This window comes from Saccopteryx leptura, chromosome 2, assembly GCF_036850995.1.
Source record: "Saccopteryx leptura isolate mSacLep1 chromosome 2, mSacLep1_pri_phased_curated, whole genome shotgun sequence".
NCBI lineage: Eukaryota > Metazoa > Chordata > Mammalia > Chiroptera > Emballonuridae > Saccopteryx > Saccopteryx leptura.
This window is the reverse complement of record NC_089504.1, coordinates 346265282-346388087: the sequence shown is the minus strand read 5'-3', so window position 1 is coordinate 346388087 and position 122806 is coordinate 346265282. Positions and strand designations below refer to the sequence as shown.

General features: G+C 48.4%; 4 protein-coding genes and 2 non-coding genes across 6 annotated transcripts; 3 read left to right on the top strand and 3 right to left on the bottom strand.

Moving 5' to 3' along the window:
• Positions 1–2995: 2995 nt before the first annotated feature.
• On the bottom strand, positions 2996–7386 carry GJD3 (gap junction protein delta 3). Its single transcript, XM_066364242.1, has 2 exons — positions 6679–7386; positions 2996–5902 (listed from the first exon to the last, which is right to left on the bottom strand). The coding sequence occupies exon 2, from the start codon at positions 5896–5898 to the stop codon at positions 5014–5016; it is 885 nt and encodes a 294-aa protein (XP_066220339.1). The 5' UTR covers positions 5899–5902; positions 6679–7386; the 3' UTR covers positions 2996–5013.
• Positions 7387–16389: 9003 nt separating this feature from the next.
• Positions 16390–47613, bottom strand: TOP2A (DNA topoisomerase II alpha). The gene is made up of 35 exons (XM_066364238.1): positions 47463–47613; positions 45934–46089; positions 45627–45717; positions 45278–45341; positions 44182–44327; positions 43485–43582; positions 43049–43261; positions 42546–42719; positions 41406–41507; positions 41161–41298; positions 39055–39193; positions 37711–37868; positions 37307–37432; positions 36882–36992; positions 36632–36737; positions 36433–36542; positions 36095–36187; positions 35246–35360; positions 35021–35142; positions 33229–33377; positions 30044–30275; positions 29719–29853; positions 29404–29604; positions 29039–29234; positions 26785–26876; positions 26522–26680; positions 26319–26402; positions 25294–25476; positions 24177–24264; positions 20217–20369; positions 19677–19800; positions 19112–19155; positions 18567–18707; positions 17783–17967; positions 16390–17492 (listed from the first exon to the last, which is right to left on the bottom strand). The coding sequence occupies exons 1-35, from the start codon at positions 47481–47483 to the stop codon at positions 17376–17378; spliced, it is 4566 nt and encodes a 1521-aa protein (XP_066220335.1). The 5' UTR covers positions 47484–47613; the 3' UTR covers positions 16390–17375.
• On the top strand, positions 41582–41644 carry LOC136395997 (U7 small nuclear RNA). The gene has a single exon (XR_010749433.1). It is a non-coding gene; the product is annotated as a U7 small nuclear RNA (small nuclear RNA).
• A 15168-nt stretch (positions 47614–62781) lies between the features above and the next one.
• Positions 62782–74600, top strand: IGFBP4 (insulin like growth factor binding protein 4). Its single transcript, XM_066364241.1, has 4 exons — positions 62782–63415; positions 70169–70326; positions 71101–71235; positions 73399–74600. Exons 1-4 carry the CDS (start codon positions 63067–63069, stop codon positions 73531–73533), a joined length of 777 nt encoding a protein of 258 aa, XP_066220338.1. The 5' UTR covers positions 62782–63066; the 3' UTR covers positions 73534–74600.
• Positions 74601–86654: 12054 nt separating this feature from the next.
• Positions 86655–109783, bottom strand: TNS4 (tensin 4). Its single transcript, XM_066364239.1, has 13 exons — positions 109664–109783; positions 105576–106104; positions 98252–98675; positions 96075–96499; positions 93944–94030; positions 93503–93628; positions 92263–92355; positions 92089–92166; positions 90990–91061; positions 89971–90139; positions 89240–89308; positions 88966–88992; positions 86655–88187 (listed from the first exon to the last, which is right to left on the bottom strand). The coding sequence occupies exons 2-13, from the start codon at positions 106009–106011 to the stop codon at positions 88046–88048; spliced, it is 2148 nt and encodes a 715-aa protein (XP_066220336.1). The 5' UTR covers positions 106012–106104; positions 109664–109783; the 3' UTR covers positions 86655–88045.
• TRNAA-AGC (transfer RNA alanine (anticodon AGC)) lies at positions 97698–97773 on the top strand. The gene has a single exon. It is a non-coding gene; the product is annotated as a tRNA-Ala (tRNA).
• Positions 109784–122806: the final 13023 nt, after the last annotated feature.

The following is a 122806-nucleotide window of genomic DNA, read 5'->3' as shown; positions in this document are numbered from 1 at the left end:
TCGAACCGGCGATCTCAGTGTTCCAGGCCGACACTTTATCTACTGCGCCACCACAGGCCAGGCGGCAGTGCCCTTGTCCAGGATCACACAGCAAGTTAGTGGCAGATGGGGGGGAAACACTTAGGGCTCCCACCTTTCAAACAGGGCTTTTCCTAGATCTCTGAAGCCCACGAAGAAACAACGTCAACCACCGAGGACTGGGGGCGGAGCGTCAGGCGGTGGTAATGGAGGCTGTGTTTGGGAATAGTTAGCAAAACGGCTGGTCAGGGAAATTACTAGGCAGGGATTTAACTGGAGTCCGTCTGCCATTTCTACACCAGCCACCAGGTGGCGGCAGCTCCTCGCTTATCTCATCCGGAGCGGATTGGAGGGAGTTTGGTTGGGGACAAGTTTCTCTTCAGTAAATAATTTCTCACTTTCTTTGTGAATCTGAAATGAAACTTAACAACATATCTACACAATATACTATCGCACTGTAGTGTAAAGAGGAAATGAAGGAAACGTACTATGAATTTCCATATGCAAATGTTTTGAGCACAACCACGTGGCAGATATGACACAGTCCTATGTTTGCTTCTGGTTTTTTTTTTTTTGTTTGTTTGTTTTTTGTATTTTTCTGAAGCTGGAAACAGGGAGAGACAGACTCCCGCATGCGCCTGACCGGGATCCACCCGGCACGCCCACCAGGGGCGACGCTCTGCCCACCAGGAGGCGATGCTCTGCCCCTCCGGGGGCGGCGCTCTGCTGCCTGGGGCAGAGGCCAAGCAGCCATCCCCAGCGCCCCGGCCATCTTTGCTCCAATGGAGCCTTGGCTGCGGGAGGGGAAGAGAGAGACAGAGAGGAAGGAGGGGTGGGGGTGGAGAAGCAAATGGGCGCTTCTCCTATGTGCCCTGGCCGGGAATCGAACCCTGGTCCCCCGCACGCCAGACCGACGCTCTACCGCTTGTTTGCTTCTGTTTTTAATGAACACATTTGGATTTAAAAGAAGCAAGAAGGTCAGAAGCCATTGTGTATACGAAGCACAGGAAAGTTAAAGGGGGTACTGTGGAGCAGAGTTTCGCAGTCACGGCACATTCGTCAAGTGCCATTTCGTACCCAGGAATTCTTTATTGAGAGGCCGTCCTGTGCACTGCAGGATGTTTAGTCGCATCCCTGACCTCAGCCCACTAGAGGCTAGGTTGCACCCTCCCTCCAGCTGTGACTACCAGATATGTCTGCACACTACCACACGTCCCCTCGTTGAGAAGCACTGCTGTGGAGTCTGGTCATCCAGGGCTGACATGTGCTTTGTGTGGTGCCAGACCCTGTCCTGCGTGGGGGAGACTGACCCAAGGATGGTGGTTGGGATACAAGGATACAACTTGGGGAAAGGGTCTTGCTTGGGCATACAGGAGCCCAGGGAAGAGGACTTTAGCCAGGCCTGGGACAGGGCTAGGAAGGCTTCCTGGAAGAGGTGCCCGCTCCCAGTTAAAGCTCTAAGGGGAAGAGTTAGACAGGGGGGATACATAAGTGATAAATAGCTTTATGTGATCAAAACCTATTTCCTGCTTGCCCTGTCTGGTTACCTCAGTTGGTTAGAGAATTGTCTCAATACACTAAGGTTGCGGGGTTGATACAAGAATCAACCAATGCCTGACCAGGCAGCGGTGCAGTGGATAGAGTGTTGGACTGGGATGCGGAGGACCCAGGTTCAAGACCCTGAGGTCGCCAGCTTGAGCGCGGGCTCATCTGGTTTGAGAAAAAAGCTCACCAGCTTGGACCCAAGGTCACTGGCTTGAGCAAGGGGTTACTCGGTCTGCTGAAGGCCCCCGGTCAAGGCACATATGAGAAAGCAATCAATGAACAACTAAAATGTTGCAATGAAAAACTAATAATTGATGCTTCTCATCTCTCTCCATTCCTGTCTGTCTGTCCCTGTCTATCCCTCTCTCTGACTCTCTCTCTCTCTCTCTCTTTGTAAAAAAAGAATCAGCCAATGAATGCAGAAATAAGTGGAACAACAACTTGATGTTTCTTTCTTTCTTCCTCTCTCTCTAAAATTAATAAAAATTAAAAAGAAAACTGCCCCCAGTTCTGTGTTCTAGCCATTTTCAGTTTTTGGTTGGAGTGGTGGAATAGGTGAGGCTGTGGCGGTTGGGACAGGTCAGGTCAAGGCCAGCTGAGGAGCTGGCTTTGATTCTGAGGCCCCGGGAGAGAGGGGTCCTAAGCCAGCGTGGGAGGTGTCCAGACTGAAATTGCAGGGGGCGGGAGCAGAGGCTACGGGGGCACTCCGGGCCGTGGGTGACAGGGCCGACCCGGGGCGGACTCTGAACAGACAGGTGGAGAATGGACAAGGTGAGGAACTGCTTAGATGGTAAAACATGTGCCCAAGGTGACTGGCGAGACGGAGAAGGCAGGCAGAGGACAGGCTACGGTGACTGTGGGTGTAGGTGGCTTGGGTGAGTGAAGATGCCAACAACTGCGAGTAGGACTAAGAACGTTGAGGTCCCATTTGGAGTGCTGGTTACCCCCACCTTTCCTGTCCTTCACTCCACTCCAGCCACACTGGCCTCCTTGCCGGCTTCAACCCCCCCTCCCCCCAGCATATTCCTGAGCCTCAGGGCCTTTGCACTTGCCACTCCCTCTAACTGGAATGCTCTTCCTGGAGGCAGATTCATGGCTAGCCCCTTGCTACATTGTGTTACAGTGTCTCTCCTCAAGGAGGTCACTCTCTCTCCCCTTACTCTTACCGTGACCTGATGGCATATCCTGTATTTATTATCTGCCTTCCCCACCAGAATGTAAGCTCCATGAGTGCAGGTTTTGTTCACCACTGTAGCCCAACACCTGCTCTGCAGCAGCTAATAGCCACATAATGGCAACTGAATCTTGACATGTGGCTTGTCCAGCTGAAACGGGCTCCAAGTGCAAACTACACGCATGATTTCAAAGACAGTACAAAGCAACGATATAAAATATCTCCTTAGTTCTTTTTTATATTGGTGGTGTGCTGAAATATTTTGAATCTATGGGGTTAAAGAAAATATATTGCTAAATTAATTTCACCTGTGTCCTTTTACGTCTTAATGTGGCTAATGGGAAATTGAAATTACACTTGTGGCTCACATCCTATTGCTACAGAGCAGTGCTGATCTCAAACATTGCCTGGCATACAGTACACGCTCAACAAATATTTGTTGAATGGGTACATCTGGAAAACAACTGGGCATTCAGGTCTGAGTCTGTGTGGAGGGGTCCAGGCTGCAGACACTGAACTGGTATCAGAGAGATGGTGACATATGCCATGAGTGTGCATAGCGCTCAGGCCTCCATTCCTCATCCATAGCACCTGCTGTGGGCCAGCGAGGAGGAGAGCGCGATGCTGACCAGCAGACAGGCTCTGCCTGGGGAAGAACAGGTGCTGCGGAGTGTCTAGCTCTGGTGTGGGTGGGGCAGCTGCAGGAAAGGCATCTGTTTTCTTCCCAAGTGAGACCAAAAGCAGGTAGGTAGGCATTAGCTAGGATCGGGGAGGGTAGCTGCAGAGAGGGAGGCGGCTGCAGGCAGAGATACAGCATGTTTAAGCACTTGGAAGCAAAACTGGTCACTGCGTTCGGGAGGACAAGAGACTTCTGCATGGATCAGAGCATGGAAACCATAAGGAAGCCAGAACGATGGGGCCGGAAGCCTGAGAGGCAGGGCCTGTGTGGTGGTGGCGGGTGGGGGCAGGGCACAGCAGGGCTTCAGAAACTTTGTTCAGGTGCCGGACTTACTCTGAGAACAGGGGAGCCCGCAGAAGTAGGGGCTGTTTAGGAAGCTCCGTCAGGCTGCTGTGTGGAGTTCAGGCAGGAGAGCTGAGGAAGAGGAGGCATGGAGGACAGAGAGGGGAGGGCCAGGGGTGTAGGAGAAAATTGGGCAGTGGGTCCAGCAGCCTGCCCAGCAGAGTCTAATGCAGCCCAGGGTGCCGTCAGATGGTGGCCCCTGGGTGTCACTTAAGTCCTAGGTGATCCATGGAGAGTGGCCCCACTGGGGTGGTAAGGGAGAATGGGGCAGCGCTGAGACAGAGGGGGACAGGAGGCAGCCTGTAGACAGACGGGTTTGTGTTCCCCCAGGAGGACAAGGGCGGCGGCTGCAAAAGCAGGGCCAGGAGCATGTTTGGAGGGAGGTTTCTTCTGAGTATAGAAGGGAATTACCACGTTTAGGAACTGGGGAATCAGCAGCATGGTGAGCAAGGTGAGGCTAGAAGCAAAAAGTCCTGCCCTCTAACCCACTGCCCAACCCCATTCCACCTCCAGAAGGAGGGCCCTGCCACCTGGCCGCTGCGGGAGTGTGGATGGCACGCACAAGCACTGCCAGGCGGAGGCCTGCCCAGCTGAAGGGCGCCTCCCCGCCCCTCCCTCCTGCGCTGCCCTTGCAAGTGCGCAGGCAGCCACTGCGGCTGCTGCTGGCACTAGTCCTGGCCACCCACACAGTGCATAACAGATCCCACATACACAGGGCTCACACATGCCCACATAGGATGTACATGTGTGTAGACACATACAGAGTTCACACGGGACATACGTGTGTATGCACACACAAAAAGAGCTCACAGAGCTTTTACACATGCATACCCCTGCACTGTACATGTGTGTACACGTATCACATACACACAGCGCCCGCCCAGAGGCCACACCTCAGTCTGAAGGAGAGGAGGAGCTCAGGCTGCCGGTGTCACAGTCAAACAACCAGGTCACCACCCGAACCTGCGCTTTCCTCTCTGCTCTGCTCTGGCTCGCGGGCTTCCTCTCAGCCCCCTCCCCCTTTCCTTCCCACCTGGCTCGGGGCCTCTGGACCCGCCTCAGTTCACTCCCTGCCCCCGCTCCTCTGGGGGCACTAGGGGAGCGCGAACGAAGGCTGCCCCGCGGGCCACCCCTGCGTGTCTCCTGCTCAGGCAGCTCCTGGGAACAGGTCTAGTAGAAGCCACTTCTTGCTTCTGCGGTGAGGGCTGCAGTGGCGGTGTATGGCCTCTGGTTTCACCCTCCGCCGGAGGCAGTTCTAGATTGTCAGGTCCTGGCGGACCGTGGCCAGTGACACCTTGCTGCGGCCGCTGCCGCCCTCGCTGTCGCCGGCCGGCGCCCGGTGCGCATAGGCGGGCGGGGCGTAGGGGTCGGGCCCGGCCCGCCTGGAGGACAGGGCTGGGGGCGGCGGCGGCGGCGGGAGCAGCTTCTGGGCCTCCTCGTGCGCTCTGTTGCAGCGGTTGTCGCGCTCGGCCGTTTGGCGCGGGCGACCCTTCCAGAGCAGGTGGCCCAGCTCGGCCACGCTGAGCAGGGCCGAGAGCAGCCCCACGGCGAAGTAGAAGACCACGAAGACGGTCTTCTCGGTGGGCCGGCTCACGAAGCAGTCCACGGTGTGCGGGCACGGCGGGCCGCTGCACGCGAAGTGCGGGGCCACGCGGAAGCCGTAGAGCAGCGTCTGGCCGGCCAGGAAGGCCAGCTCGGCCAGCAGGCGCAGCGCCACGCTCAGCAGGTAGCAGCGGCGCGCGCGGCGGGCGCGCAGGGCGCAGGGCGGGCACGGGCCCTCGGGCAGCCCCCGGGCACACGGCGTGCCCGCCTCGGCCGCCGCGCCTCCCGGCCCCTTGCTGGCCTGGTGCATAGAGTAGATGACGAATAGCACAGGCGGCGCCGAGAGGAGCAGGATGTGGAAGAGCCAGAAGCGATAGTGGGAGACCGGGAAGGCGCGGTCGTAGCAGGTCTGGCGACAGCCCGGCTGCAACGTGTTGCACACGAACTCCTCCTGCTCGTCCTCGAACACCGCGCCGCCCACGGTGGCCAGCACCAGGATGCGAAAGATGAGCATGACGACCAGCCACAGGCGGCCCACCAGCGGCGACTGCAGCTGCACAGCGTCCAGCAGCGATCCGAGGAACGCCCACTCCCCCATAGCGCTGGGAACCAAGGGTGGGGTCAGAGGCCGGGAGTCGGGGCCCCCACTCATTCCCGCCCCTCGGGATGGGGGTCAGTTACACCTCTAACTTCAAGGGAGAGTCGAGTCAGCTAGGTCTGGATTTGGAAGGGACTTTTGTGGGAACAAAGGAGTTAGCAAGGGGGGCCCGGGCAGGAGAGGTTGGGTGATTCTCAACTATGAGTGACCGTCTCCCTGGGGCCAGGGGGTGCTGAGGACGAGCCACACCCTGGTGCTTTAGCCTAACACCCATGGGCCTGCTTTGGTGGGACCTTCTGCTCCTCCAGAGCCTAGATTCGTAGGAGGGAAACTCGGAGATCAGCAGGACGGTCCCTGACCCCATTTGTGGAAACAGAAACCAGCTGTGCCCTGTGTGCTCAAGGCTGCTTTCCATGGGTGGAGGGTGATGCCTCGAACCCAGGACTCCAGACCCAATTTGGTACCTCTGGGAGAAGCAGGAGCCAGCAGACCCAGAGGGACCCCACCTCTTCCTTTCTCTGCTCTTTTTATTGCAGGGAACTTCTCTCAGAATTGTGGGGTGACACAAAAGTTGCCCTACTTCCATAACTTTTAGGATTGCCTGTCCAGGAGTCCCTGCCATCCGACCCCAACGAGGCAGGAATGTGGCCCAGCCTCTCCCATCTCCTCCCTGGCCCCTCGGCTTCCAGTCCTCACACCTCCTGAGAGCCTCCCCAACACACACTCACACAGGCCCCTCTGGCTCCTGAAGCCCCCAGACCCTCAGCCGGCCCCACTCACCCTGTGGCTGGAGCTGAGGTGCTAGAGCTGAGCGAGGGATCTTGGGAGATGGCTGGGACCTGTTCCTCCTGGTCCCTCTTTCATTTTCCCTTTCAGATTTGGCTGGGATGGATGACAGGACAGGATGGCCGAGAGGGGCTAGCTCTCCCCCCTCTCTTAAAGGGACAGGGTGACCCTGTTGGCTGGGTCCACCCTTGGGAACAGACACAGGGCCACGCCTCTTACTGGGCTCTGCCAGCCCTCCCTTTCTGTCCCTCACCCACCCCCACCCCATCCCACAGCTGTGTCTCCATCTGAAAATGAAGGAGGGGGTTAACCAGAGCTGTACCCCTTATTGAGACTGACTCCCCCAAACTGGAACACCTAGATCCGCTATCAACTGACTGTCCCCTTCGAAGACAGTCTTCAGGACTGGAGGGGGGATTGGTGCTGGTGTTGGGGGTACTGGTATTTTAAGAGGCAGCAAACACCTGGTAGCTCTGGTTCCGGCTCTACTACCGACCTTGGGCAAGTCACGGGTCTTCTGGGCCGGTCTCCTGGCATGTCAGCTGCGGCGGCTAGGCCAGCTGACCCCTCAGTTTCCTGCCAGCTCTACATCTTTATGCTAAGGTCTCAGCCGTGTAACAGAGATCAGAAAAACATGTGCCCAGAAAACTCCCACATGGAAAAACATTTGGGTATCAAAAGTGACTGGCTTTGGTAGTTAAATAAAAGAGTTTACTTCCTTTATGCTTTCTGTAATTCCCAGACATATAATGAGCGTGTTATTTTATAATGTGGAAAACAGAAAGGCTTCCCCCCCATAAGGCTCTGAATGGAATCACTTCAAATGGCTCTAGGTAGCAGGAGAAACTGTCCTATAGGATGACCCATGGTGACTTGAGCAGCCAGGGAGGGGACACTCTGCCTTTCTAGGAGTTTGCCCAACCTGCCCACTATCCCCCCCCCCCCCCCCACTGATGCACCTGCTCTGGGCCAGGCCCTGTGCAGAGCTCATCACAAGATTTAGAGGACTTGACGACCTTGGTGGGAGGAAAGCTGAGACTCAGATGATCTAAGCCACTTGGCCACAGTCACACAGCAAGTAAACAGGTCCCAGCCTCATGTCTGATCCCACTGGCTGAGTTCAGACTCCAGCTCATCATGGACCTGTCCTCCGTCCAGCCCGGCTGGCCTCTGCAGGTGGTGGCCCAGGGTTTTGGCTGGGCCAGTGAGCGCAGACACTAGAGGTAGGCCATGCCTACCCCTTCCTGAGTGGGAAGGGGGCCAGCTCTCCCCTGCTCAGTGACGTTTCCTCCCCCTGCAGCCATGGGGGCCTGTGTGGTTTTCCATGCTGCCAGGGGCCCACTGGCCTGATTCAGGAAGGGGTGGGAGATGTGCCCTTCACCTGCACTGGCTCAGTGGCCCAGCCCAGCCTGGAAAAACCCCAGGTCAACTCTCTCCACCCTCGTGCAAGTTTCCCTTGGGAGTGGGTCTGGGTGGGGAGACACTACCCTGGATGAAGTCCAAGGGAAAGCACATTGGGGGGCCCCACACCCCCAAAACAGGAAGTGGGGTGGGGACACTGCAGACCTCCCTAGCGCTGACCTCCTCCTGCTTCTGGCAAAGCTGCTTTCCAACCCTCAACCTCCGTCCATGGCCATGGGGTTCAGGGGCACACCGCCCCTCCCCTGACTGTCCAGGAATGGTCGCTGCCCCGTCCCCATGTCCCCTGCTGGGTCAGGCTACTGGCTCAGCCTGGAAAAACCCCATCAGACCTGTCTGCCTGTGGAAAGTGGCAGAGGTGGTGGGCTAGGGTGGGGTGGGAGGTAGAGAGCTCATAGTCACTTTGTGATGTCCCCAGCCCCTGATGCCACAGGGCCAGACGCAGGAGACTCAACAATCTCAGGGGCCCATCCTCCTCCCCAGATAGTGCTGAACAGCCTGGGAGGAGGTGTCGCTGATGCTAAGCAGGGCTGGCGGCACGTGGCTCCATTCTTGGCCATCCTTGAGGCCCGGGGCTGGGCTGAGAGGCCCGTCCTGCCCTGGTGCACATTCAGTCTCTGTCCCAGACACTTCACCCTACCCTGTCTGGCTGTGGAGCCACTTCTCCTGTCTGTCGCACACGGACACACACATGCAGGCACATAATTGTTTGTACCCAGTAAGTGACATCATCAGGACATGACTATATTTCCTCTTCCCTATGCGCCTCTAGCATTTTAAAAAGTCTTTACAGAAATGTTGTCTTTTAATGAGGCCTTCACTAGCCACCCTACCTGGAATGTAACCCGCTTTCTATTCTTTTTCTCAGCTTTATTTTCTTGGCGTTGACCACTACATAATACACCTTTTCTTTTTTATTTTTATTTTTTTATTTTATTGATTTTAGAGAGGAGAGAGACAGGGGGAGAGAGAGAGAGACAGGGGGGAGGTGCTGGATCATCAACTCCCATATGTGCCTTGACCAGGCAAACCCAGGGTTTTGAACCAGCGACCTCAGCATTTCCAGGTCGATGCTTTATCCACTGCGTCACCACAGGTCAGGCCAATATACCTTTTCTTACTTATCCTGTGTAGTGTCCATCTCTTCTATTAGCATGTAAACTCCGTGAGGGCAGGAATGTTTGGTGGTTTGTTCACTGTCTTGTCTCCAGTACTTAGAACAGTTCCTGGCATGTAGTAGATGCTCAATAAATATTTGTCGGGTGGATGAATGAATGAAGTGGGGCGGGAGGTTACAGAGGGTGCAGATCCTCTTTGCCTCAAGATGATGAGAGCTCTGGTGGGTCCCGTGCCTCAGTTGCTTATTCTGGTGTCCTCAGGAGCGTGGGATCACTGTTGGTGATCCCTCAGTTTGGTCTGAGATCAGTAGTCAGAATATCTAGTCTTGGCTAGAAGTTAAAACTCCAAAGTGGATTTAACGGTAAGGTTCTCCTGCTCGTAGCTCAGCCTGACTGTGGAAGGTGAGGGGGTGAGAGGCTGTGGGGTGCTTGGTTCTTCCGTTACTTCTCCTAATCCTCTGCAGCCCCTCCCTCTCCCAGCTGCACAGCTTCTGACCCTGCAAACCCTCTAGATTGACCACCGACTGCTCACTGGTCACCCTTCCTCCTCACACTTCTCCCCTGGCCTTAACTGAGACAGGCTTGGCAGTCAGGCCCCACCTCCTCCCTTGGCTCTATTTAAGATTAGGTTCGGCTGTAGCAGCAAAACTACTAAACAAAAGATGCAAGGACATTTTTTGCTTCTAAAAGTCTGGGGAAGCTAACACGTGACCGACCTGCTTGCATGTCTTTGGTCTGCATGCCTTCCACAAGGGAGGCTGGGAAATGTAGTCTTTATTCTAGGCGGCCTTCACCCAAGAAAGGAAAATGTAGCCCTTATTGTCACAAATCTGCTCTGGTATTGGCCCTCCGTGCTGACTAGGGGAGTCAGAGAGACACAGTCCGCCCCAAAGTCTGCCCCCAGCAGCTACTCCTGGGCAGTTTCTCCCTAAGGAAGAAGGAAGCCTTCCCAATCTTGACTGTCATCTTGTGCCCAGGCCCTTCCAAACCACTACCCCTCCAGGCCTTCCTTCCTGTGTCTCTGCCAAGTCCTGTCCCCTCTTTCTTGTTCTGGAGCTGAGAAGTCATTACTGCCAACTGGAGGCCCCCACCTCGTCTCTTTTCCCCATTTCCCCCATTTCTAGGTTGTACATGTAGCAACTTTGCTCAGAAAGGACAGGAACTGTGTGCCCTGGCCAGATAGGTCAGTTAGTTAGAGCGTTGTCTTGAAGCTAGAGGTTGCTGGTTGGGTCTCTCTCTAAAATCAACAAACAAAACAAAGTCCCTCTCACCTCCCTGCAGTGCTCAATGGCCCGTCTGGAAGTGCTAGGCTGTATGAGCAGCCACTATCATGTCCTGCAGCCTTGGCTCCTCGACTTCTCTCCATCACCCCAGGGGCAGAAGTGGGATCAAATTAACCCAAGATCAACTGATGAGCACACCACAGTAACTCCCTCAAAGTCAAAGTAACTCTCCCTGAAAGTAATGCTCCCGGGTCCTAAGGACTGCCCTTGGCCAGGGCCTGGAAAGTTAGGTAAAGGTACTAGAGGCAAAAGACAGTCACCCTAAACCTGTGGACTGGGCTTCCTTCCTCTTACGTCTTTCTGCACTCCTCAGGATGTACTGGGTCACCTTGAGGCCAAGGAAGACGCTGTTTTACTCAAAAGAAAGAAAACAGCAGTGAAGATGGTTCAGTGGATAGAACATCTTCCCGGGGTCACAGATCCAATCCCCGGGCAGAGCACATACGAGAAGCAACCAATGGGTGCACAACTAAATGGAAGTTAAATAGAATGAGTTGATGCTTCTCTCTCTCCCCCTTTTTTTCCCCTCTCTCTCAATTCAATGAAAAAATAAACAAAACAAAAAAATAAAAAAAAAAGAAACAAATCTGATTCCAGAAAGTACTGAGGACAAATGTAAGGGGAATGTAAAATGATACAACTGCTTTGAAAAAGTCTGGCAGTTTCTTTTCTTTTCTTTTTTTTTTTTTTTGTATTTTTCTGAAGCTGGAAACAGGAGGCAGTCAGACAGACTCCCGCGTGCGCCCGACCGGGATCCACCCGGCACGCCCACCAGGGGGCAATGCTCTGCCCATCCGGGGGGGTCGCTCTGTCGAGACCGGAGCCACTCTAGCGCCTGGGGCAGAGGCCAAGGAGCCATCCCCAGCGCCAGGGCCATCTTGTGTTCCAATGGAGCCTTGGCTGCGGGAGGGGAAGAGAGAGACAGAAGAAGGAGAGGGGGAGGGGTGGAGAAGCAGATGGGCACTTCTCCTGTGTGCCGTGCCCTGGCCGGGAATCGAACCCGGGACTTCCGCACGCCAGGCCGACACTCTACCACTGAGCCAACCGGCCAGGGCCTGGCAGTTTCTTAAGAAGGTAAACATATACTTAACAAATAACCCAACAATTTCATGCTGAGGTATTTACCCAAGAGAAATGAGGAAATGTATCTATGAAAACATTTTTCACTAATGTTCATAACAGCTTTGTTTATAATAGGCCCTAACTGGAAACAACCCAATGTCCATCAACAGGTGAAAAGATAAACAATTCCTGCAATGGAATAATATTCAGCAACTAAAAAAAGAGGGAACTGTTGATACACGCAATGACATGGGTGAATGTCAAAAACATAATGCCAAATGGAAGAAGCCAGACACAAAGGTATATATACTGTATAATTCCATTTATATAAAGTTCTAGAATAAGTAAAACTAACTATAATCATATCAGTGTTTGCCTGGGGGTGGAGTTAAAGAGACATAAGAACGTTGGGGGGGGGTGGAAATATTATATTTTGTTCTGATTGTGGTGGTGGTTATGTAGGGATATATATTTGTTAAAAGTCATCAGTCTGAACCCTTAGAACGGGTACATTTTATGTAAGTTACACTTCAATCAAGTTGCTTTAAAAAGTAATGTTGAGCTGTACTGCAATTCTTTTGAGGAGGTAATGGAAGAGAGTAAGACTTTCTCTGAGTCATCATTATACACTTGTCCCTTTCTGCCCCCCTGGGCAAGTCTCTTTCCTTTTTTTCTTCCTTCACCGTCTTTGTTAGATAGGACAGAGTCTCAAGGTCCGGGCCATTCTTACTGAATGCTATCCTTGCTAAATGTTCACATGTAAGCACACTATTTTGTAGACCAGCTGTAAACAGGATGAGCTTGGAAAGAAAAAGACAGGATGAGCTTGACAAGAGCTCAACCAATAAGTGTAGTCAACTGAAAAGAAGTCAACATGTGATGACTAGTGTTATCAATAACAACTTAACACCAGCTCTAGAGATGTCATCATCAGAAGTTACAACTGTCCAACCCTATGCAAATCAACAGGTGGGCTGACTTTAAATTAGCTGTGAATTTTTTTGTATCTGGAGCTGGTATATAAACAGAAAAGTTGACTATAGGGTTGGCCCTGGCTGGGTAGCTCAGTTGGTTAGTGTCGTCTTGATATGCTAAGGTTGTGGGTTCCATCCCCGGTCAAGGCACATTCAAGTCAACCAATGAATGCATAAATAAGTAGAATAAATCAATGTCTCTCTTCTTCTTCCTCAAAATCAGTCAAAAGATGCTTTAATAGAAATTATCATCTCTTTAGCCATTCCAATAGCACCCACTTTGATGTGGCTGACAAATATTAGGAACGTGATTCTGGGTTGAACAGTAGCCACAGCTCAGGAGTGGCAGTTTACTGGCAAACTGTTTCTATAGGTAAGTTGGCACTAATGAGAACACCTATCATAGGTCCGGTGGCAGCTGCATGAAAACTCTTTCTGGTGGTCCCCAGAAGGGAAATCGTGCTCACCAATTTTTCAGCATTTTTATTCCTTACAACTGAAGAGAAAGGCAAACTCAACAATTCCCTGCATTTATTATTTTTTATTGAATATTTTTGATGTTGTTGTAATACATCTACTTGTGGGAAGCACATCGTTGCATAAAGCTGTGCTGCAGTGCTGTCGTTTACTGCCAGGTTACTGTGTGCGCCTCTCTTCTCTAGAAGGCAGTGCAGGGATACCAATATTCCCTAGGTGTGAATGTATCTACAATCACTGGTTCACTCGTGAGCATTGCCTGAAATAAGAACCACACGTTGCAAGAACCACCTTGTGACAAGGAAGTTCGATGTCTACAACTGCCAACACTATGCCAGTGAGGAACTGCTCTTTGTTCAAGTTTATCCTGGTCCAGGGCAGACACAGTGTATTAATATGACTGTGTTCTATTAGTATCTTTAGGACTAGATTGGAAAAGTTAGTTTTTCTAATGAAAGAGGATCAAGTGAATGATTCCTAAGAAAAAAGAAACTCCAAGTGAACTTATTTGCGGCATTCAGAATTGAGACTGGCATACCTACTATCCCAGGTGATCCTGGGTTCTTTACCGAAATGGACTTTGCCATTTATTAGTTAGTGTTCGCCAGAAAAATAGAACCAGTAGGACATACAGTAAGTCCTCACTTAACATTGACGATAGGTGGAGTAATTCAGCCCGAGTCTGAAGGACTGAAAACCAGGTCAGTGACATAAATCTGAGGCCCAAGGCTTTTTTTTTTTTGGGGGGGGGGGGGGGAGAGCACCGATGTCCAAAGGCAGATGTGTCAGCTTAGAGATAGCAAGTGCGCCCTTCGCCCACCTTTTTCTATTTAAGTCCTCAACAGAATGGCTGATGCCCACCCACCAGCATTGCCCACTTTATTGATTCCAATGCTAATTTCTTCTGGAGACATTGTCAGACATACTTGGAAGTATTTAACCAGCTCTCGGGACGGACATCCCTTAGCCCAGTCAAGTTGACACACAGAATTAACCATCACAGAGCTTTTCAACAAGCAGGCAGACAGCCTGCTGATTTGCAGTGGTGCAGCAAACGAGTGGACGAGAAAGCACCCGAGACTGGTTCCTGGAGCTGCAGGAGGTTCAGCATTACATTAGAACAGAACCTGTGTGTTACTTTTATAACCAGAACAAAACTTATAAAATTATTTTCATTTTTAAAGAAAACATGTGCCATTTATTGTTTTGTAAACTATAGCAAAATACAAAGAAAACAAAAATCACTCAAATCTCATGACCCAGAGGGAAGCCAGGGACATTTTGCTGCAGTAAGGCCTTCCAATGCACAGCACCAGCTCTTGTATTTCAGTGCGCATCAGGATTAACTGAGGTGCTTGTTAAAATAAGTGCTCCTAAGAGTAGTTCTGGGGTGGGCCCAATAATCTGAATTTCTACCAAGCTGTCGGGCCATGCTGACAGTGCTGGTCCAGGGCTCACATAGACACTGGGATGTAGTTTACACGTTTGCTATGGTGAGCGAGTGGGGTCTCCTGCCAGCAGCACTGACATCACCGAAGAACTCATTAGTAATGCTACAGTATCTGGCCCCGCCCCAGACACAATGAATCAGAATCTGCAGTTTGTGTGTGTGTGTGACAGAGACAGAGGGACAGACAGGAAGGAGATGAGAAGCATCAGTTCTTTGTTGTGACATCTTAGTTGTTCACTGATTGCTTTCTCATATATGCCTTGATTGGGGTGGGGAGGCCTATAGCAGAGCAAGTGACCCCTTGCTCAAGCCAGTGACCTTAGGCTTCAAGCCAGCAACCTTTGGGCTCAAGTCTATGATCCTACACTCAATCCAGCGACCCTGCACTAAAGCTGGTGACCTTGGGGTTTCAAATCTGGGTCCTCTGCATCCCAGTCTGATGTTCTATCCATTGCACCACCTCCTGGTCAGACAGAATCCAGTTTGACAAGATCCCTAAGGGATTTGTAAATACCAGTTTGAGAAGCACTGGTTTATATTTGAATCTCATACTGTCTTAAAGATAGCTTTTCCTCCCTTACTTTATTATGATATAACTTACAATAAAATGCATAATTTTATAATATGAGTTTTGACAAATTATACAAGATAGCTTTGTACCCCCTGCCCCTCAACATGACTTTCCTGTTATTAAATGTTCTGGGAAAACATGACTTTTAAAACATGGTTAAGGATGTACTAGTTTAACCAATTCTTTAATTTTTATTTTTAAGTGAGAGGAGGTGAGATAGAGACAGACTCCCACATGTGCCTCGACCAGGATCTACCTGGCAACCCCTATCTGGGGCTAATACTTGAATCAACCAAGCCATTCTCAGCGCCTGAGGCTAACATCCAGACCAACTGAACCATGGGCTGTGAGAGGGGAAAAGAGAGCAAGGGGAGAGGGAGAGAAGCAAATGGTCACTTTTCATGTGGGCCTTGACCAGGAATCAAACCTAGAACTTCCGCACGCTGGACTGACGCCCTATCCATTGTGCCAACTGGCCAGGGTCTAAAAATATTTTTTAAATTAGATTTTAGAGAGGAAGGGAGAGAGAGAGAAACATGAATTTGTTATTCACTTATTTATGCATTCATTGGATGACTCTTGTATGTGCCCTGACCAGGGATGGAACTCACAACCTTGGCATGTGGGAACATCACTCTAGCATACTGAGCTACTACTGGGCCAAAGCTAGTTTAACTTTTTTGTGAAAAAAGAGAGAGAGAGCATCAACTCATAGTTGCATCACTTCAGTAGTTCATTGATTGATTCTGATGCGCCTTAACTGGGCGGCTCATGCTGAGCCAGTGACCCCCATGCTCAAACCAGTGACCTCAGAGTTTTGAACCTGGGACCTTAATGAGTACTTGGTATTCCTCATTGTACCATAACTTAAACCAATTATTTTACTAAATGTCTCCTGTTTTGAACATTTAAGTTACTTTCAATTTTATTATTCCAGAAATTTCAACAAACATGTTTATATATGGCTTTTTGGGAGATAATTATAGATTTACATATAGCTGTGAAAAATAATAGAGATCCCTTATACACTTTGTCCACTTTCCCCAATGGTAGTCTTTTGCGGAATTATAACTAAGAAATTGAGATTCTGAGTGTGGAGAAAAACTTGGTACTCATACATCAAACCCCTGGAAAAAACCTGCTCCGCCTCCATTAGATTATGGTGCCTATCTCTTAGACCCATCGCAGTGGTCGGGCTGTTGGGAGCATCAGAATCTGATCAGAATACTTCGCAAAAGGAAGTGAAGAAAAGAAAGTGTCTAACTCTTATAAAAAGAGGAAGTGAAGAGGGATATATTTTACAGTAAGAAAAAGGGTGTAGTACAGGAAGAAGGGACAATCAATTGGTTGCAATGTTTAGAATGTTTTATTGAAGTACAAAATCGTTGGAAATAAACTAAATAGAAAAACATAGTAAATATTTACAAAAACATTGATAACACCACTCAAGTCATAGACACATAAAATGCAGAAAGATGTTCAAAAAGTTTACAAGTTGGAAACTATGAAGATTTCCCCAAATGGATGTAATAGCTCACTTCTGGGTATGGCATCAATAAAATACATAAGATCTTTGAGTAAATGTTGTCCCCACTTTTATGCAACAATGCTCCCTAGAAATTTGTTCTTTGGGAAATTCAGACTCAGAGGTAACAAGAGGAGAAAAGTCAAAAGTTGAGATAGTCACATATTTATGGTACAATTTCCTTCATCTTATTGACTGTGTTGAGGTGCTCAACAGCCAGGGTGTTTTTCTTTAGCCTCTGCTGATATTCTAAAGGATATGAAGAATATGAGCAACTTCCCATTGCTTGAGAACAAAATTCAAAAATGGCTGAGTGAGGAATATATCTGTACTAGAACTATAATGTTCTATCTGATAAAAAGCTATTCAATATTCAACTAAGAGAAAACAGAATTAATGCTGTATCTCATATTTATTAAAGTAGGAAAAAAGGTACAGTGGATACGACAATTTTATATCAAAGTACTCTAATTTTAGCTTAATGTATTATGGTCAATAAACTACATTATGATGAAGTGACAACACAACTATCTCTAGGATCCAGAAGAAATTAAACTCAAATTTTAAAGACAAAGAAAACAGACTGAAACACAGACAAGTCAGAGAAGAAAATGCCCACAAGATAGACCACTATTAGGTGGTATTTTAAAAAGATAAGGAACACTGGGGTCTACATACTTCACTTTGACGTTTCTAGATTAAAACTATCTTCCCCAACTAAATTCAAAGGAAAGGAAATGAAGAGATTGAGGGAAGTATAAAACTAGTCTTGGGCTCAATAAGATCATTACTTAAAATAATCACCTCACATTTTAAAATAGATCATCTTCATCTGATTCTTCGAGGTACTTTATAGGTTTCTTTGCCCGTCCAGACTTTACCCGAGGAGCCACAGATGAGTCTAAGTCATCACTTTCCACCTTGAATTTCTAAAGAAAAGCCCAAATAATTTGCACATGTCAACCTGACAGCAGAATTCCAATGTAAAAAATATACCAGCAGACAACGATTCAAGTATTCCACCTTCTAATATATATGTAGTAAGAAACAGATCTAAGCTAACTCTCTCATTGACTTAAGTGGCATTACTAAATACAATAAAAGCTAATAAATTATGGGATTTAAATTTATTTTCTTAAAAAGGTGCCAAATTATAAAAGCAAAGCTTGGCTGTGTTTTAAAACGCTTACAGCAAGGACTGGTTAGGATCAACACTCACCTTGCCTGTTACTGCTTTAGAAATCATTTCCTCAAAATTAGAATCAGAGTCCTCAGAGGTGGATGGCTTCCTTTTACGGCGATTCTTGGTTTTGGGGGGATCAGGCTTTTGAGGGAGATCAGAATTTTTGGTTCCTTTTGGTGCAGCCCTTTTTTTGGCACCTGTAGTGGAGGTGGAAGACTGACCTGCAAGTCAACACAGGCATTCATCATGGTCACTCTTACATGAATTGTTCTCACTGTGAACTTTCTTTTGTGTTTGTGCGCGCACGCGCGTGTGTGTGTGTGTGTGTGTGTGTGTGTGTGTGTGTGTATGACAGAGAGAGAGGGACAGACAGACAGGAGGGGGAGAGATAGGAGAAGCATTAATTCTTTGTTGTGACACCTTAGTTGTTCATTGATTGCTTTCCCATAAGTGCCTTGACCGTGGGTCTTCAGCAGACTGAGTAACTCCTTGCTCAAGCCAGCGACCTTGGGTTCAAGCTGGTGAGCTTTGCTCAAACCAGATGAGCCCGTGCTCAAGCTGGTGATCTCAGGCTTTTGAACCTGGGCCCTCTGAGTTCCAGTCTGACACTCTATCCATTGTGCCACCGCCTGGTCAGGCTCATTGTGAACTTTCTATAGCAACCTATTGTCTGGTTATATTTAACAAAGGAAAAGACAATCTAATGAAGCAGAAATGCATTAGAGAATCAGTGTTTTTAAGCATCCATTTTAAATATGAAATGAACTTGGTAGTCAGTTAATCCCAATAATATTAATCTATTTCAAAGACTTGGGCTCACTTTTTGCTGCTATCTTCTTCACTGTCACTTTCTTTTTAGAAGCAAGGTTTATAACATCGGTTTCAGCTGGGAAATCAGCAGCAGATGAGCTTGGAGGAAGTGGTACACTGTCTTTGGCATCATCAACATTGTGGTCTGTCACTTCAAATGAAAAGAAGGAAAATAGTACACATAGAGCAACACAGGAAAATCCACTTACTGAATACCAACTCTCTGACTTTTGGGGAATATTTCCAATGCAGTCTTATAACTTTGTCCTAATTTCTGGACTCTTCATTAGCAAAAACAGTTATTTTCTTTTTATCTCTAGCATCTAGCATAGCACCTAGGCAAGCACACGATACTTTTAGTATATTGAATGTAGGAGATATATATATATATTCTAAACCAAACCTCACAAAAACAACATCAATGTAACGCTAATAAGAACCCACATTCATTTTCAAAGGCACGATTGGCTACTGCAGTCTGGGTTAGGACCCAGGTGGACCCAAGCATCCCAGGAAAGCAGATGTCTCATTTTCACTATTTTCACATATACAGACCTGATGTGGCGCTCTTCTGTGGCTTCAGTTCTTTGTTTGTATGTCTAGAATAAAATAAAAAAAATAAAAAATAAAAAAATCACATCCTGACAACCGATTCTAACTATGTCAAACAACTAAGAATATAGATAGTATCAGCTATTAAAAACAATTATGGGCCCTGGCCGGTGGCTCAGTGGTAGAGTGTTGGCCTGGCATGCAGGAGTCCTGGGTTCGACTCCCGGCCAGGGCACACAGGAGAAGCGCCCATCTGCTTCTTCACCCCTCCCCCTCTCCTTCCTCTCTGTCTCTCTCTTCCCATCCCGCAGCCAAGGCTCCATTGGAGCAAAGTTGGCCCGGGTGCTGAGGATGGCTCCATGGCCTCTGCCTCAGGTGCTAGAATGGCTCTGGTTGCAACAGAGCATTGCCCCCTGGTGGGCATGCCGGGTGGATCCTGGTTGGGCGCATGTGGGAGTCTGTCTGACTGCCTCCCCATTTCCAACTTCAGAAAAATACAAAAGGGAAAAGAAAAAAACCAAAAAAACCCCACAATTATGATAAAATCCATATTAGACAAGATACTTACTTTGGGGAAGTTTTGGTCTTAATTGGACTAGAATCTGATGGTACAAAATCTTCATCTTTACTTTTTTTATCAAAATCTGAGAAATCCTCATCTGAGTCCAAATCCATTGTGAATTTGGTTTTTGCTATTAAAAACATACAAAGAATCAAAGAGAGTAACAGAAGAAATATTTAATCTACAGATTGATATAACATTTCATGAAGATTTAAGCTTTAGTTTAATTTTAAAAAAGATGCTTTAGTTTTTAAAAAATTTAGCCCTGGCTGGATAGCTTGTTTGGTTAGAGCATCATCAGTTTGATCCCTGGTCAGGGTACATACAGATACAGAAACAGCTCGATGTTCCTGTCTCTCTTTCTATCTCCTTCCCTCCCTCTCTTGCTAAAATTAATAAAATAAGTAAATAAATAAATAAATAAATAAATGAAAATTTAACATAAGTACTGCTCTAAGGTATAACAATTCTGGAGATTAAGTGCCCTGAAATATATTGGTCATTCAAATCTTTCAGCATATCTACATGTTCTTCAGTTTTTCTTACTTGCTGCCCTTCGTGGCTCTACTTCTCGTGGAGGGACATCAAAGTCACTTTCGTTACCGCTCATTTCTGATTCCGAATCAGACCAGGGGTTTCTCTTCCTTCCTTTTTTGATTGGTTTAAATGGCAAGGTACTTTGTTTCTTTGCCTTTGTACCTGGAAGGGAGATAGGAATTAACCACCTTTATAGATTCTTAGACTTACTTTTCTCCTGTCGTCCATCCTTCCTTCAAATACTTACTGAGTTCTGTGTGAGTGCTGGGAACAAAGACAATGGTGAACAGAAACAGATGTAGTCTCTCTTCTCGGGGGGCTTACAACTTGGTCAACCAATCCCATAAATAAATATGAAATGCTTATGTAGGGTATGTGGTATGTATGCTTAGGTGTATAAATATGAGGTGTCTCCAAGAACGAGATGCTTGAGCTGAGACCTGAAGGTTATGTAAGAGTTTTAACTTGGTGAAGAGAGGTGGGTGATGATACATTCCAGTTCAGAAAATAGCCTGTGAGAAAACAGTATACATTTAGGGATCTGAAATAAATCCACGATAGCTGGAAAGTATAAGGGGGAGAGAGGATGATCTTGTTAAAGATTTTGTTTTAAACAAGAAAACAATATGACCAGATTTGCCTTGTAAATTTCTCCCAGGTTGAAGAATGGAGATCAGAGAGAAGCAAGAATGGGTGCAACAGAAGGTTACTGCTGAAGTGAAGGCAAGGAAGACAATTCAAAAAGAAAAAGCAGGACGAAACCTTGAGCGGTGTTTAATGGCTGAGTGAGATGGTTTAATGTTGCTAAGTCTTGTTAATTCTTTCCCCCAAATGTCTCTCATACCCATCCTTTGTTCTTTATTTTCCTCATCTTGGCCAACAAAGATTATTGTTCTGATATAGTCCATTCTTCATATTTTCATCAGTATCCTTATTGACTTCTTATTTCCTTGTTGAATCTAATGTTATCCATCTTCCAACAATCTGATTTTCTAGCTCTTCATTACTGGTTTAACTACGCTCTATTATTTCCCAATATAACCTCCCACCTCGACTATGTTAAGGGGGTCTTATCATTGTTCCATGCACATTATATGCCTATTTTTCTTCTCCTAACCTAGAATGTCTATATTATACCTAATCTTTGAGAATCTAACCCAAGTTTTACCTCTTCCACAAAGCAGCTATAATCTACATGTACCCACATAGATCTGATCTCACCTTTCTCTAAACCCCTACAATGGCTAGTATATACTGCTTTATCTTTTTTCTTGATAAAGCTCTCAAGGGTAAATGCCATGTTCTCCCACTTCTTGTGCCTACACAACATCTGAGACAGTGATGGGAACATGAATGCTCAAAATACTTAACGGATTCATCAGTTTTATATGCTAAATGATTGCTAGTTGGGTTTAAAGTTAAATGTGTACGGCGGCATTATAAGGCCAATATATAATTCTGCACAGCACGGCACACACATTACTTTTATTACTTCTTTCTAATATTTAGATGTTTCCATTTGTTTTATTTATCTTTGCATTCCCCACAGAACTGAGCATATATTACCTATCAAAAGTAGACACTGAAGGATAGAGAGATCACCAATGGAATAGAATTGAGAATCCATAAATAAACCTTAATAGTTTTGGTCAATTTGATTTTAGATAAGGGCAAAGACAGTTCAGTGGGGAAAGAAACTTTTTCAATGTATGGTGTTTGGACAACTAGATATCCACATGCAAGAGAATGAAGCTGGACTCCTTCCTTATACCTTACACAATAATTAATTCAAAATGGATTAGAGAGCATTTAAAAGCTAAAACCAAAACTCTTGAAAGAAAACATAGGATCAACTTTCATGGCCTTGGATTTGGCAAAAGATTAGAAATGACACCAAAAGCACAAGCAACAGAAGAATAAAAAATAAATCAATTAGACTTTGTGAAAATAAAAAATTTGTACTTCAAAGGATACCATCAGGAATGGCAGAAAATATTTGACAATCATATATTTGAAAAGGGACAGGTACCTAGAATATATAAAGAACTCATATAACTAGCTCAACCATAAAAAGACAACTCAAAAAATGGGCAAAGGATCTGACTAGACATTTCTCCAAAGAAATATAAATGGTCCATAAGCACAGGAAATGATGCTCAACATCATTAGCTACCAGGAATATGCAAACCCGAAACACAATACCACTTCATAGCCACTAGGATGGCTTGAATGAAAAAGACAATTAACTAGTGTTGGTGAGGATGTAGAGAAATTGGACCCTCACAAATTACTGGGAGGAATGTAAAATTGTGCGGTTGCTTTGAAAAACAGTGGCAGATCCTCAAAAGGATATTAAGGAAAAATCAAATGACCCAGCAACGCTACTCCTAGGTATCTACCCAAGAGAAATTAAAATATAAGTTCACACAAAAACTTACACACAAATGTTCATAGAAGCATTATTCACAATAGACAAAAGTTGAAACAACTCAAATACCTATCAACTGATGAGCAAATAACAAAATGTGGTTGGCATATCTCTACAATGAAATATTTGGCAATAAAAAAGAATGAAGTATTGATACATGCTGCTGCATGGATGACCCTGGAAACCAATATGCTAAGTGAAAGAAGCCAGCCATAAAAGACCACATATTACATAATTTCTATTTATATGAAATGTCTAAAATAGGCAAATTTGGGACAGAAATAGATAAGTGGTTGCCTAGGGGGAGGAGTTGGGAAGAAATGGGGAGTGATCAGTAATGAATACAGTGTTTCTTTTGGGGAGCAAGAAAATTGTTCTAAAACTTTTGCAAATACTAAAAGCACTGACTGATCCACTCTAAATAGGTGAATTTGGTATGTGAATATCTTTAAGAAGAAGTTAAAAGTAGATACTCAGGTAAAGACATAATGAATGGTTAATATGATTTACTGAGTATTAACTATATCATGGCATGATGTTAAATTCTAGGGATAATACAAACATCATTAAGATGTGGTCATTGTTCTCAAGCTTTATCAATTGACATATTAGATGTTTTGGAACCTCATAACTGGCTAGAAAGTGAAATCTAATTAGCTAAATATGTTTTCTTTGAATCTCAACCAAGGAATTCAAGTTGCTAAATTTACAAAGTATTTCATTACAAAATGATCTCTACTTAGGTGAGGAAGGCCTACCTGTATCCTGGGTGAGAGTTTTTTGATGTTCTTTGGGGCTGGAGGAATCTTGAAACCATGGATCACCCATCTATGCTGAGATAATGCTTCCCCACCCCTCCGAAACCCTACAACTTCCCTAAAAATTGAATGCATTGTAGAATAGACCCATGGTGCCAAAGAGTCATGTTTGGTTAGAAGGCGATGTTCTACGAACTTCTACAGATTTCAGATACTATGGACCTATTCCATTTGAGGATGTGTCTTCTTTAAGATATGGCCTCTTGGGGGCATTTGGGGGGACACTAGAATCTATGTAAACACAATAAAAAAAAAAAGAACCTATAGTTAATGAAGCACTACTTATATAAAACTATATTAATAATATCTAGACTTTCTAAAAATGATACCAAAAAAAAAAAAAAAAATATATATATATATATATATATGGCCTCACAGTGATTTTGGATTTAAGTGATTACCCTAAATGGCCACAGATTTTCTGATAATTAGCAAGCATTTATTCTTTTGATTTGATTATTGTCTTCTGTTCAAGTGACTTTATTATTGCCACTGAAACCATGTACTTACCAGTAAAATATTTGCTACAAACAAAAAAACCCCCCACACATAATATCTGTACTCAGATTAAATCCTAAGGACACTACTAGGGAGGTTCAAGAATACTTCACACAGCTCTCCTTCATGTACACAGAGCTTATTGACTATCTATGTGGAATATACTAGGTAACAAACATAATTTTATCTCCACTCTATACCCTTTCCCTTAAAATGTTTTAATACCTGGTTCTCTTTTCTGTTTCTTTTCTAATCTTTGTTTTTGGCCTGGCTCCACACTGTCCTCTTGAGGGCTTCCTTCAGTATTTTCATTCTAAAAGATAGCAAGATGAAAATGGTCAAGTTCTGCCAACTTTTATTATTTGGAATTATAAGGTCAAACATAGAAATCTATATCTGCTTAAAGAGTGCTTTATTCTTTGGGTTCTGGTTAAGAGCTCTGAATAAAGGTACAGCTGTGACTTTTTTTTTTGGTATTTTTCTGAAGTTAGAAGCTGGGAGGCAGTCAGACAGACTCCCGCATTCGCCCGACCAGGATCCACCCGGCATGCCCACCAGGGGCTTTGCTCTGAACCAGAGCCATTCTAGCACCTGAGGTGGAGGCCATGGAGCCATTCTCAGCGCCTGGGCCAACTTTGCTCCAGTGGAGCCTTGGCTGCGGGAGGGGAAGAGAGAGACAGAGAGGAAGGAGAGGGGGAAGAGTGGAGAAGTAGATGAGCACTTCTCCTGTGTGCCCTGGCCGGCAATCAAACCTGGGATTTCCACACGCTGGGCTGATACTCTACCGCTGAGCCAACCAGCCAGGGCCAGCTATGAATTTTTTTTAAATTTTATTTATTTATTTATTTTTTACAGAGACAGAGAGTGAGTCAGAGAGAGGGATAGACAGGGACAGACAGACAAAAACGAAGAGAGATGAGAAGCATCAATCATTAGCTTTTCATTGCGCATTGCAACACCTTAGTTGTTCATTGATTGCTTTCTCACATGTGCCTTGACCGCGGGCCTTCAGCAGACCGAGCAACCCCTTGCTGGAACCAGCGACCTTGGGTCCAAGCTGGTGAGCTTTTGCTCAAACCAGATGAGCCTGCACTCAAGCTGGCGACCTCAGGGTCTCGAACCTGGGTCCTTCCGCATCCCAGTCCGACGCTCTATCCACTGCGCGACCACCTGGTCAGGCCAGCTATGACTTTTTAAAGATATTTAAACATTAAAAACAAATCAGATTCAATATAGATATAGGATAAATTCCCAACTATGGGAGTAGAAAACTTATAATTCTTTCAATTTTATGTAGAAATAAGTTTAAAGTATTTTACGTATAATGTTTTCAAGAATATACCTTAATTTTCTTTTTACTTTTCTTCTCAGCCTCTGCTTTCATCTCTATGGTCACTCGGGGGATGACTCTTTTTCCACGGGGAGAGGGTAAAACTTCAGCCATTTTTGTTTTTTTACCCTTTGCTTTCCCCCCCTTTCCAGGAAGCCCTACTTGTTCATCTTGTTTTTCCTTGGCTTCAAGAGTCTAGGGATAGAAGAAAGCAAGTTTATAAGCTTACAAAAGCATTACAACACCTTTATTACATTATAGGGATAGCATAAAACTGATTTATTTGTTATATCTTAATATAAATTTGTGATAACCTGTTCTATAACTAAATATACCACAACAGTGAAGATATTAAAATACACTTTGAACAATGTGGAGACAGAAGAATGGGTTCTACTCTTGATTTTACCAATTAATCTGAGGATAAAAAAAGCAAGCTAGGTTAGGGATAAAATACATATATATGTATATGTTTGTAAACTCAAATAAAAAATGAGGATGTAATTCCAGTAATATACACTTAACCAATCAACTGATTGTAAGCTGGGCACCATACTGAAGTACAATAATATAAATCTGCATGTTATTCTTTTCAGCCTAATTTATCAAATGCTTTTTCTTATGTTATAATAATGTTGGAATACCAAATTAGTGAAATTAATAGAGAATCTTCTGAAACTATTGATCAGCTTGCCCTGAAGGTAAACCGTCTCTTTCCTTTTAGGTCGAGCTGAAGGACTGGGCTAGGTGGGTCTTCTTTCACATTTCAATTCTTTTTATCTTCTTAGTCCCAATGGGTCAGAAATCATCTGCCCTTTCATCTTTGTCCAAAAACTTCGTTAGTATTTTTCCTGGCATCATTTACTTCACTCTAGTTTTAAACAATTTTTTCTTTTATGTATTATCTTGGAATATTTCCTTATGTGTCCCATATTCTTTCTATTGCCAATTGTGAACTTTCTTGATAAAGAGGTATATTGCTAGAATCTATTATATCATCAATGAAAATTGTAACATGGGCATTATAAACTACACACCTCCAGCTCTTCAATAAAAGCAGCCAAGTCTTCTTTCCACAAATCTGATGGACTTTTTCTCTTTAATGTTTCTAGCTCTTGTTCCTTAATAAGGTAGTCAAAAATTTGAGTTAATTTATGTGCATAAACAGCATTTTCATGACACACATTAAGTTTTTACCTTTATGATTTAACTAAGCAACATGCACCATCCATCAACTTACTTTTTCATTTCTTAGTTTGCACAGCTCATCTTTCTTCTCTTTGGTTAGATACCAAAGAGGCATATCTAGAAGGTAGTTGAAAGTTGGTCCAGTTACAGAGTCACTCTTTTCAGTTTCCTTTTCATTATCACTCTCTTCATTTTCTTCTTCATCTTGAACCTACAGGAGGAATTAAAATGTAGTTTTAATAGAAAATGTGAAACATACACATTAGATTATACACAGTCATTAATATTATAGAAAAATGCTAACCAAGAAATTACCTTTTGCTGGGCTTCTTTCCAAGCTTTCACAGGATCTGAATCATATCCCCTCTGAATCAAAACTTTAATTAATTCTTTCTTAGGTTTATTTTCTATTAAAAAAATGTAAACAGAGGTAATGGTTGGTTTTAAGTAATAATTTAGAAAAGTAATAAGGTTTTACCATATTAATTCAAATTCAAGATTGACGCTTTATCCACTGTACCACCACAGGTCAGGCTCAATTCAAATTCAAAAAGACTAAAAGTGAAAATTAGTAAACTATCTTTGACTTGGATAAATTTGTACATCCTGGTATATTCTGTTGATCCTTGAACAATGCAGGGGGGTTGGGGACCTGACCTCCTGAATAGTTAAAAATCTCCATGTAATCTGACTACCCCAAGACTTAACTACTAATAGCTTACTGTTGACTGGAAGCTTAAAAAATAACAAAATTGATTAATACATATTTTGTATATTGCATGCATTATATACTATACTCTTACAATAAAGGTAAAGAAAATATTAAGAAAATCATAAGGTTTGTCTGCAAGTTTTTTCAAATTGTCACAAACCTCTGAAAATTTTTCTAAAGTATTTATTGAAAAAAACCCGTGTATAAATGGACATCCATAGTTCAAACCTGTGTTTTTCAACAGTCAGCTCTAATTAAATATTCTCCCCAAACCAGCAATTTTCAATCTTTTTCACCTCATGGCTCACATAAACTAATTACTAAAATTCTGAGGCACACCAAAAAATATTTTTTGCTGCTATGACAAAAAAAAAAAAAAAGTATAATTTTGATTCATGCACACTGGATGGCTATGTTGTGTTTGCTGTTGTCATTTATTTATTTGACAGTCAAGGGAAAAGCAATCAGTGCCCCTGATTAAAATAAATTACCACAAGGGGGCAGTCAAATCATATGAGGCTATGATCTAATCATAACTCACCAAAATAAAATCCAAATCTTTATTTCTCGTGTCTACCTCAATTATATTCCCTGCTTTTTAAAAATTTCAGTATTTGTTTGGTCAAGGTTTTAGTACCACCCAGACATTGATTTCTCCATGTTGCATTCATTTTTTTCTCTATAGAACCCTTCTTCCAATGTTTACAGTAGTCAATACAACCTTTACTTTTTGTTTTTGAGTCATAGCCATTACTTATTTTAGACTTGCCTTAAGTAATCATACATGTGAAATGTAGGGTTTGATAAGCTAGTGTTGTTATATTTTAAAATACTCATGAAATTAAACATATAACAATTAAATTTAACATTTTTGTGTACCACCAGAAATTTTCCTGATCACCAGTAACTCATGTTGTTGAATTTTTGGGACTTGCCACTATAATTGAGTAATGAGTCAGTTGCCCAACCTTCCTAGTTAGCCCTGAATAAAATGGAGCTCCTTTAACCTTCCTTTTACCCCAAGCTTTAGTCAAAACAGTTTTCTTTCTTTCTTTTTTTTTTTGCATTTTTCTGAAGCTGGAAACAGGGAGAGACAGTCAGACAGACTCCCGCATACGCCCGACCGGGATCCACCCGGCACGCCCACCAGGGGCGATGCTCTGCCCATCCTGGGCGTCGCCATGTTGCGACCAGAGCCACTCTAGCGCCTGAGGCAGAGGCCACAGAGCCATCCCCAGCGCCCGGGCCATCTTTGCTCCAATGGAGCCTTGGCTGCGGGAGGGGAAGAGAGAGACAGAGAGGAAGGCGCGGCGGAGGGGTGGAGAAGCAAATGGGCACTTCTCCTGTGTGCCCTGGCCGGGAATTGAACCCGGGTCCTCCACACACTAGGCCGATGCTCTACCACTGAGCCAACCGGCCAGGGCCTAAAACAGTTTTCTTCTTGGTCACCTAAACCCTGACTTGGTTGCTTTCAAAGTCTTAAAAAATACCCTAAAACATGATTCCTTCAGGCTTAAGTACACAATTTACTTATAATAGAAGCCATTTATAATCTTACTTCCAGTCCTTTTTTTTTTCCTATCAGACTTTTAATTAATCAGTTTACACAGGAACCTCTTCTAGTTCTCTGTTCTGTGTATCAACTATATCGTGACTTCTCACAATGCTTAATCTAGGAAAAGCTGTCTTTCAATCAATAAAACACCTCATTAAGTATTTCAAAAAAATGCTCATTTAAGTAGCCAGCTGAACTAAATGGGTTTTTCCTTCCCTCACCATCATTACTCTCAACAGAAATGTTTAAAGGAAGTTTGGCATAATTATAATTTAGTACGGGCAGTTATTCCAAAAACATACCAATGATTATTTTGCCATCTATTTTCTCTAAGATAAAGCGTGCCTGATTGTTCAGTTTAGCAGATTCAGCACCAAGCATTCCTAGAAGCCATTCTTTTCTTAATCCATAATATTTAAGCCTGAGTTCATAGAAGTCTCTTAGGATATCTAGCACTGTGTCATATTTCTTCAAACAGCCTACGTGGTCAAAAAGCACCTGAAAAATAAAAACAAGAGTTGAGCCAAGAGTAGATAAATTGGCTAAGCTCTAATGGTTTTAGAGAAATGACTTTACTCTTTCAAAATATAAAAGTAGCTTATGATTCCCTTTTAATATTAATATTAATATAAATTGAAATATATGTATCTCATAAACCAAGACATACCATGGAGTTGCATGTGAGACTAGTCTGGAGTTTGAAGACTTTGTGTAGTCCAGCTCTCTCTGCCTCAGCCAGTTTCTCTTCAGTCATCTTCACAACAAACCTCACAGTAGTGTCTGTATGGTATTCCTTATAATCTGTTATGAGAGGCGGTGTCTTCTCAGTGCCATTCAGCATGGATTCTAGAACCTGTTCTTTGTATGTCTAAAGAAATAATACTTTTGTAAGTTTCTAAAACATAGGCTTCTGAATATTCAACAAGCATCAGTACAAAGGGTTTCTACTGATCACACACACATGAAACCCACAATTTTTTACCTGGGTCCATGTTCTGATGGGAAGTTCTGAGATTTCAATGGTTGTGGAATTAAGAATAGCCACTTCACCACTAATCACATATTGATTTGGAGCCAGCTCTTCAATAGTACCCTTGAAGTTCTTGTAACTTGGAAGCTAAATTGGTATTTAAAAAAAAAAAGTTTTCTAAATGCGACACTAAAAACAGAAATCACAATAGCATTGAACAATAAATCTAACAATTAAGTGTGAAATAAACTGTATATTTATGTCCTCTTTAGCCATATAGTCTATTGAATTGAAACCAGAGGAAAACTAAGGTTCCTAATATATTCACAATAGTTACCATTGGCAAAGGTTCCTCTCCATCCATCAAACGCCTGATGTTATTCACAACTTCACGAATATCAAAGTTGGGGATTTTGCAGGACCAGCCAGTACCAATTCCTTCAGCGCCATTTATCAGCACCATGGGTATAATAGGAATGTACCATTCAGGCTCCACACGTTGGTTGTCATCATATAAGAACTTTAATGTGTGATCATCTTTTGGTGGAAATAACAACCGAGCCAAAGGACTAAAGAAAACAATCAAAGAATGTTATTTTACAAAAATACTGGCTTTGCCTGACCAGGTGGTGGCGCAATGGACAGAGCGTCAGACTGGGATGTGGAGGACCCAGGTTCAAGACCCCGAGGTCACCAGCTTGAGCGCGAGCTCATCTGGTTTGAGCAAAGCTCACCAGCTTGAGCCCAAGGTCGCTGGCTTGAGCAGGGGGTTACTCGGTCTGCTGTAGCCCCACAGTCAAGGCACATATGAGAAAGCAATCGGTGAACAACTAAGGTGTCACAACGAAAAACGAATGATTGATGCTTCTCATCTCTCTCCGTTCCTGTCTGTCTGTCCCTATCTATCCCTCTCTTTGACTCTCTCTCTGTCTCTAAAAAAAAAAAAAAAAAAATACTGGCTTTGATGCTTTTTTTTAATTCAGTGAGAGGAGTAGAGGCAGAGAGACTCTCACATGCTCCCTGACTGGGATTCACCCAGCAAAACCACTAGAGGGCGATGCTCTGCCCATCTGGAGCACTGTTCCACTGCTCGGTAACCGAGCTCTTATTAGTGCCTGAGGTGGAGGCCATGGAGCCAATCTCAGTGCTTGGAGCCAACTCATTCCAATTGATCCATGGCTACAGGAGTGAGAGAAAGAGAAAGAGAAAGGAAGAAAGAGAGAGAGAGAGAGAGAGAAAGAAAAGCGAGAGGGGGAGGGGTGGAGAAGCAGATGGGCACCTCTCCTGTGTGCCCTGATCGGGAATCAAACCTGGGACATTCACATACTGGGCCGACACTCTACCACTGAGCCATCTGGCCAGGGCCTGGCTTTGATCCTTAACATTCATGAAAAGGACGTGTTTTCTCATACCTATACATGAAAATTGCATTGGCTTTATTTGCTAATGTTCACTTAATATTTATTGAGCACTTTCTATATGCCATGCATTGCAGACATAAAGTCTGAGCTTCCAAGGAGCTCACATCTAGTATAGGAAGCTAGACAACAAACTTACATTTTGTCAGGTGGTGCAATAACTGCTAAGAAGAAAAATACAGTAGCTAAGAGCAATTGAAGACATGCTAAGGAATGGTACGGACTTCCTAATAGGATAATATTTAAAAGAAGTTGAGAGATTAAGCTCTGATGTTATCAGTGGAAAGAGTATTGCAAACAAGAGGGGCCAGTAAGTAAAAGGCCCTGAAGAGGGAGTGTGCTTGGCATATACAGACAAAGTAACCAGGTGTGTTTGGAGCAGAAATGATACGAGATGGAATAAAAAGATATGAGTGGGCACACAGACCATGTAAGGTCTGGTTAGCTAAACTAGAGCTTTAGATTTACTCTAAATAAAGCAGTTGGAAGGTTGTGAATAGGTGACCTATTTTAAAAAAATTAATTGGATTGCTTCTCGGCCTTTATGCTAAGATCAAGTATATATATATAAAAAAAATTAATTGGCTGCCATGATAAAGAAGGATGGTAGACTAAATTATAATTGTTTAGCCTGACCAGGCGGTGGCGCAATAAATAGAGTGTTGGACTGGGACACAGATGACCCAGGTTCAAAACCCCAAGGTTGCTGGCTTGAGCATGGGCTCATCCGCTTGAGCATAGGGTCGCGGGCTTGAAACCCAAGGTCACTGGTTTGAGCAAGGGGTCATACACTCTGCTGTAGCCCCCTGGTCAAGGCATGTATGAGAAAGCAATCAATGAACAACTAAGGTATTCCAGCAAAGAATTGATGTTTCTCATCTTTCTCCCTTGCAGTCTGTGTGTCCCTATCTGTCCAATCTGTCTGTCAAAAAAAAAAAAAATTGTTTTGATGAATGGTGTGGCTTAGTATTTTTCCAATGCAGAGCCCATAGGATTTGATGATAGACTGGATACAGGTGTGGAGAAAAGGAGTCAAAGGTGACTTCAAGGTTTTTATCCTGAAAATCAGAAGAATGGCATTCCATTTACTGAGACATGATTTTGTTTTGGATTTATGTTTGAAATACTTACTAGATATCCAAGTGGTAAATGTTAAGAGGATAGACATTTGAGTTTGGAGATCCAGGGCTGGAGTGAGGAGACTGAGTGGATGAGGTATCATCCATGGGTGGGAAGTGAGAGTAGCTAGTGGAAGTCCAGAGATCTGATGAAGGAACTTTGAGACAGGCCAATATTTAGAGGTTTGGAAGAACCCAGCAGAAAGGATAATAAGGAAGGGAACCAACAGTCTGGTGTCTTGGAGGCCAAATAAAGTTTCAGGGAGGATGGAGTGATTTCACTGTATCCAGTGCTGCTGAAAGGATGAATAAGATGACAGGAAGAATCAAGCTCTTCTTTACTCTGACCCAAATCTTGCAGTAGGGTTTCTCAACTCGACACTATTGACATTTTGGGTCAGATAATTCTTTGTTGTGGAGGGCTGTCCTGTGCACTGCAGGGTGTTTAGTAGTATTCCTGGCCACTGCCCACTAGATGCCAGTATCATGGCTTCTCTAGTTATGACAAAAATGTCTCCAGACATTGCTACATATCATCTGGGGGGCAAAATTTATCCTGGTTTAGAACCACTCTCCCCATATAAAGAAAGAGAAGTGGTAAACACACAATACAATATATAGATGATTATAGAATTGTACACCAAAAAGCTATGTGATTTCATTAATCTATGTCATCCTAATAAACTAAGAAAAAAAGAAGGAAAATATAAGAATGGAAGTAAAAACATTTATAGTTTGGCAAGAAAAGAATACTTCTAAGGGATACAAAGGCTATGGCTATCAAACTGAAATAGAATTTTGTCTTTCCACTTATTGCAAACAGTAGTATAATTAAGCTTTAATGAGTTAGTTTATTTTTAATTAATAGTCTATGCATTTACACAAAAGTACATTGTAGAATTGATTTTATATTTCTTGACAACTAAGTCTCACATTATTTCAAAATTGGAAATGGCAATTCAATAGAAATTGAAAGCATTACCCACCTGAGCATAGTGAAGATGTATCGAGGACTAGCAGAATCCTTACCACCATGCAGCCTAGTACCAAACTGACCAATGGGCTGCAAGAGGTTCAGATTATTGCTACCCACAAAATTCTGAGCCAAATTGATAATGGTCATCATTAGTGACATCTGGAGAAGGAAAGATTCATTCATTTGATCTGTAGGCTTTTAATAATACATGCCCATTATTGTGACTAAGTCTTACTATAATCCTGTAAGGTTTTATGAGGTATAAATGTTTACTGAGTTTCCCCAGATAAACACATTGCAGAAATAGTGCTTTAAACCAAGGCTTTGGGCTCCAAGTTCAAAGATCTTGCTTTCCAATAATTTCAATCAAGTCCTTAAGGGCATAATTCCTTTCTTCACTCAAAGCAGAATGAAAGATGTTCTTTAAGTTATAACATTTTGCTCATTTTACACTAGCATATATAATTTTATTCTAGAGTTATGTGTGTGTTGGCCTTCTTGATTAAACTGTGATTATATCTTGATGGTAAGAAACATATTTATCTTTGTATACCTGGTATATGGCAAGCATTCAACAAATCTTTGTTGTATGAACATTTACCAAGTGCTCATTATATTTTACTTCAAAACAAGCAAGACAACCATTACATTTAAAGTTGTAAAAACTTATAGGCAATCTAGTCCTTTAAAACATAATGAATGTGCCTGACCAGGCGGTGGCGCAGTAGATAAAGCGTTGGACTGGGATGCAGAGGACCCAGGTTTGAGACTCCGAGGTCTCCAGCTTGAGCGCGGGCTTATCTGGTTTGAGCAAAAGCCCACCAGCTTGAACCCAAGGTCGCTGGCTCCAGCAAGGGGCTACTCGGTCTGCTGAAGGCCTGCCCGTGGTCAAGGCACATATGAGAAAGCAATCAATAAACAACTAAGGTGTTGCAACGCGCAATGAAAAACTAATGATTGATGCTTCTCATCTCTCTCCATTCCTGTCTGTCTGTCCCTCTCTCTGTAAAAAAATAAAATAAAAAAATAAAAAAAGTTAAAACATAATGAATGCAAAAAAGCAATCAAATCACAAAATAAAAAAGTAATGTATGTTTGTGTAAAGTCAAACAATCCAGACATATATAAAAAATTGGAGCCCTGAAAAAAAAAAAAAAATTGGAGCCTTGGTTGGAAAGCTCAGTTGGTTAGAGCATCATCCCAAAGTGCAGAGGTTATTGGTTTGATACCTGCTCAGGTACATACAGAAACAAATAGATGTTCCTGTCTCTCTCTCCCTCCCTTCCTCTTGCTAAAAATCATAAATAAGTTTAAAAAAAAAAAAAAAAGCGGTGGAGGGGAGAGTTCCCCTTTCCAATTCCCAGGGATAACAAAAGTCAATAATTTGGAACACATCCTTTCAGATATTTTGCTTAAGTACTGTTCTGCCTGTTTTCCTCCATCTGACAAGAGAACACGGACATTCTTCAATGTTAGTACACAGATTTACTTCAGTTACATCACTGATTCCATGCATAGATATGTTATACATATAATTTATAACAATTTCCCTATTTTTCATGTCTAAGTTAAAATGTCAAAATTAATAATAAACATCTTTCATCCTTGCAGATTTATGTGCATCTTTATAGAAATATTATTTTCAGAAATAGATTTGTTAGGTCATAGTGTAAGCACCTACCTAGTCTGATAGATTTCAGCATGTTGTTCTCTACTACACATGCACCAGCTTATAGTCTCACTAATGTTTGGAGAATGATTTTGCAGGTCTTTCTGCAAAACATTATAGGTTGTGTGTTTACCTCACCATGATGATAAGAGGACATCTCAGCCACTGACCCGGCTAATTGGGCAACCTTCACCTCTCGCTTGTCATTCCTTTTGAAACACGTAAACAAAACCTTTCTCTGACCTGGTTTCAAACCTTCAAAATGAAAGAAGCGCAAATATTAGTACCCTCAATTTAACCATTTATGGGCATTGATTTCCATGTTATGATAAAAACAGACTAAAAAATTGGAACTTACCATCCACCATAGATGGGATAGATCTCTCATTATCAGAATTTGAGAACAGGATAAGTTCCTTATTTATGAAGTCATTATATGTCAGATATGTGGTAGTTTGTCCATACAAATAATCCTGAGGGACCAAAGAGATCATTATATGATCTAGTTTAAATAATGCAACAAAGAAACCTCTTGGCACTTTTAGGATAGTTATTAAGTCCCTCAAAAATTCAGAAGTAGGCCCTCGCCGGATGGCTCAGTGGTAGAGCATCGGCCTGGCGTGCGGGGGACCCGGGTTCGATTCCCGGCCAGGGCACATAGGAGAGGCGCCCATTTGCTTCTCCACCCTCCCCTCCTTCCTTTCTGTCTCTCTCTTCCCCTCCCACAGCCAAGGCTCCATTGGAGCAGGGATGGCCTGGGCGCTGGGGATGGCTCCTTGGCCTCTGCCCCAGGCGCTGGAGTGGCTCTGGTTGTGGCAGAGCGACACCCCAGAGGGGCAGAGCATCGCCCCCTGGTGAGCAGAGCCTCCGTGCCGGGTGGATCCCGGTCGGGCGCATGCAGAAGTCTGTCTGACTGTCTCTCCCCGTTTCCAACTTCGGAAAAATACAAAAAAAAAAAAAAAAAAGGAAGTATTTTGTTTTAAGGATAAAGCAATTTTAATTGCGGCACAATTAGAAAAATGTAGTCTTTGTAATTTCATTTATGCCCAATATATTTATGCAGCAGTCTAAATAAGAGTAAGAATATTTATAAAGCTAGTGATTATTACTTTTTATTGAAATAACCACTTGCTAACTTAAATTTATTGTATCAATACTAAAAGGTCAGTAAATAGTACATTTTGTGGAATATATTTAAAATTTTTACCTCAGGAAGGCCAAGTAACTTCCGTTGTCTCCTATCCTCCATGAAATGAGTTAACCATTCCTTTCGATCATCTACCTGTTTTTTGCTAAAGGCCTACAAATTAGAATATGAAGAAGATGTCACTGGTACTAATAGATTCAAAAGTATCTCGTATAAAAACTAAAACAATAAAACCTCAGTTTTATAAAATGTCTGGTCCCTTTCTTTGGGATATGCTTACTGAAAACATTCTTGTTTATAAAACATTCTATTGTATAAAATTTAAATGTTTCAACTGACTAGTTAAAGCAGTGATTTATAAAACCAGGATGTGTAGATGAAATACAATTTAAACTTACCAGGCTGATCGCAGCATCATCTTCAGGGCCAGAATATTTGAATTGAATACGATGTCTTTTCATATCTGCAAAGTATTCTTTAGCTTCCTTTGAGGTGCTGGTGCCCAAACCTACATGACCAAAAACACCAAGTTACTCAAGATAATCCTGTATACTGCTGTATTACAAAGTGAGAAGTCCTATGAGTTTCATTACAAACCTTTGTAATACTTGACTTTCCATTTTTTATGATTTGGTGTAGAACTCTTCCATTCTTCAAATTCAGGAAGACTATAGAATGCCATTTCTTGTTTGTTTTTAGACACCTGTGGTAAAGAACACATTTTTGTGGCTTTGCAAAGTTCTGGGTCTCCTACATACCACCATACTTCACTGGTGTTGTGCGTATATCAAGGTTTGAGAAGTAGAGCCTTAACATATCCGTTATGGTATCTTAGAAGTTACTATACCTTTACAATGGGAGTGATAAATTCCTCTAGAAAACAATGTCGCAGAAGAGAGGGCCAGTTGTGATGAATAAAATTAATCAGCAAGCCTTTAATATGGGAACCGTCTTGGTCCTAGAAATATTTGGAAGACCAAACACAGAAGAATTGTTTAGAAACTAAAAAAATTATGATTGACACACCGATAATCTCTCAAAATTTTTTCTATGGGGATTAATAAAAAAAGGCTATTCAAAGATTATTCAGATACAGACTCTTAACCTATATAATGTACATGATATAAACATAATATTGAATTAGATATTGATGAGAGATAATGACTCAAGTTCCAAGTTAAGTAGTTTCCTTTCATGGCAGGAAAGCAATGTAACAATAATACATGAGTAATTTATGTTAACAATCTAAAGCATCTGAAAAGCAAATCTGACCTGATCTGTCATAATCATTATCTTCCCATAACGAAGACTTCTCAGTGAATCCTCATCTTCATAATTTTTCTTGTACTGAAGACCCACAATCTTTATGATATTGTTAATTTCAGAATTTTCCATTATCTGAAATGAACATATATTGCTTATAAACTTGAAAAGAGTAAATACAATGGTATATATGTTGTTTGGATTACCTTGTGCTCCTGTAATTTGAGTTATTATTAGCCTATACTTTAGTAAGTCAGAAAGATCTATTAAGACATGCTATTTATTATGTACTCAATTTCTTAAAATAACAATCTAAAAATATTTTTAAATGCCCAATGAGGGAGTGAAACACAAGCATGAAACCCTGCATTATCAAACCAGACAGAGATTCTAAAGATAATTTTATATTCTACCTGTTTATGAGAAGCTTCTCGAACATTGAGTATTTTTCCTTTAAGAGGGAAAACCCCATATTTATCTCTTCCAACCACACCAAGGCCTGAAACAGCCAAAGTTTTGGCTGAGTCTCCCTCAGTTAGAATAAGTGTACAGTCAGTAGAGTTTCGGCCCCCTAAAATAAAGATACATAAATTAATATTGGCACATTTAGTTTAATCTCAAATATTAACTTAGCTATGCTGTTAATAGCTTCATAATAAAACCCAAATAATTTATAATTCATAGCAAGTTGGCTTAGCAATAAAATAGAGCTAATAAATATATATTTTAGCTAAAGTTCATATTAAATAAAAGCCTTAGTTTCTTAGGCTAATTTCTCATATTTATGCTACTGCTGAACATTCATTTGATTACACCCAGAGGAAAGGAACATTCTTGTCTTGCAGACTGAGGGACACTGAGAGAATTGGAATGAACTGGCCTGTCGAGCTTCCCCAGCTTCACTACACTTAGCTCACACTCTCTGGTTAGCATATCTTCCCATGACTTTCCACTCTTCATCAAACCTAAAAACACCCGGTTTAACTATTTCTTTGGGGCTTCATGGACTCCCATACCACATAAAATTTATATTAAATAAATCCGTATGCTTTTTCCTGTTAATCTGCCTTGGTCATCTTAATTTTCAGACCCAGCCAGGAACCTAAGAGGGTCAGGGAAAATTTCCTCTTCTATGGATCATTATGTATACACTCTTGTACTATACCCCCCCCAAATCATCTCAACATTCTTTACAACAGCCAAAAACTGAAATGTCCTAAACGTTTAATAACAGGGAATCCATTAATTTTTTTTTTTTTTTGTATTTTTCTGAAGCCGGAAACCGGGAGAGACAGTCAGACAGACTCCCGCATGCCCCGACCGGGATCCACCCTGGCATGCCCACCAGGGGGTGATGCTCTGCCCTTCCGGGGCGTCGCTCTGTTGCAACCAGAGCCACTCTAGCGCCTGGGGCAGAGGCCAAGGAGCCATCCCCAGCGCCCGGGGCCATCTTTGCTCCAATGGAGCCTCGCTGCGGGAGGGGAAGAGAGAGACAGAGAGGAAGGAGAGGGGTAGGGGTGGAGAAGCAGATGGGTGCTTCTCCTGTGTGTCCTGGCTGGGAATCAAACCCAGGACTTCTGCACGCCAGGCCGACGCTCTACCACTGAGCCAACCGGCCAGGGCCTCCATTAATTTTTAACAGAGTAAAATATCCTCTTGATCTTAACTGTCTAGAAAAAATTCTCATGGTATGCTATTAATGAATAAGACAAACAACAGCTATAAGATTTAAAGTTTTGGAAACATTAAATGTGTACCTGCATCATTGGCATCATCAAGTTTGGGAATTCCCTTGATTCTGTTATGTTTTACAGCTGAACACTTCTTGTTTAACTGGACTTGAGCCTTAAACTTCACCCAGTTTAGTATGCTTTCTACAATACCACAGCCAATTGCCTGAAAACGAGAAGGTTCATGTTAGGAAAGAAGAGTTCTGTCAGAAATCTTGGATACAAATAAGCTCTTATAAAAACAATTCAAAGATTGAAAAGAGATATCAATAGGATTTCTGGATAGAGGGTGGCAAACCTTCTGGTCTCAAGATATCACTAGTGAGACAGCTGGTTCCTTTGGGTTCATTCATTCAATAAATATTTACTGACTATATCCTTATATTGTGTCAGACACTAAGCTACATGTTGAAAATCTAGCAGTTAAAACAAATTTGACATGGTCCTTGTCCTCATGGAGTTTAATATACAGCAAAGAAGACAAGACAGAAATAAAATGAAAACTCACAAGTGTAAGGATAATTAAAAAATGTGCTACATACCATGGTGTATGTCCAGTGTTTTACTAGAACAAACTTAATGGAGGAGAAGGGTAGAAAACAAAGGCTTTTAAATTTTTTTTTTTGTATTTTTCCAAAGTTAGAAGGGGGGGCAGGCAGATAAGACTCCGCATGCACCTGACTGGGATCCACCTGGCATGAACACCAGGGGGCGACGCTCAGGCCGTTGCTCTGCTGCAATCAGAGCCATTCCAGTGCCTGAGGCGGAGGCCATGGAGCCAACCTCAGCGTCCGGGCCAACTTTGCTCCAACGGAGCCTTGGCTGCAAGAGGGGAAGAGAGAGGTAGAAAGAAAGGAAAGGGGGAAGGGTGGAGAAACAGATGGATGCTTCTCTGTGTGCCCTGGCCTGGAATCGAATCAGGGACTTCCACAGGCTGAGCCGACGCTCTACAGCTGAGCCTACTGGCCAGGGCAAAAGCAAAGGTTTTTTTGACATTGAAGACCTAAAGTACTTACTGAGATTTAAAGCATTTCAGGGAGAGAGATTAGCAAGTGAAAAAGTTCTAGGGATAGAAGAGTACTATGTTTTTCAGTAATTTAAAAGCCAGTAGGACTGTAGATTAAATAGGAAAAGGTGGCCCTGAGATGAGGTAGGAGATGGCAGGATCTGGTAGATCAAATTAAGAAATTTGGATTTTTCCTAAGAGTGGGAAATCATTAAAAGGCTTCCAAAAAAGTTTATACAAAGTGTGTGCTTTAACACAAAAAGACTACTCAAGAGCATTACAAAGAAAGGACTGAAATTGTATGAATGTTAAGAACCTATTAAGAAAAGATGATAGATAATGGAAGGTTACTGAGATATCCAAGAGATGATTCTCACTGGATTAGAGAGGAGAGGAGATAAAGAGAAGGCTCCTGCCTGACCAGGCAGTGGCACAGTGGATAGAGCGTTGGACTGGGATGCAGAAGACCCAGGTTCGAGACCCTGAGGTCGCCAGCTTGAGTACAGTCTCATCTGGTTTGAGCAAAGCTTGGACCAGCTTGGACCCAAGGTCGCTGGCTTGAGCAAGGGGTTACTTGGTCTGCTGAAGGCCCATGGTCAAGGCACATATGAGAAAGCAATCAATGAACAACTAAGGTGCCACAACGAAAATCTGATGATTGATGCTTCTCATCTCTCGTTCCTGTCTGTCTGTCCCTATCTATCCCTCTCTTTGACTCTCTGACTCCCAGTTTTCTTGTGCACCTTAGAGGTTGGTCGTGTCTATACTAAGATAGGAAATACTTTTGTTTTTGGTAGGTGGGAAGAGTTTCTTTGGAGGTCAGTAAGTATAGAGAGAACTAAGTTTTGAATGTGTGACTGAGAGCAACTTTAGGCATTCAATGTTTGGTAAGCAGTTAGGTGGATCAAATTCAGAAGTAATCTAAACTGAATGGTGAAGTGAAATGGGGGAATATAGGCACATAGGTTGTAATTAAGGCTCCAGTAAGAACAGTGAGGTAAAAGCTAGTTTTTCAATTTCCTTTATAGAGTGAATAAAATATGTGGGAGGAATCTGTTCTGTAGAGCTCAGAAGGGCGATGAAAAAACAAAGCAAGGCGCTTCTATTTTTTCCCTCTAAGTACTCACAGCTTTGATGAATTTTTCACTTAATTGGCACGTTGATCCAAAGCTCTTGGCTTGTAAAGTCATGTTCTCTTTTGTCTGAGAGTCAAAGGTTGGGTTTTCTATTAAGGCATTCACAAAAATCCACATGTGATTTTTCACCTGCAGTAAAAGATATTAAATCAATAAAAACTTACCCATGCTGTATTTATAGCCCTTCTTTTCTTCTTCCCTGACTTTGGAAAAGGAAAACTGCTAAAATACAATACCTGATGAGCCTTTACTGCAACACCACCCTTGTTCTTCTTCTTCACAACATCAGCAAGTTTAGTCACAATTTGATCAGCTACATAATCAACATGTCTGCCACCCTAAGGAGGAAAAATACCCAGTTGTAAAGCTCAGTCTCCTCAAAATTATAATAATCAAATTATTATATCTTATTTAGTGCTTATAGCTCTTTTTGAATTTGCCTAGTAGGTCTTCTGGTCTTTACTACAAGACCCCAAAAGAAAAAAATAATTTAGCTAATTTTATACCAAGGTAGCCAAACCTCCAAGTTCATTTTATATATTAAAAACAGTAAGAACACGCCCTGGCCGGTTGGCTCAGCGGTAGAGCGTCGGCCTAGCGTGTGGAGGACCCGGGTTCGATTCCCGGCCAGGGCACACAGGAGAAGCGCCCATTTGCTTCTCCACCCCTCCGCCACGCTTTCCTCTCTGTCTCTCTCTTCCCCTCCCGCAGCCAAGGCTCCATTGGAGCAAAGATGGCCCGGGCGCTGGGGATGGCTCTGTGGCCTCTGCCTCAGGCGCTAGAGTGGCTCTGGTCGCAACATGGCAACGCCCAGGATGGGCAGAGCATCGCCCCTGGTGGGCGTGCCGGGTGGATCCCGGTCGGGCGCATGCGGGAGTCTGTCTGATTGTCTCTCCCTGTTTCCAGCTTCAGAAAAATGAAAAAAAAACAACACAAAACAAAACAAAAAAAAAACAGTAAGAACACATATGAAAAAAATATAAATCATGATGAATAATTTAAGAATAAAATTACCTTGGGCCCTGGCTGGATGGCTCAGTGGTAGAGCGTCAGCCTGGCGTGCAGGAGTCCTGGGTTCGATTCCCGGCCAGGGCACACAGGAGAAGTGGCCATCTGCTTCTCAACCCCTCCCCCTCCCCTTCCTCTCTGTCTCTCTTTTCCCCTCCCGCAGCCAAGGCTCCATTGGAGCAAAGTTGGCCCCAGCACTGAGGATGGCTCTGGTTGCAACAGAGCAACGCCCTAGATGGATAGAGCATCGCCCCCTGGTGGGCATGCCGGGTGGATCCTGGTCGGGCGCATGTGGGAGTCTGTTTGACTGCCTCCGTTTCCAGCTTCAGAAAAATACAAAAAACAAAACAAAAAAAGAATAAAATTACCTTGGAAGTAGCAATGCTGTTGACAAAGCTGATTTGCTGAAAGCCTTTTTCACTCATTGTTAAACACACTTCCCACCTGTGGTTTACTTGTTCATGGATAACTTTCAATGGATTGCCAGTTTCATCTACCTTATCCTTCAGATACATGTCCACATAGCTACGGAATCCTTTCACCTGTACAGGAATTAAAATGGTATAAAAAAGTTATAAAAAGTATATTCAATAATAGACTATAAAGGTTTTTCAAAACTAATGAAATGGTTGTCCAATGAGAGGCATAAAAGAATGGCCAGTAAAGGGCACAAAAGGATTATTTAGGTGTTTCTTTTTTGGAAAGAAATTTCCTTTTGTAAGTTTAAAATGAGCTGATTATAAGGTGTGGTATACAGTTTTCTTTTCAGGATCATACCCTGAGAAGTGTTAAGAAAACATATAAGAGAAAAGAAAATCAATTCTTTCTTTCACAATTATTACAAATTCCCTCATTAACAGAAAGTACTTACTGGAAGCTTAGTTCCATTGAGAAAGACTTTGACATCTTTAGTGGATCCAGCAATATCATATGCTCTTCTAAACATCAGTGCAACAATATCTTTGTCTAGGTTTTGCATTTTAAACTTTGACAAATCAGGGTGGAAGGTAATACAGGTATAATCTTCTCCATTAAAGGGCTTGAGTTCCATCTCACCAGCTTTCCCCATGTTATCCATCCATGTCTATGGCAGTAAAGAACAGGAAAGACAAACAATTCAAGTCATCTTACAAACTAGAACTAAATAACAGATTTATTGTCTTAAAAAATAACCAAATACATGCACATGAATAGTTTTCCATGTTTTAATAGATTATAAATCATGTTAAATTAAATCAACCATTAATGGCATTATAAATTGCTATAGTACAATTTATAATCGAGGTACAAGATACTTCTTTACTTGCCTGTTTGAACATTTTCTTGTATTCTCTACTGGCTGTTTCCACAGTAAATTTGGTACTGAATATGTTACACAGTTTGGCTCCATAGCCATTTCGACCACCTGGGCAAAGAAGTATAGAATACTATTTAATTGTTATCTCATGAACAGCTTTATTTCTTTATCACTGGCAAAGTGATATAATTATAAAGATTTTAAAACTTGGCCCTGGCCTGTTAGCTCAGTTGGTTAGAGTGTCGTCTGGCAACACCAAAGTTGAGGGTTTGATCCCTGGTCAGGGCAAATATGGGAAGTGACCAATGAACGCAAAAATAAATGGAACAACAAATTAATGCTTCCTTCCCCTCCATTTCTCTAAAATCAATTGAAAATAATAATAAAAAACATTTAAAACTTTATACCACATATGTTCAAGAGATATATTAAAAAATTTTTTTTAATTTCCCATTGCTTTAAGATAGAGGAGAAGAGAGAAGAAAAGAAAATGAGAGAGAAGCATCAACCTGTTGTCCCACTTAGTTGTGTACTCATTGATTTACTTCTTGTACCTGCCCTGACCAGGGATCAAATCTGTGACCTTGGAGTGCTGGGATGATGCTTTTGCCACTGAGCCACCTGACCAGGGTTGTGGGTTTGTGTCCTGTCCCGCCCCCCCTCGCCCCGGCAACAATATGTTCTTTTTATTTTCCTCAATACACTACCTGTCACTTTCTTTTCATCATCATCATAGTTACTAGAAGTTAGGAGCTGTCCAAAGATGAGAGCTGGGACATACATCTTCTCGACTTTGTGCTCAACAACAGGAATACCTTTACCATTATTCCATATACTAATTAAATTGTTCTCCCTAAGAAAAGAAGATGGAAATTTCACTGTTAAACTAGTGCTTAAATATGTTTTATATTTAAATACCATTATTTCTAAAATATGTGAATCCATAGTCTTAATTTCTTTATGGCTCTTTTTCATATATTTCTTGTGAAATTCAGCATGAACTACCTTTCCCTGCCATGCTTAGTTCCTGATACTCCTGAAACAGGAGCCAAGAGGAAAAAAAAATTAAACCTGTTCCACCACCTGGGCAGACATTGATAATGTAGGGGAAAAAAATACAAAAATTTAAAAATGTTTAGGATAAACAAAGGGAAATAACTTATGCCCAGTGGAAAGATAAGAACAAAATTTGGAAAAAGTATTATTATACTGCTTTTTAGACGATCATCTGTATTGTTCTAGCTTTCTCACCCAACAAAATTCATTACAAAACAAATATAAAAGGGAAAAACTCATTATCATAAACTGTAAACTTCCTTGCTTGCCAATGAAATGCTAAAAATTTATTTGGACTTTGATTAGGCTAATAAAAAGGTGAAAAAAACATCCTGACCACCTACAATGGGACACCCAAGCATTTATAAACAGAAATATTAGATGTCTATCACCACCTGCTGGTTTGCTATTTAAACAGCATTTGAAAAAGAAAAAGCTCAAAAGCTCTGGACTCCAGAATACTTCAAGCAATTACTGGAGATGCTTATTGAAATATTTAGGGATGAAGTGTCATAATGTCTGTAATTTATTTTAAAATGCTTCAGAAAAAATATAGATGAAACAAATATGGAAAAGTGTTGATTACTGCTGGAGCCTGGTGGTAGGTATCACAGATTGTTCATTTTACCATTCTGCCTGTTTTTGCAGACCTTCATCGAAAAAAGCCAACTTTTCTATAAAACCAAGAAAATGCAATGAACAGTATCAATGACTATTTCAAACCAAAAGACTAAGCAAGAGACTTACGGGTCAATTGTGACTCTAATACAAGACATTTTTGGGTCCCTTTGTTTGTTGTCTGCAGCATTCACTGAAAGAAAATAAAACACACATTGTAAAAAATGAAGTATTTTTAAAAAATCTTTAATTATACAATATAGAAAGAAAAAGTCTCAAACACAGGATAGCATCAACAAGGTGTTCTTTCAGCAATTTTTATTCATAGTATTATTTCTAGGAAAGAATTCAATTGCATTGCCTCATCTCTGTCAACAATTGTTTGAAATGATAGCTCTGGTTAAAGAGGGTTTGCTAGGAATGATAATTCTTATAAAAAATTTGACCAATGGATCTTTATACGAAAGAATTTACTCACCTAGAATCTCATCAAAGATTTTGTACAAACCAGGAACAAAAGTGACTTCCCTATAGTTAATACCAATATCTTCATCGTAAACCCACATTTGCTAGAAATAAGGCAAAGAGATAGTTATTTTTACCCTATATTTATTCTGTTTTATCATCATGATTACTGTAAAAGTCTTCTGCATTAAATACTAATATACATATATAAATAGCTTAGGCTAGTCCTAGTGACAAAGTACATGAAGTACAGAAAATTAACCAGGAAAAGTGCACATTTTAACTACTTAGTAACTGCATTTAACTAGCTTGGTTTTTACCTGGGTCACTAATTCCACAGAGCCAATGTAGGTGTCTGGACGGAGCAAAATATGTTCCAACTGCGTCTTCTTTTGATAGATTCTTTCAATCGACAGTCTCTTCTTAGCATCTTCATTTTTCTTTGTTTTGTTGATTTGCATATTTTCATTTACAGGCTGGCAATTTAAAAATTTTTGAGGAAAAGGGAAGTTTAATCTTAGGTTTATCAGAAACTATAAGCAAAAAACATCTACCATAATGAGATCCTTAAACCCGCCATAACAAAACCACAATCTTCCAAGTCGGCACCGGTGGGGTTTACATCTTTTTTTGTACAAACACGGCCGTTTAAGTTCACCGCAGCCGGCCCTGGCCGGTTGGCTCAGTGGTAGAGCGTCGGCCTGGCGTGCAAGGGGTCCCGGGTTCGATTCCGGCCAGGGCACACAGGACAAGCGCCCATCTGTTTCTCCACCCCTCCCCCTCCTTCCTCTCTGTCTCTCTTCCCCTCCCGCAGCTGAGGCTCCATTGGAGCAAAGATGGCCCGGGCGCTGGGGATGGCTCCTTGGCCTCTGCCCCAGGCGCTAGAGTGGCTCTGGTCGCAACAGAGCGACGGCCCCAGAGCGTCGCCCCCTGGTGGGCGTGCCGGGTGGATCCCGGTCGGGCGCATGCGGGAGTCTGTCTGACTGTCTCTCCCCGTTTCCAGCTTCGGAAAAATACAAAAAAAAAAAAAAAAAAAGTTCACCGCAGCCGGGTTCCTAGGTGTCCGTTTCAGTAGACAGAATCCGTGAATCTGACATGGAAACGGTTTCTACGTTTTCAATAAATTACACCCACTCCTTTCATCTGCTCCACAAATGCTGAGGGCCTACTACGTGCCCGGACCGCCCCAGACGCTGGTGCAGCCGCAGCCGTCTGGGAGGCTAGAGCCACCGGCCACGTTATAACCTGCGACCACAGGAGGGACATATTCCGAGCAACTCGGGCCTGCCGGCGCCTCCACGGGAACACTGCCCTGCTCTGCACCCTCCTGGGTCAGGGTCTTTCGATCCCGTTTTCGGTCGGAGAGCAAAGCAGCAGCAGTCCTGTTTTTAAAGCCACAAGCTTTGCCCCCTGGCCGGGTCGCTCCGTTGGTGAGCGCACCCGCCTGACCCGCCGGATCCCGGATCATCGACCAGTGAACGCACAGATGGGAGGAACAACAAATCACTGTTTGGTTTCTCTCTCTCAATAAATAAATAAGTCAGTCACAAACGGGCCAGTATAACACAGATATACTCTAGGACCGATCGCGTCCCTTTCCCAGAGACAGTAAAACCTAGAAGCCGGTTTAGCGGCTAACACTGCAATATCCGCACCATAAAGGGTTTCATTCACCCTCTTCTCGATCACGCGGAGCCCAGGAGACCCGCGTTCACACGGAATACAGATTCCCAGCCCGCCGCGGGTGGGACCACGGCCCAGGAGCCTCAACCCTCACCCGTCACCGGCAGCCAGGGAGATACCGGGTCGCGCTCCGGGCTCCACAGCCCGCCTTTCCCACGAGCTGTACCTGCAGTGGTGACACCTCCATGGTGACGGTCGTGAAAGGGCTCGAGGACCTGGCAAGCTACTAAAACCGGCCGGACACACGAGACCACCACAGAGCAGGCCGCCGCTCCACAGACGCCGCTCGGTTAGGAGCGCGACTCCAGCTCGATTTGAAATTTTCTCTAGCCCGCCAAACCAGATAAGCCAATCCCTGACCCGCTCTCACCAGTTCCGTCCTGAAGAACCAATCGTAGCTGGTGTTTCATATCTACCAATGAAGGGCTGAATTGGCCGGGGCCTGTTCGAATGAACCAATAGGAAATGGAGGCGGGACTAGAGAGCCTTCCAAAGGCACCGCTGTGAGGTGTAGCGAGGACACAGACAGGAAATCTGACCAATGAGGAGGACTCATTTGCTCGCTCCGGTGCAGAAAACCCTGAGGAGTCACGCGGTGGAAGCGGATTTTCTGAGGTGCAGACTAGCGTGAAGAGAAGGAAGGGGAATATTCATTCCTTAGGAGCGGGTCACTTATTGAGTGAAAAGAAGCAACAAATATATTCATTCCTTAGGAGCGGGGCCCTTATTTCAGATCCCTGAAATCTGAAAACTGTCCTCTGTCCCGAGGCTTTTTAACAAGAGGGCAAAAATCCGAGCTCCATTTTCCTGAGGGAACTTGCCTCATTTTCCTGAGGAGGCTGAGTGCCAGCTCTTTGGACAGGCAGCCTGGCGGTTTGATTAACCAACCCAGTTTGCCTCGGCCTCCCCTACAAGAACTTATTTGCAAAAAACCCCCAAAGCGCTACAGTTTTGGTTTTTCTGAAATAGAAGGGTGTAGCGAGGCCACGCGAAATACAGTGTGTCCCTAAAGACATGGTGCACTTTTGAACGGTCACAGGAAAGCAACTAAAGAAGATTAAAATGTGAAATCTGCACCAAATAAAAGGAAAACTCTCCCAGTTTCATACCTATTCAGTGCAGTTCGATGTGGGCTCATGCACAGATTTTTTAGGGCTCCTTAGGTAGCTATCCCGTATAGCCTCTACAGACTCGTCACTGACTGATGGCCTACCACAGGGTCCCCAAACTACAGCCCGCGGGCCACATGCGGCCCCCTGAGGCCATTTATCCGGCCCTTGCAGCACTTCTGGAAGGGGCACCTCTTTCATTGGTGGTCAGTGAGAGGAGCATAGTTCCCATTGAAATACTGGTCAGTTTGTTGATTTAAATTTACTTGTTCTTTATTTTAAATATTGTTCCCATTTTGTTTTTTACTTTAAAATAAGATATGTGCAGTGTGCATGGGGATTTGTTCATAGCTTTTTTTTATAGTCCGGCCCTCCAACGGTCTGAGGGACAGTGAACTGGCCCCCTGTGTAAAAAGTTTGGGGACCCCTGGCCTACCAGAACGGGGTTTCTCCACCAAACTGCCGGTTTCCTTCAACTGCTTATCCCACCGAGTAATGTTATTCCTATGTGGTGGTGCGTCGTTATAAACGCGCTAATATTCACATTGCACTTTGGTCACGGATTTGAATTTAGCGAGCCACAGAACACACTGAACTTTCCTCTGTACCGTCCACATCCCCACTGGCATGGCCGTGGGCTGCTCCGCTGTATACACGGTGTTACATCATCATCTGCGCATGCGCACATGCTGCCACATCATCCTTCAGAAATTGGGAGAGTTTTCCTTTTTATTTGGAGCAGATTTCACATTTCTATCGTCTTTTGTTGCTTTCCTGTGACCGGTCAAAAGTGCACCATGACTTTAGGGACACACTGTATAGATAGCAGCATTGGGCCGCAACTGGTTGTTCAAAAGGAATAATTTACAGTTATCGCCTCAGAGGCTGAGGATAGCATAGGGGCCATTCGAGGGCTGTTCTTTTTTTGATTTTTGTTATTTTTTTATTTCTCAGACTGCCAGTAGGATGCCGTACTGCTTGCTTGCTTGTGACGTTTGCTGTCCTCTGTGTCAAGTTCCCTGGATGCTGTGTCCAGAACAGCTATTCAGATTTGATAAGGAATGTCAAAGACCAGAGGTTTTTTTTTTTATTATTATTATTATTGATGTGGAAATGTTTGAGTGGATTTCTTCTTTCCTTGTCAAGCCACAAAGCAAAAAGGGCAAAAAAAAAAAAAAAAAAAAAAAAAAAAGGGAAAAAAACAGTTGTTGCCCTTACAAGAGGCTCCAGAGAGCCCTTCTCACTTTAAGATGTTATGATTTTACCTAGATGTTTACATTTCTGTAAATCGTGCTCTAGATTTTTAGCCTATTCAAACACAGTCCTGTTTAACACTTATGTGTTACTAGTTTAACAAAGAGTGAAAGCCTCAGGAGCAAAAATACTGAGGTTTCCCAGGAAAGAAAGGATTTTGCCTCAGGACTGTAATATAGAAATCCTGCAAGCGTCTCTAGCCTATTGGTCTGCCCTACAAAGTGCAGGCTTGCCAGCCCCACAACCAGAGCCAATTCCTTTACATATATGTAGAAATTTTTGAGTGCCAATTATGCACTAGACCAGGGGTCCCCAAACTACGGCCCGTGGGCCGCGTACAGCCCCCTGAGGCCATTTATCTGGCCCCCACCGCAATTCTGGAAGGGGCACCTCTTTCATTGGTGGTCAGTGAAAGGAGCATAATTACCATTGAAATACTGGTCAGTTTGTTGATTTAAATTTACTTGCTCTTTATTTTAAATATTGTATTTGTTCTCATTTTGTTTTTTTACTTTAAAATAAGTTATGTGCAATGTGCATAGGGATTTGTTCTTTTTTTTTTTTTTTTTTATAGACCGGCCCTCCAATGGTCTGAGGGACAGTGAACTGGCCCCCTGTGTAAAAAGTTTGGGGACCCCTGCACTAGACACTATGATAAACACTTCATGTAATGTTCCCCCTAATCTTTATAACAACTCTTTAAACTTGAGAAAACTGAGACTTGGAGGTGTTAGCTAATTTCCTCAAGATTGCATATTCCTACTTTTAAGACTCAGATTGAATGTCACCTCCCTTTGAAGTTCTTAACCACTCAGGGCTCCTCTCAGTTTTCTTGGCACGCAGAGCCTTTCTCTCTATTCCATAGCACTGGTCATGGGGTGTTTGCCCGCAGGCCTCCCTCTTCAGACCACAAGCTCTTCTGAAAGCATGGGTTTGCCTGCTCCTTCTGGAACCCTCAGCACCTCGTACAATGCCCCCTCTCCATGAGGCCTTCGGTGGGTGGTACTATCAGTGCTAGTGTTGTCCTGCTGGGGCAGCAATCCCAGCGGCAGGTCCCCTTGTGCAGGAGTGCATTGACTGGGAGGAAGAGCCCAGCACAGTCAGACCCCAAAGTGAAGGGAAAGGTCCACACGTGCCTCTCTGCCTGCGTCCTCCTGGAAGCTGGGGCCCACTGTACCAACAGTTGGCTCCATCTGGGGATTCCGTAGAAGGCTCAGTACCCATTGCTGACATTGGCAGGGCTGCCCTTGGGGACACTGAGGTTATCCCTGAGCATCTGCACCTTGAACTCAAAGACCCAGTGAGGCAGCTGCAGGAATGAAAACCCAGAGAGGGCAGAAGGGATCAGCTGCAAAGGTCTCAGGAGACGGTTTCCTGAGTAAGGCTGCATCCCCATGATGTGAAAGGGGGAGGAGTGGCCCTGGCTGGTTGGCTCAGCGGTAGAGCATCGGCCTGGCGTGCGGGGGACTCAGGTTCGATTCCTGGCCAGGGCACATAGGAGAAGCACCCATTTGCTTCTCCACCCCCTCCCCCCCTCCTCCCCTCCCTCCTCTCTGTCTCTCTCTTCCCCTCCCGCAGCCAAGGCTCTATTGGAGCAAAGATGGCCGGGGCGCTGGGGATGGCTCCTTGGCCTCTGCCCCAGGCGCTAGAGTGGCTCTGGTCGGCAGGGCAGAGCGACGCCCTGGAGGGGCAGAGCATCGCCCCCTGCTGGGCAGAGCGTCGCCCCTGGTGGGCGTGCCGGGTGGATCCCGGTCTGGCGCATGCGGGAGTCTGTCTGACTGTCTCTCCCCGTTTCCAGCTTCAGAAAAAATACAAAAAAAAAAGAAAGGGGGAGGAGGAAAATTCTCCACTAGGGCGAGTGAACCCTGCTCCTAACTGGAAGCGGGTAAAAGAATCAGCATCCCCAGCAGTCTCATTCACAAGCCCCTTTTATTCTACCCTTCTCTCAAATGTGCTCTTTCCAGATCACTTCTAAGGATGAGGTGAGTGAGGTGGGGGTAAAGAGGGGTGCTCCCCCATCCATGTGCCTCACCTAGCTCGGCAGAAAGGTGGGGACCAGGTAAAGTCTGTTTTCTAGGAGCAGAAACAAGGCAGTCACAGAGTGCCTCTGAAGACACTCTCCCACTTCTCTTACTGCAGCCACCTGGAGGCAGAAGATACGTGTTGCGGGTGATGATGTTGGCCTTCCAGGAGGTCCAGTTCCATCCTGCACCTGGAAAAAGAGGCAGGAGGGGGGGAGGTGAACAAGGGAAGTTGGGGGGTGTATTTGGGGGAGGGGACTCTTGCAGGGAAAGGCAGTGGGGCCAAGTCAGGAGCCTTGATGGGAATAGAATGTGTGCGTTCAGTGCCCATGGCCCTGAGATCACTTCAGGAAATTGAAGATGGTCCTGAGCATGGGGCATTAATTGAGTTATCCACAGAATCGTCAATTGACTATTGGGTTCCAGGTCCTATTAGAGTAATTGAGTATAAATACAGAAACTGCCTCAGGAGGAATCTGGGTTTTTAGTTTGAGACTTCTGTTGCCACCTCTGGTCCAGAGGACCCTCAACTACTCTTCTACCCAAAGAATGCTAACACGTCATCCACCCAACATTTGCCTATTCATCCACCCAAATTTAGTTACCACCCACCTCCCACCAACCACACACGGTCCATCCCTCACCTCTGGTCTGACTGCTCCTTTCAAAGGCGAGGCTGGTGTGCTGACCGGCCAGGGATCCCTGGGTCTCCTGGGATCCCCACGAGCACCTTCACACCAGGAAAGCCAGGGCTCAGTTCTGGGCTACTCTTGCCTTGTTCTCCCTGTTGGAGCAGACAGAGTATGCAGTAGAGATAAAGCAGGGACAGGAGGGCTTTCTGTTTAAACCCAACTCTTTAATCTTCTTTCAGTTCCCCTGCCCCCGCCCCGCTCCCACTGCAATCCCAGAGGGTCCCGTAGTCCCTGAAATCTCACCGGAATAGCGTTTAACTGACATTCAGGGGCCCAGCAGTGCAGGCAGACCCAGTGTGTCAGGAGCAGGGTTGGATTGATTGCTATGGAAGAGAGAAGATTAGAAGTAGGCTGGCTCTTGGATCATTAGGTCCAACCTCCTCATTGTACAGATGGGGAAACAGAGGCCCAGAGAGAGAGGTGTGTAATTGCAGGTGGCTGCAGCAGTGGGACTTCGAGCTGGTCTGGGAGATGGAGTGAGAAAGCCAGTTATGTCTCCTACTGTGGTGTGAGGAATGGGGTCACCTGACCTGTCACTTTCTCTCCAGCTCTGAAATTGGCAGAAATCCCAGATAAGGTCCTTGGGAGCTGAGATACTGTGATTTATAATAAGAAACATATTTGATATTCTTCCACATTTCTGGCACAGCACTCCTAAAATCCTTGGAATTTCCTATGTGGTGAAAACAATGAAGGCGTCTTTTGTTATGTTAATGAGGTGGATTTTGGAAAGCCCCTAGATAATTAAGGATGGGGGGCATTGCCAGGGGAACCAATTAAGAGATTAGAGGATTGGAACTTTGGCCTTATCCACCAACTTCCTGGGAAGGGAGAAGAGCTGAAGATTGTATTCAATCACCAATGGCCAATGACTGAATCAATTGCACCTATGTACTGAAGCCCCATAAAAAGGACAGGTCCTTAAAAGGACAGGCTCGCAAGTGCTGGGAGAGAGGTTCACTAGGAAAGGGCATGGAAGCTGCACCCTTTCCCCAGACTCTGCCTTATGCCACTCTTGCATCTGGCCGTTCCTGAGTTATATCCTTTTATAACAAACCAGAAATATAGTAAGTAAAATGTTTCTCCCAGTTCTGTGAGCCCCTCTAGCAAGTTAATTGAACCCAAGGAGGGGGTCGTTAGCACCTCCGCTCTATAGCAGGTCGGCCAGAAGGGGGGACAGTCTTGTAGGACTAAGCCCTTAACCTGTGGGATCTGATGCTAAATCCAGGTAGATAGTGTCAGAATTGAGTTAAATTATAGGACACTCAGCTGGTGTTGGAAAACCAGTATGTCAGAAGTGGTGTCAGAATTGAAGGAAGCATTAGGATGGGTCCCAGAAAGAAAGGAATAGTATGGAGTGGGATGCTGTGTGCTTCTATCTGCAACCATCCGTTTCCCTGGTGATCTCAGCTCTTTGGGCTCTAGCCCCTTCCCTTCCTCACTCTACATTTGCTCACTTGTTTGCTGGTGGAGAGAGCCTAGTAGAGCTGCATATCTGTGTGATCTGATAGAGCCTGGGGGGAGCTCCCACTCCTTAATGAGAGTCCCAGTGGGAGCAGGGGAGGGACTGGCATTCCTGGTAGCTAACTGCTCCTCCCAGCTCTGATTTTGGCCTGTGAACGCAGGGTTGATCTGAGGAAGAGGATACCTGAAACTGCAGTCACATACTCCATCCAGTCCATCACCCTCAGAGGGCCCTTGGATGCTGCTGGGACAGGTCTGGTGGGTAGATGCAGGTTCTGAGACCTGGCCCAGCTTGTCAGCTACTGCCTCATTTCTTCAAAAAATGAGACCTGTGGTGGCACAGTGGGTAGAGCGTCGACCGTCATGCTGAGGTCATTGGTTTGAAACACTGGGCTTGCCCTGTCAAGGCACATATGATAACCAATGAGCAACTAAAGTGAAGCAACTATGAGTTGATATGATACTTCTTGCCTCTTCCTCCCCTCCAGTAAAATCAATCAATAAATAAAATGTTTTGTTTTTGTTTTTGTTTTAGCCAGGGTTAGGGGACAGGCAGGGACAGACAGAAAGGGAGAGAGATGAGAAGCATCAACTTGTTGCAGCACTTTAGTTGTTAATTGATTGCTTGCTTATACATGCCTTGACTGGGGAGCTTCAGCTGAGCCAGTGACCCCTTGCTCAAGCCAGTGACCAATGGGGTCATGTCTATGGTCCCATGCTCAAGCCAGCGACCCCTGTGCTTAAACTGGTGAAACTGCACTCAAGCTGGATGAGCCCGTGCTCAAGTGGGTAACCTCAGGGCTTCGAACCTGGGTCCTCAGCATCCCAGATCAATGCTCTATCCACTGCACCACCACCTGGTCAGGCCAATAAATAAAATCTTTAAAAAAAAAAAAAGAATAAGTGAATGAATGAATGTATAGGGAGAATCTGGACTGGGATCTTGAGTTTCATATCTGTGTATAAATCTCTTCCATCTTTCAAGTTCTTTGTTTCATCTCCTCTTCCTTTCCACTTCTCTGTCCTGTTCCATGTTTGTTTCTCCCTTTCCTGGCCTTCCCCTTGCTAGGTGCCTTCTCCCCTTCTCTCTATCCTTCCACCTCAAAGCACCATAGAATTTTAGAGTCAAAAAAGGTCATCATAACGATGCCACTCATTTGTAACCTGCTTTCCAGGATATATGTCCTTTCACCTATGTGGTCTCATTCGATCTTCCTTAATGGACTTACAGAGTGAAGTAGGGACTGGCGTCCCATTTTTTAGATGAGGAAACTGAGTTCCATCATGGTAAAGACACAAGCCCACAGAGCATGATTAATCAGGGCAGAACTGGGATTTGAATCCCTAGCTCTGACTGCAAGAGCACTCTGCCCCACAGCCTATGAACCCCAACCTGAAGGTAAAAAGCTCTTCCCACTTGTAGGCTGTCTGGCTTGGGGCAAGCTTCTGCTGCTCTCTCATCATGATTGGGTGGGAGCTGAGGAACAGACAGCACACAGATCTTAAGGATTACTGGCTCCAAGTACCAAGCTTCTGGAAACCACAGGGCTGAGGGGTGAGGATGGGAGGAGGAATCCAGGCTTCAGGAGAGACAAGGATGAGGGCAATGTGGATTAGGGGGTCTAGGTAGTATGGGCCTTGTTTCTGGGCACACTCAGTCCTGTCTCTTTGCCCTCAAATTCCCCCCAGCCCTCACCAGCCATCTTTAGGACTGTCTATACTTCTTAGGAGAAGGACAGCAGCATAAGAGGTCCCTGGCATGAAGAGCCTTGGGGGGCGCTGTGGCTTCTCTCTGAGACCCTCTCTTTGCACATAGAGCTGGGCAGGCAGGGAAGGCACAACAGCCTCTTCATACACAGCCTTGTAGGAGGAAGATGTGCTGTTCGGGTTTGGGCAAAACTCTCCAAGACTGTGATGCTTCTGGGTTGCAGTGGGGGTGCCAGCTGGAGCCCAGGCACAAGATCTGTGTCATCCCACAAGTGGGTTTAAGTTTTTTGATTTTTGAGAGGGAGAGAGAGAGAAAGTGATAAACATTGATTTGTTCTCTCACTTATTTATGCATTCATTGGTTGCTCCTCCTGTACAGTGACCAGAGATCAAACCTGCATCCTTGACATGTCAGGACAAAACTCTAACCAACTGAGCTACGTGACCAGGGCCCACAAATAGGTTTATGTCACAGCTGCTTGTAACCTGAAGCCAGTCTTTTTACTACCTGGAGGCCCATTTAAAAATGTGTTTATAGAGTCACCATGGTGATCAGTAATAATGGCTAACGTGTACTGAGGCTTACTCGGTGCCAGGCACAGTGCTGAGTGCTTTACACATATTGTCTCTGTAGTTTCTTGCACAGCCCTATCAGGCAGAGCTGGCATTATTCTTCTTTTACCACCGAGGGCATTTAAGGATAAGAGGGAGGATGTCACTTGGCCAAAATCACAGAACTAGTAAATGGCAAATCCAGAATTCAGTACAGGCATTTTGGCTTCAGGCCCTTAATTTCACTTGGCTGATCATGGCTAATAACTAACACTCATTGGAAACTTAATATGTAGCAGACATCACTGTAAGCATTTTACACAGATTTATTCGTTTAACCATTATGGGCAGCCTATATAATAGTCACTTAAATGAAAGATGAGGACACGCAGGCACAGAGTATGCTAACTTGTCCTAAACCTACTGCCAGGAATCCAATTCAGGCAGGCTGACTTGAGGGCCAGCACTCTTTAAAAAAAATATGAAAGTTTTTCTTAAAAAAATTAAAGTATAACATATACACATAAAAGTGTAAAAATAAGACCTCTTTGTACCCCATAAGACCTCTTTCAGTAATGACTCCCATTCTTTTCCCCAAAAGTAACCTCTATTCCGACTTCTAAAACCATAAATTAGTTTTGCCTGTTTTTAAAAAATTTATTGATTTTTAAAGAGAGGAAGGGAGACAGAGAGAGAAAGAGAGAAACATTGATTTGTTGTTCCACTTATTCATGCCATCATTGGTTGATTCTTGTATATGCCCTGAGCAGGGATCGAACCTGCAACCTCAGCATGTTGGGATGATGCTCTAGCCAACTGAACTATCTGGCCAGGGCCAGTTTTTGAATTTTATATAAATATAATCATATAGCAGTAATTGTTAGTTCAACCTGTGATTCATCTATGTTGTTGGATATAGCAATAGTTTATTCAACTATTATATCAATAGATTGATTTATTCTACTATTGACCCTAATGTTTGGCTGAATAATGCTGCTATAAGCACTCTTATACATGTGTTTTGGAATACATACACACACACACACACACACGCTCGTGCGTACACACACCCATTTCTATTTGGTGTACAGGGGGTCCTTGGATTACCAGTCTTGACATATGATGTTTTGAGTTTATGACGCTCGCTCCCATAAAAACTTTAAAAAATTGAGACGTGTTTCAGCTTACGTTGTTAGTGTTGTACTTATGGACTGTGTGGGCTGCAGAATACACAGTAACTAGACATATGAGTGAGGGAGTTGGTGTCCCCCAGTATGCTTATCTATGCCATTTTGGACTGTTAAAAGTGCAAGTGTTCCATTTGTGTTAGGCTAGGGTGTATTTTGACTTACACCAAAATTCAGATTACATCACTGTCATAGGAATGGAACTGTGTCATAACCTGAAGACTCCCTGTATATCTGGAGGTGGAATTATTGGTTGCTTCCAAGTGGTTGTGTAAGTTTGTTTTCTGTATGAGAGTCTCCCTACTCCATATGTTGGTATTGTCAGTATTTAAAATTATTACTAATCTGGTGGATATGTAGTGGTATCCCATTATGTTTTTCCATATATATTTATTAAGTGAGGTATAACGAGAAGCAAGCACTCTTAACAACCACTTTGTATAGCTTTTCATAGCAATCCTATGTGGTAGGTGTGGTTATCACCCCCATTTTGCAGATGAGGAAGTGGAAGGCCATACTCCCTTTCCCTTTCTTCTCTTGAAGTTCACTTACCTTTCCTGGGGATCCCTCCCCACATTTCCCCAGTGGGGCTGGGATGTCTGTTTACCACCAAGCTTGGGAGGCCCCTCAGGCCAGGATGTTTTCCTAGGTAGGGAGAAGAAGGCTGGGGTGAAGAGAATGGATGAAGGATAAAGGCTGGTGTGAAGAACCAGAGATACAAGCTCTGGGCATGGATGAGGCAGAGAGATCTGGGACTAAACAGAAGGCAAGACTGTGGCTATTTGTGAACTAGTACTGGTGGGGAAGGGGGAGGCATTTAGTCAGGGAATAAGAACCCCGGTGTGTGTGGGTGTTGGAGATTTCTCTGGATCCCAGGCCCTCTTTCTGGAGTTTTCCTGAGTCTGAGGAGTCTGTAGGGTCTCTAATCCTAGAGCTTTGTTGGGCAAGGGGTCCCTCTGGTTCAGACATCTCTTGGTGGAGTCTCTGTGGGTGCTATACTCTGTTTTCCAGGGCCAGGGGAGTAGGAGGCAGGGCCAAGAGGCACTCCAGGGAGTGTAGGCAAAGGACTTGGGGTCTTCTCTGATTCTGGCCTTCTGATCTGTCAGGCCAAGGGGCATCTGGCAAGGAAGCACCATGTTCTTTGACTTTACAGGTGTCAGGAGAGGCAGGGCAAGTGATTTTCCCACTGTAACATTTGTCTCTCTCTGCTCAGAGGCCCCTCTGTGCCTCTACTTTTTCAAGTGTCCTCTGCATAGACTGTCCCACCCCTACCTTCCCTGGTAACACAGGCAGCATGGCACAGGGGGCTAAGTCCATAGCGGGCAGTAAACATCCTCATTTTAAGTTACACTGAGTGAGCCCCATTACTTCTCTGGGTGGCGACAGAGCTTTCACAGGGCCCAACATCATTCACTTGGCTCATTTCCTGCACAGGCTTTGGGTACTGAGAAACAGATTCTGTAGCAACGGAATAGACTCCGTACCAATCGGCCCGGAAACAGTGCCAGCTCTGGAGGGTTGGCAGCCATGCCAGGATTGGGCCTAGGACCATGCAAAAGGACTCCAGAAGATCTAGATTCCTAAACTGCCCGAGCTGGAAGGGCCTTTACAGTTAGCTGAGGTCCCCTCCCCCATTTTACAGATGGTAAAATTGAAGCTGAGGAAGGGAAGTGGCTGCAAAGTTGGCAAGCAGAGCTGGCTGGACTGGAGATATGAAACTGGATCCTGGTCAGCCCAACTGCAGATGGACTCTCCTCTCCCCACCCCTTCCCCTGCCTGGCTGTTCACTTCTTGGGCCAAATGTCCTAAGGGAAGGACTCAGACTCTGTCCTCTGGACCAGACCGCCTCTATGGGTCTCTGTGGACATCTGGTCTTTCTAAGAGTGGGGCCCTGCTGGGCAAGGAGGCAGCTGTACTAATGAGCCACTGCTCAGGCCGCACACCTGGGGTGACTGGAGAATGCCATACCTGAGGCCTGGACATCAGCTGACAGGGAGGGAGGCTGGGCTCCCTACTCAGTGTGGGCACAGTGGGAAGTCCGGGTAAGCCAGGAGGGGCTGGGAAGCCAAAGTTATGGGGAGGCCTGGGGCCCAGTCCCATGCCAATGCTACCTCTGCTCTGATCCCCTACAACCAGCTTGCACTCTGCACCATAGTCTTTGTCCTTGGCATTTGCTTAGAATGCTTATGACAGCTGTTTTGGAAGGCAGTGAAACATAAAGGTTAATCATGCAGATTCTGCCTAGGTTCACATCTCTGTTCTTCCACTTACTTGCCATGTGACCCTGAGTAACTTAGATACCTCTCTGTTTCAGTTTCCTAATCTTTTTATTTTCTTTTATTTTTTAAGTGAGAAGAGGGGAGACAGAGAAACAGACTTCCACATGCACCCTGACTGGGATCCACCCAGCAACCCTGGGAATCAACCAACGCATCCTTTGCGCCTAAGGCTGACACTTGGATCAACTGAGCTAACCTCAGCGTCCGCACCTTGGGCCAACGTGAGCCACTGGCTGCGAGAAGGGAAGAGAGAGAGAGAGGGAGGAGAGGGAGTGGAAGAGAAGCAGATGGTTGCTTCTCATGTGTGTCCCGACTGGGGATGGAACCTGGGACGTCTGCACGCTGGGCCAAGCCTCTATCCACTGAGTCAACCGGCCAGGACCTCGGTTTCTCAATCTTAAAAGGAGGACAATGCTAGTACTTCAAGAGGTTGTTGTGAAGTGCATATGAGTGAAACCCTTAGAATCATGTCCAGCATATGCAACTTGAACCCAGGTCCTGCGACTCCAGATCTCATGCCCTGTATACAGCCTCCCCCAGACACCAGCAGGCTTAGGCTGACATTAACCAGTTCTCTGGGAACTGTAGTCCAGTGGGGGAGACATAGGTCCTGATACCAGGGGTTCTCCAGCATGTGAAGAAGTTAGAGTTTGCAGGAGGGAAGGGTAGGAAGGAGCAGACACTCAGTGCCTACTGTGTGCTGGGCACTTGGCAGACCACTATTTCTCCCCCTCCTCACCATTCTACCTCTTTTACCGCAAAGTCCCATTTTCCAGGCAAGGACTATAAAGCTCAGAGAGCTCAAATAACTTGTTTCAGGTTCCCTGAAGAGTTCAAAGCAAAGCTGGGATGGGAATCCGGGTCAGCCTGATGCCAATATGGAAGACTATGTAACATTGGCTTAAGGTTCACCTCCTCCATCAAGTCTTTCCATGTTCTGGATGTAGAACTGACCACTTGTGCCTCTGGGTCCCCATTGTCCCCCATATAAATACCCCTCAGGGCACCTGCACACTTCTTATACTTATTTTATTTCTATGGCTGTCTTCCCTCACTAGGCAGTGAGCTCCTTGAGGGCAGAGAGTGATCTGGCCATCGCTGTATCCCCTGTATGTCACACAAAGCCTGTGCACAATGGGTGTTCCATTAAATGTGTGTTGCTTGAATGGTGGGAGGTGATTGGAAGACCTCTTTATGTCCATTTTCCTGCTGCCTTGGAATTATCTCAGACAGTGGTGATGGTGCTGGGGGCACCAGAGGACAAACTGAAGGGTGGTGCTGGGGTAGAGATTTGAACATCTGTCTCATCTAGAAACCTTTGCAGGTTTCCCACACTCACCTACACTCATGCTTCATCCCCAGGCATTTCTCTCGGCTCCATTCCAGTCTCTCTGGCACTCCTTCCTCCATGTTCAGCAGCTTTGCCCCTCCTAGCACCTTTGCTGTCTAGGAGACAAGTCTGGCATTGGTAAAACAGAACCATCCTTTCTGGTCCCATTTTATACTCACAAGAGCTTAAGAGGTTAAGTGGAGATGGCCTACCTTCATTTTACAGTTAGGGACATTCAAGCTCCAAGGGATGGTGCCCAGGTCCACACAGTAAGTTGATGGCAGAACTGGGTCCAGTATGATAAGGGAGGGGGGGAGAGGGCTTGCGGCAATTTCTGAAGCAGGAACAGGCAGGGCTTCCCCCTGGGACTTGAGGAACCTGGCTCTGGGACAGAAGAGACCTCAGCTGGTCTGTGAGATGGCATGGAGAGAAATCCTAGAATCTTTTTTTTTTATATTACAGTTGAGAATCCTAGTCTCTTCCCTGGCCGGAACTCTCCAGCCCTTCTGCAGTCTTGATGGTTGCCAGTAGGGGCCGTCAGTTTGCAACTTTTCGTTTTGTCCCAACAGGTCCAGCTTCTAGTCCCTCTTTTCCTTCTAGCACCTGGACAGTATGCATATGCAGAAAGCAGGAGAGGGCCCAATCTCTGTGAGGCAGAAAGACCCCTGCCCTTTGAGACCCAAAGACTCCTGCGCTGGAAGACGGAGAAATAGGGTCTCTGATCTGCACTTCAGCTTGGCTGCCCTGCAGCTTTCTAGATAAAGCCAAAAATAAAATCCACAGTGGGTCACTGATTATGCCTGGACAGGCGCCTTACCCTGAAGCCAGCACAGTGGGGGAGGATGGGTGAGTACTAGAGGGGCCTGAGAGACAATCTAGGAGATGGATCCCTACTCCAAATGTCACCCTACCGGCCCTCCCAATCAGCAGGATTGAAGGAAGGGTGGGAGGGAGATCAGGCACCACCAATAGGATCTCATGGAGGGCCTACCCAACCCCAAAGAGCAACACTGGGTAAATTAGAAAAAAGGCATACCTTCCTCCAAACCCGTGACTACCATCTGCTGGAAAAATGTCACACTGCTATACAAATCTACAATGACTACAAGAGAAATGGTTGCCCCCTGGAGTTGTGTAATGAACAATTTGCACACTGAGAGTGGCAATCTCCCCAACCAATATCCCCCCCACCCCAGGTGTCGGTTTGGCCAGTAAAAGCAAATATCCAGGAAAGAGGAAGAGGCTGGGCACCTCCCTCACCAGGAGTTTAGTGATTCCAAACCGCGGAAGGCAGAGTGGCCCAGGACCCACCTGAACCCTGGGGAAACTGGGGGTGGAAGAAGTTTGGAAGGGGCAAGTGTGAAGAGAACCCACTAACATCATAGGGCCATGAGGCCCTTTAACGCCCCTCACTTGGTGCCTGTACCTCTTCCCCCTCACCTAACTGGTTGTGACTGGAAGCACTGGAGTAGGGTGGAAAGGACTGGCCAGGGAAACTGAATCCGCGGAGCCAGAAGTCCGGATTCAGAGGGTGCACTCTCGGTGGGGGGCTGGGGGTGCCTTTGTGGGTCGGTGATGAATCCGCCACGGTCCGGGAAGGGGGCCAAGGAGTAACCTCTTCGCTTCCCCATCTCCCTTCTCTCCCCTCCCGGGCTCTAGTTTAGAAGCGCTTTCGGCGCCTATCAGGGTTTCCAAACTGCGCCGCTTCCTTCTTGGGCAGAAAAGGACTTTCAGATGTTGTAGCCGCCGCGGCGGCGGCGACTCAGGACAGCGCCCCCTCCTCCTCCTAGCTGCGGCGTCTCCTTCTCCCCCTCGCGCTCCACCACCCTCCCCCGCTCCCCCACCTCTGGGAAGGCACTGGGGGTGTGGCCAGGGGCCGGCATAAAGTCCGGGGGAGCGGGTCCGGCTGCCGCTCAGCCCCCTTACCTCCTGCCGCCTGCTGCCTGCGCCCGGCCGAGGATGCGACGCAGCGCCTCGGTGGCCAGGCTCGCTCCCTTCCAGCCCGCTTGCTAACTTCCCTGGCTCGGTCTCTGTCCGCCAGCCGGGCCGCCCCGTCTCCCCGCGCTCTCCCGGTCGGGTCCTTCAGGCGCCCTGGGCGCTGCTTCTGTGTGCCCCCTGCTGCCAGCCCGCGCTCCCCGCCCGCACCCTGCGCCAGCGCTCTGTCCTCGCGGGATCATGTTGTCCCTCTGCCTCGTGGCCGCGCTGCTGCTGGCCGCCGGGCCCGGGCCGAGCCTGGGAGACGAAGCCATCCACTGCCCGCCCTGCTCCGAGGAGAAGCTGGCGCGCTGCCGCCCCCCCGTGGGCTGTGAGGAGCTGGTGCGGGAGCCCGGCTGCGGCTGTTGCGCCACTTGTGCCCTGGGCAAGGGGATGCCCTGCGGAGTGTATACCCCCCGCTGTGGCTCGGGCCTGCGCTGCTACCCGCCCCGGGGGGTGGAGAAGCCCCTGCACACGCTGATGCACGGGCAAGGCGTGTGCATGGAGCTGGCGGAGATCGAGGCCATTCAGGAAAGCCTGCAGCCCTCTGGTAAGGTGCCTCTGCCCTTGCATGCCCCCCTGGTGCCCCACCCCCACCCCCCGAAATCCCCTTTCCCAATCGGGCTGGCCTGGAAGGCCTTTGAAAATCCACTGTGAGTTGAGGAGAAGGCAGGTACGTGGCAGGGCCCTCCTGGCTTCAGGCAGGCTCAGCCAAGGAAAGTGCTATGGAGTCCCTAACAGCCTGTTGCCACCATCAAGGAAGACTCTTTCCCATCTCTCAATCTCCAATCTCCTAAATATGCCTACTCGGGAAGAGTAGTCTTGGCTGCTGGTGCAAGAGTGGAAAATTAAGTCACCTGGGCCAACTCATAGCCTGCAAGTGAGCCAGATAACTGGAGGATGGGGATGGTAGTGGTGGTGGTGATGGGGCTTTCTGCTCCTGATCCAGGGACCTCCCCTCACCCTGGCCAGGGGTGAAACCCCAGGGTCTGAGAAGCCAGGGCTTGGACTTCTGACACTGAGGTGAGTGGAGTGGGACATGCAGATTAGAGGGGCTTTGGCGGTGAGGGGCATCGGAGTTGCCCTTCCCCAAAGCCCCAGGCCAGCTCACCTAGCTGTTTGAGAGGTACTGGGAAGAGAGGGGTCTGTCTCTCTGCTAGGCCTGAACACATCCTTCTGTCCTGGTACACAGGCATCCAGCTTTTTTTCTCTTGGCAGGTGCCATTTGAGGTGGCAAAAAGAAGCAAGTCTGGGCTCCTAGCCCAGAGCTGCAGAAACCTAACGGGTGTGGGGTGGGGAGTGAAGAAGAGAGAGAGAGACAGACAGGGAGCTGGACTTAGAAGGAAGGCCCTTTGCCCTCAACTACTTCTTACACTTTCTCTTTTCCCATTTCTCAGTGAGCCTGTCAGTGGCTCTTTCTAATCTTTCTCAGTCTTTCCTTTTTTGTCTCTTATTCTTTGTTCTTTCCTGCTGTGTCTTTCAACCTCTAGTTTCACTAACAACATTCTCGGTTCCTCGCTATCTTCCACCCATTATCAATTTCTTTCTCTTTCTCTGTCTTTTCCTCTTTTTCTGTTTCTGTTGCCCTGCTTCTCTCACTTTCATCTCGGTTTCTTTCTGTGGCTTTTTCTCTCTGTGTGTCGCCTTTTCCCTGTCATTGTTCCTGTCTTTCTGTTACTTTTGGAAGTCTTGCTCTCTGCCTGCCCCTCTTTATGTCTGCCTCTGTTTCTTGTTCCCTCTCTGACTCTGTTTTGCTTTCCCTGCACCTCTTTGTCTGTCTCTTTTCCTGGTGCTTGAAGCTTCCATTGTTACAGTCCGGATGCTGGGACTCTGGCCCCAAGCTTCCTGCCCTGGGTCCCAGACCGCTCCACTTCCTCAATCCTCTGCAGCTTGTTAGCTGGAGGAGGGCAGGATGCAGGGAAAACAGGAAGGAGGTGGACCCCAGGGGTCTGGGCTCAGGCCTCTCAGCCCTTCCTGCCTCTGGGCAAGGAGAGATGGATCAGCAGAAAACATTCTAAAGAAATGCCAGCCTGGCATCCAGCACATCTGGGAGAGGGGGTTCTCGGGGATTAAGTCACCCATCCTGGGGGCAGAAGTGCCAGTGCCAGTGGGAGAGGAGGGGTATTGGTACTGGACCAGACCGGGAGTGAGGGCTGAACCCTTGGGCTCCCTGTGTATAACAGGACCACATTCTCTTTGTATCTCTCTCCTCCACCTGCCAGCGGGTATCTGACACCAGATTAGGATGGCTGGTAGCCATCTCCTCCTCTCACCAATTTGAACATGGGGCAGAAGAGTGCTCAGAGAGTCTTGGGCACCCATTTTTCCTTGGCTGGGTAGGAGCACCCCATCCTGTAGTGGAGAAATATCTATTTCCCTAGGAGTTTGGGGGGAGCATGAACAGTTTGTGATTGTCCCATGGATATCATGCAAACCAGCCTCCAGAGGCAGCATGAGGTCCCCTTGGGATGACAGGGCCCTGGTCTCTAATGCCCCTCACCCTTCCTTCTTTGCCTTATCCTCTACCCGTGCAGTGCGCACTTTATCTGGAGAGCGGAAGGCTAAGACTGGAGGGGCCTGGGGAAACTAGGTACCATCTTGGCAAGCTGTGTCCCTGCCCTCTTACCTTCCAGTTATCCCAGAAGTGCCCCCTGCCACAGCCTGGGCTATATTACAACACGTGAAAGATACCGCCTGGGGTTGTGCAGCAGCCCTGCAAAATCTCTAGTGAGACAGGGTGTCCAGGCCTTGGCCCCATCTCCGCTGTTCTGTTTAGCCTCCCATTGTCATAGGTCATTGTCCCTCCTAGGTCCCAAGGCTTAAGGACCTAACCCTTTTCCTGCCTTTTCCTCTTGCGGCTGAGCTTCAGCAGGTGACAGGAAAGACAGCCACTTGGTGTGCCCCCTACCCTGAACCGCTGTGGTCCAGCTTCCTACTATTTGCCCCAGGGGCAGGTGTTCCCCTTCCATCTCCAGATCCCCCACCTTCCTGTCCCAACCTGCTGAGCCAGAGCAGGTTGTGGATTAACACCACACAGGCCACCAGAGGGGTTGGGTTGGGACGTAACACGTCAGAAGTCCACAACTCTGCATAAGTGTACTGACCCTTGATTCATGGAATGTGGGGGAGTGGAAAGTGGCATCAGCATTGGACTGGAGAGTTCCTAAACTGTGCTCTGGGTCCCTCTGGGACAGGGTTAGGGAACATGCAGGCCGGGTTAATTTTTAGTCAACACAGCAAATACTGTCCCCCCCCCCCCCCACTTCAGTACTGGGAATCCAGTCCTATCATAGGAACAGGGCCTTCCCAGAAATCCTGTGCCTTGGGGGTGGCAGGAAGGAGCAGCCTAACTGCTTAACATTTTTTCCTTAGTATTGGCAAAGCCAGAATTATTGGTGCCTCTGCTGTCGGGAGTCTTTCCATTTAAAGACATAGGAACTGCAGAGACAAAATCTCTTCTTCCCCCCCATCCAGTCTGTAAAAAGGGGAGGCGACAATAGGACCTGCCTCACAGGGTTGGGGTGTCTGGCCTGCAGTAAGGGCTCAGTGAATCGGAGCAGTGATGAGGATGGTGAGGAAGAGGAATCTTAATGGATTCAACTTAAAGCTTAAATCCTCCTCTGTTGTTGGGATTTGGGGCGACAGTAGGGCAAGTGAACAAAGCTGGGGGACATTCAGGGGAGTTGGGAGGGGCAGGGAAGACTTTGGAGCCTTTTGCCGGGGAGAACAGACCAGCTGTCGTGCTGTCTGACTCTTGAAGCCGGTGGTATGTCACAACAGCGAGAGGGGCACCGCTTGAGCCAGAACTCAAACAAAGGGCCTGGCACCCGAAACGGTGGTTTTGATTTCTCCAGCTAGAGTCCAGGGAAAGAAGGGAAATACCTTTCTTTCTGGGCAGGTGGGTGACCCTCCACGTCATGCCTGAAACCCACCGACTTGGCAGCCTCACCCTAAGTGTCTTGAGTGGGGAAGGGACTGGAGGAAAATCATGGGGATGAAATCCAGCAGCGAGGAAGAGGAAGTCCTCTAGCTTTGACCGTGAACTTTGCAGCTAGTAGTGCCAAAGCTGGGAAGCCTCCTCTTTCTCTGGGTGTCTCCCCTTCCTCTGTTGCTAGAACAAAGACCAGTTTCCCCTGGGCTGCATGCTATTGCCTAGCTTCAAGCAGGGGCTGGAGGAGAGGACCTAGCCTGCCTTGGAAGCCCCGCCTCCCAAACAAGCTTTTTGGAATTCAGGAGGTCAGACCTTTCAGGGGGCGAGGACTGACTTCAGCTCCCTTCAGAAGGGAACCTACCAGGATTGGGGGTTTCCAGAGGACACCCCCAGGTGGCTGGGTGAGCACTACCAGGTGGCTGGAATTCCTGCATGAGCAGGGAGATAGCAGTATTTAGCCAGTTTCGAAGATGGGAAGATAAACATTTTCTAGAGACTCAGGGCTACAACCCTCACCCTTCCAAACTACAGTGCCCTGTGGTGGATCCTGGACGGGTCCTCAGTGTGCTGGTAAACTAGGCTGGGCAAGGAGAAGTTACAGATTAAATGGAAAGTCAACAAGCTAGGGCACAGCCAGTGTGCCTTGCCCCACGTCTGTCTCTGCCCAGGGCCCGGTCAGAGTGCCTGAGTGCATGTGGGTGTACACGTGTGGATGAGTGTGTGTCTGGACACGTGATTGTTTGTCTGTGTTTGTGATTCTTCAGTCCGGGCCTCTCTCTGTCTGAGTGGGCAGGTACGGATACAGTCTGTGTGCCTGTGTCCACATGAGAGTCAGTAAGGAGCTACTCCCCCTGTCTTACTGTGTTCTTCTCTAAGCTTACACACAAGCCAGGCCTATGTGTGCTGGGTGCTGGAGAAACCCAGAAGGGGGAGAACAGGCATGCTGCCTGCTCGGCTGCCCCAGATCACCCCTCTGTGTGAGGGGTGGCCCTACCAACATAAGAATGTAAGCGATGCCTCCTGGCTCCCTGTGGCCCCAGGTTTCAGCGAGCGGACCCAGTTGTTCTCCTTAATGGTACCTCCTAAATTAAAGGATAAACCTATAAACATTTCAAACATCCCTCAAGCATTAGTCATGGGTGGACTTGGACTCATAGAAATTCAACACCAGGAAGCCTGGCTGCCGTTGAACTTCTACTCCAGATCTCCTTAGATTCTTCAGGCCTCATCCCCCTCCCCCAGGAGCCCCGCACCTCCAGGCCATGGGACTCTCTACCTCCAGAGGCAGCCCCATTCGTTAGAATAGAAAACTCTTCCTTACTCTCCGAACCTAAGGACATCCTGTCCATTTACCAAGAGGAAGGAGTAAGTGTCCCTGCAAAGTAGCTCTTTCCTTTATGGTCATGAAGAGAAAGCACACTCAAAAGGAAAGGCAATAAGACCTTTCCGCGATTGGAGGGCGCTCCTCGAGCTGGTGTCACAAAATGAGTCCCTGTGGTCCCTTTCAGCCTCCCCAGTTGAAGAGGCGGTGCCTTTGCTGCCATCTCAGCCTAGCCGCTGCTGTTCCAAGATTGGGCTCTACCCTATGGTCTTTCCTATACTCTTTCTCTTCATTCTCCAGTTCTAGCCTACACTCCTGAAACACTTTGACCCCATCTACAAGTTTCCTGACTTTGTGCAAGGAGGACTTGGAGGGCTGGATACTGGCCAGCCTGGGCCTTTTTGGCCAGAAGGGCTCCTTGGGAGGGTCTTCAAGGAAGAGCCTGGGGATCTGAGATCTTTTTTCTGGTTCCTGATTGAAGGCTCAGAGTTTATCTTCCTGTGGCCCCCCTGGCCACAATCCTGCTCTTCTGAAATATATACTCCCCTTCTTTTGCCGCCCCCATTGGTTGGGAGGTCTTGCTATTGTATATTCTCCTTGGTTGACCTTCAGGAACTTGATGTCATCTTTGAGTCAGGAGTCCCCTCTGGACCATCCTTCTTGGGATGTTAAATATGCAGGAGGATGGGGTCTGTCTCTCTGCTCTGTTTATTCCTCCCCTTTGATTTCTCTTTCTAAGCCATCCCTCCACTTGTGACAAAGCCTTTTTCCAATCCTTGGTGACTCGATTTTATAAGTACCCTTCGGTGTGGAATCTTGACAAAGGCCTTTTGAGGTTCTCAATTCTTCCTTGCCTGGTTTTCTTTTATCCACATGCTTCCTCTCCACCCCATCAGGACTAGGAGAATAAAAAGAGAACTAGCTGCTCCCCCCCAACTCTCTTCGGCTAAGCAGAAAAATACCATTTGACCCAGAGGCAGCTCTGGGACCGCTGCCATGCTTGGAGGAACCTGCTAACTCCTCAGGAAAAAAAAATCCTGACGCAAACCAGATGTAACCTTTGTCTGGCTGCCAACATCTGGAATGCTGGCAGAGGCTTTGCACTGAGGCCGGCAGCGAGCTGCCAAGCCCAAGCGTTTCAGAGGTGGCTGTGATCTGCGGAGAGGTCTTGCAACCTCTTGCTCCAGCTCAGCCCTGTATTCTGGACTTGGCTGCCTGGAGGGAGAAACAGCAATTGGGTTTTTCTGAGTTCAGATGGAGTCTCCATGAGATCCCAGGGAGGGGGTGCAGGTCCAGCCTTACCACCCCCATCTCCTAGTGCCCTGGCTCTGAGCAATAGACATGGACTTTGGATGGGGTCTGAAGTCTAAGGGTAGGGGACTGAAAAAATGTGGAAGGTATTCTCTTGGGTCTGGGGCCATACAGAGCATTACACAAGTGTGTGTACACACGCGCACACACACACACACACACACACACACTGTCAATCTCACTTTTCTCCTGTCTAGCCAGTGGGGAGAGCCTGTTGGGTGGGCTTTCTCTTCACTCATGGAAACTTTGATTCTGACCGTTTGCAAGAGGATTACAGAGCTAACAGCCCTGGGGGGTCCCCTGGCTGGCTCAGCCAGACGCCGAAAAGAGCAGGAAAGGAGACAGGGAGAGAGAGCAGACGGAGAGGGGGATGGTAGGCGCAGCCAAATGGAGGGAGACAAGATCCGGTAGGGGGCCCCCCTGCCTGCCTCAGACCTCCCTGCAGGGCCCAGGGGACCCTCCTGCTTCTGGGCAGCTGTAGCTGGTGACTCATCTGAGGGCTGGACTGGGTGGGGTGAGGGACAAGTCAAGGACTTCAAGGGGAATATTCTCCTGAGGAGATCCAGGGAAGTGGGAAGGTTGCAGCGGTGCTGCTTTTACTTTTTTGCCCCTAGATCCCCCTCTTCCCCAGGGCCAGGCGGGAGAACCCCCAAGGAGAAGGAAGCAGGTGGGAGGCTGGGTTGGAGAGCTGCCCTGTCCTTTCCCTGTGTTGACCTCTCCCCATCTTGGCCTGACTGCAGACAAGGATGAAGGTGACCACCCCAACAACAGCTTCAGCCCCTGTAGTGCCCATGACCGCAGGTGTCTGCAGAAGCACTTCGCCAAAATTCGAGACCGGAGCAACAGTGGGGGCAAGATGAAGGTCATCGGGGTGTCCCGGGAGGAAGCCCGGCCTATGGTGAGAGCCTCTGATCTCAAGTGCACATGTCTACAGGCACACACACACCTCACCACCAGCAGCACCACCACATCTGGGCTGTGTTTGTTCAGTAAACATTCTTTGGATGCTTCTGGTGTGCAAGATGCACCGAGTATACATCATCAGGACCCAGAAAGTTCTCATTCCTTTCCTTACAATTCCGTCCCTGCTCGGTAGTTCTCTCTATGGGTACAGCTGAAGTGATTGTTAAATACTGAAACACTTCTGTACTGGTTGGTAAGTCATGGCTGCCCTAAGCCTCCTGATGTTTCTTGGCCTTTCTCTTGAATTCCCCTCCCCAGACCTTCTAAGTATCTAAAGGGTTAATGCTGGCCATTGCAGGGGGCCTTGGGACCCTGCTGCAGGGTCTGGCAAATGTCCTTTCTGATGGGTGGCTCTGATGGCTCTGTGCCTGGGTCTTACAAGTTGTTGATAGTATGATTTTATTCATCCCTCCTGCATAGAAATCACCCCCTTCCCCATAGGTTTCCACAGCTCGTTCCCACAGGATCCCTTCACTCCACACTTCTCCTTTGTAGAAGCTCTTTGACCCAAGAGCCTGTCTTCAGTGTCCCTCTGCTCTCCCACCAGTGTCCCTGGAACTGAAGCCATGCCCTTCACCTCATTGGGTCCTGCCCAGCCCCCAGGCCTTGACCCTCCCTTCAAGGCCTTCGGTGCTGAGATGACCCCCAGCCCTCATTCTCCTGCCCCTCTGCCCTTCTGCTGAGCAGTCCCACCCTCCCTCTTCTCCAGCCGCAGGGCTCCTGCCAGAGCGAGCTGCACCGGGCGCTGGAGCGGCTGGCCGCCTCCCAGAGCCGCACCCACGAGGACCTCTACATCATCCCCATCCCCAACTGTGACCGCAACGGCAACTTCCACCCCAAGCAGGTTGGTCTCCCTCCCTCCTGCTTGGCCCTGGCCTCTCAGTTCCAGGGGCATTCGACAGCGTCACCCAGGACAGAGCACTCAGGAAGGGGGGCTCCCCAACTCACACCCAACCCCTAGGTCCCTCCCAAACCTCCCCCCCCCAGCCTTAGGGTCTCAGCTTATTTTGCTCACCTCACTCATTTGGAGATGAGGAAACTGAGGCTCAAAGTCACCGCGAATCAATGGCAGACCAATTCTCCCACCTCCCCATCGGGACTTTTCATCACCTCTTAATTCACCATCTGTAACGTTTGCCTAGTATTCCCGCCAGCCCGGCCTCCCAGCCTTGCTCACTCACCCTGCTCCCGTCCTGTGTGTAGTTCTCCCGTGTCACGGAGTGTCTGTCTCACCTGGAAACAGAGGGACTAAGTCCTGAGGGGTTTAGGAGGAAACAGCCTGCCCCTCACCCCAAGCTGAGCAGCCAAACCACCTGCAGGGCACCCAGGACAGAGGTGGCCCGGATCTGACAGGCGGAGACAGGGGCTCTGGGTGGCAGCAGAGGACGGGGGTGGGCGGGAGAGAAGCCGTGAATGTAGAAACCCCTGTGCCCCCTCACACCCTCCGAACCTGGGCTCCTCTGACAAGCCCTTGGAAAGCTGGACATTCAGGAAGGCTGGCCTGCTCCGGCCCCATCTCTGGCCTGTCAGAGTTGGGTCCACGTGGAAGGGTGGCATGTCTGGGCGGGGCACTGGGGTGCCTTGTGTCGGGTGTTCCCTGGGGAGCCCTGGTCTGGATCTTCTCCAGCTTCTGTGGGCATAGACGTACGCATTCTCCCACTTCACACTCTGTAGACTAATTCACAAAGTGCGCCGCCACTGTGCCCGCAGAGGCCGAGCTGGGAGAAGGGCTGCCCCTGAGCCTGTACCTCCCAGCGTGGCGTGAGGATGTTACAGGTGGTGTGCAATGAGTTAGGGATCGGCGAGCCCCCCCCCCCAAACAATGCCAAACCTATTTCCAACCTTTATCCTAACACCAATTTTATTTTTGTCCCAATTTTTAAAACTTCTTTTTCCCCTAACTGAAAAATAATTAAGAGACTTTGTTAGAGAAGTTTTAGGTTTACAGAAAATTGAGCAGGAAGTACAGATTCTCATCTATGCTCCCCCCACCCCCCCTAGTTTTCCCTATTAAGGTTTTGTATTAGTATAGTACGTTTGTTATAATTAAGGAACTAATATTGACGCATCATTATTAACTAAAGTCCATAGTTTACATTAGCGTTCACTCTTTTTTGTTTTTAAATGTTATTTTTTCGGAGATTTTATTTATTGATTGTAGAGAGAGAGGGAGGGAGAGAAAGAGAGAATGAGATCATAGTTGCTTCACTTTAGTTGTTCATTGATTGCTTCTTGTATGTGCCTTGACTGAGCAAGCCTGGGGTTTCGAACCAGCAACCTCAGCGTTCCAGGCTGATGCTCTATCCACTGCGCCACCACAGGTCAAGCTAGGGTTCACTATTAGTGTTGAACAGTTCTATAGGTGTTTTTCCAACACTTGATCCCCAGACCACTTCTGACCCTTGAGACAACCTTCACTCCAACCTCCAACTCTGATCCTGACTCTGGAATACTTTACCTTTGTCCCCTGCCCTCCCCCCGCCCCCTGTCTAACCCCGACCCAAACCTTGAGTCAAATACTGTAGTTGTTCTGACTTTGACCTTTATCTTTATCCCGATACTATTTCTGACCTGGGCTCTAAGCCTCACCCAACTCAAGTTTTAGTTGTAATTCTCAATTCAACTGCAGTTCTCACCCTGATGCTACCCTTAACTTCAGCTTGGATCCTGCTATGAACTGTAATCCTATAAGTCCCAACCCAGTGAGACTACAAAACACCTCCAGCCTGCACCTTAGCCTTTCAAATCTATCTTCACCTCTAAATGCTGTGGGTCCAGCCCTCCAGGTGGGCTACAGAACTTCCTCAGGGCCCTGCCTTTTAAAACTCTCTGGACCTTTCCTTCTTGGCCAAGTTCTCTCTCTACTCCACTGACTCAGAAGATTTGTGCTCATGAAAGAACCTCTGTGCTCAGAGGCCGTCTTGGAGCAATGGTCTGACTTGGGGGCTGGGCTGAGACTGGGGCTGGCTGCCTGGTAGCTGACCTCTCGTGCCTTTTTTTTTAACAGTGCCACCCAGCCCTGGATGGGCAACGCGGCAAGTGCTGGTGTGTGGACCGGAAGACGGGGGTGAAGCTTCCGGGGGGCCTGGAGCCGAAGGGGGAGCTGGACTGCCACCAGTTGGCTGACAGCTTCCGCGAGTGAGCCCTCCCGGCAGGCAGGGGGCTCAGTGCCCTCTGCTACCCCTTTCCCTGGTGGCTGCAGAGCTGACCAGGACCCTGGGTCCGAGTCCTTGCTCTGCCTCTGGCCCAGAAGTTTCCCTCGGGGTGTGTTGTGTATGTGTATGTATGTGTTTATGAGCATGGGCGTGCCCTTGGGGTGAGCCGGAGCCTAGGGATGACCTTTTTGGGCTTAGGTGGTCTGGGAGGTCTGAGAGTGGCAACGGGGAGCCCTGGGGTGTTTCCAAATTGATTGCAGATTCATTCATTCATTCAGCCATCTAAAAAACATTTACTGACTATATATTATGTGCCAGCTCTAGTTTTCAGCCCTTGGGGCTCTTATTCTGACTTCCTCTGATTAGGACACATGGGGCCATGTCCTATAAGGTAAACACAGTCTGGGAGAAGAGAAGTCCCATTCCCATAATCAGAGGAGGAAAGTAGACATGTACCTTGACCATTGTCCCTCTCCTCAATCTAGTCGTAGAGTGGAGGCCATAGGGAAGGTGTAGAGTAGCAGATGGCTCAGTGGGCAGGAGACCAGACCCACTCCCAGAGCTAAGGGCTGCCAGGCTCCTCTTCTCTTCCTCCCCAGGTTCCTCCAGGGGAAGGACCTGCAGAGACAAGCCTAGATTTGGGCTGGGTGTGGTGCCATCTGCTTGACTGTCTGGCAGCTGATCAGAGGAAGGTCTGCAGGACAGACGGCTGGGGCCCGTGTCTGAGCAGTGGGGCGGGAGGAGAGAGTGCGTGATCAGACTGCATGTGCGTGATGGAGAAAAGGACCAGCATGGGGGTGGAGGGGCTTGCCTGGGGTCCTGCTTCCTTCCATTTGTGATCAGAGCCATGACATCACCAGGATGACTCCATCCTTCAGTGGCTCACAGCCTGTGGCTCTGCCTCCTGCTCCACCCCTCCCTCCCTTACACCACCCGCCCCACACCTCCCTCCCCTACACCCTGCCTCCTGGGCATTTTCTGGCTGGACTGGTTGGAAGGAGACTTAGGGACCTACCAGTTGGCCTGATTTCTTGTCTTTTTTTTTTTTTTTTTTTTTTAACAAAACAAAACAAAACAAAAAACTCTGGACAATTGTGTTTCATTGGTTTATTTACAATTAAAGACAGAGATGGGGAATGTACTGGGGTGAGGAGGCCTGTTTTACACGGTAAAAGAAATATATAAGAATCCCACCCTCCTTTCCCTGCAGCTGCTTCCAAGGGGCCTTCCTGCCCCCAGAGTCTGTGCTGCCTGTGTTCAGACTCCTGGTGGGGAAACTGGTTTCTGAAGGGAAGGAGCCAGGACGGCCCTGCTGGGCCAGAGCTATTTCTGGGATCAGCTGGTGTGTGAGGCTGGGGCATTCCCTCGGGCATCAGGCAGACTGGGTTTGCGTCTGGATCTGATTTATTTAGTGTGTGTTGGGGGAGGCACTGCCCTGAAGCTGGGGAAAGGGGGTAAACTTTCCACCACATCCTGTAGCTCTGCCTGCCTGGTTCCTGATTGGGGGTTGGGGTTGTGCTGAGACCTGATTCTGAGGGGTTGGGAGTGTGGGGCATCTTTGACCTTGCTGTCCTGGGCACACCAGGCCATGAGCGTTTGGTGGAAGCCCCAAAATTTGTGATTACATGGTATGATTGAATTCCCAGTCGTTTCTCAATGTCCCTCTACCACCTCTGCGCTATGCAGTGCTTTCTTGGGTGGGGATCCCTTTTCGATCTGGGGCAGCCTGGAGACGCTGTGCACAGAGCTGCTGCACTCTGGGGGAGCGCCCCCTGTCTGTCAGTCCCCTGGGTTCCCAGCCCTGCCCAGTCCAGAGCTCCTCGCAGGCCTCTCTGTTTCATGGCCTCTCGTGCTGGCGAGCACCTGTGCTGTCTGAAGTTTGAGTGTGGGGCTGCAATCTCACTCCTCTCTCTAGCTCAGCCATCTAGTCTCCCCGAGGCACTGTGGGCATGGGCCTGCGGCCAGCGTAGGAGATAAGGAACAAAGTGACGAGAAGGGTTGGTCTCTCAGCCCCCTCCCCACTTCAGAGAACCCCCCTATTTCTGGGGTCAAGGCCAAGGCATGTTGGGGTAGGAGGTGGGTGTTGGTTGCCGATTAAGTTTTAGGTCCCTACGCCAAATTCTGGAAAAGTATCTTTTTAGCTCCCTAAAGCATCTCTTGAAATGCTCAAGCATCGCACCCTTGGCAGTGGGCGGTAGGAGTTCCTTGTCCTTTTGTAGACACCCCAAAAAGGGTCTGCTGGGGAAGTAGCTGCACACATGGCCTGGGACATGCCTTTGTAACATACGTATGTTTATGGTGTGTGCTTGCACGCATGTGTGTGAATATAGCAAAGGGGTACCTGAAATGTGAGTGTGGGCTTTTACAGGGCACCTATACCAGGCCTGGGTGTGTGTAGATGAGTACATTTGTGTGGTGTGTCTGTGAGCTGGATGAATCTGACTGTGAGTGTGTGTGAGGTGAGGAGAGGGAATAAGAAATACAGAGTATATACTTCCCTCCTGGCTATGAATGAGTGACTGTCACTCATTAGGTGTCCCCCACGGAGTTTGTGAGGGAGCTGTCTAGCATCAGAGAATAGAGAATGTGCTGTTGGCAGGGAGTTCCATATCCCACAGAAACTGCCTCCCACCCCTGGCACGTGCCCCACTGATCCAGGAGCCACATCCTAGGTGTCAAAAAGAAGGCAAGGCCCTGGCTGGTTGGCTCAGTGGTAGAGCGTCGGCCTGGCATGCAGGAGTCCCAGGTTCGATTCCTGGCCAGGGCACACAGGAGAAGCGCCCATCTGCTTCTCCACCCCTCCCCCTCTCCTTCCTCTCTGTCTCTCTTCCCCTCCCGCAGCCAAGGCTCCACTGGAGCAAAGTTGGCCCGGGCGCTGAGGATAGCTCCATGGCCTCTGCCTCAGGTGCTAGAATGGCTCTGGTTGCAACAGAGCAACGCCCCAGATGGGCAGAGCATCGCCCCCTGGTGGGCATGCCGGGTGGATCCTGGTTGGGCGCATGCGGGAGTCTGTCTGACTGCCTCCCCATTTTCAACTTAAGAAAAATACAAAAAAAAAAAAGAAGGCAATAAAAGCAGCTCAGTGTCCATGTGGACACTCCTGGGCAAAATGACCTGTCTTGGGCAGTGTCATAATAGGGAGAATCAGGCTCCAGAGAGGACTTGTGCCTACTTTGTCCCTAGGCCCTCCCACCCCAGCCTCCAAATACCCTTTAAATGGTCACTCTGATGTCACAAGGACATCAGCATCTCTGGCAGAGGTAGAAAGGAGGTGGCAAGGACCAAACTCTTGTCCTGGTGGGGCCACCATACCTGGGTGCCCTTCAAACCACAGCCTTGAGTGCTCTGCCAGGCCTCCCCCAGAAAGTGTTATTTCCCCTGCCAGGAATTGGAGCAGGGGGATGGGGCACCCCGCCAGGATCTCCCGGTCCATTGGTGCCAATCCACATCAGGCATTTGGTTTCCATTTCCCAGCTCATTACTGTAGATCAAGCCCTGATGTCGGCTGAGAGTTGGGGGCTGGGTTTTCCATTGGCAAGAAGTCAGGGTGGGAGTAGAGAGGGAAAAATGGAGACTTGGACTGACTCTAGTGTTGGATTCAGGTATGAGGATCTCTGGGGAGCTGGCCAAGCCTCTGGCCCTCCCTCCTATCCGGCCATCGCTTCAACTCCTTCCAGGAAAGGGTTGCCGTTTTCCAACCTCTCAGCCCTCTGGACCAGGTTTCCCCAAGTTGCTCCAGGAATGCTGTGAAGCATGCAGGACTTGGGGCGCCCTCCTGGGGGGCAAATGGCTGTGTGGTAAACAACCCTGAAACATTCCCAGCTGGAGAAGCTCTCCCTGCATTCTGGACCCCTATGGCAATGTCACCTCTGACCTTGAGAAAGTCAGGACGATGTGGTTGGACTGAGCTGGGAGACAGGCTGGCAGCTGGAATGTTGGGTGGTCATGGGGAGAGGGGAGGAGAGAGGCCGGTTATGAGTTAGAGGAGAGGGTCAAGGGGGAGGGGGTGTTAATGGAAACAGTAAGTGGAGGAGAGGCAGTGGGCACCATTGGGCACAGCCACGGGGGAGCAGACACCACTCCAGCCAACCAAGGGTCTAATTAGAGCCTCACTGTCAGATTGACCTATCCCTTCTATGCCTGAGGCCCCAGGGGTTGGGGAGGGCTGGGGTCAGGGAGTAGGAGTAGAAGGGGGGGAGCTGTAGATAATTAGTAACAGGCTCTACTGAGTGAGCAGGCACCACCAGGACCGACCGCCTGTCTCCCTGCCACCCCCCTGTTTACCCGGGGTCTCCAATCCCCTTCCCCACTCCCCAGATGATTCCAGCCAGACTAGGGGAGGGGCTGGTGGAGCCTGGGAGCAGAAACCCGGTGGGATTGACTTCCTGGGCTCTTACAAGCTCTCTAAAGTGCAAACAACATAGTTTCGCCATGCAGCGGTATTTAATTACACAAAAAAACAGAGCCATTAAAGTGAAATTAAACCGTTGTTGGAATCACTTAATTCAGGGCATGACAAATTGCTTTCAGTGGAGGCGGCAGTGAAGTCCCCCCAGGCAGAGATGGAGATTAGCAGCTTCCTCAGCTGGCTGGGTCCCTGTTCTCTTGGCCCCCCTACCAGCTCTGCATTCTAAAATTGGGGTCAGAACCTTCTTTCTCGAGACCACCCAAGCCAAAGCGAACCCTAGAGGTTTGTTTGGGATAAAAATGGGGGGTTGGGTAATCACAGATGCACTATCCAACCCACTTTTAGACAACCTCGTCCATTTTCTCAATGGGGAGGTTGAGGCCCAGATGCCAAAGTCATCCACAGCCAGGATCAGAATTCTGGTACTAAGCCATGACCGAGGGAGGCATTTTTTTTTAAATTTTCTTTTTCTTCTCAGGTTTGTGTTCTTTTACCCTGGGCCTGGAGACAGAGACAGAGGTCGGGGCTAGAACAGTGAGGGTTGGGAAACTGCAGCAGGGCCTGGCCAGGGAGAGTAGATTTCTCCAGAACTGGGTTTCACCTGGTCCAAGCCTGGAGACAGCAGGGAAGGGAGAGGGGTGGCCGAGGGTGTGGACTGCTGAGGTGCCTTGACTTCCCAGAGGGCTGCCTGGTGCGTGGGCTCTGGAGTCAGACCCGGCCGCACACCAGCTGGGTGAGGCTGGGTAGGTAAGACTTTCAGTCCTGGGAGCCTTAGTTTTCCCAACTGTCCAGTGGGGATGCAATTCCTATCGACAGAGCATCTGTGAAGACCAGTGGGCAGAACGCGAGAACAGGGCTTGAGCGAGTTCAGTGAGTGATGCTATCAGGCTTCCTTCTCAGGACCTTTGGTTCTCCATTTAGAACGCGGTCCAGCTGGGGCCAGGTGGTTTCTAGGGCCTTTGCTCTGACTCTGCAGCCCTTTCTTCTCCCTCCACGTTCCTTGTTTCCTTCCATTTCCCTTCTCTCCTCTGTGGTCTGGGCATCTCACTGTGAACAGAGGCCTGGGGTCTATGCTCAGGCTACTGGGTAAGAAAAGGCAGACCCTTGCCCTCTAAGGTTTCCCGGCCTCACCTAGCCTTCTGACGGCTGTGTGAGGTCCATGTGGAAGGTGAAAGGTGACCAAATAAGACAGGGGCCACACTCTGGGGAGGGCTGCTGGGGGGCACCGTGAGGCTGTGGCCTCCCTCCCCCATGTGCCCTCCATGGTGGAGGGACCTGTTCTCCTGATTGGAACCAGATGAGCCTGCTGTGTTAGGAGGGCTGTCTCAGCAGTCCACTCGCTCAAAGTCCTTCCCCAGAAGGGGAGAGGGGGCACAGACTGAGGGGAAGTGGACGACGGGGGCTCTTCACTGGGGCCGGCACCGAGTCATTTCTCTTCTCCCTACTCTCCCCGCTATTGGCCTGGAAACTCGCCTTTTAACCATGGAGGGAGGGTAGTGGTGTGGCGACTAGCTGAGGACAAGTCTTTCACTGAGGCTTACTTAGCTGGGCAGTCCTTGACCCCAAGACAACCTCCTCACTCCCGGAGGGAAGCTCAGGTGCAGGTTGCCAAGTAGGGGCTAACTGTGCCTGTTCTCTGTCTCCTGGAGTGGCCTCGAGGTCATCCCCCTCACCTCTGGCCGCCTTGGTCTTGGTAGACAGAGAGGTTCTTGCGCTGGGGGCGGGGGCGGGGGTGGAAGGACTGGGTCTGGCGGGAGCCCAGCGGAGGCCCAGGGTTCCCCTCTTCTCGGACCTGGCAGCTCGCAGCTCGGGGCTCCGGGGCGGGCCTCAGAGGGCTCCCGCGGCAGCCTGGCGGCCGGCAACATGCTTTACAGCTGTACCTCTCCCTATCAGCTTGCCCCGCAGAGCGCAGAGAGGGGAGCTGGGGCCCGGGGACTCAGGGGCATGCAGGAAAAGCTGGGGTGGGCGGGAGACAGGCCAAAACAGCCGGTTGCTGAGTGAGAAGGACAAGGAAACTTGAAGGTCCCGAACAAATTTCCCCCGACACACAGGGCTGGGAGTGGTCGCTTCCTGAGGGAGGGCTGTGTGGAGGTGGGTGCTGCGGGCAAAGCCAGGGCTCAGGGTCGAACCTCTGAGTCCCGCAGTGGGGAGGGGAGCTCGGCTTTGTCCCCCCCCCCCCCCAGGGGAAACTGGCTGCTCAGGAAACAAATTCAGTTTTCCAGCATCATGGAAGGTTAGTTGAACAATAGAGGGTTTTTTTTTCCGAAAGAAAAAAAACCCCCCAAAAAAACCATAATGAAAAAAAAAAGCCCTTTGCTTTTGGCTGAGTTGTTTCCCAACTTCATTTCTCAGCCTCAGTTCAAGGCTTCTCATTCAAAGTGACATGTGACTGCTCTGTGACCCCTGGCCTGATCACAGCCTGAGGGTCAGGCCAGGCCAGGCCAGCCCCAACTGTGCTCCCAGGATCTATGACTACCCCCACTCTCAGGATCTGTGACCACCCCCACTTCCAAAAGCCCAAAGCAGGCCCAGCCCCATGCCATCAGGAGGAGGGGCTGTGGTGAAAACAAAAACCTTCTCCAAAAGAGATTTCGCATTTAGGAGTGGGTGAGTCCTGAATCCCAGGCAACAGGCCCAGAAGGGTTTATATGTAAGTGAACCTTAAAAGTTTTGAAAAACTTTTGGGTAAGGAAAGTTGCCTTTAAAATACAAACGGGCCTTGTAAACCCCTGCAAGAGATGTTCTTGGGGCTCTAATGAGGGAAGAGGGCCCTACAGACAGGGGAAGGGGCAGCCTCCAGTTGTGTTATTTGCAGATGGTGGCCTGGGGGGGGGCTCTGGGCTATGAAGAGGAAGGGGGGGGGTCAGCAGAATCTGAAGTAGGAGGGAGACCCAGAGTGGGGGAAGAGCAGAGGCTGCCAGGAGAAAGATTCTGAATTTCTGGGGTTGGGAGGTAGGAGGGAGGGAAGACCACACAGGAAGCTTTGGGGAGAGCAGGGCAGTATCTTGGCTGGAGGAAGTGACTGTATATGTATATGTGTGTGTGTGTGGAGGAGAGGAGAAGGGGTAGAAGGGGTGGAGAGAAAGAGGGGATGGCTTTAGCCTGGTCGTTGGAAAAGGTTACTCCCAAGAAGACCAGGGCTGGGAGTAGCCTCCAAAACCTTCTCCAGCTCACCCACTATACAGATGGGAATTGAGGCCTAGATGAGTTTGTGGCTTGCTTGCCTGAAGGCATAAACAAGCTGGTGGTAGAAGCGGATTAGAATTCAGGGCAATATTCTTTTTATATCGTCTTTCAGTGGGGTCAAAGGGGGGGGGGTCTTTAGCACCCAAATGGAATGGGACTCTTCAGGCACAGAAAGGGGAAACTAAGTAATAACAAGGATCGTTTGGGAGAAAAGAAGGCGGTCCTAATGGAAGATTGTGGGTGGAAGATGACGAAGATGTGCCACCTTCCAGGCAGAAAGGGAGGGGATGATTTTGTCAACATCCTAAGCAGCTTGAGGCTGGGGACCAGGGGGCCTAATTCTTGATGGGAGAACCCCTGTCCTGGAGTACATGGAAGAACAGGGAATTGGATTTGATGACCTCTGGTTTAATAAGCTCCAAATGTCATCATCATTATCATCATCTTCATGGGTTTGGGGCCAGATTGTCTGGGTTTAAATCTCACTCCATCATTAGTTATGGTTGGAACCTGGGGAAACGACTTAATCGCCTAACCCACAGTTCCATATCCATCAAACGAGGATAAATAATAGTACTTATGTAGTGCGTTGTCAAGATGAAATGAGATATAACATATGGCAAAGCTTCTAACAAATACGTCCCACAGGCCTGATGTGTGCCAGGCGCTGTTTGAGGGGCTGGGGGTTCAGTGGTGAGGAAGACGAGTTGTCTTCTCGAGGAGCTCCTGTCCCAGGAGCATGGTGCTTGGCGTGTACATTAGGTGCTCAGTGAAAGGTTGACAGTAGTGCTATCTTTCGCATAACAAATATTTGTACTATGTAGGCCACAAAGTGCTTTCCTGTCCAGTGTGTCTATTTTTAATTTATTGATTTTAGAAAGAGAGAGGAAGAAGAGAGAGAGATCAATTCGTTGTTCCACTTATTCATGCATTCACTGGTTGATTCTTTTTTTTTTATTAATTTTAATGGGGTGACATTGATCAATCAGGGTACATAGGTTCAGAGAAAACATCTCCAGGTTATTTTGACATTTGATTATATTGCATACCCATCACCCAAAGTCATATAGTCTTCCATCATCTTCTATCTGGTTTTCTTTGTTCCCCACCTCTCCCCCCACCCCCCATAACCACCACACTCTTGTCCATGTCCAAGTCTCATTTTTATGTCCCACCTATGTACGGAATCATATAGTTCTTAGTTTTTTCTGATTTACTTATTTCGCTCAGTATAATGTTATCAAGGTCCATCCATGTTGTTGTAAATGATCCGATGTCATCATTTCTTATGATTGGTTGATTCTTGTATATGCCCTGACCAGAGATCAAACTCACCCTTGGTGTATTGGGACAATGCTCTAACCAACTGTGCTACCTGGCCGGGGTCCATCCATGTCCAGTGTGCCTCCAGGCTTCCCAAACCTTGGTTTTATGGGATGGGTATTGCAATTGAGAAAGCTGAGGTTGAATGTCCAGAGAAGTGAGTTGCCTTAAATCATACAGCTAGTCAATGGCTCAGGGACCTGCTACCCAGATTTGCCTGATTACTTACGCTTCTCATTCTTGATATAGAAGAGGGCAGTAGTGTGTGTGTGTGTGTGTGTGTGTGTGTGTGTGCGTGTGCGCGCATGCACATGCATGCAAGTAGGAGTGAGGTGAACTATGAATATGTCCCGTCTCAATGTTCACCAGGTGTCTAATCTGAAGCTGTGGAGGAGGGAACATCTCGTCTCTCTTAGGGCACTTGTGACCTCTCCCCCACCTTCTGGCCAACCCTGGTGTGCCTCATCCATTGTTCACATGGGAGGTCAGCACATATTTGGTAAATGAATGAATGAGCAAGGGGGTGACACTCCCTTCTCCTCCCCCTCCTCATTTTCCTCTCTGGAGACAGGCTGGTCCCCTCCTCCCGGCCTGTCTCCTGTCCCCAGCGGCCTGCTCCGGGCCGAACCCGACTTGCCCTCCTTGGCAAGATTCGGCTGGAGAGAGGGAAAGGCTGAGCTGCTTTCCAGAAAACAGTCAGAATACAGTCCCTGGCTGGTTCCAAGGGCCCAGAGTCAGGAAGAAGGTCTGCTTTGCTGGGGCCGAGGGCCCAGCCTGGCCAGCAGTGGGGCACCGTGGGGGTGGCCACATGGCTGGGGCAGGGAGACAAGCCAGAAGGGGGTACGCTATGGATTGAGCCGTGTCCTCCAGATCCACATGTTGAAGCCCTACCCCAGTGGGATGTCTTTGGAGACAGGACTTTTGAAGGTAATTAAGGTTAACTGAGGTCCTAATCTGATAGGATTGGTGGCTTTATAAGGAGAGATCACTCTCTCCAGGACACACCTCGAGGGAGTGCCCTGTGAACAGCGAGAAGATGGCCATCTGCAAGCCAAGGAAAAAGCTCTGACCAGAATCCAGCCATGCTGGCTTCTTGAACTTCGGGCTCCAGAACTGTGAGAAGATAAATGTCTGTTGTTCAAGCCCCCGGGTCTATGGTATTTGGTTATAGCAGCCTGAGTAGACTGATGCATGGGGGATGGGCCCTGGTCCTGCCTTTTCCCACACAGTCCTGCCAAGTTCAGAGAGAACCAAGGACCCAGGCTCAGACCAAGTAAGCTCCTGCCGCCAAGGGTCTCGGGATAAGAGCCCCTCTCGTTAGGCTCTTCTCCCTTCCTTGGCCTGAACTACAGCTGCTCATGGCTTCCACTTCCCATCATGTTTCTCCCCGACCCTGCCTCCTGCTCCCACAGTTAGATTTCTGAAGCACAAATCTGGTTGCTTACTCCCTAGTTGAAAGCCTCTGATGTCTCTCCTTCATCTACAAGAATCAGGGGTCCCCAAACTTTTTACACAGGAGGCCAGTTCACTGTCTCTCAGACTGTTGGTGGGCCGCCACATACAGTGCTCCTTTCACTGACCACCAATGAAAGAGGTGCCCCTTCCGGAAGTGTGGCAGGGGCCGGATAAATGGCCTCAGGGGGCCGCATGTGGCCTGCGGGCCGGGCGTAGTTTGGGGATGCCTGTGAAGTCCAAGCAGGTGACCATATATGATTGTGCCACCTGTACAACTGTATACAGTGGTTCTGAGTCCAGTGTCATTCACTAATTCATTCACTGAGCAAGTACTTATTTCCTAGACAGTCTCAGTTTAACACCCAAAGCTATTTATTTATTTATTCAATTTTAGAGAGAGAGGAAAGAGAGAGAGAGAGAAGGGGGGAAGAACAGGAAGCATCAACTCCCATATGTGCCTTGACCAGGCAAGCCCAGGGTTTCGAACCGACAACCTCAGTGTTCCAGGTTGACGCTTTATTCACTGTGCCACCACAGGTCAGGCAACACCTGAGGCTCTTGATAGTTGGGCTCCTGCTTCTGTCCTCTGCTTCCTTTCTCACCTAGGTCTTTGGGTATCATGGACTTGGGCCACACGAAACATGATACCTTTTCATACCTGAGCGCTTCACACACAAGTTTCCCTGCCTGCTTGTCTGAGATTGCTGAGGAAGTAGAGCGGGCACAGACTTGGAATCCTCTTTCTCTACCATTTCCTAGCTGGGTGAATGCGGGCAAGTTAACCCTATGAACCTTTGTCTTCCAATCTGTAAAATAGGATTAAACATATACGATGTGTCTCACATTGCATTTGGTACAGAGGACCTGCCAATAAAAGTTGGTTTCTCTCTTTCTTTGTATACTAAACCTCTATTCATTCTTAAAGACCCAACTCACATGTCTCCTTGGTAACAGAGCCTTCATTTTTTCCAAATGGGTAAAATCTATCTTCCTTGTTTCTACCCTGTCTGCCAGCCCTGCATGGCACTTACGAACTTTTAACACTGTTGTATTTACTGTATGTGTTTTCCTGGCTCACATTAACAAAGCATGCAGCCAAAAAACATTTGTTACAGAATCAAGGTACCAATTGCTGAGTCGGAAGCCCTTAACCCCCAGCCCTGCCCTAGTTCCGAGCCCTGAGCCGCCTGGATGGCACCAGAGTTAAGGACAGGAGTGAGGAGGAAACAGCAGGGTGAGCAGCCTTGGCCCACCGTGAGAGATTACCGTGGGGAGGGAGGCAGTCAGGGGGCAGGGGTGAGGGTGTTTCAGCCTTCTGGGAGGTCACTCTGTAGCCAGAGAGGAGGCAGGGTTCAGAGGTCGGGGGATCTGAGTCTTGAAAAATGGTTGGGCGTGCAGGAGGCTGCCACCCTCTCTTCCCATCAATCAACTCCAGCAGCGGCTGGGCTTTGTTGTGAGTCCAGTTACTTGGGACAAAGAGAGGAGGGAATTAAATGGGAAAGGAGTGAGAGGGAAGGACGGGTTTTCTGTAAAGAGGGAGAGGGTGGGTTTCAGGGTGGGTGGGTGGGTGGGTGGAGAAGGAATGAAGAGGAGAAAAGTGAGGAGGGAGGGAGACACTAGTAGAGGGGAAGTGAGGGGGGGCGGATGGCAGTTTCTGTGTACGTGTAGAGATAGATGGAGAAAGGGGCGGGAAGGTGGGAGAAGTGATGTTGGAGGGGGTACTCAGGAGGGGGGCTTAAGAACAAGGGCTACAAGGCCTGGAACCTTCTAGAGAGAAAATTCCGTGGCGTCTGTGTATGGGTGTAAAGAGCCACCCCCCTGGTTCCTGGTTCGGTGGCAGCCTTCCCTCCCCTTAGCCCTCCAATGCCCCCATCCTCGCTGGGCGGCTGCTCTGCCCCCCAGCAAAGGTTCAAGTCAAATTCTGTGTTAGTCTTTCCTGGAGGAAAGATGAACTCAGGCAAATGCAGCAGAGATTATGAGCTTCTGCAGACTGTCCATGGCCAGGCGGAGGAGGGACAGGCGGGGGGCTGGAACTGCAGTTTGGTCATGGGAGGGGAGGCAGGGGCTATTCAAGGCCTTTGGAGGGTCTCTTTACGCGCCTTCCAGGGCAGCCCCTGCCACTGGGTCCCACCCCTTAGTCTGAACAGAATAGCAGCTCTCCCCTTCCTAAGGCTCTTCAGGAAAGTGGGTGCTCCCTGCAGCTCCCTCCGGTACCACTTGGCAAGACTTGGATCACCAGCAACAGAAGCCGGGGTAGAACCACCCAGGCCTAGGGTGGGATGACGGGGCTACTGTCTGGTTCTCTAGGGTTGAGCTGGTAGCTTGGGGCTCATCTCGGTTCAAGGACTTTTCTGATCTTCTCTTGAGCTGCTCATGTCCCGCTCACCTCTCTCCGCCCCTCAGGGAACCCGAGTGAGACCCTGGCACCAGTCGGTCATCTTTGGCCCTAGGACGCAGGGAGCACCCCAACTCGCTGTCTTCCTGACAGAGTGGCAGGGGAGGGATCAGGAAGGGCTGGAGTGTCAGGCCTGTGGAGGACACAGCACGGTTTAGTAATGGTTTGTGAGTGGAAGCCAGCGGAGACCGTACTGCTGTGGCCAGGGGTGTGGGAGGGAGTGTGGCACAGGTGGTCTACTCTAAGACACAGCCGCCACCTGCCAGCTCAGGTCCCTTTCTCTCTGTTCAAGGCTCCATCTCTGACGGGACAGTCCAGAATGCCTTAGAACCAACTGTTGTGCAAAGACAGACACTTTATTTTCCATGTTGGAAACTCTACAGGCACCCATGGGTATATGGAGGCTCTCTGCCAGTCACCAGGCTGTGACCTTCGAGAACTTTGTCTAGCATTCTGCGGTCTCCGGGGATGGGGCAGTGCCTGACCGCAGGCTGGGGGGGCTGGTCTCAGCAGGTCCTGCCAGCCCAGGGCTGCTTCAGTCCGGTTTGGTTTCCTGGGCTGAAATCATAATCTGACAGGCCCTACTTGGGCCAGAGATAATGATGCTCGGGCAGGCCCCCAGCTGGGAGGGCCTGGGAGGGGGCAGGTACTTGTTCCTCATAGAGCAGAAGCGGGCTGCTTCTCTGAGCCTCCCTTGCCACCCTCATAGCGTGGTTTCTTTAGGACCCCACGCCTGCGATACAAACGATCCCAGCTTCTGGAGGGCTGGGTGGGCGTGGGGGTGGGGCGGGGAAAGACCACCCAGCTTCTCGAAGTCTCTTGGAGTGGCTGCCTGTTTGCATTCCTGACTCTCTGCTGCCCCCGTGTGGCTCGGGAGAGCAGGGACCTTGCTGTCCCCACCCCACCTGTGGGTTACACAAGCAACACTAGGGGATCTGTGACACCAGAAGGACACTTGCTTATCAAAAAATTAAAAGAAAAGAGGGGGCTTTGACCCTCATTTGCAATAGAGGAGATTAGACATCAAAAATGTGAGGACAGTTGGGTCGGCTCTGACCATGGGGGCAAGTTCCCCCTTGCTAAGCTGCTTCAACACCCATGGCCACTTGGCCTGAAGAACTCAGGGCAGGGGATTCAGCTTTGTCCTGGGAACAGCTGTCCAAGCCGTTAGGGAAGTGGGGAAAGGAACAGATATGGAGGAAAAGAGAGCCAGTCCATCCCTCCCTTTGTCCTCCATCTTTGCATCCATCTGCTCCCAGGCCAGCCTGTGAAGGGGGGGGTAGGGGGGGCAGGGGGGGGCGTCCGGTCCGACTGGCTCCTGCTGTTTGCGTGAAACAGGGTCAGAGTCTCTAGCTTAGGCGGCTGGGTCAGTAGTGTCTAGGCTGATGGAGTCACGTGTCCTCAGAGGTTGTTTTCATGTGGGGGTCCTCAGAGTGAGTGTGCCTTAGAATTACAGGGAACTCGTCCAGATGCCCACCCAAGTCTGAGAAGAACAGCTGATCCTGTCTCTTGGCCTCCTTTCCTGGGTGAGGAAACTGAGGCCCAGGTGGGTCTGGATGAAGGTCACTGCTGAAAGTCATAGTAGGTTCAGGGGTTTCAACTTAGTCCCATTCTCCTCAGTCTAATACGTTGGTCCTTCAGTGTGGCTACGGCCGCTTGCTTGTTCATGGGGTGGAGGAGATTTCTGAGCGAGCCCTTTGGGATATGGGGGAACACGGCAGGGAGCTCCCCTCTACATCCTCTCTGTGTCCTGCAGCAGAGCGGTCACCAGGTCTATGACCTGTGAGGCCGGCTGGACCGGGTCATACTCTGCGAAGAGGTGGCACACGTTCTCCTGGGATTCGGTCTGGCTTTTGGCCACAAACCCAAAGACCCTGGTGGGAGAGGGCAGTCTGAGTGAGGAGGCGAGGCCCAGGGGAGCACCTGGCGGGGAGGGGGAACTCAGCCCACACTGGTCCTCCCTGCCCCCTCCTTAGCCAAGTGGCCCGGCTCCTCATTACAATGGGAGCGCTCTGAGAGGGGTGTGTGTCTCCCTGTCAGACTGGGAGATCCCTGAGTTCAAGATCTGGGTTTCCCTCATTTTGAAATGGGGCTCCCTGGGGACAGGGACCTGTGTATTCCCCATCAGAACAGGGAGGGTAAGGGTGTGTCTTGGCCATCAGACAGGCAGGAACTTCCCTACAGATGGAGGCTCCCTGAGGTTGGAGCCTGTGCCTTCTCCATCACACTGGAGGCTCCCTGAGGGCCAGGGCCTGTGCTGACCCCATCAAAGCCATGGGCTCTTAATCCTTTGAGTGGCACGAACGTTCACGTACGTCCTTGTGCCTCCTGACCATCCAGAGTACGATGTGAAAGGCAACATTAAAAATAAGGCAAATGTAAGTTCTCCTTGTTTCTATAAATTGGTTATCAGAAAAACGTGATTTTAAGTTAATAAAACTGTAACTGGAACTAATTTCATTTTTTGAAAAAAAAAAAAATCAAACACCTCACTCCTGGGGGTCAGCGAGAAGGAAAAAGAACTCACTACACAAAGGGTTAAGGTCAGGACGGGGCCTCCCCCCCTTCCCTAATTTCCTCCCCATGTTGGGTCGGGGGCCCTGCCACCCGGAGACTCTATGGTGACCGGCTGAGTGGACAGGAAGACCTTACCAGGCAGGCTTGCAGTACTTCTGCCACCTGCGGGGAGGAATGCAGACAGTAGTGAGTACCGAGGCTTTGCTCCTGCCCTGGACTCCAGAGCAGGGGGCAGATGGCCAGCTGTGTCCCCACTCCCACCGCGCCTCGCCTTCCCCTCTTTCTGTTGTTCCTGGCCCGTGAGGTTCACAGGCTCTGTCTGGGATCCCAGTCCCAGAGCCGGATGGAAACTTCAGCGGGCGGCTTGGCCCTTGACGGCCGTCTTCATTTGGCCCAGCCTTGAACTTACTTCTGCTGCTCGGGGTCCATGCCACAGAAGCGCAGGGTGGTGAGGGGGTAATGGCGCCTGAAAAACAGCCTGGGAAGAGGCAGGAGGGAAGGGCAGCTGGTGAGAGCCCGTCCCAGGGTCTTGAGTGCTTCCCTCGTCTCCAGCTCCCTGTCTTCTAAGAAGCCTCCCATCTGGACTCCTGACAGCCTGCCCTGATCTTTCTCACCACTGGGCCCTGGGGCACATGTTGGTGCTTCTCTCCTTTCATGGAGGGCTTCTGCTCTGTTTCTGTCCGACATACTGGGGCTTTCTGGCTCCTTTCTGCTCCCGCCCCCCCCATTCCCTTGAACTATTTGAGGATGGGAATTACATCTTGGACATCTCATGTGTCTTCACCCAGGACTAGGTTCCTGTTAGACTAAATCCCTGCACCCAGGGACGAAGTGACCACATCCCACTGTGTCCCAGCAGTCAGCCAGAGTCTGGCTGGCAGATGTTCTATCAATGCTCAATGACTGCGGGTTGATCCCATCTCATCAGTGGGAGCAGTGAAGGGGGGCTTTGGCAGGAGGTCATTGGAGTGAGGCTTAATGAAGGCAGAGAACTTGCCTGGAGTCACTCGGCATGTCACTGACCCCGTTGGGTCCAGGACACTGCACTCTGCTTTCATCACTGATCCATAACCATCTTGGCCACCCCCTCCATCTCACCCTGCCCAGCCCTGCAGCCCCAGGGTAAGGGAAGTTCCTTACTTCCTCTGGACGTCGGTCAGGGTGATGCCTTGCTCAGTAACTTTGATATGGACCACGGTAGGTGTGGGGAGGATGTCCCTCTCCAAGGTGGTGGAGATGGCCTTCCGCACGGCTAGGGCTCCGGTCAGGGTCTCCACACTGACAGAGCTCAGGTACAGGGCGTGGCAGCCTGTGGGATGCAGATACTGTCCTGGGATCCTGCCAGGATCCACGGGTTGGGCGGAGGTCACCCAGCCCTGGTCCTTCCTCTGGCCAGAGCCAGGGGACAGGGTGGTCGCCTTTCTTCTTCAGAAACCCACTAGGACTCCTCTTTGAGCCACCAGGCAGACAGATGGAGACTGTGTGTGTGACTAATTTCTGATCAACCGCAGAGGACTCTGGGATTATTTGTTGCTTTGCATTGGCCTTAGCCTTGGCCCTCCAGGGCGGGCAAGGGTGGGAACGTTGCCCTGTCTGTGTATAGGGTGTTCAGGCAAATGGTTTGTCTGTCCAGATCCATGGTTGGTGCTGCCTCCAACCCCACCTACCCTTTGGAGCCCTTGTTCATTGTTGAGAGAAGGGGGAGAAGACAAGAATGGGGAGAGAGCCATTGTGTTTTCAGAGGCATATAGAGCAGGTGCTGTCACTCAGACAAGTGCTGCTCTGTGACTGGTCTCTGGATGTGAGGAGGAGGGACTTTTTCCCTGTGGCAATCTCAGACCCAGAGACCACCTCCAGAGCAGGTACTGTAGATCCGAAGAGACCCCAGCACGTCTGCCTGTGCCCATGTGTGTGCAGGATGGGGTGTGAGCCTCGTCACCTCCCCACTTCCTGCCCCTCTTCCCTCTGGCCCACTGCCGGCCTGCAGCCTCTCATCTCCCGGTTTACAGGGAGGGGGAGGAATGTGGCACCTTGTTAAAGATGAAAAAATAAAGCTGTGAAGGGAAACACGTGTGGACATGCATGTGTGCGTGTATGCAGGGCTGGGAGGTGCCCTCCAGGGACACAGCCAAGCCTGGAACCTCCCACGTACCACTCACCCGCAGATTTCTTTAGGCAGGAGGCCCGGCCGTCTGTCGAGGGGTCTGAAGCTCCGTCTCCACCTCCCAATTCTGAGCCAAAGTAAAGGAACAGGCCCCGAGGGACCAGGGGGTGGAGTGAATGGACCCCTCTCGTAGGAACAGGCCTCATTAATCCCTTTGAACATCTCCACCTCGGCCCACGCCTTCAGGAAGTGACTGGGCTGAGAAGCCAGGTGTGATTACTGAAACCAGGCAAATGAGGCCGCTTTGGACTCCCCGACACCCAGCCCGCAAGCCTTTTGATCCCTTCTCCCCCTCCTCACTCCTCCAGCCCCTGGACAGCTGCAGTGAGTGACCTCATCCTCAGAGGGCCCTGACCCCCTCACTTCTTTCTGATCCACACCAAACCCAGGCCTTTCTTTGCTGAAAGTAGGGAGACTGTCAGCATCACCCCACCAGGGGCTCCCCCTGCCCTCGCCTCCTCTTCCAGAACCCCCCTCGCTGTAACTCCTGCACGCCCCCATGATCCGCTCCACCTGGGGGTGCGGCTGGGCTGTACAACACTCTGGGGGCGCTTCCAATCCGGCCTGGAGTTCTGACCCTTTGTGCCTTCGAGTGAGTTACTTAACGCCTCAAGCCCTACTTTTCTCATCTGTGAAATGGGGATAATCCTAACACGTACCTCCCAGGGTTGTAGTGAGGTATGAATGGGTGAGCGAGCGCCCAATACATGTTAGACCTGGAAGAAAAACCCCAACCTCCCCCAAATGGCTGATATATGCTCCTTTTATCCTCTCAAGGCAGGTGACTATTTATCAAACTCAGGCTAAGAGCCTTGCCTGAGTTATCTCATTTAATCCCCACACCATCCGATGAGCAGGTATGGTGATGGCTGTCCCTATTTCACAGGTGAGGAAACCGAGGCTTAGAGAGATGAACATTCTCAAGTTCTCACAGCTAGGAAGTGGAGCGGTTGACAAACTCTCTATAGAGTATATACTTTTCACAGTGACACTGAAGTAATCTGTGAGTAAGGGGAGACGTGGCCTGTAGGAGCCTTTCTAGTGAGAACAGAACGCCGGTGCCCTGACGCTGCCTCCGTGGGGCCCAGACCCACCTTTCTGCGGGATGGTGAGTTTGCAGGGCAGGGCCAGGGCCATGATGGAGTGCTGGCACACAAAGGCAGAGAGGCTCCCTGCAAGGAAGCAGGCGGCCCGGCATGAGAAGGCCTTCCCCGGACCACCCCCCCAGCCCAGGACGGCCGGGCCCAGCCCGGGGCCTGCCGGCTCACCGAAGTAGGGCTCCTCATCTGCTCCTTTGAGATGCACCCCTTTGGCAGAAGACTCGATGAGGAAGTGGCGGATAAGGTCACTGCTGTCCTCCCCTGGACAAAGAAAGAAGAAAGCATGTATGTGGATGAGAGATCAGAGCCCCGCGTTAGCCACGCTTGCCCTGGCCCATCCAGAGGTGGACTTGCTCGTCCTCTCGCCTCTGGGACTGCAGGTAGCAGTCCCGTCCTAAGCCTCTCACAAAGGAGGTGCCAGCACTTCTGCTCAGAGGTTTCTGCATCCAGCAGTTCTCCCATCAGCAGACCTTTCTCTTGTCTCCGGACCTCTCAGGGATGGTTTCCGGTGACTATTTAGATCAAATCTCAACTCTGCAGCTTAGTCCCCACCCCACCCCCTACCTCCCAGGCACTATTATCCACCATCAGATGCTCCCTGCTGGAGCCAAGCTGGCCTGGGAGGGTGAACAGTGCCCTCTGCTCGTCTCTGTCAGCTCCCAGCTTCCCCATCTCTTTGGGCTCATTGGCAAGGCTTCCTGATAACCAACACCACCCCACTTTCTTATTTAGACTGAGAGGCGTAGGGTAGAGAAATCTTGGTTGAGTTTTCACTCTAACTTGCTGGGTGTGTGTGTGTGTGTGTGTGTGTGTGTGTGTGTCACTGGCTAACTCTCAGTGCCTCAGTTACTTAGTCTCTTTGTTGAATGAGAACTACAATCATAGGGTGTCGGGAGAGGCAGTGACCAGATACCCCACACTGAAATGACCTGCTTTCAATCTCTTCCCCCAGTGAGATTCCCTGGTGCCCTCCGCAGTGCCCGGGGCGGGGCAGATGCCCCGTGGATGTGACCACAAGGAAGCACATGGTCAGCTGTCACACATGTGTTTTCACATTAGGTCCCCTCCTGATAAATCCGGTCAGGAGGGAGGTGGGCACCTCCAAGAGAGCAGCCTGGAGAGGGGCTGGGACCATCCTTCTCTTCCCACCGTGAGATTAAAGCAGGGACTCTGGGGCCTCAAGGAGGGGGAGGGGAGGGAGGAAGGCAGCTCAGGCACGCTGTGAGGAGCTCCCAGAGCCTAGGTGCTGGAGGGCAGCTGGGAGAGTGTGGAGGCGGACCCCCTCCCAGGAGTCATTATAGGCCTGGCCCCAGAGCCCCCTACAGCCTCGCAGCAGAGCTGGGACTAGAACCCACCACTCCTTGTTGCCTCTGAGAGGCCTTGAGGAAAGACGGAGACAGGCGCATACCTGATAGGTTCTGGGCGGGTGCTGGGGTCTCCTGCACCTTCAAGGCAAGGCCGAAGGAGCCTCGGTATGAAGAACTGTCCCTCACGACGAAAGTCCCTGGTGCCTCCTTTCTTAGCAGCTCGAATGCTAGAACAATCCTTGGGTCAGAGACAGTGACCACCCCACCTGGACACCCTCTGTCCCCCAGCCCCATAGAGTCTTCAGAGAGCAGATGTTACAGGATCACCCTTTGTTCCCAGGAAGTCCTTTCTATTGTCTAACATCCACCATTGCTGCTGCAGTCCCTATTTCCTCAGGTCATGAGGTCTGCAGGACAACCCCTTCCTTCCCTGGACCTGCCATGTGCCATTTCCTCCTCTGCCATGACCCAGGGCCCCAACTGCAGGACCCAGACCTGATTCTTGAGTCACTCATTCCCTGAAACACTGTGCTTTCTTTTACCTTGCTCTCGGGTGATGCTTGGCTTAAACCAGTATTTAGAGGTGTCCATCACAAACTTCATGGTGGGCTGCATGTCCCTGGTGGGACCTAGTGACAGACAGAGAAGGGGAACCCTGTCGGCTGGACAGAGGGGAGCTGAGGGACCTTCCCCCACACCCTGCCCAGCGGTCCCATTCAACCCACCCTCTCCTACCCCAAACCCATTGTATCTATCTCCAACTGCCTGAAGAGGCAAAATCCAGCAGAAGAATTTCAGGTCTTGGCACATCTAGGACTTAGAGGTCTTCCCTCATATCCTTGGTAATCAATCAAAAACAAATAGATAAAATAAATCTCAGTTTAATGAGAAACAGTTTCCCAAGTCTAGTGTTCCCTGCTGGAGACTGAAATAAGGGATAAATGAGGGATTCTGAGATGCATAATCTGTTTGCTTTCACACTCTCCTCCCCCTTAGTAACCCTACAAGTTCCTTAGGGATATATTCAGTTTGGAAAAGAAAATGAAAGAAAAGGGGGAAGGAAAGGAAAACAGCAGATTTGGGTCTGGAGATGGGATTCCTGACTGATTTCCCTCCAAAAGCCCAGAGGGGACTGAGTGATCTCAAAACCTCTGAGCGTCTCTTATGCTCCCATAGCCTAGGAAGTTATAGTGAATTTTGTTGTGAGAATATTTTGCAGAATCTGATAAGATCCCAGGATATAATTAGTGATATCTTCAGGCATCACTGAACCAGGATGGGGCTCTCACCACACTAAGTAAACGTGCTCTTTGAGATGCCAAAGTGCCCATTTTTCAGGTCCCAAAGGCAGAGAGCAGTAGTTCTTAATTTTAGGACCTTGAAAAGTATGTGAAGCCCGCTGAGAGTAACTCACAAAAACTGGACTAAAATCTGAAATGGCTAGTTCTAGGAAAATGGTCAGAGCAGATTCAAAGGCATATGTGCTTGCGTTGACACGGCTTCGGGAGTGGACCGAGCCGGCCAGGGGTCAGCATTGCATTGCCCTCCCACCTGGAGTCACCTTGGTACCTGTCCTATGGCCGAGGGAGGGCCGAGAAGCAAGCCTGGGGAGGAGACGGCTGAGTGGGGAGGGCCAGAGTCCCCGGGGCTTGGCAAGAGGCTCTGCCCATGGGAAGGGAGCACGGGAGCTGCTCAGGCTTAGCCTTGGTGTTTGCTGCGTTGGGTTCTGGTTGGTTTTGCTCTTTTGGACGCCTGCAGTCCCTGACTCCGGGAAGGAGAGTGTTTGCTGCTTTGTGGTTTTCGCGGTCTGAACTGGAACGCATTGTTGCCCTTAACCCGGTCCCCCCCACCCTGCCTGTCATCCACCAACGTCAGAGTTACGACTGACTGACTCTCCCTCACCCTCTCATGGCTTAGTCATTGAGCCTGCTGCTTCCATATCCCAAGGGTCTCCAGGCTCTGTCCCTTCTCTGTCACCTCCCTGCCCGGCCTTGTTTAGGCTCCGTTTGGGCTTGTCCGGACCATTTCATGATAAAATCCCAAATGGAACCGAATAGAAACTGCGCTCCCTGCCCAGGCCAGCCTCTGAGATTCATCTGCCATGCGAGGTGCGCCCCTGACCCTGCGGCTCTCCTGTTTGAGACCCTCTGATGCCCCCCCCCCCATTACCTTAAGGGTAAAATCTACACTTGAGCTCGGTGTTCAAAGCCTTTTACAGTCTGGTCTCAGGTTACTCTCAATGACCTCACCCCACACCCAACCTTCCAGTCATTTCCTAAGCATACATGTGCCCCGCACCTGCATGATTGTGGCCCCCGTCCCCTCTGCTGGGACCGCCTTCCTTTCCTGCTCTGGTCACAGACTTCTGATCTACATTCCAGACCCAGCGAAGATGTCACTTTCTCTGAGGAACCTTTCCAGTTCTCCAGACTAAAAGGATCACTCCTCCCTCTGTGGCCCCATAAGACTCAGAACATTTCTTTACCCCTGTGTTTACCCTTGGTTTTCATCTCTCTTCCTAGACTGTTTTCATTTCTATATCTCCGCTACTTGGCACAGAGCTAGGCGCACAGCAAGTACTCAATGTTTTGACTGGCTATTGCAGAAACCCACTGGTACTTTGTCTGTTCCCCCAACCAAACCTTACAGGGCTTGTGTCGGCTGACAACGTACCCTCTGGGCATGCAGTGGGAGAGGCTTCTGGCAGGGCCTGGCTGTGGCTCATGGTGGCTGGACAACGGTTGCTGGCAGAAGCAGACCCGAGTCGGACAAAGTCCTGCTGTCCTGGGGTCTGTTGGGATGGGGGAGACCCTGGTTCTGGGCAGCCGTTGACTAGCACGATGGGTATGTCCACCATGGAGTTGGCGATGGATGGGGGGCAGCTGCTGGCATGCTCCTTGGCCCCTGGTGGGGAATAGGTCGCTCTGGGCTGGCCCATGCTTGGGGCGGTATTGCTGGAGACCTGGATGTCACTGGCTCTCGGACACAGGGACACTGGGCCAAGGCTGTGGAGGCTGGAGGAAGAGCTGGCTGGGCTTTCCAAGGACCTAGAAGATGACTGTTGGCTGGAGATGCTGGAGCGGAGGAGGGGCGGGCAGCTGCAAGGAGAGAGAGCGCTGGGTAGGCACATTGTTCGGGTGTTGAGCGGACAGAGCCAGGCTCTGTCATTCAGTGACCTGGGTGCCTAAGGCTTCGGTCAATAAAATACTGAAGAATCCACTCCCTATTGCCCAGAGCAAAAGGCATGCCTACCCGATCCCCAAGCAGTGCTGAAGGATACAGAAAGGTCCTTGCCCTGAAGAGTCTTTGGGCAGCTAAAGTAACCAAATGCCCTGTGTGCCCTCCCCAGCACACAGGGGTTAGGCTTGATGGATTCTCTCTGCTTCTCCAGCAAGGCAGGTCTGACTGAGCTGTCGCACCAGACTCCCTGTCACCCCATCACTCCCAAGAGCCCTGCACACAGGCTGGTCCTGGTCCGGACCGGACCGTGTCTGCTCTAACGCAGAGGGAATTCCCCGGCTGGGGGAGGGGGAGGAAGCCAGCTCTGCATGCAGCCAGGCTGTTCCCGGAGCTCAGAGCCCCATGCCAGTGGGCACGGCTGCGGGAGCCCTTCCTCCTGGCCAGAGATCGCCTTGGCACAGTGGCTTTGGGATTGGCACGGAAGACAGAGGTCCTGTGGTTTGGTCTTCCTGGGCAGGATGGGTGTATGTGCAGCTATCCTGTGAGGCCTGCAGAGAACTGGCCAGAGATTTTAAGTAATGCCAGGCAGGTTTGCCTCCCTCCTGCTGGGCTTTGCCAGCAACAAAGAGGAAGAGGCTCTTCTTTCGCAAATGGTTCATCCCAGGCCCCCAACTCTATTTACATCCCTGGTTTTTGAAGTTAAGAAAAAACACAACCCTGCCTGGCCTGTGGTGGTGCAGTGGATACAGCATCTATCGGGAATGTCGGGAATGTGGAGGTCGCAGGCTTGAAACCCCAGGCTTGCCTGGTTAAGGCACATACGAGGAGCAACTGCTTTGAGTTGAAGCTTCTCATTCTGCGCCCCCCCCCCCGCCCCTTTCTCTCTCTCTCTTCTCTCTAAAATCAATAAATAAAATCTTAAAAACAAAAATGAACAAAAACACCTTCCTTCAGATGGGTTGTATGAGGGCTGGAATGGATAAAGGTGGGTTTCATTAATATAACAGTCCTTTTCCCAAGAGATAGGTGTAAGTCAAGAATTTTGTGTATTGAATCATATTCTAAACGGAAGGCTTGCAATCTGAATGGCTGTGATGGCATAAAAGAGAACAGCCGGCCCTGGCCGGTTGGCTCAGTGGTAGAGCGTCGGCCTAGCGTGCGGAAGACCCGGGTTCGATTCCCGGCCAGGGCACACAGGAGAAGCGCCCATTTGCTTCTCCACCCCTCCGCCGCGCTTTCCCTCTCTGTCTCTCTCTTCCCCTCCCGCAGCCAAGGCTCCATTGGAGCAAAGATGGCCCGGGCGCTGGGGATGGCTCTGTGGCCTCTCCCAGGCGCTAGAGTGGCTCTGGTCGCAACATGGCGACGCCCAGGATGGGCAGAGCATCGTCCCCTAGTGGGCAGAGCATCGCCCCTGGTGGGCGTGCCGGGTGGATCCCGGTCGGGCGCATGCGGGAGTCTGTCTGACTGTCTCTCCCTGTTTCCAGCTTCAGAAAAATGAAAAAAAAAAAAAAAAGAGAACAGCCACTCTTTTATTTTCGATGTATGCCCAGATTTTGCTCAGACAGAGCAGGGTGTCTCTATGATTTTAGGATCTGTGTGTGTGTGTGTGTGTGTGTGTGTGTGTGTGTGTGTGTGTGGTGGAGGTAACGTTAGACACTACAGTGACCTACCTTCCAAACACATAGCTGACATCAGACGCCGGGCTGGCTGACAGCCCAGAGACCCTGCTGCCTCGCTGTGTGGCCAGGCCTCCCAGCCCCTTCTCCAAGCCTGGAGAAGCCACCAGTGGGGAACCCAAGCCATGGGGGCCCGAGGCCTTGCTCCTCATGCAAGGGATGGAGATGGTAGGAGACGATGGGGGATGAGAGGACAAAACCCCTGGTGGGGGAGGAGGGCGCTGGTGCCCCCTGCCTTGGTTCCCAGAGAAGATGAGGCTTTCACTGCTGCTTCGAGTCTCTCGGGGAACGTCTCTGGAACTTAGGAGGCCGCCACTGCGTGGGGAGCCAAAAGGCGGGGTGACAGATGGGCTGGAGCAGCGCTGGGGGCCATCGTGGCACCTTGATCTGGTGGACGTCACCTCGATGTACTTTATATCTTTGGGGAGAGAAGCAGAGCATCGGTGAAACCCGGGAGCCTGGACTCTTAGAACAGGAATGCTGGAAGGGTCCTGAAGACCCTCGGGTCCCCCCTCCTTTATATAAATGAGAAAACTGAGGCTCAGAGAGAAGAAACTCATTGGAATCAGAATTAACATTCAGCTCCAACTTCAGGGCCCATTGCCAAAGTCACCGTCATCCTTTGGGTGGGAGACGCAGTAGGATGAATAGGCCTGAAGTCAGACAGATCCCGGTTTCTGATCTGGCTCTGCCATTCACTACCAGAGAGCTTGGCCTAGGGCTTCATGCCCTAGAGCAGGGGTCGGGAACCTATGGCTCGAGAGCCAGATGTGGCTCTTTTAATGGCTGCATCTGGCTTGTAGACAAATCTTTAATAAAAAAATAATAAAGTTAAAAATATAAAACATTCTCATGTATTACAATCCATTCATTTCCTACCGCTCATGTTCATGGTTGTGGGTGGCTAGAGCCAATCACAGCTGTCCTCCAGGACAACATCAAATTTTTATTGGATAATGTATAACGTACACGGGTTGTTGTATGGCTCTCACGGAATTACATTTTAAAATATGTGGCGTTCATGGCTCTCTCAGACAAAAAGGTTCCCGACCCCTGCCCTAGAGGCTCAGTTTCCACACTTGTAAAATGGGGCGACTATATCGAACCTCTTGATGTTATAGTACAGATGAATGAGATGAATGCAGGGGGCCCAGCTCTGCACCTGGCACATAGTAAGCCCTTTGTGTGTGCCCCACTCTCCAGGCTGAAATGAGTGCTTAGCAGAGTGTGCCAGTCATGTCTTCTGATGCAGGGCATGTGAAAGCTGTTTCTACCTCTGTACCCTACCATGCAGGCTTGGTTGCACCTAGAGTCACCCAGTGAGCTTCTAAAAGTCCTAATGCCCAGGCTCCATCTTGCGACAGTTAGACCAGCATCTCTGGGCGGGCTCAGGCCTCGGGGTGTTTGTTTAGTTCCCCAGTGGCTCCAGCCTGCACTGAGCATCATCACTGCGGTCCGGCCCAGCAGTGCATTACGCCTGGGAGGTGATCTGATGAGCAGAATCTCAGGCCCCATGCCAGGCCAATTGGATCAGAATCTGCAATTTTAGCAGGAACCCGGGGCTCCGGGCCCACTTTAGAGTTTGAGAACTCTGCTTTGTAGCAGCAGCTCTCTGAGGGTAGGGCTTGTGGCGCTCCGAGCTGTGGAATTCTGCAGGCCAGGGCCCACGCTGGTAACCGGCACACAGCGATTGGTTATCAGGTTTGGCCCACGCTACTGACTCACTCCAAAGCTCTTTTCATTCCCCAGTGGGGGCACCCAGGACGGACTCTTGTCCCCAGACTTTGTTCCTCCCTGGAGTGGGGTGCCCTGTGGTTCTCCTCGTGATGAGGATAAACGTCCCTCTTCCTGGCCTGGGGGAGGGGAGCTGTTCCAGCGAAGGTGGTGGGGGTGGGGGTTACTGAGCTGTCTCTGGAGGGCTGTGAGTCTTGCTGCTGGCTTCCCAGGATGGAAACTGGAGCAGAGTCGGCGGGAAACTGCACCCTCAGCTTCCATCTGCCAGCTTCCCACCCACTTGGGCTCTGGCACATGCGCCCGCCAGCTGTGACTGTGGGGCCCCTGCCTGCCCCAGCCCGCTCTGGGGCAGGGCCTTCTGGCTCTGCTCATCGTTACTGCCTCTGTCTGAGCCTGCTTGGGCCAGGGTTGGGGTGGCAGATTGCATCAGATGAGGGGGGCTGGCAGGCTGGCCTGGCCTTGCTGCTCCAGGATGGGGACAGAGGCCTGGGTTTGTCGTCAGACGAACCTGGGTGTGAGTCCTGGCTTTTCTACTTTCCTGCCAAGAGGCAGCGGGTACTATCCTAACCACTCCGAACCTCAGTTTCCTCATCTGCAAAGTGGGGAGTCTAGAGCCCGTGTCCCATAGTTGCGGAGAGGATAAAATACACAGGTGAATGGAGCCTGGGGTCTGGCCCATGGTGGGCTTCGAGGAGCATCTCCTACCTGCCTGCTTTTGGGGGCAGTACTGGCCAGACAACTAACACTCTGGCTAAGGCATAGGTGCTGCTGGTAAAGGCAGGAGGAGAATATTTGGCACAATGTACTGTGGGCTCTGAAAAAAAAAAATGAGGTCTTGGAAAGGGGTGGATTCTTCTGGAAGGTTGGCAAGCACAGCTTGTATTTTTATAGGACTTTATAGTGCTTACACCCATACTCCTTTCAAGTTCATAACAGCCCGGATGCCCAATGCCAGCAGGCACTGCTTTTCTAGAGGAGTTAACATTCATTGCACAATGTTTAATAAAGGCTGGTATTTACTAAGTGCTCTGTGCCCGCACTGTTACCGACACGTTACCTGCGTTCGTTTATTCAGTCCTCATGGTAACTGTGCCGAAGTCGGACATACTAACTCCATATAACAGATGGGAAATCAAGGCACAGAAAGGGTCAGTGAGTTATCCGGTGTCACATGGCCAGGGGCAGGCGTCCCCAAACTACGGCTCGCAGGCCGCAATGCGGCCCCCTGAGGCCATTTATCCAGCCCCCACTGCACTTCTGGAAGGGGCACCTCTTTCATTGGTGGTCAGTGAGAGGACCACTGTATTTGGCAGCCCTCCAATGGTCTGAGGGACAGTGAACTGGCCCCCTGTGTAAAAAGTTTGGAGACCTCTGGAGAGGAACCCGGCTCCTGCTCCTGTGCTCTGACTGGGGGCCCCTTCCCGGAGGAGGGGTTCCTCTCCCAAAGCCTTGTCCTGGCTGCTTTGGGGAGGGTCTTGATCTGGGGAAGCTCTGGGCCCTTCCTCGCTGGGTCACCCAAACACTACCAAAGGCCTCGCTCAGGGGGAGAGTGCAGGAGTCCTGGGGCTGTGAGTCACCTCCTGCTGCTGCCCTGGGTGAATGTAGCGGGGGGGGGGGGGGCCCCGGGGGCGCCCCACCCTGTGCCCTGGTGCAGTCACTGTTTACAGGCCCAGGCAGCAAGTCTGAGCAGTGCCCAGTGGATGCAGGCACCCCACCAGGCCAGTGGGTGGGTGGGGTCACAGTTATTAGACACCTTTCCCTTAGGATTGGCAAACAGACTTGTCTGGCAGAAATTGCTGGAAAATAAAAAGTGGGGGCCTGTTCCAAAGATGGGAAGGGGGGGGAGAGAGGATAAAGAAGGGAATATGGTGTTTGCTTCTAGAAGCCACATCCCCTGTGGCATGGGGACCCTCCCCCCACCCCAGGGCAAGCCTGGAGGAAACTAAGTAAGGCAGGGGCAGGAAAGCTGGGGGCAGGTTCGAGGCACGGGGGAGGTGGGGTCTCAGAAGAGGGCCCCCAGCTGCCTCCAGATAGCTTTATTCTGTGAAGCCCTGGAGGGTGAGATACCAGCTCCAAGCAAGAGAGAAAGGCAAGGTCGTGGGCATTAGAGCCCGGAAGCCTGGGCTTTGAGGCCTGACCTGTACCTATGTGACAGTGGGCCGTCACTTCCCTGTGCTGTGCGCAGCTGTAAAACGAGGTAATCACTGTTTCCTCCACAGGGCAGATGCTGGGATCAGGCGTTACCAAAATCTTTCTGTGTGTACAGGGGAGGCAAGAGTAGGTTTACAGTCGTGAGGACATGAAGCACAGTTTATTCTTGTATTAATTATTGTATTCTTTTCCATACGAACAATTGTAAACCTATTTTTGCCCCACCCTGTATTTGGGGGAGGGACCAACATGGGATCGCCAATATTTAATTTTTAATTTTGCCAAGTTGGGAAGGAAGGAGAAATGGTGAACATCTGCCAGTACCACAATTATGGGATGTCTTCCCTTCGACACCCCAAAAGTTGGAAAAATGAGAGTGCAAATGAAGGGGGTGTGTGTGGTTATCTGCATGGACTATGTGTAGTTGGATGAAAACTCACCATGGTGCCCAGAATTAGCTACATAGCCCTGGGCCAGGGGGAGCTTGCCTTGTCATCAGTAGTAGTGGTCTGAGGGGAGGGGTGTGGGGGGTCACGACGCACGAGAAAGTGCAGCTCAGCACAGTGACACACAGGTGCTTGCACAGAACTTTCTAACAGGGAGCTGACTGGGAATCAGGAGGTAGTGAGCTCCCAGACATTCCAGGTATCCAAGTGCAGGTTAGAGGAGAGGATTAAAAAAATCTCACCAGAAGGAGCTAGAACAGAGGAGGAATCTTCTTTGGGACTCGGACCACTGCTGCCTTCCTAGCACCCAAGTGAGGTGGACACATCCTCATGATGGCAGGTCACGCCCAGGGCACCTGAGAACAGACTACTACCCATGCGTTCCTTGGAGGAAAGGCCCAGTTGTCAACATCTCTTCCCCATGCATGTGGATGCTCCCTAGAGACTGGCCTCAGCCCCGCTGACCTCGAGTGTGTGGAACTCCTGCCTTGGGGCAGGAACATTAAAGCCCCGGGTTTGCTCCTGCCAATGGTAATTAGGCCCAAACCACGGACCCTGCAGCGGCATGCCCAGAGCTGGCCTTAAGCAGCAGGAAGACTCCTGAGAGCTGGAGGCAGTTTTTTTAACAAGCCTGGCAGGCAGTACTCGGTGGGAGGAACAGAAGGCGGGTCAGGAGCCCAGGCGCCAGAGGACCTGTGTGCTGGGCTCGCTCTTACCCCACACCCTGACCCTGTCCTGAGGCCGGTCCTAAACGCAACCCTAGTGTTTAATAAAGCAGGCACCATTTATAATGACTCACAGTGTGCCAGGATTAGTGATAAATACCCAACAAGTGTTATTTCTTTTAATCTCTACAACACCCTTTGAGGTAAGAACTCATTTATATTTTATGGACAAAGAAGCTGAGACACAAAGAAGCGAAGTAAACAGCTTGTGTGAGGTTTGCCCCCCACCCCAGAGGTGACTCCAGACAGAGGTGAGACTAGGTTAGGTCTTTATTCAAGTCTATCAACCTCTGTTTTCTCAACTGTAAAATGGGAATAAAATAGTAATCTCATGGAGGTAAATTGGGAAGATTAAAGGTACTACTATAAAGTGTTCAGCACAGTGCCTGAATATAAGTGCTCAATAAGTAGAAATGCTCATGGATCCTATCTCTAATCCTAACCATGCCCACGCTGACTATTGAAATCCCCGGAAGACTCAGCCTTCCAGCTTGTCTAATGGGGCTGCTGCTCTTTGATCTTCATTTTTCAACACATACTTAAAAATCTTTGGGAAACTAAAGCCAGATGTAGGGCTTTCTAGATCTCCTGGGCTTCAGTGGCATAATGGAGATTGCTAATAACTTGGGAGAGCTAATTGTTAATTTTCAGGATTTTGTCCAGGTGGTTGCTAAGCTCAGCCACTATTAAAAATTAAATGAGGCCCTGGCTGGTTGGCTCAGTGGTAGAGCGTCGGCCTGGTGTGCAGGAGTACCAGGTTTGATTCCCGGCTAGGGCACACAGGAGAAGCGCCCATCTGCTTCTCCACCCCTCCCTCTCTCCTTCCTCTCTGTCTCTCTCTTCCCCTCCCGCAGCCAAGGCTCCATTGGAGCAAAGTTGGCCCGGGTGCTGAGGATGGCTCCATGGCCTCTGCCTCAGGTGCTAGAATGGCCCTGGTTGCAACAGAGCAACGCCCCAGATGGGCAGAGCATTGCCCCCTGGTGGGCATGCCGGGTGGATCCCGGTCGGGCGCATGCAGAAGTCTGTCTGACTGCCTCCCCGTTTCCAGCTTCAGAAAAATACAAAAAAAAAAAAAAATTAAATGATAGCCTGACCAGTGGGTGGCGCAGTGGATAGAGCATCGGACTGGGATATGGAGAACTCAGGTTCAAGACCCCGAGGTTGCTAGCTTGAGCATGGGCTCATCGGGTTTGTGCAAGGCTCACCAGCTTGAGCCCAAGGTCACTGGCTCGAGCAAGGGGTCACTCGGTCTGCTGTAGCTCCCCAGTCAAGGCACATATGAGAAATCAATCAATGAACAACTAAGGAACCGCAATGAAGAATTGATGTTTCTCATCTCTCTCCCTTCCTGTCTATCTGTCCCTATCTGTGCCTCTCTCTGGCTTTCTCTGTTTCTCCCACAAGAAAAAAAAATTAAATGATATATAATTACAATGAAATAACATATATTAGAAACAGAAGTAATGAATGCTCCAAATTCTTTATATCCTAATGATTTTACTATTTACACCTGCTGTATTAGTCCGCTACTGTGAATCTCTTTCCAGTGCCACATTCAGTGACTTCATGATGGTAGCTTGAAGTTGGCCAGGGTGGAAGGGTTACACCATGGAAACTGGTAAATGCTTCATATCAGGGCTCTCCCCTACCCCACAGGAAGCCAGTTGTTAAACATTTATTAGCACACTACTGCTTAAACACAACAGGGTTACCACCCTACACGGACTGAAATCTATGTCTCTCCAACCCCACTACTTCCAGCTTGGGCCTCTCCGGAGTAACACTCCCCTAAACAGGGACAGGGGTTCAGATAGAAAGCCTAAAGAAATTTTAAGGGGCCCAAGTTAAGACTTAAGGAGAGATACCATAGGATATTGAGGTTCAGGGACCCCACATTTATTGAGCTCTTATTTATAATGTATGGCATTGTATACCTAATATATACACATTATATATAGCATATATATAATGTGCATATATTATATATGTATTTATATATAATTTAAATCCTCTGAAAAGCCACATAAAACAGGTATCCATCACTTTCCAAACTTGGAAGCCAAACAGAAGTGGGTAGTAAGGGAAACTTGCATTTATCCCTTTTGTACAGCAGGGAAAACAGAGAAGTTAAGTAAGTTGTGTAAGGCTGCATGTCATCTCCCAACAGGACCTTGCCGCCTGCTCCTCTGATTCTGTAGAAAAGTCCCTCTGCATGAGGTCTGGTCCCCACGCCCCGCCCTGCCCTTGTGCCCCTGTCCTTACCCAAGGCTTCGGGTTCTTCTTTCTTTTTCCTTGAGGTAGTGCTCTGGGTGGGCTCCGCCCATGGGCCGCCAGGCCCTGGGGGGAGCAGCTGGAAGGTGGGGTCCAGTTCCAGAATCATCTGGTTGAGGCTCTCCAGTGAGAAGTCGATGTAGGAGTCCAGGTCCTCCAGGGCCCCTGAGTGCTCTTCAGGGGACCGTAGGAGGCAGCTGGCTTTGGCTTCAGCCTGTGGGGCCTGCTGGAGCCTGTTGGGGGGCTCCTTGCAGGGCACGGGGCCCATCAGGGCCTGGGCCCCCCAGCTTTCTGTGGTATAGTAAGGGCACTGGGGTGGCAGGCTGGGGCTGGGGGCTGGGTGCAGGGCCCTCCTTGGTTCCTCACAGGGAGCCAGGCGGGCCACATGGCCTCCTACCAGCAGGGGGCTGGACATCACCTGCGACATGGTGGGGGCAGCGACCCGGCTGTTTACCTCCGGCTTCCAACTAGCCTCACTTATATCCCAGAGATGTCACTTGCCAACCAGGAGCTCCAGGACCTGAAAGAGGCCAGGGGTGGGAGCTTAAGTGACTTTTGTAACTGAAGCCCCCGCCTCCTCTCCCCCCCAGACATTCATCATTGAAAAGCATGGATGCTGGAGCCAGACTGCCTGGGTTTGCTTCCTGGCTCCACCTCTTACTAGCTGTATAACATTGGGCAGGTTAATTAACTTCTCTGTGCCTCTGTTTCTTTATCTATGAAACGAGTTATATTTGTAACATGCTTAGAATAGCGCCTGGCACATACTAAAGTATCTACACATTATTGTTAAATAAAATAACTTCAATAGAAGTTTATTAAATTTCTGCTATGACCCAGCTAGTATTTGTTGAGTAATGACTGTGTGCAATAGGCACTGGTGTTTACACACAAAGTCTTTTAAAATCTTCATAACAACCCTATGGGGTAATACTATAATTATTACCATATTACAGTGTGAGGATGGAAACAGAGAGGTAAGTAACTTGCTCAAGGGTGAATGGCCAACAAGAGTTGGAGCAGGACTGGATCCCAGGCTGCCTGATGTCAGAGCTCCTGTCTTTAACTGCTACGCTACGTGGGTCAGTGTGTGAAACAGACAAGTAAGCAGGTGAGCAATCAAAAACAGTATCACTAGGAAGGAGAGGAAGCAGAGGGGACTCTGTAGGCACTGGTGGGGAGGTCAGGGAGGACTTCCTGGAGGAAGAAACATATAAAGGGAAACAAGAAGGAAAAGCAGGAGCTAGCTGGCCAGGCAGGTGGGGGTGAGAAAGCAGGTGTGTTCAGAGGCCTCACAGATAGGGGAGATCAGTAGGCATTATTGAGACCCCAGAAAACAGGGGGCGCCTAAGGTAGATGGAGGGAAAAATGGGTCGGGGGAGGCAGGCTGGCCAGACCTTGCAGAGCTTTGCAGGCTGGGTTCAGTAGTGCTATCTCAACCCTGAGGACAAGGGGGAGCTACAGAATGGTTTGGAGCTATGAAGTGACATCATCAGATGATATTCACTCCCTGGGGGGGGGGGGCTCATTGAGGAAAGAAATGTCTCAAGTGCCTCATTTCCTTTACTGTGGAAAGTTCTTCCTGTTGTCTAACCTTAATATCCCAAGTTAGTTCATTCCTACAGGTGAGGCTGGGGTGGAGGTAAGAGGTTCTGGTACTGAGGCTGCCAAGAAAACTATAAGGAGCTGAGACATGCTGGTCACACTGTCACTGCCTGCCCTGAGCCTCACCACTTGGCCCCTGAAAGTCCTCAGCTCTGCTTTTCCCTTTTCTCAAAATGTTTCTGTCACATCCTGCTTTGGAGTCAGACCCCCAGTGCTGGGAATGGCATTGGGACCAGCCACTGGCACATGAAAAAAATGCGGACTCGAGTCCAAAGATTCAGATTCGATTTTGAAGTCTGAAGATTCAGATTCGATTCCCAGCTCAAACAGTTCCTTAAGGTGTAATCTGATCCTTAGTTTCCTCATCTGTGAGATGGACAGAAGAATTCCTGCCCTGCACCCTCCCAGAGAGCGACATGGAGCCAATGAGGCTCTGCTGGGGAAAGCAGTTGGACAACTCTGAATACTCCTTAGAAATAAGGGCTTGTCTAGAGTATAACAACTCCCTAAGAATAAACAATAGTAGCTCCCACTGACGAGCATTCACCATGTGTCAGGTACTGACCTCTGTGTATTACGGATAATAACTCTTCCTCTCACAATCCTAGGAAGTACTGCTCCCCTAGTACCAGCCCATTTTACAGATGAAGATACTGAGACTCAGAGGGGTTAAGAAATCTGCATGGGCTGCTCACCCAGAAAAGTGATTATAGCTGGGATTCAAACCCAGGCCGTGGGACTTGGGACTCTTAACTCCTGTACCACATTGAGTTCAAATGCAGAGGGACATCTGAGGTCCAGCAAGGGTATATGATTTGCCCAAGTCACACAGTAAGTTAATGAGAAAAGCCAGGCCCCTCTTCTCCTCCCCGGCTCCTGAAGGCCCCTGCCAGACTTCTCCTTGGCTGGGTCCTGGAGGGCTTGGCGCCTCCCAGGCTCCTGAAGCCATGTCTATAAATGGCAGTGGAAGGGAATCGGCCTCTGAGCTCCTTCCTGGGGGCAGCTGAGGACACCAGGCTGTGGCTTTTTCCTCACATGCTTTTTCCTCACATTGCTGGGGCAGGATCCCGGCATACCCTGCAGGGTTTTTGTCTGGGGCTCACAGAGAAGGCTGGGCTTGTCGACTTTATGGAGTACACTGGGGCCTGGTTCTCCCCCCAGGATTAGGACCCAGGATGTCTGCCTCCTGATTTGGGAACTGCTTTTTGTACCACTCTGGGCAGGTGTCCTTTCCTCTCTGCACTTCAGCTGTCCCATCTATATAATGGGGCCATTATAATAACATAGTTAAAATGTACTCACTTCATTTTCTCAACGGTGCTGTGAGGAGAGTACCCTTACTGTGGGACTAGAGGGGGTCAAGGGATTTCCTCAAGGTCACACAACCCACAGAACCCAGTGGTGGGATTGGGACTTGAACCCGGGTGGTCGAGGCTCTTACACCTATACCTCTGCTTCATAGATTTAAGACCCCTTTCACTTCTTCCCCTCCTGGGATTCTGTAATCCATGGCACAGGCTGGGAGGGTTCACTTTAACAGTTCCTGGATCACCCTGGACCTCCCCGGGCAGGGGCTGGGCTCCCTCCTCTATTCCTGGACATGCTGCCCCACCAGTGCACTTTGCTGGCTCTTTCGCTCCTGTTCTAAGGGGGAGGGGAGGGTCCCTGGGGCTCAGGACTCTGTGTAAGTGTGTGTGTGTGTGTGTGTGTGTGTGCGCGTGCGCGTGCGCGCGCGCGCGCGCGCGCGTGCACAGGAGGTGGGGTGGGGGTGTATAGTGGGCAGGGAAGGCTCCAGCTAGCTCAGCCCTGTTAATGAATCCCTCCCACCCACAGCCCGTTCAGATTTGTATTTAAATCTCTTTCTTTGTTTCCGAGGGCTCCAGAGGCAGGGGATCATGCTATCTTGGCAAATCTTTTCTGCTTCATTGCCAACCTGCTCTCCCTCTTACAAGCCCAAGTCAACAAAAGAAGACAGTGGAAGGGAGTAAGGCCTGAGTCCCCCAAAAGTCCCCTGCCTTAATACCCAGTTCCCACTCAGCCCCTGTCCTGGAAGAGTGGCCTCTTATTGTTCCATCCCCTCCTCTCAGACCGAGGGACAACCGGGACTTGCAGGACCAGTTGAAGGCCATGGTCCCCACCTCTGGGGCTCAGGGCCAGGCTGGGAGGCAGGAGGTTCAGTGCCCATTCCCTTCTCAAGTCTCTATGAACTTGGGCAAACCTCTTCCCCTCCCTACACCCTGGTTCTTTCATCTGTACACCAAGGGGTACAGATCGACGCCCTCGAAGTGCTGAGCCCTGGGCCTGTGCTCCTGAAGCCCCCTCGCTCTCATCCACAGCCTCTTCCCCATTTCTGTCCACCTTCCCTTTGAGCCCAGCGCCCCAGAAGTGGAGAAGCAGAGGGCAAAGGGTTAAATGAGTCGGGCTGGGAAGGTGCCCAGTCTCTCCTTCTGCTCCTTAAAGAATAAGGCACCTACCTGGTGTCCAGGGTGGGCAGGAGCTGCGTGCACTCCTGGCTCTTGGGATCAAGACGGCTCAGAGACCAGGTGAGGAGTCAGGGGAGGTGCAGTTCACCGCAGTCCCGCCTTAAGAGCACCACTATCCTGCCCTCCCTCCTCCCCTGAGGGCCCTACACGTGGCTGCACAGCCGGCAGGCCCCACCCCTCCCCGTGTCCAGACGGCTCAGGTGGGGCTGGCCCAGGCACAAGGAAGGGACACATTGGTGGTGGCCTGGCCTGAGGAGGGCTGGGGCTCCCAAACCCCCCTGCTTCACCGCCACCCCCTGCTTTGCCCGCCCCCCTATGTACACCACAAGCTCAGGGGAGCCCTGCTTGGTTGGGCAGGGACTTGTTACAACCAAGGTGTGCTAGCTGTGGGCATTCCTCTCACCACACGCCAGCCAGGGAGGGACCATGGGTTGGCAAAGCTGGCAGAGTGAAGGCTTTGACCTTGGGAAAGCAGGATACCAGTGGGCAGGAAACCCTTCCCACAACCCCCTCCTGCGTTGTCCGGGCTGGGTCACCCTGTAGAGCACGGGTGAGGGCTCACTGGAATAAAGGCTGGGCACAGGCCTTGTTTTTTCTTCTTTTTCTTCTCAGTCTGGGAGTGGGGCTTCTGACTCAAAGTGGGGAAGGCTTTGAGAGGGGGATTGCGGCCATGCTTTGCTTCATTCATTCGCGCAGGGCTAGCCCTCGCGTGGTCTGGTCTGTGCCCCAGGGTGGAAGTCCACATGGGAGAGATGGCAAGAAGTCCGGAAGTCCAGGCATTCCCTCTCCCTGGCTCCAACTCCCTCCTGTTTTGTGCCAGGGACCCAGAATATTGTGAGGGGGCATCCAACTGGGCAAGTTGGTCTGAAGTGAGGGAGCTGGCAGCTCCCTCATGGGGGTCCCAGCAGGGGTTAATCTCAGGGGTGGGTGGGCTGCCCAGTGCCCGATTATGCTCAGCGGGAGGACTTCTGGCCTTACAGTTGTTGATGCCTCTTGGCCTCTAGGAGGCATGATGAAGCAGTGTCATGGGAGGCCATTAAGCAAAGCTGTGCAAAGTTATTAAAAGGTGCTCCTTCCTGATAGTGGCATCAGAAGGTGGATGTCCCTGCAGCCCAGGTGGCACATAGCTTGGTGAGCAGTTGTGCTTTGAATGAAGAAAATAGTGTCCCTGCCTTAGAGTGGGTGCAGGTGCCAGCTGGGGTGCACTGCATATAGCAAGGGTTGGGGAGACAGCTGTTGAGTTTCTTGGGTGGAAGGGGCTGGTTCCAGGGAGGCAAAGTGTGGGGCCAGGATTGTGGAGGTTTTGGCATCAGCCCTGGCTGCCTCCCTGGGGGTTGACGCCCAGAGTGGTCTTTCCAGCAATTCTTGAGAGTGAGGGGTGGGTGGGTCCCTGGGCTTATGACCCTGTGCCTGAGGGTTACAGTCTGTCTTGGCAGGCTTAGCCTTTTTGGCCCACATGTGGCCACTTCTTCCACCTTAAGCTGGTCCCAGGAACATTGATTCCAGCCTCAGCCACTTCACAGAGCCTGCCTGCCCACCCCCTCCCCACCCTGCCTCTCTCCTCCCCTCCCTCTACTTTTCCCTTCTCCCCTTCCCTCCACCTGACATGATCAGCTTCCCCGAGGGGTGGGGTAGCATTTCTTTATGCTTTTTCTTCTTTAGCTTGTTGATGTGATGGAATACATGTACATGAGTTGATTTCTAATGTTGAAATCTAATGTTGTATACCCGAGATAAATTCTACTTGGTTGTGGTGTATCACTTTTTATACATCGTTGGACTCCATTTGCTAATATTTGATGAAAATTCCCATATCTATGCTTCTGAGAGGTATTGGTCTGTAGTTTTCTTGTAATGTCTTAGGTTTTGGTAATTGGGCAATACTGGCTTCATAGAACGAATGAGAGAGTGCTCTCTGCTTCTGTCATCTGAAGGAGACAGTGGGGAATGGGTGCACTTTCATCCTTAAACATTTGGTAGAATTCACCAGTGAACCCATCTGGGCCTGGTGCTTTCTGTTTTGGAAGGTTATTAATTATTGACTGAACTTCTTTAATAGATATAGGCCCATTTGAAGCATTTCTTTCTAACTTCAAAACATACCATTTCCCTGGCTGATGGAGTCACCTTGACCTCCATCCACACCCTCCCAAGAGAAGAGATTCCAAGGGGACGTTTTTCTTTTTACCCCAGCCTATATTTTGATGTATCTCACACTTCTCTCACTAAAGAGGAGGTAAAATCAATCAAACAACAACAAATATAGTTTCTGACAGTCTTTTCCTTGTGGAGAACCCCATTACTCATTTATTCAAAGTACGTTTATTGAGTATCACTATGCGTAGGTCCTAAGATACAGAGATGAATGTTACAAGGTTCCTGCCCCCAAGGAGCACACTGTCTGTGGGGGAGGCTGACTCAGAGGCAAACAAGCCCCCTGATGCCAGGCTGGTGCTAGGCTGGAGGCCTACTGAGTGTTGGAACCGTGCCATCCCACCTGGTAGCCATTTGTCACACGTGGCTAGTCTGCATTGAGATGTGTTATAGGTATAAAAGGTAAATCAGATTTGTAAAACTTAGTATGAAAAAAGAATGTAAGATTGTCATTAATAATATTTATATCAATTGCATGTTGAAATTAATCATACTTTATTTTTTTTCACTTTTTGAAATGTGTTTTATGAGGTTCCTTCAGGCTGCTGTAACAAATGACCAGAAAGCTGGTGGCTTTAGACAACGAACATTTATTCTTGTCTCCCTGGAAGCCTGAGGTTGGACTGCAAGGAGGAGCAGTTCCCTGCCTCGTCCACCCTCTGGTGGCTGCCCTGGAGTTCCTGGGCTCGTGGCCACATCACTCCAGTCTCTGCCTCCTCTTTGCTTTGCCTCCTCCTGTGTTACCTCCTTTTGCTTCTCTCTCGTAATGACATGTGTGATGGCATGTAGGACATACCTGGATAATCTACGGCAGGGGTCCCCAAACTATGACCCGCGGGCCACATGCGGCCCCCTGAGGCCATTTATCCAGCTCCCGCCACACTTCCGGAAAGGGCACCTCTTTCATTGGTGGTCAGTGAGAGGAGCATAGTTCCCATTGAAATACTGGTCAGTTTTTTGATTTAAATTTACTTGTTCTTTATTTTAAATATTGTATTCGTTCCCATTTTGTTTTTTTACTTTCAAATAAGATATGTGCAGTGTGCATAGTGATTTGTTCATAGTTTTTTTTTAGTCCGGCCCTCCAATGGTCTGAGGGATAGTGAACTGGCCCCCTGTGTAAAAAGTTTGGGGACCCCTGATCTACGGTAACCTCACCTTGAAACCTCTAACTTAACTACATCTGCACTGGTCCTTTCCCCAAATCAGGTAAAGTTAACAAGTTAGAGGGGCTAGGATCTGATATTTTGGGGTGGCCATGATTCAACCTACTGTAGGTAGCTACTAAGTAATTTACAATGACATAGGTGACTTGCACTGTATTTCTTTGGAGAGCTTTGGGCTGCAGTAAACCCTGCCTGAGGGAGCCAGAGAAAGTATCTCAGGTTCATGAAGGACATTCGAAGTGGAGGGGGTGGTGGTGACCAGCATGGGGAAGATCAGAGAGGTGAGAAAGAGCCTGGGGTGACTGGGGAAGTGACCCCAGCCTTGGAGAGGTCTCTGTAGCTGGAACCCAGGGTGACCGGGCGGGGAAGAACAGTGGGAGAAGAATTTGGAAAGACAATGTGCGTGTAGTTTCTCCTCCACCCCATCTTCCCCTAGGGAGTCTTCCTGAGTACTGTATTCCTCATACTCCCTTACTGCTAGAATTCTGGCTAGGCAACAGGTCTGTCCACCGGATGGTCTGGGCAGGTGGCTTGTTGCTGCTGGTCTGCAGGGTTGTGGAGACACTGTTTTTTTTTGGGCAGCTGCCTTCTGGCTTCTAGTGTCCGGCTTAGAGGGTGTGGCGAAATTGTTGTTGAAATGGCTTCCTGACCCTTGTGTTACTTAAGTGATGGTTGTTGAAGGCCTGGGTGGCTCCCGATTCCTTATCTTCTTGATGATGCCAGAGGGGGCGGTTCCAAGGTGGGTCCCGTGTCTCTCTGGATTCCTGTAGGTGCAGCAGGTTCATGTAAGCCCTTCCAGTGATTTTGTAATTACTGAATTACCTGCATCGAATTCCTTTCTGCTTAAATTAGCTGGTGTGGTTTCCGTTTCCTGTGACTGATGCAGGTGGGCTGGGCCAGGGGGTGAAGGACATGGGGGTTGGCCCGAGCAGCCTGGCTTTTCTGCTGTGAGCAGTGGAGATACAGAGGAAACTTAGAAAATTAAAAAGAAATTTATTTCACTTCTTTAAAATAATTTTTTATTTTTTAAATTACAGTTAACATATAATATAATTTCAGGTGTACAACATAGTGATTAGACACTTATAGACCTTACAGAGTGATCACCCCTGTAAGTCTAGTTCCCATCTGACACTGTATATTGTACAGTTATTACAATATTATTGACCATATTCTCTATGCCAGTGGTTCTCAAAGTGTGTGCCAGGGCGCACTGGTGCACCCTAGAAGATTTCCAGGTGCGCCCTATGGTATTCCAGAGAAATATGTGCCTGTTGGGGACCAAAAAACCAACAAAGTTTTTGGAGTTTAGATTTTTGGGGGACAGAGGTGTGGGGAATTGGCTGTATGCTGACAGTCTGCCCAAACCCCCACCTCACTTGCCTGATTAGGTTGCAAAAGGCTGTTAAGCTGTGGTGCTGGGTTGTTTATACTACCCCCATGTTCCCTGGAAAGACTGGAGGCAAGTTTCTTCTATCCTTTGTTTGGTGTAAAGTTAAGATGATATGTATGGTGGGGCTTTTGGATTGATGATTAAATATAAGGAATTGTCTCTTGAAGCCTTTTGGATTTCTATAAAAGAAGAATATGTAGCAATATCTAAAAAACTTTGAACATTTTACAACAATTTTCAACATCTTATTTATGTGAATTAGGATTTTCTACCCTCAACACAATTAAGAGTAAAAAGAGAGGAATTGTTTAATGTATTGATGAGGAAATGAGACTTTTCCTTTCAAATAGATGCCCAAACATTGAAGAAATTGCTAGGACACATCAGGCTCATGTTTCTCATAAACACAAGAATGAAAAAGCTTAACACATTCATGCTGGGACCTGCTGAATTTACTAAATCTTACTAAGAATGTATCTATATATATAAAAAGATAACTTTTTTGTCTTTTAAAAAATTTTTTAACCCCGTTTTTACAAATTCTAAAAAATATAACTAAAAAAAATGTAACATAAAATGTTTTTTAATGTCAGAATAAATTTAATTTTGTCATATTTAGTTTGTTTAATTACCATAAAAGCACGCTTGGACTTTATATATTTTTTCTTTAATATTTGACTTAATTATTATAACAAATTTCTCAGAAATTTGTAGGATTTTAAAATTTCATTTATTTATTCATTTTAGAGAGGAGGGAGGGAGGGGAGAGAGAGAGAGAGAGAGAGAGAGAGAGAGGGAGAGAAAGGGGGGAGGAGCAGGAAGCATCAACTCCCATATATGTCTTGACCAGACAAGTACAGGGTTTTGAACCGGCAACCTCAGTGTCCGATGCTTTATCCACTGCACCACCAGAGGTCAAGGCATTTTGTAGGATTTTAAATGTGCCTCGACTTCAAAAAGTTTGAGAACCACTGCCCTATGCTGTTCTTCACCCCCCCCCCCCTTGTGACTGTTTTAATAACTGGCAATTTGCACATCTTAATCCTTTCCCCCCTTTCACCCGTCCCCCTAACTCCCCTCCCATCTGGCAACCATCAAAGTGTTCTGTGTATCTGTGAGTCTGTTTCTGTCTTGTTTGTTCGTTTATTTTGTTTTGTAGATTCCACATCTAAGTGAAATCATATGGTATTTGCCTTACACTATATGACTTATTTCACCAGCGTAATGCCCTACAGAGGAAGTTTCCAAGCAGAGCAGAGCGAGGCCGGGGGAGGGAAACAACACGAACATGTTTGGGCCATAGAGAAATTACTCCATTTGGGGCAGGGGATGAGCCCACTAAGGAGGAAGCAGAGGTACAGGCCTTACTTTTTTTCTGGGACTCTCTCTTTTTTGGGGTTAGGAAAGATGTAAAAGGTTGGGGAGGGATGTTCCTTGCTACAATAAGGCAGAGAACTGACATGGGCGGTTAGCCTCCAGACCGTTCTAGGCTCTGTTTGTAGCACGTAAGACTAAAATTAATAGCAGGCAGGGATTCCCAGCAGAGAGGAGAATGAGAGTTTTGGTAACTGAAAACCAGGCTCTGCATCAAGGTGCAGAGAGAGCAAAGCAGGGACAAGGCCAGACTGCACTCTGGATGCCTGAATTTGCACTGGTTCTCTGTTGCCAGTTTGCTGTGATGCTCCAGAAAGACCGTTTCAGGGCCTGCGGACTCCCTCTGAGCAGGAGGGAAGCCTTGTTATCCTCCTCCTGTTGCAGCGAGAGGGCTGAGGAAGAGGAATGAGGTCCTTCTTATCCCAGGGGAGAGGATCCTGGTCTTTATGATGGGGATGCCCTTGGGAGGTGCAGCAAAGTTTTGGGTCTGACTCTTCTGCACCTGATGCCTTAGCTATAAAATGTGAATGCCTGAAACTCCACCTGCATTTTCCCACTGATCGAGAGAAAGTGAGAGGAAGGGAGAGAGAGATGGAGGGGTGGGGAGAGAGAGAGACACACACACACATCAAATCATTGATCCATTTAGTTGTTGCATTTAGTTGTGCATTCATTGATCGCTTCTCATATGTGCCTTGACCGGGGATCAAACCCATGACTTTGGTGTGCTGGGATGATGCTCTACCCACTGGGGCCCGGAACCAGGAAATCCAACCAGGGCCCGGAACATCTTTCTTATGAATGCCCCTATCCAATAGGGTGGGCTCCCTGTAGTCTCTAATGCCAGAGCTGGAGGGGCCCTTAGGCGCTCTGTCATCCTTGAGCTCAAACTACTGTTCACATATCATCAGTAAAAAATGTTAAGCAGACACCCCTGAAAGCTATTTATTTATAAGTTATATACATAGAACTTAATGAATATGGACATGAACTAAATACATAAATATATATTAGTATGTACATTAAAAAATATATGTACCTTATCAAATATATCATGTACATTATACATATATGAATAAATTATACCTTATGTACATTATAAAACTATATGAGTAAACATGAAAATGTAATAAATACAGTTTTAAAGTAATTTTGATGGCATTTCCTTACTAATGCTATAAATTAGTCCCTTTTTGTTCTTACAAGCGAGCAATGCCATTAAATATGCTTCTTGGCTTCTTTGTTTTTGAAAATCCTGGTTTAACACTTTGTGGAAGAGTGGCTTGAAGGTCTGATGCTAAATTTGGTTTATTTCAGTGTTCAGTTTTAAAGGCTGTCGCAGCTGAAAGGAGGCCTCGTGAAGATACCCCCATCCAGACGGAGGAGAGGCATTGTGGGCTTGGCTCGTTAAATCATGACATTCAGTTTTCAATCTTCAATGCCATCTACCAATTATGCAAAAGTTTTGTTCAAAATTGACTTTCAAATTTCCATCTTTTCTCATGTCAATCAGTTGTTCTTGCAAAGAAATGGCAATATGTTGCATTTTAATTCTTTTAAAAAAGAATGGATTTTAAACCCACTTATACTCTTCATTTGGAAGATTTTTAAGCAAGTTAAAAAATTCCTTTTTGTTTAATGTGTGCTTTTTTTTTTTTTTTTTTTGAAGGGGAGCTATAAAAGATCTTGGGAACACAAAAAAATCACATAACAAAGTGGACACTTTCAAACTTTATTTCTAAACTACACTATTTTCCTTCTAAAGAAGGTACTTCCTCAACAACTGTTTAAACTTCAAACCCCCCCCCCCCCCATGAAAAGAGATGTCATTTCTGGAATGACATCTGCGGTAGCCCTCAACAGACAACTCCGCTGGATGGAGTGTCAGATGAAATCCTGTCCTAGGATCAAGGCATAGCACCGCTGTTGACTCGCTGCTTCTTTGCAGAAATCTTTTTAGGCCGCTTGTCCTTTTGAAAGGCGGGTTAATTTAGTCTGAATCAGTCATTGCAATCTGTGAATTCCACTGAACTGGAATAAATGGCAATATGTCATGATGTGTTGAAAATTGAGCAGTAGAGCAAGGAGGCTGCCCTCAAGTCCCCTGCCTGACTGAGCGCCCGCACCTCCCTCTGGATGTTGACAAGTGTGTGGGACACAGTTGGCCAAAGCCAGACCAAGTGCCCAGGTCAGTCTGGATGTTAAATATCAGTAGAGCTGAATTCCTTCCTTATTTTTAGACAGAAATGCATGTAAATGAATACACTGAATTCTAAAATTTTCTTTCCACGTGCCAGTGGGTCATTCTGTGTTGCCTTGGGGTACGTGGACTTCACTTTGGAGGTCAGATCTTGCTGGACCAATGAGTCAGCTGAGGCTCCGAGAGGGAGGGGGCGTGGCTTAAAGATCCAGTGCAAGTGGTGACAGAGCCAGGCTGAAATTCAGGTCCTTGCCTTCTGAGGCCCGCCTCTGACCCCCGCGGAGACATGTGGAGGCGATGCAGGCTGGTCAGTGCAGCCCCCCCAATCCTACCGCCCAGAGTTCTGTGGTCCCAGGATCACCCGTCTTCTTGGGGCGCAGGCTGGGAACCTCAGCATCTTTCCTACTCTGTGCTCTCTGGGGAAGCAGGTCCATACCTAGAGCAGGTGTGAACACGCTTCTGATTAGCATGTTGTTTTCCATTCCCACCCCTTCCTCCCTCATGACAGACAGTCTGGATCATTGATCAGGGGCGAGTCATGTGTCCTTTCTGGACAAAATAATTAGTCTTTGGCTTTGGGACATAGTTTGCTGATTCATACACTACGGAGTTAAATCTGAAAAGAAAGCCTGACACTTGTATCCAGAAACAGACTGGCTGGGACTCAGCCCTGCCACCCTCAGACTGCCCTCCTTGGGCCTCTCACCTTCCCTGGGGGAGGGGAGAGATAGGGATACTCCTAGGGACATCAGTGCCTGTGCCCTACTCCTGACCAGGAGCAGCAATGACCCAAGCTGCTGGGCCATCTGCCCAGGGCCAGGCCAGCTTGGGGAGGAAGAGGGTACTGCGTGCATCCTGCATAGCCCTAGGCTCAAGCTGAGCTCACTGCATACGCAGATCCTCCTGCTGAGCCTGGCAGGTGAGTAAGAGCGCCCTCTGTGCTCTCACCCCTTCCTGGCCCCCGCCTGCCTGCGTGCCTTGTCTTCATATCTTGAGCTTAACTTTGACATCACTGACTGCACGTGGCCAAAGGGTGTAGCATCCATGGCAGTGCTCATGCTGTTTCCCAGATTCAAGTCCCTTTTCTGGGCACACAGTGAGATTACATCTTTTACCCTCCCCTGCACTTACATGGCATTATGAATTGAGTTCTGTATGGTGCAGTGTGCCCTAAGAGATGTGAACCACGCCACGTTCTTGTCTGATCTCTGAAAAACCCACCTTGGCTCACTCTCCTCTCTGTCCTGTGTCCTGATGTAAAGAGCCCAGGGAGGATGTCAAAGCTCCCTCTACAGTGGGGTGAAAGGGGCCTGGGCCCCTTCCCACGGGGGGGGGGCAGGTGAAGCCATCAAAATGTTGGGATGGGTACAGCAGTGGCAGCCGGAGTAACACGGGGTCTGGCCCCAGATAAGAAGTCAGGGGACTTGAATTCTTTAAGATTTTGTGAAGCAACATAGTGTAGGAGTTAAAAGTTTAGACTCTGGAGTTGGACTCCCAATTTCCTCATAGACAGGAAATTGGTTAATGGATTTGCCTATTCTGATATTTGATATAAGTGGAATCATACAATATGTGGTCTTTTGTGACTGGCTTCTATCACTCCACATAGCGATTCTAAGGTTCATTCTTGATTGGCATGGATCAGTACTTCATGCTTTGTTAGGGTTGACTAATATTTCGCAATAGGGAGATGCCCCATGTGCAGGACCCTTTCCTGATAGGCTCTAAGATGGTCTTGGGCAGGGAAATGGGGAAGTCAGCCGGTGGCTCTCTCTCTGCCTCTTGGGGTCTGTTATTCTAGAAAATGCTGCTGGGGTCTGAGGACTCAGAAAAACAGCCAGTCTCACCACATCCCCTAGTCTTTGTAATCTGTTCTTGAAATCTCCCCCGCCCCCGTGGTGGTGGCAGCGTCACATAAACTGGTGTGGACCTGTCTCGGGAGGACACTGCTGCTTCGGGGTTCCCAGCTGTCTCCGGTCAGGGTGTCCCAGACTAGTCTGGGAAAAACTGGAGTCCTTCTCTGGTGACAGTTCTGAGGTCACATGGGGAAGGGAGGCTGCTGGGGGTGGAGGAAGGGGTGCGTGGCCTCAGGATCTGGGATTGCTCAACCGCTGGTCCTGGAAGGTGGTGGGAGTCTGGCCTGGCACCAGCGAGCTCGGCCCTGTGCCCAAAAGGATGCTTAGATCTTCACTTGTGGCGCTTGTTTTCCAGAGAAATTGAATTCCACACTATTTGTTCTCTGCCCCACAGACGCCTCAGCTGAGGAAACTGCAGGATCTCATTCGAAGAAGAATTTGGCCCCTCGAGCCCCTTCCCCATTAGCTGGTGGGAGGGTGCCAAGATTTTTAGTTGTTGCTACCACACCCGCAAGCCCTAGACCACAGGAATGCAGTGAGGTCACCTGGGGACAGAGGGAGGATGGCTGGACAGTGAGTGGACAGTGAACTCGTGGGCCTATGTCACGTGGGGGTCTGCTGTTTTGTGACAGGACTCGGAGCCCCCAGATCTCAGTGTGAATCCACTCTGCCACCCTGGCCTGGGATCTTGGTGGTCATGTCTGCGCCTAACCACGCACACCAGGCCATTCCCGCCCTCAGCCAGACTCGGGCAAGGAGCTGAGCTGGGCAGCTCATCTGAGGGAAGCCACATATGGAGGTGGGGAGGGAGGCCAGGACTGGAGATGGTGGGTGAGGGTAGAATTTTCTAGTCTCCAGGCCCTGTAGGCTGAACTGCAGAGGCACTCAGCGCTCACAGGTGCCTCCTAGCCTCAGGAAAAGGGAACCACGTAAAGATGGCGTCATTTAGAGTAAAGAACTGCAGCAGGCCCTTCACAGAATTCATTGCATTTTTTCTTATAGCAGTCTTAGGCCGCCATTATTCTCTTTTACAGATATGGAAACTGAGGAAAGCAAGGGGCTCACCTAGCATAACAAGGTACTAAGGGCAGAGGCTGGGCAGAGGGCAGCTGTCCCCAAACCCTGTGTCCTTTCCACACCATGTCACTGGCCCCTGACTTGGCCCTCAGACTCGTTTCTTGGTGGGATTATAGTTGAAATCATACAGTTGAATGTTTTTGACCTAGAATAGACCTGGAGCAAATAGCCATTTTACAGATGGAGAATTGAGGCCCAGAGAAAGGAAACGACTTGTCCTGAGTCACCCAGGCAGAAAGCAGCTCTGTCCCCTGATGCTCACTGGCCGCCTGGTTCTCCTGGGTAAAGCAGAGTATCCCTGAAGCCAAGGCTGTCTGTAGTGTCCAGCGGGACAGAAAGTCCTTGCTCTGCCAGGCTCAAAGCCTGTCTGTTGATCTGATTCTGCCTCTGGTCCTATGAGAGTGTGGATGGCTCGGTGCACCCTGTTTCCACTACTGTGACAACTCCAGGTCCTGTTGACAAGGGTGCAGGAGCATCGAAATGGTAGATGGAGGACTACTTCGTACTGTCTCTCGTCTTAACAGGTATGTATCACCCGTGTTGACATGAGTGCAGGAAAGAGTCCAGGTTCCCATCTCAGTTCTGTCATTGTTCAACATGTCACCAATGAAGTCACCTGAGCCCAGTCACTTCATTGGTTGGCCATTACTTATTGAAGATTTTCTGGGAGCAGTCTATGTGCTCGGTGTCAGGGAAACAAAGATGAAATCATATCCCTGCCTTCAAGAAGTTCACGGACTAGTTTGGGAGGCAGATCTTCAGGTTAACAATGACTATTTCATGGAGTCCTTACGCTAAAGGAGGATGTGTAAGATACAGTGGAAGTGAGGGGGACAGGGAAATCCAGGTGGGCTTTCCAGAGGAGGCAAGGCCAAGCTGAGACTAGAAGGGTTATTGGCCAGGTGAACAAAGCAGAGGTTATTGAGATTAGAGAGTGGGTTCAGCAAGTACAAAGAATGGATATGTATAAGGGGAACGAGGAACAACTTAGAATAGATGGAGCATATGAGGTGGAAGGTGGTAATGACGGCGTGGGGAGATTCAGTGGGCTAGGTAGGGGGTGATACTAGATGGGAAAGACTCTATACCATACAGAGGTGTTTGGATTTCAGCCTCAGGGAGGTGGGGAGGCATGAAGGATTTTGATCCTGGGGCTGACAACCAGATCTGTGTTTTGGAAGGTTCACCGGGGCTGCATCAGGGACGGCCTGGTGGGGGCTGGGGAGGGCAGCCAGGGAGCCAAGGCAGCGACCTGGGAGGTGGGGGGTGTGACACCCTCAGGCTGGGCAGTGATGGAGAGGATGGAGGAGAGACAGAATTGATGGCCTGTGGTCGACTGGTTGTGAGCAGTGGGGAGAAGGGTGTTAGTTTCTGGCTTGGGTGACTGGGTCATTGTGTGCCATTAATCCCAAATGAAAATCGGATTTGTAGACTGGACAGTGGGAGTTGGAATTCATATGAATGAAGTTTAGGGCCTGATGATTTAAGGTGATCATGGGACATCCAAAGGGAAACATATGGGTGGTGGCTGGTTGATATAAGGATTTGGAAACCAGAAGAAAAGTTAGGGCTGAAGTTAGAGATTTTGGGGTTAATACCCTAAATCAAATGCAGATGAGCGAAGGAGCTGCAGACTGCTCTGAATGCGGTGTAGAAAGGACCAGTGCCCTGCCCGTCTCCCCTTGCCCTGCAGCCTTGCACCTTGCCAGAGGACTTTCTCTGCAGCAGGTGTGTGCCATAAAATGAGTCACCTGAATTTCATGGTTTCCCAAGTGCATATAAAAGTTATATGGACACTGCACTGTAGTTTATTAAGCATGAAATAGTATTATGTCTAAAAAACATACATACCTTAATTTAAAATACGTTATTGCTAAAAAATGCTAGCCATCATCTGAGTCTTCAGCCAGTAAT

What these genes read in the sequence shown, in the direction of transcription:
- TNS4 (XM_066364239.1), bottom strand. Translation starts at nt 106,011, where the DNA reads ATGTCGCAGGTGATGTCCAGCCCCCTGCTGGTAGGAGGCCATGTGGCC. An exon ending in ACTCACCATCCCGCAGAAAG is followed by an intron (nt 91,062 to 92,088) that starts GTGGGTCTGGGC and finishes ACTTTGGCTCAG; the next exon opens with AATTGGGAGGTGGAGACGGA. An exon ending in CTGACCGACGTCCAGAGGAA is followed by an intron (nt 89,309 to 89,970) that starts GTAAGGAACTTC and finishes GCCTCTTCCCAG; the next exon opens with GCTGTTTTTCAGGCGCCATT.
- TOP2A (XM_066364238.1), bottom strand. Translation starts at nt 47,483, where the DNA reads ATGGAGGTGTCACCACTGCAG. An exon ending in GAGAGGAACCTTTGCCAATG is followed by an intron (nt 29,854 to 30,043) that starts GTAACTATTGTG and finishes ATACCAATTTAG; the next exon opens with CTTCCAAGTTACAAGAACTT. An exon ending in CTTTTATTGAAGAGCTGGAG is followed by an intron (nt 25,477 to 26,318) that starts GTGTGTAGTTTA and finishes TTCTATCCCTAG; the next exon opens with ACTCTTGAAGCCAAGGAAAA.
- IGFBP4 (XM_066364241.1), top strand. Translation starts at nt 63,067, where the DNA reads ATGTTGTCCCTCTGCCTCGTGGCCGCGCTGCTGCTGGCCGCCGGGCCC. An exon ending in GGGAGGAAGCCCGGCCTATG is followed by an intron (nt 70,327 to 71,100) that starts GTGAGAGCCTCT and finishes CCTCTTCTCCAG; the next exon opens with CCGCAGGGCTCCTGCCAGAG. An exon ending in GCAACTTCCACCCCAAGCAG is followed by an intron (nt 71,236 to 73,398) that starts GTTGGTCTCCCT and finishes TTTTTTTAACAG; the next exon opens with TGCCACCCAGCCCTGGATGG.
- GJD3 (XM_066364242.1), bottom strand. Translation starts at nt 5,898, where the DNA reads ATGGGGGAGTGGGCGTTCCTCGGATCGCTGCTGGACGCTGTGCAGCTG.